Source organism: Bufo bufo, chromosome 4 (assembly GCF_905171765.1).
Source record: "Bufo bufo chromosome 4, aBufBuf1.1, whole genome shotgun sequence".
In the NCBI taxonomy this organism is placed as follows: Eukaryota; Metazoa; Chordata; class Amphibia; order Anura; family Bufonidae; genus Bufo; species Bufo bufo.
The window spans coordinates 59,194,369-59,338,547 of record NC_053392.1 but is presented as its reverse complement, the minus strand read 5'-3'; the positions used below and the strand labels follow the sequence as shown (position 1 = coordinate 59,338,547).

At 45.2% G+C, this 144,179-nt stretch overlaps 1 protein-coding gene across 4 annotated transcripts; it reads left to right on the top strand.

Annotated features, from left to right (window-relative positions):
- Window positions 1-35,853: 35,853 nt before the first annotated feature.
- Window positions 35,854-125,336, top strand: RCAN2 (regulator of calcineurin 2). 4 transcript variants are annotated; one of them, XM_040427295.1, is made up of 5 exons: window positions 35,854-35,906; window positions 49,240-49,466; window positions 109,141-109,314; window positions 109,454-109,625; window positions 123,029-125,336. In XM_040427295.1, exons 2-5 carry the CDS (start codon window positions 49,242-49,244, stop codon window positions 123,187-123,189), a joined length of 732 nt encoding a protein of 243 aa, XP_040283229.1. In that variant the 5' UTR covers window positions 35,854-35,906; window positions 49,240-49,241; the 3' UTR covers window positions 123,190-125,336. The 4 variants fall into 4 exon arrangements, with proteins under 4 accessions (XP_040283229.1, XP_040283230.1, XP_040283231.1 ...); XM_040427296.1 differs by having other exon boundaries at window positions 35,871-35,910; XM_040427297.1 differs by lacking the exon at window positions 35,854-35,906 and adding an exon at window positions 39,450-39,468.
- Window positions 125,337-144,179: the final 18,843 nt, after the last annotated feature.

Genomic DNA, 144,179 nt, shown 5'->3' with positions numbered 1-144,179 from the left:
GAAGAGTCATGCTGGACTTCTGGCATCTCGGAAGCCAGGTACTTCATCTCAAGCTACCTCCAGGAGGCATCTGGTGCATGTGCAGTTGAAGACAAGGCCAGTGTATCCCACTTCCCTGTGTATGCGCCAGATGCCAATGCAGGAGGCTCCTCCCCATGACTCCTGACATACATTAATATACAGAAAGCAACCTTCTTTTTCTGACTTATGCGGAATCATTCAGAAAGGAAAAGGAAGTTATTGTGAAGCAGTTACGGCCCAAGATAACAAGGCTGGTGGCAGTTTGGCAGCCTAAATCCTGATGACAGGTTCCCTTTAAGGCCTCATGCACACAACCGTATGTATTTTGCGGTCCACAGAAAATACGGATGACATCCGTGTGCATTCCGTATTTTGCGGAACAGAACAGCTGGCTCCTAATAGAACAGTACTATCCTTGTCCGTAATGCGGACAATAGGAGGACATGTTCTATTTTTTTGCGGAACGGAAATACGGACCTATTGAAATGAATGCTTCCATATACGGTCCACAAAAAAAAAGAAAACGGACACGGAAAGAAAATACGTTTGTGTGCATAAGGCCTAAAGGGGTTTTCTAGGATTACTATGGTTTTTAACAGATATGCTTATGTAGTTGCTAACCTCCATCTACCCCAAGCTTCTTTTTTTGTTTCAATTTGGTCTCTTCTGGCTCGTCTTCCCCATGTAAGCCAATCCTTCTGGTTTGTTTCCATCCTGTAATTAGCACTTCCTGTTGCTGTATCCAACCAAACCCATGATGCACTTCTCCTTTCTAGGCTACAGCTCTAGCACCGCCCCTAACAACACCCTGCTAGTTTATAGCCCCTCCCACCTAGCTAGTTACATAGACACTCCCCTATCACTGCCCCTAACACCACCCAGCTAGTTTATAGCTCCTCCCACCAGCTAGTTACATAGACACACCCCTATCACTGCCCCTAACAACACCCAGCTAGTTTATAGCTCCTCCCACCTAGCTAGTTACATAGACACTCCCCTATCACTGCCCCTAACACCACCCAGCTAGTTTATAGCTCCTCCCACCAGCTAATTACATAGACACTCCCCTATCACTGCCCCTAACACCACCCAGCTAGTTTATAGCTCCTCCCACCCAGCTAATTACATAGACACACCCCGATCGCTTCCCGTCCATTAACATACAATCACAGGAAATAAGAAAGAGCTGGATGGACATGGTCATGTGACTACAGCCCAGAACGGGAAGTATTAATAAAGGAAAAAGAAACACAGCTACCTTCAAAAATGATTATTTTACAGGATATTGATGCAAACTGGAAAACCCCTTTGAAGGAGTTGTCTCATTTGAGACAATGGGGGTATATCGCTAGGATATGCCCTCATTGTCTGCTAGTTGCGGGTTTCATTACACTATATTTAAAACGGGCCAAAATGGTGGCTGGAGGACTCTGGTCCAGCCACCACCAAGAGCTCTCCCCATAGAAGTTAATGGAAGTGCACCGCGCATTACCGGCCACCTCTCACATTCACTTCTATGGGCCCTGACGGAAATAGCCAAGCCAGCGCTCTGCTATATTCGGCGGCCCCGTAGAAATGAATGGAGGGCGGCTACGCATGCACAGTGCGCCCTCCACAACTTTCAGGCCTCTGTTCTCAGTGTAGGTGCGGGTCCCAGCGGTACGCCCCCAATGTCTTAGATGAGACAACCCCTTTAAGTCAATACATAAAAGGGAATATTTGAGTTCTTCAAGGGAAACACTCCGACGTCCAAGCCGATGGCGTCCCATGGTGGTCATTCACTTTAAGAATAAAACGGACATTGATTTATTGCTTGTTAAAATATATATGGGCCACACAGAAATAGACGAGTAAAGCGAGGGTAATGCAGCCATCATCTCAGGGTATTGATCCTCTGTAATATTAATGTACGGTAATGGCGCCTGATCTAAGGTTTCTTCAGCTGTCCAGTATATATTTATGAAGCTTCCATTCATATATAAAAGGAAAAGTGAATTTCCTCCCCGATAATTCCCGTCTGGCAGTTTACAATAATTTCCGTAAATCCTGCACACTCTGTGTTATATACAGGCTGCGGAGCACAATCACTCTTCATATATCTATATACAGTGTTATATACAGGCTGCGGAGCACAATCACTCTTCATATATCTATATACAGTGTTATATACAGGCTGCGGAGCACAATCACTCTACATATGTCTATATACAGTGTTATATACAGGCGCACTCTTCATATATCTATATACAGTGTTATATACAGGCTGCGGAGCACAATCACTCTACATATGTCTGTATACAGTGTTATATACAGGCTGTGGAGCACAATCACTCTACATATGTCTGTATACAGTGTTATATACAGGCGCACTCTTCATATATCTATATACAGTGTTATATACAGGCTGCGGAGCACAATCACTCTTCATATATCTATATACAGTGTTATATACAGGCTGTATAGCACAATCACTCTTCATATGTCTATACACAGTGTTATATACTGGCTGCGGAGCACAATCACTCTTCATATGTCTATATACAGTGTTATATACAGGCTGCGGAGCACAATCACTCTTCATATGTCTATATACAGTGTTATATACAGGCGCACTCTTCATATATCTATATACAGTGTTATATACAGGCTGCGGAGCACAATCACTCTTCATATGTCTATATACAGTGTTATATACTCGCTGCGGAGCACAATCACTCTTCATATGTCTATATACAGTGTTATACACAGGCTGCGGAGCACAATCACTCTACATATGTCTGTATACAGTGTTATATACAGGCTGTGGAGCACAATCACTCTTCATATGTCTATATACAGTGTTATATACTCGCTGCGGAGCACAATCACTCTTCATATGTCTATATACAGTGTTATACACAGGCTGCGGAGCACAATCACTCTTCATATGTCTATATACAGTGTTATATACAGGCTGCGGAGCACAATCACTCTTCATATGCCTATATACAGTGTTATATACAGGCTGCGGAGCACAATCACTCTTCATATGTCTATATACAGTGTTATATACACGCTGCGGCGCACTATCACTCTACATATGTCTGTATACAGTGTTATATACAGGCTGCGGAGCACAATCACTCTTCATACAGTACAGACCAAAAGTTTGGACACACCTTCTCATTCAAAGAGTTTTCTTTATTTTCATGACTATGAAGGCATCAAAACCATGAATTAACACATATGGAATTATATACATAACAAACAAGTGTGAAACAACTGAAAATATGTCATATTCTAGGTTCTTCAAAGTAGCCACCTTTTGCTTTGATTACTGCTTTGCACACTCTTGGCATTCTCTTAATGAGCTTCAAGAGGTAGTCCCCTGAAATGGTCTTCCAACAGTCTTGAAGGAGTTCCCAGAGATGCTTAGCACTTGTTGGCCCTTTTGCCTTCACTCTGCGGTCCAGCTCACCCCAAACCATCTCGATTGGGTTCAGGTCCGGTGACTGTGGAGGCCAGGTCATCTGGCGCAGCACCCCATCACTCTCCTTCATGGTCAAATAGCCCTTACTTTCAAAGTTTTCCCAAATTTTCGGCTGACTGACTGACCTTCATTTCTTAAAGTAATGATGGCCACTCGTTTTTCTTTACTTAGCTGCTTTTTTCTTGCCATAATACAAATTTTAACAGTCTATTCAGTAGGACTATCAGCTGTGTATCCACCTGACTTCTCCTCAACGCAACTGATGGTCCCAACCCCATTTATAAGGCAAGAAATCCCACTTATTAAACCTGACAGGGCACACCTGTGAAGTGAAGACCATTTCAGGGGACTACCTCTTGAAGCTCATCAAGAGAATGCCAAGAGTGTGCAAAGCAGTAATCAATGCAAAAGGTGGCTACTTTGAAGAACCTAGAATATGACATATTTTAAGTTGTTTCACACTTGTTTGTTATGTATATAATTCCGCATGTGTTAATTCATAGTTTTGATGCCTTCAGTGTAAATCTACAATTTTCATAGTCATGAAAATAAAAAAAACTCTTTGAATGAGAAGGTGTGTCCAAACTTTTGGTCTGTACTGTATATCTATATACAGTGTTATATACAGGCTGCGGAGCACAATCACTCTTCATATATCTATATACAGTGCTATTTACAGGCTGCGGAGCACAATCACTCTTCATATGTCAATATACAGTGTTATATACACGCTGCGAGCACAATCACTCTTCATATGTCTATATACAGTGTTATATACAGGCGCACTCTTCATATATCTATATACAGTGTTATATACAGGCTGCGGAGCACAATCACTCTTCATATGTCTATATACAGTGTTATATACAGGCTGCGGAGCACAATCACTCTTCATATGTCTATATACAGTGTTATATACAGGCGCACTCTTCATATATCTATATACAGTGTTATATACAGGCTGCGGAGCACAATCACTCTTCATATATCTATATACAGTGTTATATACAGGCTGCGGAGCACAATCACTCTTCATATATCTATATACAGTGTTATATACAGGCTGCGGAGCACAATCACTCTTCATATATCTATATACAGTGCTATATACAGGCTGCGGAGCACAATCACTCTTCATATGCCAATATACAGTGTTATATACAGGCTGTGGAGCACAATCACTCTTCATATATCTATATACAGTGTTATATACAGGCGCACTCTTCATATATCTATATACAGTGTTATATACAGGCTGCGGAGCACAATCACTCTTCATATATCTATATACAGTGCTATATACAGGCTGCGGAGCACAATCACTCTTCATATGCCTATATACAGTGTTATATACAGGCTGTGGAGCACAATCACTCTTCATATATCTATATACAGTGTTATATACAGGCGCACTCTTCATATATCTATATACAGTGTTATATACAGGCTGTGGAGCACAATCACTCTTCATATGCCTATATACAGTGTTATATACAGACTGCGGAGCACAATCACTCTTCATATGTCTACAGGGAGTGCAGAATTATTAGGCAAGTTGTATTTTTGAGGATTAATTTTATTATTGAACAACAACCATGTTCTCAATGAACCCAAAAAACTCATTAATATCAAAGCTGAATATTTTTGGAAGTAGTTTTTAGTTTGTTTTTAGTTTTAGCTATTTTAGGGGGATATCTGTGTGTGCAGGTGACTATTACTGTGCATAATTATTAGGCAACTTAACAAAAAACAAATATATACCCATTTCAATTATTTATTTTTACCAGTGAAACCAATATAACATCTCAACATTCACAAATATACATTTCTGACATTCAAAAACAAAACAAAAACAAATCAGTGACCAATATAGCCACCTTTCTTTGCAAGGACACTCAAAATCCTGCCATCCATGGATTCTGTCAGTGTTTTGATCTGTTCACCATCAACATTGCGTGCAGCAGCAACCACAGCCTCCCAGACACTGTTCAGAGAGGTGTACTGGTTTCCCTCCTTGTAAATCTCACATTTGATGATGGACCACAGGTTCTCAATGGGGTTCAGATCAGGTGAACAAGGAGGCCATGTCATTAGATTTTCTTCTTTTATACCCTTTCTTGCCAGCCACGCTGTGGAGTACTTGTACGTGTGTGATGGAGCATTGTCCTGCATGAAAATCATGTTTTTCTTGAAGGATGCAGACTTCTTCCTGTACCACTGCTTGAAGAAGGTGTCTTCCAGAAACTGGCAGTAGGACTGGGAGTTGAGCTTGACTCCATCCTCAACCCGAAAAGGCCCCTAAAGCTCATCTTTGATGATACCAGCCCAAACCAGTACTCCACCTCCACCTTGCTGGCGTCTGAGTCGGACTGGAGCTCTCTGCCCTTTACCAATCCAGCCACGGGCCCATCCATCTGGCCCATCAAGACTCACTCTCATTTCATCAGTCCATAAAACCTTAGAAAAATCAGTCTTGAGATATTTCTTGGCCCAGTCTTGACGTTTCAGCTTGTGTGTCTTGTTCAGTGGTGGTCGTCTTTCAGCCTTTCTTACCTTGGCCATGTCTCTGAGTATTGCACACCTTGTGCTTTTGGGCACTCCAGTGATGTTGCAGCTCTGAAATATGGCCAAACTGGTGGCAAGTGGCATCTTGGCAGCTGCACGCTTGACTTTTCTCAGTTCATGGGCAGTTATTTTGCGCCTTGGTTTTTCCACACGCTTCTTGCGACCCTGTTGACTATTTTGAATGAAACGCTTGATTGTTCGATGATCACGCTTCAGAAGCTTTGCAATTTTAAGAGTGCTGCATCCCTCTGCAAGATATCTCACTATTTTTGACTTTTCTGAGCCTGTCAAGTCCTTCTTTTGACCCATTTTGCCAAAGGAAAGGAAGTTGCCTAATAATTATGCACACCTAATATAGGGTGTTGATGTCATTAGACCACACCCCTTCTCATTACAGAGATGCACATCACCTAATATGCTTAATTGGTAGTAGGCTTTCGAGCCTATACAGCTTGGAGTAAGACAACATGCATAAAGAGGATGATGTGGTCAAAATACTCATTTGCCTAATAATTCTGCACGCAGTGTATATACAGTGTTATATACAGACTGCGGAGCACTATCACTACATATGTCTGTATACAGTGTTATATACAGGCTGCGGAGCACAATCACTCTTCATATATCTATATACAGTGTTATATACAGGCTGCGGAGCACAATCACTCTTCATATATCTATATACAGTGTTATATACAGGCTGCGGAGCACAATCACTTCATATGTCTATATACAGTGTTATATACAGGCTGCGGAGCACAATCACTCTTCATATGTCTATATACAGTGTTATATACAGGCGCACTCTTCATATATCTATATACAGTGTTATATACAGGCTGCGGAGCACAATCACTCTTCATATGTCTATATACAGTGTTATATACAGGCTGCGGAGCTCAATCACTCTTCATATATCTATATACAGTGTTATATACAGGCTGCGGAGCACAATCACTCTTCATATGTCTATATACAGTGTTATATACAGGCTGCGGAGCACAATCACTCTTCATATGTCTATATACAGTGTTATATACACGCTGCGGTGCACTATCACTCTTCATATGTCTGTATACAGTGTTATATACAGGCTGCAGCGCACAATCACTCTTCATATGTCTATATACAGTATTATATACAGGCTGCGGAGCACAATCACTCTTCATGTGTCTGTATACAGTGTTATATACAGACTGCGGAGCACAATCACTCTTCATATGTCTATATACAGTGTTATATACAGACTGCGGAGCACTATCACTCTTCATATGTCTATATACAGTATTATATACAGGCTGCGGAGCACATGCACTCTTCATGTCTGTATACAGTGTTATATACAGGCTGCGGAGCACAATCACTCTTCATGTGTCTGTATACAGTGTTATATACAGACTGCGGAGCACAATCACTCTTCATGTGTCTGTATACAGTGTTATATACAGACTGCGGAGCACAATCACTCTTCATATGTCTATATACAGTGTTATATACAGACTGCGGAGCACTATCACTCTTCATATGTCTATATACAGTATTATATACAGGCTGCGGAGCACATGCACTCTTCATGTCTGTATACAGTGTTATATACAGGCTGCGGAGCACAATCACTCTTTATGTGTCTGTATACAGTGTTATATACAGACTGCGGAGCACAATCACTCTTCATGTGTCTGTATACAGTGCTATATACAGGCTGCGGAGCACAATCACTCTTTATTTGCCTATCTGGTCTGACACCTGGGACCCCCGCCGATCAGCTGTTTGAGAAGGCACGGGCACTCCTGTGAGCACCGCGGCCTTCTCTCTGCTCACCAAGCACAGCGCCGTACATTGTATAGTGGCTGCGCCTGGTATTTCAGCTCAGCCTCATTCACTTCAATAGGGCTGAGCTGCTCCTAGGCCTGAGGAGAGGTCATCAGTAAAAAAAAAAAAAAAAAATCTTGGAAAACCCCTTTAAAATTTCAAACACAGCAGTTTATAAGAACAAGGTCAAGCTGCAAACATTAGGGAAAACAAAGCTACAGACTGGCAGAGGGTGAAGCACTCTCTACCGACGATGATGACCGCCACCTCATTTGAATCTCGTTGAACAAAAGTAGGATGACATCAAGTGACCTACAAAAAGAATGGCAAGCTGGAGCTGGGGTGAAATGGACAGCTAGAACAGTTCTTTCAGAGGCAGGGCTGAAGTCATGCAAAGCTAGAAAAAAGCCCTTTATCAATGAGAGGCAAAGAAGAGCCCGGCTGGAGTATGCAAAAGACCATAAGGCCTCTTGCAGACGAGCGATACGGATTAGATCCGGGTGCGTTCAGTTAAAAATGCACAATGTCGCAAGCAAGTTCATTCAGTTTTGCCTGCGATTGCATTCAGTTTTTATCGCACGGGTGAAATGCGCATTGATGCGTTTTGCACGCACTTAATAAATAAAACCTGAAGGTTTACAAACAAAATCTATTAGCAACCATCCTTGAAAAATGCATTGCATCTGCACTTGCTTGCGGATATGATTTTCACGCAGCCCCATTTACTTCTATGGGGCCAGCGTTGCCTGAAAAACGCAGAATATAGAACATGCTGCGATTTTCACGCAAAGCGCACAAGTGATGCGTGAAAAACAACGCTCATGTACACAGACCCATTGAAACGAATGGGTCCGGATTCAGTGCGGGCGCAATGCGTGGAAAACTCGCTCGTCTGAAAGGGGCCTAAGGATTGGATTGTTGAGGACTGGAGTAAGGTCATCTTCTCTGCTGAGTGCAATTTTCAGCTTTGCCCAACATCAGGTCGCGTAATGGTTAGAGCCTGGAGAGGCCTACAAGACTTGTAGGCCTCTCCAGCGTCTTGCACCCACTGTGAAATTTGGTGCAGGATCGGCGATGATGTGTGGCTGTTCCAGCAAGGCTGTGTTCAGGAAGATTTGTCTTTGTGCAGGACACATGAATCAAGCCATGTACAAAGTTATCCTGGAAGAAAACTTGTTTCCCTCTTCTCTGACAATGTTCCCAAACTCAGACGATTGCTTTTTTTCAGCAGGACAATGACCCATGGCACACAGCTAGGTCAACCAAGGTGTGGATAAAGGACCACCAGATCAAGACCCTGTCATGGCAAGCCAGGGTCTAGACCCCCCTAGAACCATTCTTTTTTTTTTTTTTTTTTAAAACACTCAGGGCTGCACCGCCGATCTCCACAGGCGGCGCGGCCCTGGATCTAATTGCCGGCGGCGGCCGGGCAGTAGGAGATGAGCGCTTTCATTGTGGAAGCTCTCATCTCCATATTCATCTGTATCAGATGGCTATGCTGCAGCAGGGGAGGGAGAGGTGTCTCCCTTCCCCGTTCTTCTGATAGGCTGCAGGCACTAGTTCCTGCAGCCTATCAGAGGCTGGCTCAGGTGGCACGATGACATCATTATCATCACACCGCCTGAGCCGGGCAGCACACAGCACAGGACACAGGCCAGAAGAGGCCTGCATCGCATCTCTGCCATCCTCATGAAGGTAAGTATTAGTGTTTTTTTTAAATATAGATAGCACATCTTGTACTGGCACATTATAGGAGGCACCTGGTCACACTAAGGGGGCATTTGCCACTGGGCTATTTGGGGGGGGGCACTATGGGGGCATTTCTTACTGGCCTATTTTTTGGGGGGGGGGGGACCTATGGGGGCATTTCGAACTGGCACATTATGGGTGGCAGCTAGGGGTATTTCTTACTGGCACATTACCGAGCGGGGGCACTATAGGGGCATTTTTTTCTTACTGGCACATGATGGGGGGGGCACCATGGGGGAGAGGAGAACTATGGGGCATCTGGTGGCACTAAGAAGGGGGGTATTTTACTGGCATATTATGGGGGCATCTGGAGGAACTAAAAAGGGGGATTTTTTTTACTGGCATATTATGGGGGCATCTGGTGGCACTAAAGTTTTTTTTTTTACCTGCACATTATGGGGGCATCTGGTGGCACTAAAAAGGGGGATTTTTTACTGGCATATTATGGGGGCACTATGGGGAAGGGGGTGAGGAGCACAATGGAAGCATGTGCTGGGGGCACTAAGATGGGGTATTTTATACTGGCACATTATGGGGGGCACTGTGGGGAAGGGGTAGAGGAGCACTATGGGGGCATTTACTGGGGCACTATATTGGGGTATTTTATACTGGCATACATTATGAGGACATTAGCTCAACTGCGGGCACTAAGCGGGTGTATTTCTTGTACTGTCATATTATAAGGAGAATTATTACTACTAGGGGGTATTATGCGGAGCTTTACTACTACTACTGGGGGGCTATGGGGAACATGATTACTAGTATGGGCACAATGGGGGCATTATTACTACTAAGTGTGCTCTGGCAGAAAAGTATTTGTATTGGTGGGATTTTGGGGAGCACTGTTACTTTGGGGGGAACCCTGGCACAGTATCAACTTAGCACAATTATTTTTGGGGAACATTATGTTTATACTATTAGTGTCCAGGACACTATTTACTGGGCGCAGTTATTTTTTTAGAGCACTGTGTGCCAATAATTGTTGAAGGACGCGCTATTTGTGTGGTACTAATATTTTCAGGAGGACTGTTTCTGCAGTATAGTATTGGGGGTGGCAGGAAAGGGTGTTCAGAAGATGTGAAGATGATGGAAAAGTAGGAAACTAATGTCTGTTTGTTAATCTCTGCAGAGACGAGAGATGGCTGAAAAATCATCATGGCGGTCTGGTCTGATTGGAGAAGATGAGGAAAAAGAACATCCAGATCAAAGGTGACATCACTGGATGTAAGAGGTATGCTCCCCCCACCTAAAATTCCTGGGTGCTCCACTGTGGCCAGCACAATCTCCAGACCTGAACCCCATTGAAAACCTCTGGAATGTGATCAAGAGGAAGATGGATAGTAAGAAGCCATCAAACTGGTGGAAAGCATGCCAAGATACATGAAAGCTGTGATAAAAAAAAAAAAAATAGATTATTCGAAAAAATATTGATTTCTTGGCCTGTGAGTGTTATATGTGGTAGACACAGGAACCACGACTTTTACTGATCTCACTTGAGGCAACACGCTTGTTGGTTACAAACTTCTTACAAGAAGCAACTAGCTCAAGACTGACAACCAGCATACCGTTACCAGAGTCCCACAGAGAGGGCACAGTCAGAGGCAGCAGTTTATATAAGTACACGGTCTCTGTCAATGGCAGTAGGCTTACTCGTTCTAGTAGGATTTCTTGTTCTGGCTTTGCAACTTCGCTGGGCCACAAAATTGAGTCTCCATCTGCATCACAGCAATGAAGATTGCTTATCTGTGTTACAGGACACAGTGATTCTTGTGGATTTCTCTGCCCTGGCCTCAATTCAGGTCGAGGTATCCCTCTCCTCGCAACACACTAACGCTCACACTGCACAGGCACTTCCTAGTTGCAAATATCTCTCAGCAGTCATGGTATACAGTTGCAAGAAAAAGTATGTGAACCCTTTGGAATGATATGGATTTCTGCACAAATTGGTCATAAAATGTGATCTGATCTTCATCTAAGTCACAACAATAGACAATCACAGTCTGCTTAAACTAATAACACACAAAGAATTAAATGTTACCATGTTTTTTTTGAACACACCATGTAAACATTCACAGTGCAGGTGGAAAAAGTATGTGAACCCCTAGACTAATGACATCTCCAAGAGCTAATTGGAGTCAGGTGTCAGCCAACTGGAGTCCAATCTATGAGATGAGATTGAAAGTGTTGGTTACAGCTCTCCAGCCCTATAAAAAACACACACCAGTTCTGGGTTTGCTTTTCACAAGAAGCATTGCCTGATGTGAATGATGCCTCGCACAAAAGAGCTCTCAGAAGACCTACGATTAAGAATTGTTGACTTGCATAAAGCTGGAAAGGGTTATAAAAGTATCTCCAAAAGCCTTGCTGTTCATCAGTCCACAGTAAGACAAATTGTCTATAAATGGAGAAAGTTCAGCACTGCTGTTACTCTCCCTAGGAAAGATGATTGCAAGAGCACAACGCAGACTGCTCAATGAGGTGAAGAAGAATCCTAGAGTGTCAGCTAAGGACTTACAAAAGTCTCTGGCATATGCTAACATCCCTGTTAGCGAATCTACGATACGTAAAACACTAAACAAGAATGGATTTCATGAGAGGATACCACAGAGGAAGCCACTGCTGTCCAAAAAAAACATTGCTGCACGTTTACAGTTTGCACAAGAGCACCTGGATGTTCCACAGCAGTACTGGCAAAATATTCTGTGGACAGATGAAATCAAAGTTGAGTTGTTTGGAAGAAACACACAACACTATGTGTGGAGAAAAAGAGGTACAGCACACCAACATCAAAACCTCATCCCAACTGTGAAGTATGGTGGTGGGGGCATCATGGTTTGGGGCTGCTTTGCTGCGTCAGACCCTGAACGGATTGCTATCATCGAAGGAAAAATGAATTCCCAAGTATATCAAGACATTTTGCAGGAGAACTTAAGGCCATCTGTCCACCAGCTGAAGCTCAACAGAAGATGGGTGTTGCAACAGGACAACGACGCAAAGCATAGAAGTAAATCAACAACAGAATGGCTTAAACAGAAGAAAATACGCCTTCTGGAGTGGCCCAGTCAGAGTCCTGACCTCAACCCGATTGAGATGCTGTGGCATGACCTCAAGAAAGCAATTCACACCAGACATCCCAAGAATATTGCTGAACTGAAACAGTTCTGTAAAGAGGAATGGTCAAGTATTACTCCTGACCGTTGTGCACGTCTGATCTGCAACTACAGGAAACGTTTGGTTGAAGTTATTGCTGCCAAAAGGAGGTTCAACCAGTTATTAAATCCAAGGGTTCACATACTTTTTCCACCTGCACTGTGAATGTTTACATGGTGTGTTGAATAAAAACATGGTAACATTTAATTCTTTGTGTGTTATTAGTTTAAGCAGACTGTGATTGTCTATTGTTGTGACTTAGATGAAGATCAGATCACATTTATGACCAATTTGTGCAGAAATCCATATCATTCCAAAGGGTTCACATACTTTTTCTTGCAACTGTATATAACAATGTATCTCCAGACTGCATATACTGTAGCACTATATCTGCTGTCTGTATATAACCCTGTATGCCCAGCCTATATATATCACTGTATCTGCAGCCTGTATATAACACTGTATCCGCAGCCTGTATATAACCCTGTATATAATCTATATTTGCAGCCTGTATATAAAACAGTTTTTCCATCCTGTATATAACACTGTATCTCCAGCCTAAATACACTTACCTAAAGAATTATTAGGAACACCATACTAATACGGTGTTGGACCCCCTTTTTCCTTCAGAACTGCCTTAATTCTACGTGGCATTGATTCAACAAGGTGCTGATAGCATTCTTTAGAAATGTTGGCCCATATTGATAGGATAGCATCTTGCAGTTGATGGAGATTTGAGGGATGCACATCCAGGGCACGAAGCTCCCGTTCCACCACATCCCAAAGATGCTCTATTGGGTTGAGATCTGGTGACTGTGGGGGCCATTTTAGTACAGTGAACTCATTGTCATGTTCAAGAAACCAATTTGAAATGATTCGAGCTTTGTGACATGGTGCATTATCCTGCTGGAAGTAGCCATCAGAGGATGGATACATGTTCTCATTCTGTTTACGCCAAATTCGGACTTTACCATTTGAATGTCTCAACAGAAATCGAGACTCATCAGACCAGGCAACATTTTTCCAGTCTTCAACAGTCCAATTTTGGTGAGCTCGTGCAAATTGTAGCCTCTTTTTCCTATTTGTAGTGGAGATGAGTGGTACCCGGTGGGGTCTTCTGCTGTTGTAGCCCATCCGCCTCAAGGTTGTGCGTGTTGTGGCTTCACAAATGCTTTGCTGCATACCTCGGTTGTAACGAGTGTTTATTTCAGTCAACGTTGCTCTTCTATCAGCTTGAATCAGTCGGCCCATTCTCCTCTGACCTCTAGCATCCACAAGGCATTTTTGCCCACAGGACTGCCGCATACTGGATGTTTTTCCCTTTTCACACCATTCTTTGTAAACCCTAGAAATGGTTGTGCGTGAAAATCCCAGTAACTGAGCAGATTGTGAAATACTCAGACAACCATGCCACGCTCAAAATTGCTTAAATCACCTTTCTTTCCCATTCTGACATTCAGTTTGGAGTTCAGGAGATTGTCTTGACCAGGAGCACACCCCTAAATGCATTGAAGCAACTGCCATGTGATTGGTTGACTAGATAATTGCATTAATGAGAAATAGAACAGAAATAGAACAGGTGTTCCTAATAATTCTTTAGGTGAGTGTATAAGGCTACTTTCACACTGGCATTTTTGTTTCCGTGTGTGAGATCCGTCAGGGCTCTCACAAGCGGTCCAAAACGGATCAGTTTTGCCCTAATGCATTCTGAATGGAAAAGGATCCGCTCAGAATGCATCAGTTTGCCTCCGTTCAGTCACCATTCCGCTCTGGGGGCAAACTGATACATCCTGACACACAATGTAAGTCAATGTGGATGGATCCATTTTCACTGACACAATATTGCACAATAGAAAACAGATCCGTCCTCGATTGACTTTCAATGGTTTTCAAGATGGATCCGTCTTGGCTATGTTACAGATAATACAAACGGATCCGCTCTGAACGGATGCAGACGGTTGTATTATCGGTGCGGATCCGTCTGTGCAGATCCATGACGGATCCACACCAAACGCGAGTGTGAAAGTAGCCTAAAACTGTTTCTCTAGCCTGTATATAACCCTGTATCCCCAGCCTGTATATAATACTGTATCCCCATCCTGTATATAACCTGTATCCCCAGCCCTGTATATAACACTATATCTCCAGCGTGTATAAGGGGAAAATTGGTTACCTGGAATTTTGCTTTCCTGGAGTCCAAAGGCAGCACATTAAGGGTTAATCTTGCCTCATTCTCCCCACTAGGACCGCCAACCTAGATTAAATTAGGTGTCCGGGAAGGTTTTAGACCGGGTCTCAGCTCTCTAGCACGTACCGTTCCTGAAATATTCCCCAAAAATGCATTAGCCAATAGAAAACTGGTCACATGACCCTTATCAGCCAATAGAAGCTTGCAGGCGCTTAGTCTCCACATACACACAGTTTTACACCAGGTATCCATAACACCCCAGCCATTTATCTTCACTGCTGTAGGTCAGCTTTAAAGGGGCAGGGCGCTAAGGAGCTGAGTGCTGTGGAGGTCACAGTTCAGGGGGCATGTAGAGTGGGGCAGGCTGCTGTGGAGGTCACAGATAAGGGGACAGTCCGCTATGGAGGTCAGTGTTAAGGGGCAGATTGCTGTAGAGGCCACTGATAAGGGGACGGGGTGTTGTGGAAATCATGTTAACGGGACAGGGTATTGTGGAGGTCACTAATAAAGGGGCAGCCGCTGTGGAGGTCACTGTTAAAGGGGAGGGCGCTGTGCTGTTACTGTTAAGTGTAATGACCGACGACACGCACAGGGAGGAAAACAGGGAAAGCCCTGCCCAAGGGAGAGGGAAAGGTGGTGACCCCTAACTCACCTTGCGGCTGGCACCTGACTGCCCTGACGTCCCTAGACGGGTTCCTCACCCGTGCGGCGATCGCGTGCCTAAACCCTGGCTTTCCCTAATATGAGCCCTAGATAGTGAACAGGCCGGTGGGATCGCTAGTCCGCACCACTATCACTAAGAGGGAAACACCAGGGAGAGGACAGACAAAACAGACAAACACATACACCCAGGTGGGTGACCACAATAGACCAAAAAGGTCCAACAGGGATCCGGAGGGTAGCGTTCTGGACCAACTACCAGCGAACGCAGCAACACAGCTCCAGAAGGTCAGAATAGATGTCCAGGCAGGAAGCTCTATCTCTGGCAACCAGAGAAGTGTGAGAGAGGAATATAAGGAGGTCTGGGAGTGCTGGACAAGGAACAGCTGAGGAGAAGGAGCTACGGATCCCTGAGTGAGCCAAAAGGGTTTGCAAAGCAAACCCAGAAAGCTACCATAAGGAAAACAGCCCTATCTTAAATAGAGCGTGCAGCCAACCGCTGCGACTTCCTGACCCCGGGTATAACGGAGTCAGGTGTGGTTCTCGATACCCTCGTGACATTAAGGGGGCGGGGTACTGTAGATGTCACTGTTATAGTGGATACTGTCAATATCGTTTAATGACACACACAAACATTAAATGAAAAAGATGAAATATACCGGTGTGAAGCCGGGTCCTTCTGCTAGTAGTATATAAACACGCCCCCATCAACCATACTCTGTGTTTTAAACATATTTTTCAAACAATAGATGCAGTACAAACATTTTTATTTAGGGGGAGATATATATGTGCTGCCTTCTGACTCAAGGAAAGCAAAATACCAGGTAACCAATTTTCCATTTCCCTTTTCGTCCTTGGCAGCACATGAAAGGATTTGGATAGATAGCAAAGGGTGGGTACTTCAACATAAAACTGCACTTAGTACACCCGTGCTGAGCTTTTAGCATCGATGTCCAGACGATAATGTTTCACGAAAGTTGATGGTGTAGACCAGGAAGCTGCATTACAAATATCCGTGACTGAGACTTCTGCTTGCTCTTCCCATGATACAGCTGTGGATCTTGTCAAATGGGCTCTAAGCGGAAAAGGAGGGGCTTCACCCTCTAAGGAATAAGATTCCATAATTATGGCTTTAATCCATCTAGTGAGGGTGTCTTTAGATGCTTTCTGCCCTTTTCCTGGTCCAGCAAACAAATTTTCAGCAGCTCTAAATTCTTCTGTTCTTTGAAGATAAATTTCAATAGCTCTTTTAACATCTAACGTATGTAGGAGACCCTGGTCTTCATCAAAAGGTTCTGGGAAGAATACCGGAAAGAGAGATTCTCTGTTCACTCTATTAGATGAAAATGGTACTTTGGGCAAGAAGGATGGCATCGTTTGCAATAGTACTCCATCTTGTAGAAATCTCAAATACGGATATTTAGAAGACAGAGCCTGTAATTCTCCAAGCCTTTTTGCAGATGTAATGGCGACCAGGAAAAATACTTTACAGGACAGCCATTTTAGTTCAGCTTGTGCCAACGGTTCAAAAGGAGGACCTGTCAGTTTTTTTTAGTACCAGAGATAAGTCCCAGACAAGTATAGGGTCTCTAATTGCAGTTTTAACCTTTCTACTGCTTTAAAGAATCTGAATATTAGCGGATGATGTACAAACTTGTTCTCAGTCATCGCGTTGATTGCTGTCATATGGACTCTCAATGTATTTGGTTTGAGACCTTTCTGGAAGCCATCTTGAAGGAATTGGAGAATGGAAGAAACATTGTCTGTACAATGTCTGTACAATTAGACTCCGTCAGCCAGGATGCAAATTTTTTCTATATCTTTGCATATTTAATATTTGTAGAGTCTTTACTGGCACAGAGTAGAGTATTAATCACTGACTCAGAGAGACCCTTTTCTTCTAATCTGGACCTTTCATTCTCCAAGCTGTAAGATGAAGTCTGTCCAGGTTTTGGTGATATAGCCCGTTCTGTAATAACAGATCGGGAACAAGTGGAAGTGTCCAATATTCTCCCTTCGACAGATCGAGTAGAAGACGGAACCAAGACCTTCGAGGCCAAAATGGGGCTATTAGTATAGCCAGAGGCTTCTCCACTAGAATCTTCTGCAGAACCCTCTGGATGAGAGCGACTGGAGGAAATATGTAAACAGACAGGCCTTTCCAGCGGATCGAGAATGCATCCACTATCGTTGGTCTGTCGAACTTGTTTAGGGAACAAAATTTGAGTAGTTTCCTGTTCTGTCTGGATGCCATCAAATCCCAAGCTGGCATGCCCCATTTGGCTATAATCTGTTGGAAGTAACGTGGGTTTAGCTCCCAATCCGCCAGATTGATCTTCCTCCGACTCAGATGATCCGCTTAAATAGGCAAAGAGGCAAAGATCTCCCTGCATAACGTCAGAAGGGACTGACTTCTTGTCCCTCCTGGTTTGTTCAGGTAAAATACAGAAGGAAGATTGTCTGACTGAATCATCACAGATTTTCCCATCAGTTCTGCTTGTAAAATGACTTAGAGCAAGCCTGACTGCCTTTAGTTGTCTGACATTTGACGACTGTTGTTTCTTCAGAGTGGACCACCAACCCTGAATCCACCAGTCTTGAAGATGACCCGAGGGCAGAAGCATCTGTGGTAACTACTGCAGGCGAAGAGAACCGGAACGTTTTCCCCCTGGATAAATTCCTGTCCCGTAACCACACTTTGAGATTTTGAACAGTGGATGCTCTTAATTGGACCCGGGCTCCCAAGTTGTGATGACTGTAATGCCAGACTTGGAACATGTTCTTCTTGGAGATCTCTCATATGAATTCTTGCCAAGGGAACAGCATCTATCACTGCAGTTAGGTGACCAAGAGTCTTCAGCACCCTGTGGGCTGAAGGTATTGGAGAAGAGATTAGAGCTTTTACTTCTTTCTTCGGTAGAGGTAAGTAAAAGGTCATGGCACATGTATCTATCTGGAATCCCAGGAACAGTTTGGAAGTGGTAGGGTGGATATCTGATTTCTCCCAGTTGATCAGGAATCCTAGTGATTGGAGAAGGTTGGTGACCACCTGAAGATGAGTCTTTAACAGGCACTCAGATGAAGCTACTATGAGCCAGTCGTCTAGATATGGGAATACTTGTAAGGCCTTGAGAAGAAGACTCGCCACAACTGCAATCTTTGTGAATATCCTGGGCGCGGAAGAGAGAACAAATAACAGATTCCAATACCCGATGGCTTGGGAATACATATGTTTTTTTTCTTCCTTCTTTCATCCTGATCAGCAGTCGTCTCCAGGGCCGGCGCTTCCATATAGGCAAGGGGGGCAATTGCCCCCGGGCCCCCGAGTCCTTAGGGGCCCCCCCGCGCCGGCCCAAAACTATATTTTCGTGGGGCAGCGGTGGCAGGACAGTCACACGGAGATGAGCGCTTCCATTGTGGAAGCGCTCATCTCCATAGTCATCTGTATCGCCGTCCTCAGGACAGCGATACAAATGGAAGTGCAGCAGGGCAGGGGAGGGAGAGGTGTGTCCTATCAGAGGCCGTTGCAGGCGGCACGATGACGTCATCGCGCCGCCAGAGCCGTACAGCGTGGGACACAGGCCGGAAGAGGCCTGCATCGCATCGCTGACATGGAGGTAAGTATAAGTGGTTTTTTTTTGTGTACAATACTGGTGGCTACTGGCACATGTTGATGGGGGGGCTCAGGCTACTGGCACATGATCGGGGGTGGCCTATGGCTACTGCCACATGATATGGGGGGGCTCTGGCTACTGGCACATGATAGGGGGGGCTCTGGCTACTGGCACATGATATAGGGGGCTCTGGCTACTGGCACATTATATGGGGGGACTCTGGCTACTGGCACATGATAGGGGGCGGGCCTCTGGCTACTGGCACATGATGGAGGGCCTCTGGCTACTGGCACATGGGGCTCTGGCTACTGGAACATGGGGGGGGGCTCTGGCTACTGGCACATGATAGGGAGGGCTCTGGCTACTGGCACATTATATGGGGGGGCCTCTGGCTACTGGCACATGATAGGGGGGCCTCTGGCTACTGGCACATGATATAGGGGCGCTCTGGCTACTGGCACATGATATAGGGGGCGCTCTGGCTACTGGCACATGATATAGGGGGGCTCTGGCTACTGGCACATGATATAGGGGGGCTCAGGCTACCTGCACATGATAAAGGGGGGCTCCGGCTACCTGCACATGATATAGGGGGGCTCTGGCTACTGGCACTTGATATTGGGGGGGGGGCTCTGGCTACTGGCACATGATGGGGGGGCCTCTGGCTACTGGCACATGATGGGGGGCTCTGGCACATGATATAGGGGGTCTCTGGCTACTGGCACATGATATAGGGGTTCTCTGGCTACTGGCACATGATATAGGGGGGGCTCTGGCTACCTGCACATGATATAGGGGGGGGGGCTCTGGCTACTGGCACTCGATATAGGAAGGGGGGGCTCTGGCTACTGGCACATGATAGGGGGGGGCTCTGGCTACTGGCACATGATATGGGGGGGCTCTTGTTACTGACACATGATGGTGGGGGGGCTCTGGCACATGATAGGGGGGCATCTATGAGGGCACATTTTACTGGCACATTATTGGGGGACATCTATGGGGGCACTTATTACTGGCACATTATTAGTGGGCACTATAGGGGCATCTACTGAGGCCACAAAGAATGGTTATTTTATATGGGGGGCTCTGTATAGGGGAATTTTATACTGGGACACATTATGGTGGGTACTATGGGGAAGGGGGGAGAGGAGTACTATGGGGTCACCTACGGGGGCACTGAGAAGGGATATTTTATACTTACAAATTATGGGAGACACTGAGGACATCTACTGGAGCACTATATATGGGGCATTTTATACTGGTACATTATGGGGGCACTAGGAGGGAGGGGGGAGAGGAGCACTCTGGGGGCACTATATAGGGGTATTTTATACTGGCACATTATGGGGGCACTATGGGGACATTAGCTCAACTGGGGGCATTACAAGGGGGTATTTTTTTGCACTGTCACATTATAAGGAGAATTATTTCTACTGGGGGGGGGTATTATGGTGGGCTTTATTACTCCCACATGGTATGACCCCCTAGTAGCAGCACCAGCCTCTCTCTGCTCTGCTATCCCTCTGCCCCTTCTCCAAATCCTTATTATGAAATCTTTCTCATTAGGATAAAACACATCAGCTCCGCTGAGCCCCCGGCCAAAGTGTGGAAGTGGCGTCCGAGATCCCCAAGGGCCAAGCCAAGTAACTGTAAGTTTTCATATGAAATATGTTTATGTTATACACATATAGCCTACACTGTGCCACACAATATACAGTTTCTTCTGTAAAAGTCATCAAATGTCATGGCGCTCTTATTGTTTTTCGCCCCAGGGCCCCATTTCACCTAGAACCGGCCCTGGTCGTCTCCTTCTTAGACTCCATTATATTTTTTTACCTCTTTTATTAAACGATTTGCATTTTCCTTTCTAAAAAGAAAATTATCTTCAGCAATGGTCAATTCATCTTCTGAACCAAAAGAAATTTCTCCTTCAGAGCGAGCCAGATTCCTCAGAGGAGGAGGATGGTAATGGGTACTGCTTCTTTTTACTGTTTTTCTTTTCTTCTGAGAACGTGACAGAATAGATTTTAAAAGTCTCAACAACTTTTTAGTTTCATCATCAGAAGCTTCATCAGGCTGAGAACAATCTACACAAATGTTAGATGAGTAGTCATCAGGCAGAGGTTGGATACAGGAGATGCACAGAGCACGTTTTCTGCTTTTTTAGAGGTCTGACCGGAGAAGACTTCTGAGAAGAATGAGCAGCTAATTCCACATCACAAGCATTAGGCCCCTTTCACACGGGCGTTGCGGGAAAATGTGCGGGTGCGTTGCGGGAACGCGCACGATTTTTCCGCGCGAGTGCAAAACATTGTAATGTTTGGTACCCAAACCTGAACTTTTTCACAGAAGTTCGGACTTGGGATCGGTGTTCTGTATATTGTATTATTTTCCCTTATAACATGGTTATAAGGGAAAATAATAGCATTCTGAATACAGAATGCATAGTACAATAGGGCTGGAGGGGTTAATTTTTTTTTATAAATATTTAACTCACCTTAGTCCACTTGCTCGCGCAGCCCGGCTTCTCCTTCTGTCTCCTTTGCTGAACAGGACCTGTGGTGACGTCACTCCGGTCATCACATGATCCATCACATGATCCATCACCATGGTAAAAGATCATGTGATGACCGGAGTGACGTCACCACAGGTCCTGTTCAGCAAAGAAGGAGACAGACGAGATGCCGGCAGCGCGAGCAAGTGGATTAAGGTGAGTTAAATTTTTATTTTATTTTTTTTAACCCCTCCAGCGCTATTTTACTAAGCATTCTGTATTCAGAATGCTATTATTTTCCCTTATAACCATGTTATAAGGGAAAATAATAATGATCGGGTCTCCATCCCGATCGTCTCCTAGCAACCGTGCGTGAAAATCGCACCGCATCTGCACTTGCTTGCGGATGCTTGCGATTTTCACGCAACCCCATTCACTTCTATGGGGCCTGCGTTGCGTGAAAAATGCACAATATAGAGCTTGCTGCGATTTTCACGCAACGCACAAGTGATGCGTGAAAATCACCGCTCATGTAAACAGCCTCATAGAAATGAATGGGTCGGCATTCAGAGCGGGTGCAACGCGTTCAACTCACGCATCGCATCCGGAATACTCGCCCGTGTGAAAGGGGCCTTATAGTAATAACACAGGTGTTTATCAGGAAGGGGCTGTTCACATGACAGACACAGCCTGTGCCTGTGTTTCTTAGGCCCCTTGCACACGGGCGTCACAGTTTTTGTCCGGATGCGTTGCGGGTGCATTGTGGCAAACCTGCGCGAGTAGGCACGCAATTTCATTCAGTTTTGTCTGTGATTGCGTTGTTCAGTTTTTTCCGCGCGAGTGCAAAGCGTTTTAATGCGTTTTGCACGTGTGTGATAAAAAACTGAATGTGGTATCCAGACCCGAACCCAGACTTCTTCACTGAAGTTCAAGTTTGGGTTAGGTGTTCTCGATGTTATTATTTTCCCTTCTAACATGGTTATAAAGGAAAATAATAGCATTCTTAATACAAAATGTTACTAAAATGTCCGTTGAGGGGTTAAAAAAATAAAATAAAAATAAACTCACCTCATCCACTTGATCGCGCAGCCGGTATCGTCTTTTTTCTTCTTCCTGCAGGACCTTCAAAAGGACCTTCAATGACGTCATCGCACTCACCACGTGGTGAGCGCGGTGACGTCAGCGCAGGTCCTGCTGAATGAAGATAGAAGACGATAACGGTAGCGCGATCAAGTGGATGAGGTGAGTAATTTTTTTAAATAATTTTTTAACCCTCAAGGGACATTTTACTTCGCATTCTGTATTAAAGAATGCTATTATTATTTTCCATTATAACCATGTTATAATGGAAAATATTAAAATCTGCAGAACACCGAACCCAAACCCGAACTTCAGTGAAGAAGTCTGGGTTCGGGTCTGGGTACCACATTCAGTTTTTTATCACGCGCGTGCAAAATGCATTAAAACGCTTTGCACTCGCAACGCAATCGCAGACAAAACTCATCATGTCCTATTTTTATAGAGCAGGTTGTTACTGATACGATGATATCAAATTTGTCTACTTTCTTTGTTTGTTTCACTTTTACATAATAAAGAATTTTTGAAAAAAGAAATCATGTTTTTGTGTCTCCACTTTCTGAAAGACATTTTTTTTTATTTTTCTGCCGATTGTCATGTGCAGGGGCTCGTTTTTTTGCAGGAAGAGTTGGCATTTTCATTGGTCCCAATTTTGGGTACATAATATTTTTCATCATTATCATTCAATATTACACTTTATTGGGCAAGTACACCAAAAAATTGTTGTGGTACATTTTTTCTTTTTTTACAGTATTCACCATAGGGGGTAGATCATGTGATATTTTTATAGAGGAGGTCGTTACGGATGCAGCGATACCTAATATGTCTTTTTTTTATTGTATTTTGGTTTTACACAATAAAAGCATTTTTGAAAAAAAACTAAAACGTTTTTGTGTCTCCATTTTCTGAAAGCCATATTTTTTTTTATTCTTTAAGTGATTGTCTTAAGTAGGATGTTATTTTTTGCGGGATGAGGTGACGGTTTGATTGGTACTATTTTGGGGTACATATGACTTTTTGATCGCATTGTATAACAATTTTTGTGATGTAAGGTGCCAAAAAATTGCTTTTTGGCACAGTTTTTATTTAAAAAATTTATGGTGTTCACCTGATGGGTTAGGTCATGTGATATTTTTATAGAGCTGGTTGTTACGGATGTGGAAATACCTAATATGTATACTTTTTTTTATTTATTTTACTTTAACACAATAAAAGCATTTTAGTGGAAAAAAAACATGTTTTTGTGTCTCCATTTTCTGAAAGCCATAGTTTTTTTTAATTTTTTGGGCGATTGTCTCATGTATTGGTACCATTTTGGGGTACATACAATTTTTTGGATAACTTTTAATACCTTTTTTTGGGAAGTGAGGTGGGCAAAATTTAAATTCCATCATAGTTTTTATTATTATTATTTTTTTATGGCGTTCACCGTGCTAGAAAAGTAACATGACCCTTTCAAAGATCAGGTCGTTACGGACGCATTGATATCAAACATGTGTAGTGTAGTTTATTTTTTTAATCAATTATAAATGTGCGGCTATAAGAAGAAAATAGATTTTTAATTTTTTTCTTACTTTTCTTTTACCCAGACCCACTTGGTTCTTGAAGATCCAGTGGGTCTGATGCCTCTATAATACACTACAGTACACTATATAGTGTACTGCATTGTATTGTGACTTTACACTTAGCCTGATCAGGCTCCTGCCTTCAGCAGGAGCCTGATCAGGCTTAGCTATACCAAAGAGTATTTAAACTAGGAAGGGGGGGCAAAATTTAAACTAGGAAGGGGGGGCAAAAGAGTGAAAATAAAAGAGTCCAATTGCCCCCCGAAACAATGCCAGAACAGGTCAGAAGCACAGAGGTTAAGAAATGATAAGCTCAGAGTCCTGTCTACAAATGCTCGCAGTTTAGGTAAAAAAATCAATGAACTTGGGTCAATAATGGCATCTGAGAATGTAGATTTAGTGGCTGTTACGGAGACATCGTTTAATGAAAGAAATGACTGGGACATAACCATACCAGGGTACTCTTTATACAAAAGAGACAGAGAAGGCAAGAAAGGAGGAGGAGTGGCCCTGTATGTGAAAGATAGCATTAAATCTAACCTAATACAAGTTGGTGAGGCCAACATAGAGTCAGTTTGGGTTACGTTGCAGTTTGCTAACCATGCAGTAACTCGTGTAGGTGTGATATATAGACCACCTGGTCAAGTTAAAGAACTAGATGATCTACTAGTTGAAGAAATAGCTAAAATGACAATGAAAGGAGAAGTTATCATTATGGGAGATTTCAATCTTCCAGATATAAACTGGTAAACAAAAATAGCAAGTTCTACCAGGAGTACAGATATTCTAAATTCCCTACTGGGGTTATCTCTACAACAAGTGGTTGAGGAGCCAACCCGGAGGGAGGCCATTTTGGATTTGGTATTCACAAATGGGGATTCGGTATATGATGTCATTGTAGGTGAAACCTTGGGATCTAGTGATCACCAGTCAGTGTGGTTTAATATAAGAACTGTGAAAGAGTCCCACCACACAAAAACAAAAGTTTTAGATTTTAGAAAAACAGACTTTTCAAAAATGAAATTAGTCATAAATGAGTCCTTATCAGACTGGAACGGATTACATGGAGTCCAGGAGAAATGGGACTACTTAAAAGGTGCATTATTGAAGGCAACAGAAAATTGCATTAGACTTGTCAGTAAAAGCAAAAAATGGAGGAGACCACTGTGGTACTCAGCAGAAGTGGCCCAAATCATTAAAAATAAAAAGCTAGCATTTTGTAATTATAAAAAAACCCAGAGCAATGAAGATAAGGAAATTAGGCAGAGAGAGGCCAAGCAAGTTATAAGAACTTCTAAAGCGCAGGCAGAAGAAAAACTAGCTCAGTCTATGAAAAAAGGGGATAAGACATTCTTCAGATATATAAATGAAAAAAGGAAATTAAAACAAGGAATAACTAAATTAAAAACAAAGAACGGAAGGTATGTAGAAGAGAATAAAGGGCTAGCCGACTGCCTTAATGAATACTTCTGTTCAGTTTTTACAAAAGAAAAAGGAGAAGGACCTCCACTAGAAAGGATGACTAATAAATCGTTTGATGCATGTGTCTTTACAGAGGAAGATGTTCTAAGTTTGCTGTCTAAGGTGAAGACAAATAAGTCACAGGGGCCTGATGAGATACACCCAAAATTATTAAAAGAGCTTAGTGGTGAGCTGGCAAAACCGTTAACAGATTTATTTAACCAATCATTAGTAACAGGAGTCGTCCCGGAAGATTGGAAATTGGCAAATGTCGTGCCCATTCACAAGAAAGGTAGTAGGGAGGAATCGAGCAACTATAGACCAGTGAGTCTGACATCAATAGTAGGCAAATTAATGGAAACCCTATTAAAGGATAGGATTGTGGAACATCTAAAATCCCATGGATTGCAAGATGAAAAACAACATGGGTTTACTTCAGGGAGATCATGTCAAACAAATCTTATAGATTTTTTTGACTGGGTGAATAAAATAATAGACGGTGGAGGTGCAGTAGACATCGCATATCTAGATTTTAGTAAGGCTTTTGACACTGTCCCACATAGAAGACTTATCAATAAACTGCAGTCATTGAGCATGGACTCCCATATTGTTGAGTGGATTAGGCAGTGGCTGAGTGACAGACAACAGAGGGTTGTAGTCAATGGAGAACATTCAAAACAAGGTCATGTTACCAGTGGGGTTCCTCAGGGATCTGTACTGGGACCGATTTTGTTTAATATCTTCATAAGTGATATTGCAAAAGGCCTCGATGGTAAGGTGTCACAGCCAGACAGTTGAGAAGCTCTGACAGGAGCCTTTCAGATCCTCCTCCTTGAATTTATTTGTTTTGGTTTAGTTTCTCATCTCGTTAGTCTATCTCAGCTGTCATGCTGTTGGACTGATTGCTGCCCTTTAAGTTCCTCCCCAGAATGCAGTAGTGTGCGGCTTATACAACTTCCTGGAGTGTGTGTGCATGCTGTTCCTTGTTCCCAGTCCACAGTCCCCAGTCGTCTGCAAGATAAGTTCTGTTTATGTATTTATGATTTTCTGTTTTCTGGATCCAGGTGACCCTGACTCCCTCCGTGTCTGTGTAGGGAGCTGGTGGTCGTGTCCCCTCACTATTGTAGGGTCTTCAGGTGTAAGATAGTCGAGGTTCGTGGATATGCGCCCATCCACCTTTGGGGTGGTCGCATAGGCTGAGCAATAAGGGAGAGCGGCAGGTCTCTTGCAGGGGTCTCCCCTTTTGTTCCTTAGTTGTGGATCCAGTGAGTCATTGTTTAGATTATTGTCTTGTTTCCTGTACACCATCCGTGACATTATAAGCCGCCAAAACCGTCTCAAGCATGGATCCGGTTTCACTTTTGGCTGAGCGCTTCCAGGGTCTTTTATTGGAGGTAGCTGATCTCCGTAAGACTTTTTCTCAGTTTCAAGTGACCGGTTCAGCTTGCGTTCATGGAGTTTGTTCTGAGCCTAAGATCTCGCTCCCGGATACGTTCTCCGGGGGTAGTGAGTATTTTGTGCGTTTTAGAGAGGCTTGCAAACTCCATTTTCGCCTTCTTCCCCATTCCTCTGGTGATGAAAAACGGAGGGTGGGGATCATTATATCACTGCTCAGGGGTAACGCTCAATCCTGGGCCTTTTCACTGCCGGAGGGGGCATGGCCCCTCCGTTCAGTGGATGAATTATTTTTAGCCCTGGGTCAGATATATGATGATCCGGATCGTATTGCTCTGGCTGAGTCTAGACTACGTCTGTTATGCCAGGGTAAACAATACGCAGAGATATACTGCTCAGAATTTCGGAGATGGGCAGCTGATACTGGTTGGAATGATGCTGCACTCCGAAGTCAATTTTGCCATGGTCTTTCAGAGAGATTGAAAGATGCATTTGCCTTTCATGAGAGACCTACCTCCTTGGATTCTGCTATGTCTCAGGCCGTTCGTATTGACAGGCGTCTTAGAGAGAGAGGAGAGATCTCTCCTTCCTGTCATACTCAGTCCCGGGACAGTGCAGCGGTCTCTTTCTGTGCGCAGGGGTCTCAGTCGCTGTCAGCCCCTTCTGAGCAGAAGCCTATGCAGCTGGGGTTGATTGCCTCTGACGATAGAAGATTCAGCCCGCATGGGAGGGTTTGTTTTTGTTGTGGAGGTATAAATCATTTGGCAAATGTTTGTCCCTCTAGGAGATTCAGGCAGTTTTCTGGGAGTAATAAAGAAACTAAAAGGAAAAAATCTTTTAAAAATGTTCCGTCTGTTACTATTGGAAGGGTTGAGGCGGAAATTGAAGGTTTTCCGTTTGCTTGTAGTTCCCGTTTTGTCCTGCCTGCTAGGGTGGCGCTAGAGAGCAAAAGCATTTTTTGTGAGATTTTTGTGGATAGTGGAGCAGCTGTCAATCTCATTGATAATCAATTTGCAATAACTTATGGTTTCCAGGTATGCACTTTGGGAAAGGATATTCCTGTGTTTGCTATTGATTCCGCTCCACTTTCTCAGAAATCATTAAAGGGCATAGTTCACAATATCCGTTTAATTGTCAGTGATGCTCATGTTGAGGATGTGTCATGTTTCGTCCTTAGCGGTTTGCCTACTCCTCTAGTGTTGGGGCTACCCTGGCTCACTAAACATAACCCCACCATTGATTGGCAAGCGAGGCAAATAAATGGTTGGAGTGACTTTTGCAGAGAGAATTGCCTCATGACATCTGTTTCTGAGGTTTCTACTAAGACTGTACCACCTTTCCTCTCTGAATTTTCGGATGTCTTCTCTGAGAGTGGAGTTCAGGGTTTGCCTCCGCACAGGGAGTATGATTTCCCTATTAATCTCATCCCAGGCGCCAAGCTGCCTAAATCTCGTTTATACAATCTTTCCCAACCTGAGAGGGTCGCTATGCGTGCTTATATCTCTGAGAGTCTGAGAAAAGGACACATACGACCCTCGAAGTCACCTGTTGCCGCTGGTTTTTTCTTTGTTAAGAAAAAAGATGGTTCTTTAAGACCTTGTCTGGATTTCAGGGAGCTGAACAGTATCACTATTCGTGACCCTTATCCGCTTCCTCTGATCCCGGACCTGTTTAACCAGGTTGTTGGGGCTAAAGTCTTTTCCAAATTAGACCCAAGAGGGGCATACAACCTGGTCAGGGTCAGAGAAGGAGACGAATGGAAGACGGCTTTCAATACCCCTGAGGGCCATTTTGAGAATTTGGTTATGCCTTTTGGTTTGATGAATGCCCCAGCCGTTTTTCAGCATTTCGTGAACAGCATTTTTTATCATTTAATGGGAAAATTTGTATTAGTGTATTTGGATGACATTTTGATTTTTTCTCCTGATTTCAAGACTCATAAGGAACATTTACGTCAGGTCTTGCTCATCCTGCGCTGCGGGAGAATAAATTATACGCGAAACTGGAAAAATGTGTGTTTGCGGTTCCAGAAATTCAATTTCTGGGGTTTCTTCTCTCCGCTTCTGTTTTTCGCATGGACCCCGAGAAGGTCCGCGCTGTGCTTGAGTGGGAGCTTCCTGAGAATCAGAAGGCGCTGATGCGTTTTTTGGGCTTTGCCAATTATTACAGGAAATTTATTTTGAATTATTCCTCTGTTGTTAAACCACTCACTGATATGACCAGAAAGGGGGTAGATTTTTCTTCCTGGTCGGTAGAGGCGCGTAAGGCCTTTTCTAATATCAAGGAGAGTTTTGCTTCCGCTCCCATCCTGGTACAACCTGATATTTCGTTACCCTTCATAGTTGAGGTTGATGCTTCTGAGGTAGGGGTGGGTGCGGTCTTGTCTCAGGGTTCCTCTCCTGCCAAATGGCAACCGTGTGCCTTTTTCTCAAAGAAACTCTCCTCCGCAGAGAGAAATTATGATGTGGGAGATAGGGAATTGTTGGCCATCAAGTTGGCTTTTGAAGAATGGCGCCATTGGCTAGAGGGAGCCAGACACCCTATTACTGTGTTTACTGACCATAAAAATCTGGCCTACTTGGAGTCAGCCAAGCGTCTGAACCCGAGACAGGCCAGATGGTCTTTGTTCTTTTCAAGGTTTAATTTTGTTGTCACGTTCCGCCCTGGGGTTAAGAATGTGAAGGCAGATGCCCTGTCACGTTGTTTTCCGGGAGGTGGGAATTTTGAAGACCCGGGTCCCATTTTGGCTGAAGGTGTGGTGGTCTCTGCTCTTTTTCCTGAATTGGAGGCAGAGGTGCAGGCAGCCCAGTCAGAGGCTCCTGATCTTTGTCCTCCTGGGAGGTTGTTTGTGCCTCTCGCTTTGAGACACAAGATTTTTAAGGAACACCACGATACGGTCCTTGCTGGGCACCCGGGGGCAAGAGCCACACTGGATCTCATCGCTCGGAGATTCTGGTGGCCTGCGCTTCGTAAGTCGGTTGAGGGTTTTGTGGCAGCTTGCGAGACTTGCGCTCGTGCCAAAGTCCCTCATTCACGGCGATCAGGTCCTCTCCTTCCCTTACCCATTCCTTCCCGTCCTTGGACACATCTGTCCATGGACTTCATAACGGACTTGCCTCGTTCCTCGGGGAAGACTGTGATTCTGGTGGTGGTGGACCGTTTTAGCAAAATGGTGCATTTCATCCCTTTTCCTGGTTTGCCCAATGCTAAGACGCCGGCGCAGGCATTTATTGATCACATTGTCAAATTGCATGGTATTCCTTCAGACATAGTCTCTGATAGGGGCACGCAGTTTGTTTCCAGATTCTGGAAGGCTTTCTGTTCTCGCTTGGGGGTTCGGTTGTCATTCTCTTCTGCTTTCCACCCGCAGTCGAATGGCCAGACAGAGCGCGTCAATCAGAATCTGGAGACATATCTGCGCTGTTTTGTGGCGGAGAATCAGGAGGATTGGTGTTCTTTTTTGTCCTTTGCTGAGTTTGCTTTAAATAACCATTGTCAGGAGTCCTCTGATAAGTCACCATTTTTTGGTGCATATGGGTTTCATCCGCAGTTTGGGACTTTCTCGGGAGAGGGGTCTTCTGGTTTACCTGATGAGGACAGATTCTCCTCGTCTTTGTCATCTATTTGGCAAAAGATTCAGGATAATCTAAAGAGCATGAGTGAGAGATATAAGCGTGTGGCAGATAAGAGACGTGTGCCTGGTCCGGACCTGAATGTTGGTGATCTGGTGTGGTTGTCTACCAAGAATATCAGATTGAAGGTTCCCTCCTGGAAGTTGGGTCCTAGGTTTATTGGGCCTTACAAGATCCTGTCTGTCATCAATCCTGTTGCCTACCGTCTTGATCTTCCTCAGACTTGGAAGATCCATAATGTTTTTCATAAGTCCTTATTGAAACCTTATGTTCAACCTATTGTGCCCTCGCCTTTGCCTCCTCCTCCGATTGTGGTTGATGGAAATCTTGAATTTCAGGTCTCTAGGATTGTGGATTCTCGTCTTGTCCGCGGTTCCCTCCAGTACCTCGTTCATTGGGAGGGTTATGGTCCTGAGGAGAGGATGTGGGTCCCAGTGACGGACATTAAGGCCTCTCGTCTCATCAGGGCTTTTCATAGGTCCCATCCTGAGAAGGTGGGCTCTGAGTGTCCGGAGTCCACTCGCAGAGGGAGGGGTACTGTCACAGCCAGACAGTTGAAAAGCTCTAACAGGAGCCTTTCAGATCCTCCTCCTTGAATTTATTTGTTTTGGTTTAGTTTCTCATCTCGTTAGTCTATCTCAGCTGTCATGCTGTTGGACTGATTGCTGCCCTTTAAGTTCCTCCCCAGAATGCAGTAGTGTGCGGCTTATACAACCTCCTGGAGTGTGTGTGCATGCTGTTCCTTGTTCCCAGTCCACAGTCCCCAGTCGTCTGCAAGATAAGTTCTGTTTATGTATTTATGATTTTCTGTTTTCTGGATCCAGGTGACCCTGACTCCCTCCGTGTCTGTGTAGGGAGCCGGTGGTCGTGTCCCCTCACTATTGTAGGGTCTTCAGGTGTAAGATAGTCGAGGTTCGTGGATATGCGCCCATCCACCTTTGGGGTGGTCGCATAGGCTGAGCAATAAGGGAGAGCGGCAGGTCTCTTGCAGGGGTCTCCCCTTTTGTTCCTTAGTTGTGGATCCAGTGAGTCATTGTTTAGATTATTGTCTTGTTTCCTGTACACCATCCGTGACATTAGGTTTGTCTTTTTGCTGATGACACAAAGATATGTAACAGGGTTGATGTTCCTGGAGGGAAACGCCAAATGGAAAAGGATTTAGGAAAACTAGAAGAATGGTCAGAACTCTGGAAACTGAAATTTAATGTGGATAAGTGCAAGATAATGCACCTGGGGCGTAAAAACCCAAGGGCAGAATATAGAATATTTGACACAGTCCTGACCTCAGTATCTGAGGAAAGGGATTTAGGAGTAATTATTTCAGAAGACTTAAAGGTGGGAAGACAATGTAATAGAGCAGCACGAAATGCCAGCAGAATGCTTGGATGTATAGGGAGAGGTATAAGCAGTAGAAAGAGTGAAGTGCTTATGCCGCTGTACAGAACACTGGTGAGACCTCACTTGGAGTATTGTGCGCAGTACTGGAGGCCATATCTCCAGAAGGATATAGATACTCTGGAGAGAGTTCAGAGAAGAGCTACTAAACTAGTACATGGATTGCAGGATAAAACTTACCAGGAAAGGTTAAAGGACCTTAACATGTATAGCTTGGAAGAAAGAAGAGACAGAGGGGATATGATAGAAACTGCTAAATACATAAAGGGAATCAACTCGGTAAAAGAGGAGAGCATATTTAAAAGAAGAAAAACTACCACAAGAGGACACAGTTTTAAATTAGAGGGGCAAAGGTTTAAAAGTAATATCAGGAAGTATTACTTTACTGAGAGAGTAGTGGATGCATGGAATAGCCTTCCTGCAGAAGTGGTAGCTGCAAATACAGTGAAGGGGTTTAGGCATGCATGGGATAGGCATAAGGCCATCCTTCATATAAGATAAGGGCCGGGGGCTATCCATAGTATTCAGTATATTGGGCAGACTAGATGGGCCAAATGGTTCTTATCTGCCGACACATTCTATGTTTCTATGGCAAGCCGGAAGCCTGTCAAGGGGTCCGGTTGCCATGGTAACCATTGGGACGCTGCCACAGCAGTGCAGCAGCCCGATGGAGAAGGGAGGGAGCTCAAGGACTGTGGGGATCTGCACCTTTCAGCCGGTGTTAGAATCGTGTGATTGGCTAGTCTGTATAGACTAGCCAATCAGAGCGATCGCTGGCTCGGGACCGCCCTCATTGGTACCGGGCTGGTTAGCTGAGATCCATGGCTGGGTGTATTTGTGTAACAGCCAGGGTCCCAGCACTGTCACCATGTCTGCAGACATGGTGACAGTTTAATGCCATGACGTGTATACTCGTCATGGAGCACCAAGTATACACGTCAAATAGCACTAAGGGGTTAAATAATAGAAACAGGGGCCCAGTTACTCACAAACATCGGCATTAATAAGGTAAGTCTGACCCAGGACAGAAACTGCACCTTGTAACACCACAGGCACCATGGCTCTGCACTATGCTGCTTAAATACTTAACTTTGGCGCCAGAACCGGGAGGCAGGAGGCGCGCTGAACGATGTGCGTTCCACCAGTGCGTTCTACCGCCTTGCACAGGATGCTGACTTTGAATGTAGACACGTGCCTCCCGGCATGCGCACCGCACTCAATACCTTGCGATACTCTCCCGCCGACCACCTGGATCATGCCCGATACACAGGGCGGACAGAGCGGGCACATCAATGCAGAGCAGCGCCAGGGACACACCACCTGGCTATGCTGAACTCTAAGGCCCCTTTCACACAGGCGAGATTTCCGCGCGGGTGCAATGCGTGAGGTGAATGCATAGCACCCGCCCTGAATCCGGACCCATTCACTTCTATGGGGCCGTTCACATGAGCGGTGATTTCCACGCATCACTTGTGCGTTGCGTGAAAATCGCAGCATGTTCTATATTGTGCGTTTCTCACACAACGCAGGCCCCATAGAAGTGAATGGGGATGCGTGAAAATCGCAAGCAAGTGCGGATGCGGTGCGATTTTCACGCATGGTTGCTAGGAGATGATTGGTATGAAAGCAACCCCGGACCCCATTAAAGTGAATTTACTGTATTATTTTCCCTTATAACAAGGTTATAAGAGAAAATAATAGCATTCTTAATACAGAATGCATACTAAAATGTGGATTGAGGGGTTAAAAAATTAAAAAATTAACTCACCTCATCCTGTTGTTCGCGCAGCCGGCATAGTCTTCTTGCTTCTTCTTTCAGGACCTGCCAAAGGACCTTTGATGACGTAATCGCGCTCACGACGTGGTGACGTCAGCGCAGGTCCTGCTGAATGAATATAGAAGATCCTTCATTCAGCAGGACCTGCGCTGACGTCACCGCACTCAGACGATGCCGGCTGCGCGATCAAGTGAGTTAATTATTTTTATTTTTTAACCCCTTCAGCCACATTTTACTTATAACCATGTTATACAGAACACCTAACCCAAACCCGAACTTCTGTGAAGAAGTCCAGGTTCTGGTCTGGGTACCACATTCAGTTATTTTATCACACGTGTGCAAAACCCATTGCACTCGCGTAGAAAAACCTGAACATCGGAACACAATCGCAGTCAAAACTGACTGCAATTGCGTGCCTACTCGCGCGGTTTTCCCGCAATGCACACGCGACGCATCCGGAGTAAATCCTGGACGCTCGTGTGAAAGAGGCCTGAGCCATGTAACCTGGAACACACCGCACGGTATAGGAGGCAAACACCACGGGGGGCTTCTCTGCAGGAATGAGGACAAATAAAACACAGAGTATGGCTGTTGGGGGCGCGTGTATATACAATCTAAGTCATTATACTAATTGTATGTTTAATCTAGTTGGGCGGTCCTAGTGGGGAGAACGAGGCAAGATTAACCCTTCATGTGCTGCCGAGGACGAAAAGGGAAAACCCTGTATCTATAGCCTGTATATAACCTGTATCTGCAGCCTGTATATAACACTGTATTTCCAGCCTGTATATAACCTGTATCTGCAGCCTGTATATAACCTGTATCTGCAGCCTGTATATAACACTGTGTCCTCAGCCTGTATATAACCTGTATCTGCATCCTGTATATAACACTGTATCTGCAGCCTGTATATAACACTGTATCTGCAGCCTGTATATAACACTGTATCTGCAGTCTGTATATAACACTGTGTCCTCAGCCTGTGTATACCCTGTATCTGCAGCCTGTATATAACACTGTATCTGCAGTCTGTATATAACACTGTGTCCTCAGCCTGTGTATACCCTGTATCTGCAGCCTGTATATAACACTGTATCTGCAGCCTGTATATAACACTGTATCTGCAGCCTGTATATAACACTGTATCTGCAGTCTGTATATAACACTGTGTCCTCAGCCTGTGTATACCCTGTATCTGCAGCCTGTATATAACACTGTATCTGCAGTCTGTATATAACACTGTGTCCTCAGCCTGTGTATTACCTGTATCTGCAGCCTGTATATAACCTGTATCTGCAGCCTGTATATAACACTGTGTCCTCAGCCTGTGTATAACCTGTATCTGCAGCCTGTATATAACCTGTATCCCCATCCTGTATATAACCTGTATCCCCATCCTGTACATAACACTGTATTTCCAGCCTGTATATAACATTGTGTCCTCAGCCTGTGTATAACCTGTATCTGCAGTCTGTGTATAACACTGTGTCCTCAGCCTGTATATAACACTGTATCTGCAGTCTGTAATATAACACTGTGTCCTCAGCCTGTATATAACACTGTATCTGCAGTCTGTAATATAACACTGTGTCCTCGGCCTGTATATAACCTGTACCTGCAGCCTGTATATAACCTGTGTACAGCCCTCCGGACCTCTATATACAGCTCACGCTCCTGTATCCGCGCGCCGCCTGGACCGTATACACCGCGGTAATGAGGTAAGTTCTCAGGTTCACATCACAGTGTGGGAGGGAAGCGATGCGGTCGGGCGGCTGCTGATTGGCTGCGGCGGCTGTCAGCTGTGCGCCTGTGTACCGGAGCAGTGCGGGCGGGGACAGAGCAGGAGAGGACTCACACAGCTGATCTGCCGCCGCCGCTGCAGGTAGGTGAGAGACGGAGCTCCGGGGGATGGAAGTGTTATTGTGCACGGTGAGGCAGATGGAGGTGGCTGCCAGGCAGAGAGGGCTCAGCACTGGCAGGTACGTGTCTGTGGAGGATACACAGGAGTTGTGCAGGACATGGCAGGCAGAGGTCAGATGTGTGACATCAGGAGATGGAGACCTGGGGTGCAGGGGATGGGGCAGTGCAGGGGTGCAGGGGATGGGGCAGACCTGGGGTGCAGGGGATGGGGCAGTCCAGGGGTGCAGGGGATGGGGCAGTGCAGGGGATGGGGCAGACCTGGGGTGCAGGGGATGGGGCAGTCCAGGGGTGCAGGGGATGGGGCAGTGCAGGGGATGGGGCAGTGCAGGGGTGCAGGGGATGGGGCAGTCCAGGGGTGCAGGGGATGGGGCAGTCCAGGGGTGCAGGGGATGGGGCAGTGCAGGGGTGCAGGGGATGGGGCAGTGCAGGGGTGCAGGGGATGGGGCAGTCCAGGGGTGCAGGGGATGGGGCAGTCCAGGGGTGCAGGGGATGGGGCAGACCTGGGGTGCAGGGGATGGGGCAGACCTGGGGTGCAGGGGATGGGGCAGACCTGGGGTGCAGGGGATGGGGCAGTGCAGGGGATGGGGCAGACCTGGGGTGCAGGGGATGGGGCAGTGCAGGGGATGGGGCAGTCCAGGGGTGCAGGGGATGGGGCAGTGCAGGGGATGGGGCAGACCTGGGGTGCAGGGGATGGGGCAGTCCAGAGGTGCAGGGGATGGGGCAGTCCAGGGGTGCAGGGGATGGGGCAGTCCAGGGGTGCAGGGGATGGGGCAGACCTGGGGTGCAGGGGATGGGGCAGGCCTGGGGTGCAGGGTGGAGAATGGCTGCAGAAGTTGCATATGGAAGGGGCTGCCCTGTGGAGGGAGGACTTGCTGTATTATGTGTCTCACATATACCTTCCCTTGATTGATTTAAAGAACATTGCACTCATAGAGGGCGGTGCATGTAATAAACCCAGAAAGTTACAAGAGGGTAGCATAATGTAGGCTTCCTCCTTGGCAGCAGCCTGTCTTCTGCATCTGATACATCATGGGGGTTCAGCAAAAACCAGGTATGGACGGCACCCACCGCCCTGCGATGCCATTTTTGCCTTTTTTTTTTTTTTTTGGATCCCTAAAGCTTCTTACAGTGTGGATACGGGTACGGCCACGCGGTCAGGTTTCTGCATGAGGTTTTTGAAGCCAAAACCAGGGATGAGTTCTGAAAACAGAGAAGACGTACCTGTCCTGTATAGCTTCTCTCCTTTTATGATCCACTCCTGATTTTGGCTGCACCAGGAATCCTGACTGTGTGGCCGGACCCTAATGCAGCAGTGTGGACACAGCCCAGAGACTTCACTCTAGACCTCATCCTTACCGTGCACGTTCGATGAATGTCCACCAACCTACCGACTTGGACCACCAAAACGTCTACTGAGCGTGGTGGTGTCCCGAGCCCCCCCCCTGAAGAAACGGGCATGTTTTTCCAGGGTCCATAATAATTAGGATATAGATGCGGAAGCAGAGGAACTGCATCATTTCACAGGTGGCAGTAAATCTATTACTCTGGACATATGAAACTTATCATGGCTCCATCAGTAGTTTTGTCTGTCAGTGATTTCCGGCTAAGGACCTGTTCACACAGTCACGTTACGGCTCAATACAAGCTTCGAGTCGTATGGAAAGGTATAAAGTACGTTGACGTTTTCAGGACCATACGCCCTCCGCTTGGCCGTGAGCCAAAGAGACTCCATGAGCGCTGTTATTCAGGAAAATTAAACGTATCCTGGAAGACGATAAATGGAAAATTATAAAAACCAAATATAAATATTTCAGATGGGAAAAAAAGACTTCCCTGGTGGTTTAGAGTAGAAGTAATGAAGGGGTTAATATTTGATTCCATGGTGGTCAAGAGTAATGTTCCCTTTCTCGGTGGTCTGGACTAGAAGAGGGGTTAGTATTTTATTCCTTGGTGGTCTAGGGTTCAAGAAGGGGGTTAGGACCTGTAGTCTAGGGTACAATAGAGGGTTAATACCTGGTAGCCTAGAATTGAAGAGAAGGTTTATATTTGAATCCCTGGTGGTCCGGGGTAATGTCTCCTTCCTTGGTGGTCTAGACCAGAATATGGGTAAGTAATTTATTCCCCTAAGGTTTGAGAGGGGTTAATATATGTAGCCTAGAGTACAAGGGAGGCTTAATGGTCTAGGCCAAGGATGCCCACCTTGCAGCCCTCCAGCTGTTGCAAAACTACAACTCCCAGCATCCTGGACCGCCTACAGCTATTAGGGCATGCTGGGAGTTGTAGTTTTGCAACAGCTGGAGGGACGCAGATTTAGCATCCCTGTTTGTAGGCTAATGTCCCCTTCCATAGTGATCAAACCTAGAAGGGGGTATCTGTTTATTCTGTGGTGATCTAAGGTACCAGAAGAGGTTAAAACCTGGAGGTCCAAGGTAGAAGAGAGGATTGACATTTCTTTAGTGGTATAGACTAGAAGAGATGTTAATAATCAATTCCCTGATGGTCCCGGTTAGAAAGGGTGTAAACAGCTGGTAGAGGGTTAATACTTAGTGGTCTAGGGTCCCCATTCTTTAGTGGTCTAGCTTACAGTAAGGGTTAATAATCAATTCTCTGGTGTTCTATGTTACAAATGGGTGTTAAAACCTGGTAGAGGGTACAAGATAGTGTTACTAACTGGTGGTCTTGTGTGCAAGAGGGGGGTCACTACCTGGTGGTCTTGGGTACAAGAGGGGGGGGGTCACTACCTGGTGGTCTTGGGTACAAGGGGGGGGTCACTACCTGGTGGTCTTGGGTACAAGAGGGGGGGGGTCACTACCTGGTGGTCTTGGGTACAAGAGGGGGGGGTCACTACCTGGTGGTCTTGGGTACAAGAGGGGGGGTCACTACCTGGTGGTCTTGGGTACAAGAGGGGGGTCACTACCTGGTGGTCTTGGGTACAAGAGGGGGGTCCCTACCTGGTGGTCTTGGGTACAAGAGGGGGGGTCCCTACCTGGTGGTCTTGGGTACAAGAGGGGGGGGTCCCTACCTGGTGGTCTTGGGTACAAGAGGGGGGGTCCCTACCTGGTGGTCTTGGGTACAAGAGGGGGGGTCCCTACCTGGTGGTCTTGGGTACAAGAGGGGGAGTCCCTACCTGGTGGTCTTGGGTACAAGAGGGGGGTCCCTACCTGGTGGTCTTGGGTACAAGAGGGGGGTCCCTACCTGGTGGTCTTGGGTACAAGAGGGGGGTCCCTACCTGGTGGTCTTGGGTACAAGAGGGGGGTCCCTACCTGGTGGTCACAGGTGTGAGAGGTGGTGTATGGTAGAACAGAGAATTAATACATTAATTTCCACTGGTCTAGAGTGGAAAGGGGTTAATATTCCAGTACCTGGTGGTCTAGTGGTGTCCTCACCTCCCCATTCTCCAGGGAGTTGTCCTGCTGTGTCCTGTCTGCCAGGAAGCTGAATGCAATTTGCACATGGTGTTCAGCTTCCCTTCCAGACGTGGACTGATTCGTGTTGGGGCAGAGAAGACTGTACGACTGCTGACTGTAAGATTGTACAAGACTTTTCATTACTAGAACTGTGTCTTATAGTCCAAGAATACACCATGTAGAGAAGTGGTGCCATCAAGGAGGAAGCAGTGTGTGCCCTAAAGACCACTGGACTCTAAACGAGTCCTGTAGGCAACTGCTCCACTTTCCCCGTGTACTAGCTTTAATAAATCGCCCCCATTTTTCATGTCCCTCCTAATTTGGTATCCTGCATGGTGATCAGAAATGTTACCTACAGAAGAGATCTGCTCGTGGACTATGGCTGAATGTATATGGACGGTAACCAGCTGTTACCGGTCACTGCTGATATAAAGGGGTGGTCTCATCCATGCCAATTCCATACATCGTATTGGGATGCATAGGTGACATGGAGGGGAGACCCCTGCAAATACCAATTGCATATTTAAATGTCCCCTACTGTACATTCTTCCAATATTAGGAGGAGTTGTGTGACCCCAGAAAACCTTATAATGCACACCTCGGCTGCTGCAGAACCTTTTTGATGAGTAAGAGTGGAAGTGTTTCCTCACCACCATATATTCATTCATTGATATCAAATGCCGTCATCCTCTTCAGAAAACCGGGTGCAACAGGTGAGGCATATGTTATGAGCTTCTGCAGCGGCTGAGGTGTGTAGTGTGAGGTTCTGCAGCGGCTGAGGTGTGTAGTGTGAGGTTCTGCGGCGGCTGAGGTGTGTAGTGTGAGGTTCTGCGGCGGCTGAGGTGTGTAGTGTGAGCTTCTGCGGCGGCTGAGGTGTGTAGTGTGAGCTTCTGCGGCGGCTGAGGTGTGTAGTGTGAGCTTCTGCGGCGGCTGAGGTGTGTAGTGTGAGGTTCTGCAGCGGCTGAGGTGTGTAGTGTGAGGTTCTGCGGCGGCTGAGGTGTGTAGTGTGAGGTTCTGCGGCGGCTGAGGTGTGTAGTGTGAGGTTCTGCAGCGGCTGAGGTGTGTAGTGTGAGGTTCTCCCGCGGCTGAGGTGTGTAGTGTGAGCTTCTGCGGCGGCTGAGGTGTGTAGTGTGAGCTTCTGCGGCGGCTGAGGTGTGTAGTGTGAGCTTCTGCGGCGGCTGAGGTGTGTAGTGTGAGGTTCTGCGGCGGCTGAGGTGTGTAGTGTGAGGTTCTGCGGCGGCTGAGGTGTGTAGTGTGAGGTTCTGCGGCGGCTGAGGTGTGTAGTGTGAGGTTCTGCGGCGGCTGAGGTGTGTAGTGTGAGGTTCTGCGGCGGCTGAGGTGTGTAGTGTGAGGTTCTGCGGCGGCTGAGGTGTGTAGTGTGAGGTTCTGCGGCGGCTGAGGTGTGTAGTGTGAGGTTCTGCGGCGGCTGAGGTGTGTAGTGTGAGGTTCTGCGGCGGCTGAGGTGTGTAGTGTGAGGTTCTGTGGCGGCTGAGGTGTGTAGTGTGAGGTTCTGCGGCGGCTGAGGTGTGTAGTGTGAGGTTCTGCGGCGGCTGAGGTGTGTAGTGTGAGGTTCTGCGGCGGCTGAGGTGTGTAGTGTGAGGTTCTGCGGTGGCTGAGGTGTGTAGTGTGAGGTTCTGCGGCGGCTGAGGTGTGTAGTGTGAGGTTCTGCGGCGGCTGAGGTGTGTAGTGTGAGGTTCTGCGGCGGCTGAGGTGTGTAGTGTGAGGTTCTGCGGCGGCTGAGGTGTGTAGTGTGAGGTTCTGCGGCGGCTGAGGTGTGTAGTGTGAGGTTCTGCGGCGGCTGAGGTGTGTAGTGTGAGGTTCTCCGGCGGCTGAGGTGTGTAGTGTGAGCTTCTGCGGCGGCTGAGGTGTGTAGTGTGAGGTTCTGACGAAGCTATGTGGTTATTTTGTAGCTCTGAACTGTATGATACACACTGCAGCTCCTGCAGAACCTCTTCTTAATGAACACCATATGTCGGTCAATCCGTAAATAACACTGTAGAATCTGATCTGTAACACACTACTCCTACAGGGAGAGATAAGCAGCGCCTTTGTGGTGGCGCTCATCTCCGTATAATTATTTATACACATTATTATTTACAGACAATGGATACTTGCCGTGGACGTGTATTGTAATGTAGTGGACTTTCCGAGAATTCCTGTATACCTTTGTAATACTATTTATTGCCGGTGGGAAGGGTGAATGTACCATGCCCTGCGCAGAGGATGCGGGATATTTCTGGAATCGGCATTCCCTGGTATTTATAGTGAATAGGAGGTTGGTTGCCCGATACGGTATGTATAGGGAGTCTACTCTATATTGTCCCCTGGAGAGAAGATCCGCTCATGGCTGTAGTTGTAGCTAGTGTTGTCCTACAACCTGTGGCTCTCCTGCTGCTACTATAACTCCCATCATGGCTGCTTGTATATGAATTATATAGTTATCCTCTTGCTGCAAAATGGCGCAACTGTATGTCTGGCTTTTATCGACTTGCCACAACCTGACCTATAGTTACTTTGTTGTGTGGCTCGCAAGCTGATCCTGCGCCATCCGATGTGGGTGTCACCTGTTATGTAAAGCTCACACCTTTCTGCAACAGCCGGGATTGGAGCAAACTTGCTGTTTAACCCCTTATACCAGTCAATAATGACTGGTGAGAGAGGGAGACACGGCCAATAGGCCGCTATGGCAGCAGACCTGCCTAAGGTATGGCATAATAGTGTACCTATCAGTAAAACACGGACAGGCTGGTGTTTGGTTCTCGGCTGAGTTCCTGTTGCTGCCATAGCTACTGGAAAGTTAAGTGTTTCCTTTCCCTTTTGCATTTTGTTTTGGTTTATCTGTGTGTTGTTTTCCTCCTGCCCTTTGTTGTAGGCCCCTTGCAGACGAGCGTGAGCGGAATAGGTCCAGATGCATTGCGGATGCGTTCAGTGAAATATGCGCAATTTCGCAAGCAAGTCTATTCAGTTTAGTATGCGATCGCGTTCAGTCGTTCAGTTTTTATCACGTGGGTGCAATGCGATTTAATTCATTTTGCACGCGTGTGATTAAAAAACTGAAGGTATACAAACAACATCTCTTAGCAACAATCCATGAAAAGCACATCGCATCCGCACTTGCTTGTGGAGGCGATGTTCACGCAGCCCCATTCACTTCTATGGGGCCAGCGTTGCGTGAAAAACAATGCTCATGTACACAGCCCCATTAAAATGAATGGATCCAGATTCCGTGCAGGCGCAATGCGTTCGCATCACTTATTGCACCCGCGCGGAAAATTTGCTCGTGTGAAAGGAGCCGTAGGCCCGAGGGAGACTCCTGGTCGGCCTTCCTTTCTGGAGGAACAGGTAGTCTGTCCTGTCACTATCACCAGGGTCTTTTAGGGTGAGTTAGGACTCTAGGTCCCCCTTCGTATGAACTCGCCTACCTTTGGGGTCTGTTCATACTGATAGCCAGTCAGGACTGTGACTAGGAATTTGACTAAGGCCTAGTTCACACGATCGTTTTTTTTGCGAGTGTACAGGCCGTTTTTTTGTGTTCCGTATACGGAACCATTCATTTCAATGGTTCCGCATTAAAAACGGAATGTGTTCCGCGAGCATTCAGTTTCCGTATTTCCGTTCCGTTGAAAGATAGAACATGTCCTAATATTGCCCGCAAATCACGTTCCGTGGCTCCATTTAAGTCAATGGGTCCGCAAAAAAAAACTGAACACATACGGAAATGCATCCGTATGTCTTCCGTATCCGTTCCGTTTTTGTAGAACCATCTATTGAAAATGTTATGCCCAGCCCAATTTTTTCTATGTAATTACTGTATATGCCATACGGAAAAACGGAACGGAAAAGCAGAACGGAAACACAACGGAACAAGGGATCCGTGAAAAACGGACCGCAAAAAACTATAAAAGCCATACGTTCGTGTGAACTAGGCCTAAGAGGTGTCCTTCTTTCTTTCCTTGCTTTCAGGCCTTGTTCCCTCTCCTTCTTCGTCTGGTGTGGTGTCTCCCTCCCACACATGGGCGTGACAAGATCGCAGAGTCAAGTTCCATAGTAGGATAATTTTTTTTTTTTTTAATTAACGTTTAATAAATGGGTTCCTCCACAATTAAAGGGGTTATCCGAGATGCGCCACGGTCCGTGCAGCCTCCACTTCCGGGACCATACATTGGTCATGTGATTCCAGCCTATTACAACCTGCAGCGCAAGCGTGAGTTTGAATCTTTTGCTAAAGCAATTGCAAGATATTCAGACTCGCACAAGCGCTGCGGATTCTAACCCCAGGCTGTCCAATGTACGGCACGTGATCCCGGAAGTGGTGGCTGCATGCAGCACATTCTTGGATACATAATACTTATCCTCTATCCACTCTTTGGGACTGCCAGAGATAGCCGAGTACAGCGCTCATATATTTCTCGGCAGTCCCGTGTAGTTAAATGCATGACCGCCGCTCCATTTAGATGGATTCCCGTTCTCGCAATCGTTAGGGGTCACACCACTCGAAACACTCACAGATCGGATTCTTAGGCCCTATCCTGCGGAGAGGGATAAGTATGGTTTGCGTTAAAACCCCTGTAAAAACAAAATGATTTAAAGCCAAAAAAATTATTGATTTAAAAAAAAACAACAACTCTAGAGCGTGCTAAAATAGTGAAATAAAAACATACGGATTTGGTGTCAATTACGTATAATAAATCTGAAATGTTATTTATACTGCACAATAAGCATGTAAACAATAAAAAATCCTAAAAATCTGTTAGAATTTTATTGAAAAAGTGAATAAAATGTACATAACTCATTGTATGTGGCCCAATATTATATCACTGAAAAACATAACTCCTCCAGCAGGAAAACAAGCCCTTATGGAAAAATTTGCAGTCATGACTCATGACTTTCGGAAAGCGGCAATGAAGACACGGGAAAAAAAAAGGTCAATCCTTGGGGCCCAAAATAGGTTGTGTCCTGAAGGGGTTGAAGGGAAAGTTTCCATGTCTGATTATTCATTAAGAAGCCTTTCGGGATAATGGATTACCTCCATTGTTTGATAATCATACATCAAATACATTCATTGTGTTACTTGGCAACAGGGGCTGCAGTACGTGGGTGACACCACTCCATCTCCATGCTCCTGTAAAGACTGGCAGGTGACACTCACGAAGTACAGAAGGGCCGAGGCCACGTGTAGATGTGTGAAGAGACCATTTCAGTACCACATGGCGTAAAGTGGAAGGTGGTCCAGATCTCCAGCTTTGATGTGAACAGTTCTATTTAAGTAATTTCTAGAATTTATCAATAAGTTAATTGTTTGCAGATTTTTTTACGTTACTTTTTCAGAATATATCACTAATATTTGGCATATTTTACATTTGGTATATTGGTTGCACAACGATATTCCTAAAGATTGTAGTAGCTTGCTAGAAGTCACCATGTCCCTATTGATATCTATGTGAGGGACTTATATACATAAGGAAAAACCGCAGGACTCCAGGAATATTCTTCAATCCTCCATCTTTATTCGCATAAACAAAAGCAACGTTTCGATCCTTTGTGGTTCTTCATCAAGCCAAAGGCTTGATGAAGACGCATAAAGGGTTGAAACATCGCTCTAGTTTTTGAGAATAAAGATGGAGGATTTAAGAATATTCTTGGAGTGCTTTAAGTTATTGGGTAGGTCAAGACAATAAAGGGCTGGAGGAGAAGTTGTTGGGTAGACCATGAAGATAACAAGCTTGAGGAGAATTTGTGGTCTTGTGTAGGATGCCATTGCATTTTAGGTCAGAAAGATGAGTAGGCAGCAGAGGTGCGGTAGGTCAGGAAGGCTCTGGTGGAGATATTGTTTAGTAGGGCATCGTCATAAGAAGCTAGAGGAGAGGTTGCTGAGTTGCTCAGTAGGTTTGGAAGCCCAGGATGGGCCCGGCCTTGCATGCTTAGTCTGTAATGTAACTAACCTGGAGGCAAGAAGGTAAGAGGCCAACTGGAGAAGTTGTTGAGTAGATTAAGAAGATGCTTGAGGAGCAGTTGCTAGTAGGGCTGAAACGATTACTCGATTAAATCGAGTAATTCGACACAAAAAAATCCTTAATGCAAATATTTTTCATCGAAGATTCGTTTGTGTCATGTGACCACGGAGCAGTACTGAAGCGCTTGCTATTACTCCCGCTCCGTGGTCTCCCGCTGGCCCGCAATCCTCACCTTTCCAGCAGGGGGGCCTCCGGACACTCCACAGCACGTCCATGGTCCCGCGTTGCACTGACCTGACGCGCTGTGTGACGTCAGACGCGGAGCAGCGCGGAACGATGGAGTGCCGCCGGCACCATTGCTGGAAAGTTAAGTTGGTGCGACTAAGGACGGGCTCCCGGAGTGCACAGCATCATAGCAACCAATGATGCTGTGCACTCCGGGTGTCAGGAGGAGCAGGGGGGGGGGGGGGGGTGAATTCACAAGGGGGGGGAGAGCTGCTGGCACAAGGGGGGGGGGGAGAGCTGCTGGCACAAGGGGGGGGGAGAGCTGCTGGCACAAGGGGGGGGGGGAGAGCTGCTGGCACAAGGGGGGGGAGAGCTGCTGGCACAAGGGGGGGGGAGAGCTGCTGGCACACAAGGGGGGGGAGAGCTGCTGGCACACAAGGGGGGGGGAGAGCTGCTGGCACACAAGGGGGGGGGAGAGCTGCTGGCACACAAGGGGGGGGGGGAGAGCTGCTGGCACACAAGGGGGGGGGAGAGCTGCTGGCACACAAGGGGGGGGGAGAGCTGCTGGCACACAAGGGGGGGGAGAGCTGCTGGCACACAAGGGGGGGGAGAGCTGCTGGCCCACAAGGGGGGGGAGAGCTGCTGGCACACAAGGGGGGGGAGAGCTGCTGGCACACAAGGGGGGGGAGAGCTGCTGGCACACAAGGGGGGGGGGAGCTGCTGGCACACAAGGGGGGGGAGAGCTGCTGGCACACAAGGGGGGGAGAGCTGCTGGCACACAAGGGGGGGAGAGCTGCTGGCACACAAGGGGGGGGAGAGCTGCTGGCACACAAGGGGGGGGAGAGCTGCTGGCATACAAGGGGGGGGAGAGCTGCTGGCACACAAGGGGGGGGAGCTGCTGGCATACAAGGGGGGGAGCTGCTGGCACAAGGGGGGGGAGCTGAAGGCACTGGGGGGAACTGATGCACTTGGGCTGATCGCACAGGGGGGAACGAAGGGTGTTGGGGAATGATGGCAGGGGGTCTGATGAGTTTTTATAAAGGAAAACAGTCTATTAATTCATTTTTTCTTACTAGAGTACTCGATTAATCGTAAAAATAATCGATAGAATACTTGATTACTAAAATAATCGTTTACTGCAGCCCTAGTTGCTAGTCAGTACATGACTACGAAATTCAAAGAACATTGCATGCTGTCAGAAAGTTAAGTAGGTATAGTAAGCTAGGACATGAAGGTGAAATGGTAAGTGAAGAAGTAGTTGGGTAAATCAGAAAGGTAAGAAGTTTGAGGAGAAGTTGCTGGTCAGTACTTGGCTAGAAGCTCTGGATGGCATTTCGAGCTGTGAGAAAGATAAACAGGTGTCATAGACTAGGTCATGATGGAGAGAAGGAAAGTGGGAAGGTAGTTGGGTAGACAAATAAGAAGCCTGAGGGGAAGTTGCTGGGTTGGCTTGTTGAGTTAGACATCCAGGATGGCTTGGAATGCTAAATCGGGTATTAGGCGGCCTGCATAGAAGTTGCTGCGGAGGACAGTAAGGTGAGAGTCCAGGTGGAGAAATAGTTGGGTAGATTGAGAAGGTAAGTAAAGTAAGGAGTGACTGCTGGGTTGCCCTGTTGGGTCCAACACCCAAAATGGCATTGCATTTTCAGCAAAGTGCAGAGAAGTACATCAGGAAGGTAAGAGCTCATGCGGAGAAGTAAATGAGTAGATAACGATGGTCAGCAACTTCAGGAGAAACTGCTGGTCAATACTTGGGTAGGCAAACTGGAATGGCATTGCATGCTAAGTCAGAGGTGTAAGTGGCCTACAAAGGAGCAGCAGGCTAGGTCATAAAGGTGGCATGTTTGGTGGAAAGGTTTAGGTGAGTGGCTTGAGGAAATGGGAAGTTGTTGGGTTGATCATAAATATAAAGGTGACCATACACCTTAAATAGCTGAACACTTGTCTGGCCAAGGCCCATTCCTCCTGACCATGTACAAGTACGCATGGTTGGGCAGTCATATTGTCATCTAACATGCCTTGGCCACTGTGCACCTCCTTAAAAACTTAAACTTCTGTCTCCGAACCTATTCTTGATTTCATATGTCTTGGAGAAACTCTGGAGGAACAAGTGCTAGTGTCAAATTTTCAGTATCAATATGCTTCAGTTTTTTTTTTTTTCCTTTAGCAAAATCCATATTGTAATAAGAAGCGTCATGGAGGTGATTTGCTGCTTGATCAGACAAGTGGTGTCCGTATATCATAGAGGGGACCTGGAGAGTAATTACCCAGCATTCCCATGCTTCTGATGTATGCAGCCAGGGATAATTGCTCTCGCTATCTCTATGGTCATACTCATTAGCTGTATTGTCAGTGCAGAGAAGCGGGCAGACAGGGAGTTGGCGCTGTGTGCCGGGGAGACTTTCAGGCGGCTCGTTTGGGTGTCAGGTTTATCTGGGTAGTGACTGTTTCTTTGCTAACAAAACAAGGCTTGGACACCTAATACCTCCTGGAATTCATACAGCGGCGCTCTGGTATTTTAATAAGGTTAAAACTTTTTTGTTAAAATGAAATCTTGGCGCGGCCAATGTGCGGTGTGCATATGGATTATTTCTCGGGATTAGGACAGGACTGGCCACTCCTGTGGCATGCCAATGTACTGAGATCAATGCCAGGAGAGCGATGAAGGGCGATATTTATTTTATTTGGGCCTTATTACCCTAATTTAAAAAAAAATTTAATTTAGGGTTATTCCAACTTTTATGTCACTCCCCCCGCTCCCCTCCATCTCCTTTTAGTGCCCGGCCTGTAAGCTACTGGATGAGTTCATGTGTTCCGCTGTGGCCAATCACTGGCCTCAGCAGTCATGTCATTGCTGGGTCATGTGCCGTTTGGAGATATATGGTTGCAGCAGCACACACGACCTTCTCCAGATATGTACAGGCCAGGGACCAGAAGGAGCTGGAATGGAGCGGTGGGGAGTAGGTGAGTGACATTTTTTACTTTAGTATCAGCGCTCTACTGGACAGATTAAAAATTTACATAAATGCTGGAATTACCGTAAGGCAAAGTTTTCTTCAAGACTTCTGCTTGTTTTCTGTGAATGTAAACATTCTTGTTTAGGTCCTGAGGCTGAAAACCCTTCCCTGACCATGTCCTGCTCACACATCTGCCTATCCTATTACAGTGTATAAGTGCTGCCTCTTTGTAGGCCACATGCCTACCTCTGTTGTCTGGAACCAGTGATGGAAAACCCATCTTGCCCATGTCCTGCTTACATCTTCTTATGTTATGTGCAGTGCACCGAAGCTCATTTTTCTAGAGCCGTGTGCTGGATTTCATCCAATGCCGTGAAATCTGCACATGGAGGACTTTGATGGGCACACTTATGGTACAAAATTACCAAGGAGACCTGACCCAACAGCGAGATGATCTAGTGGAGGTTTTGACCCTGGTGGACACCTTAATATGGTTGAAAAAAGCAATGGGCGGGAATGTTTGTCATATAACAGCTGCTCCATTCGGTCTTCCCTGCAATGATCTGTGATAGATTAGTAGGACAGTGCAGGAATGGGCAGGTAGGTGTCTACTGGAAGTAACCCCTTGGTTCAGGGCTATGTAAACATGTTGGCACAGTTCTTAAAATATAGGGTATGTGGATTTTTGCAACGTGTGGGTTTTGCTGTAACCTTGACCATTCTCATTTCACTGTCTTTATTATCCCCACCAGGAATGAGGGAAGACCCATACTTTACTGGGATGAGGGACCCCAGTTATTTTGCCTGCATTGTCGGGGGTGGGGAATTCCTGTTGCTCTATCCAATACACAGAAGCAAGGACTTAGCTGGATATCTGACCGAGGAAGACTTTCAAGGCATCACGGACTTCAATGACCTCCCGAATTCTCTGTTCGCTTGCAATGTCCACCAATCCGTGTTTGAAGATGGAGCCAGCAAGGTAGGAAATTGATTCGGACCTCTTAAAGTGGTATTCTCATCTTGGACAGGTGTGGCATGTGCTCAGCTGATAATCACAAAGTATAGGCCTGGGGTCAGCAACCTGCCACACTCCAGCACGTCTATGGGAGTTCCAAGAAAAGTCAAGCAAGCAAAAGGTATAGGTCATGTCCTTCCTGTAGATTAGCCAAGAGGGTCCACGCCATGGTTGGCTCCTTCATTGTAGAATGCAGGGTCGTGTTCTTGTGTCCTAATTTAAGTAGATCTTTAGTGAAAAATGTTGTCAAAATTTTAGATTTTTCTGTGAACTAGTAAGCTGTGCTATCATGAAAATTGTTCCAGCAAAAGAAAGGGCTGACCTTCTCATGCTCTAGTTTGCAATAGCTGGAAAGTATCAGTTAGACTCCTCCATATGGGGGCAATCTTAGTTTTGAACCCCCCACCCCATCCTTTCCCCAAACCATTTAGCTAAAGCAGTGAGAAATGTTTAGTGCAGCTTTTAACCATGCAGGACCCAACGAGGCAGTATGGATGTTCATGGGCTGTCACGCTTCGTACCGGATTCTGGCCAATGGGCGGTGTAAACCAGACTTCAGTATATTTCTAACATCTAAGATGGCACACTCTTTGATGAGCCTTGGGTGCCCATGGCCATTGTGGTTTAAGTTTGGTGTTCCTTGGAGCAACCACTACATACCAGGAACACTCAACAAGACCTGCCATTTTGGAGATGTGCTGACCCAGTCCTCTAGCTTGGTCCTTGTTGGGGACTCTCAGATCCTTACGCTTGCTCGTTTTTCCTGCTTCCTACATTTCAGCTTTGAGAACTGGCTGACAATGTTATTCCCTTTTACCTGTCGGTGGTGTTAATGTTATGGCTGATTGGCGTACGCTCGGTAATTACGAACCACAGCAGTAAGCACAGGTGACGCTGTAACTGCCCCAAACTCCAACTCCAGCTGTTGTGAAACTACAACTCCCAGCATGGCGAAGAGTCACAGGTGACAGACCACCACAAAATTGCTGCACTTCACAGTGAAGTGACTAGAACTATGACGGTGGGTGTAAAAGCCTTATAGGTAATCTGCGTCTCTTTGACTGTCTCGCCCGGTTAGACCATGCTGGGGGTTGTAGTTCCACATTACTTAGAGTACCAGCAGTCGCAGGCCTTTCCTCTACTGTGGCAGCAGAAAATACAATTTTCTCAAATCCCCAGCGATCTGCACTTTAGATCATGTACAAGTGGGTCATCCTGCAGTTGATTAACGTACGACGGGATTATGTCTCCGGAGGAGCGTGGCCTGCACTCAGGGACGGGGACTGTCTGTGGCTTTTTTTGTACATTTCTTTTGACATTTTAGGCTCGCCCGTGGTTATCTGTAGGAATCTGCATGTAAACAAGTCCTCGTATGTGCCACATTGTGTTAGTGAGGGAAGGCTGAGGGAAGGAGGGGGCAAATCAGCCGGGCCTGAAAGATATATCGTCCAGTGTAGTGACCTGCCCGTGCCGCTGTGACAATCAGACTTCTGTCACGTTAGTGTTTATACTAGAACTCCGCTCAGAAAAAAAATACCGTTCTATAGTAACTAAGGATCATGACTGTAAAATCCACCTTCAGGACCGGCATCTCCACTGATCACCCCTGAAAGCATCATCTCAATGTGGACCTTCAGAACTTTACTTGATTTCTTTTATGTACATGTTGCAGAGGTTGTCACTGCTCCACCCCGATAATAAAATCTGGGCCTCATTGATTATCTTAACCCCTTAATGACTGTCGGTACGCTCTTTTCACAGTACTGTAGAATAAAGCCGGTCAACCACATTTTGATTTTTTATTATATTAGATTTTGATGGGACCGGCCAGGGGTGTACTCAGTTCTCATGGGGTCCCATAGCAAAGCTTGCTATAGGCCTTCCTGATCCTACCAGTTTCCCAGTACACCTGTGCAAAACGCTTCCATGCAATATGGAACAAACGCAAGGTGTGAATCCGCATATTTCCGATAATTTTTATTTATTTTTACTAAGCAGAAGACTCTATTTAATTTAAAACTTTTTATTTTAAAAAATTGTGGCCTAGGACGTTTCTACCTCTTCTACTGCCCCCACCCCCGTGCCAAACCCTCCACCGGCCCATCTGCTAAAGGCATATTTGAATTGGACATTACATACAGCACCACATACCTCTTACATCTGGTGAAGTCTCCTCTGATGCTGATGTTCTCTTTCTTCATCTTCTCCATTCGGACCAGACCATCATAACAAAGTATTCCAACCGCAACTCGTCTCTGCAGAGTTTACCACATGGGCATCTTAGATTCCTCTCTTTTCCATCATCATCCTCCTGGTACACCAACTGTACCACATACTGCTGCTAGTAGTGCCTCCATTAGTAGCAAGGGCCTCCGTATTGTGCCCAATAATAATGCCCCACTGTACCCCACTACTAATAATGCTCCCCTCCGTAGTGCCCCCAGTATCGCCCCACATATGTTTAATGCCCTGCTGTGTTTATAAGGCCTCCAGTAGTGCCACTAGTATTTAAAGAGGTATTCTGGGTACATTAAGTTATCCCCTATGCACAGGATAGGGGATAACTATTAGATCTTTGGGGGTCCTACCACTGGGACACCACAATCACAAGAACATGGGCCCTGCAGCCCCCTGAAATGAATGGAACGGCCACATGCATGTCCGACCAGCTGCCCCGTTCATTTCAGGAAGCTGTAGGGAGTACGGGCTCAGCGGTAGGACCCCCACCGATATAATCGTTATCCCCTATCCTGTGGATAGGGGATAACTTACCGGAATACCCCTTTAATGCCTCCAGTGTATATATTCTTGCCCCCTGTAGTGCCCCCAGCATGTTTAATGTCCCTAGTTGTTCCCATTTATTTAAAATGCTCCCAGTAGTGCCCCCTGTATTTTTATAATGCCTCTAGTAGTGCCCCCTGTATTATGCCCACTAGTAGTGCCCCTTTATAATGCCTCCCAGTAGTGCACGCTGTATTTTTATAATGCCAGCTATTAGTGCCCCCCTATATTTTTATAATACCCCCATTTGTACACCCTGTATTTTTATAACGCCCCAGTAGCGCCTCCTTTATTAATGTCTTCCCCTCTTTTCTGCCCCAGTAGTAGAACTATAATGTCGCCAACAGTGCCCCCCTTATACCCTCCCTCTCTGTACTCCACACAGTTTTGTCGGGGAAAACAAAAAAGTACTTACCTCAGTCTTGTCCCATGTCGCCATCTGGATGTGTTGCCTGTGCCCCCGCGTAGGCAGTGCAGTGACGTCATCACGGCCACCTGCCTAGTAGCCTGAGGCCTATAGAGTGAATGGTGGGGATGGGATCTATTGGCTCCCATGCCCCACCGCTGGAGGCAAGATGTGGCGCTATCTGAATTGCTTGGTTTGTATGGTGGTCAAGAGCACCACTGGCTATGGTAAGACCACCACTGGTCATGGTAGTGGTACACTGCAAAAAGAGATTAAAATGTGTTTTAATGTGACATCTGCATTTTATTTATGTATGCTGCTAACAGAGTTAATGAGCCTTAGAAACCGTAGCAAGGTGGGGCCGTGCTACCCACCCTACATCAGTCTCGACTGTTAAGTGTGCAGATGCAGCCCTGGTTCAAAACCATCCAAAGAGTCATACATATAGAAGAAACAGAGAGAGAGAGAGGGAAAACGCTGAAAAGCATGCTAAGTGGAGGTGCATGTGGAAGCTCTGTAGATAAACCATCTTCATAGCAGGCATTGTTTAGAAAGTGAATGGCTTCCGGCATCTGGACCGCAATTAGAAAGGCAGAATCCGGATAAACCCACTATACTACATCCCTCTGTGGAAATCTGTAGTATTAACTGTGAGTACGGCAATTTGTGAAAAAGGTGATGTTAGGGGCTGCCCAGTGGTTGCATAGTGAAATAGAAGTTTTGCACACCTGGATGCTTCAAGAGGATTTGTATGGGATTATTTTTTCAAACTAGTACCTTTAGTATGTAGTCTGTCCTCTGAAGATGCCATTCATTTATTTTATTTTTTTCTCAAATAGTCCCCTCCCTTGCGCCGCTATGCTCCCCTGTGTGTTCTGGCTCCCAATATGCTAATTAGTACCATGGGTACAAGGAGGAGCGTCTCCTTCTCCCTGGTTGTGACGCTGTCCAATCATATTGGATGCTTCAATGGCCAGGGAGAAGACACGCTGTTCTCATGATATTTGGTAAATCTCACGAGAACAAGCTATGGAAGCGAGTCTACTGGAAAAAGTCTGCAATATATGGGCACCTGCCATGTAATCCCGTATTACGACATGTCCTATCTTATGTCATGCAGAGGCACGGAAGCGCTCAGATCCGTGCTTCTGTTCTGCACTGTGCCGTATCTTGCGGATTGCGGACCCATTCAAGTCAATGGGTCCACACCTGTGGTTCACACGGCTGGTGCCCATATATTGTGGACCCGCTGTTGGTCCGCAGTAAAGACACAGACCGCCTACGGTTGTGTGAATGGACCCAAAGCCAAACCCAGAGCTTGCTGATTTAAAACAACCCAAAATAATGTTAAGGGTGGTCTTAAAACACTGCTACAAAAAAAACTGTATTTTACAAAAAGACATAGGGGGTCATTTACTAACCAGAAATACATCTATATTTGGCAACTTTCCCCGCAAACGGCAGGTAAAAAAAAATAAAAAATAAAAATGGTTGTGGCGGGGAAGGGGACAAGCCATCAGGCCTATCTCATTCATCATTTTCTACGCCTGTTTTAGGCGTAGAAAATGGTCTAAATCTAGATTTAGAAGCGGAGGTGTATGCGCCAAAGTTATTTAGAGGCCAGCGCCTCTTCATAACTTCAGCGCGCCAGGGCAGGGCCTTATTAAGACGCTGGTCTTAATAAATGACCCCCATAGTGTGAATCCTCCCTAATTGGGTTTCCACATGATTGTAACATAGTACATAAGGCCGAAAAAAGACATTTGTCCATCCAGTTCGGCCTGTTATCCTGCAAGTTGATCCAGAGGAAGGCAAAAAACCCTGTGAGGTAGAAGCCAATTTTCTCCACTTTAGGGGAATAAAAAATTCCTTCCCGACTCCAATCATGCAATCAGAATAACTCCCTGGATCAACGACCCCTCTCTAGTAGCTATAGCCTGTAATATTATTACACTCCAGAAATACATCCAGGCCCCTCTTGAATTCCTTTATTGTACTCACCATCACCACCTCCTCAGGCAGAGAGTTCCATAGTCTCACTGCTCTTACCGTAAAGAATCCTCCTCTATGTTTGTGTACAAACCTTCTTTCCTCCAGACGCAGAGGATGTCCCCTCGTCACAGTCACAGTCCTGGGGATAAATAGATGATGGATATGTAGAGAGAATCTCTAAATCGCACATCCTCATACCTATGCTTCTGATATACAACTGTTTTCAATTATCAGCATTTCTTATGATAAAACATGGCTATACAGCGATGCTATCAATCATTTGCTGTGCACTATAAAGAGGCAATTAGTATACAGTTTGATCAAAGCGCATAGGCCCACTTACCGCGACAAGGATGCCTCTAATTTAAGTGGGAACCTACTCTAACCATGGCGCAGAGCCGTGCGGCGACCAACACGCCTCCACACCGCTCCAGCAGGCAATGGGATCCAGCAGCCGCACAGCGGCCCCACTGTACAGTGAGGCCACATGGGCCCCGGGTCCCATCACTCCACCAGCACGGCACAGAAGCAGAGACGGCCGCCGTCCAGCGCCGCATGTGAACTGGTGCAAATGGCTCACCTGTTCACAGCCTCTCAGGAACTCCAACTGAGATGTGGTAGGAATTTATAGACCCTTTGCAGACTTCTGCTAATTAAAAAGCGCCTGAGCCACATGGGGAGGAGTGCTGATTCAGGGGAGGGGGGAAAAAGAAGTTTATAGCATAAATTGTATGGATATGTAGAGAGAATCTCTAAATCGCACATCCTCATACCTATGCTTCTGATATACAACTGTTTTCAATTATCAGCATTTCTTATGATAAAACATGGCTATACAGCGATGCTATCAATCATTTGCTGTGCACTATAAAGAGGCAATTAGTATACAGTTTGATCAAAGCGCATAGGCCCACTTACCGCGACAAGGATGCCTCTAATTTAAGTGGGAACCTACTCTAACCATGGCGCAGAGCCGTGCGGCGACCAACACGCCTCCACACCGCTCCAGCAGGCAATGGGATCCAGCAGCCGCACAGCGGCCCCACTGTACAGTGAGGCCACATGGGCCCCGGGTCCCATCACTCCACCAGCACGGCACAGAAGCAGAGACGGCCGCCGTCCAGCGCCGCATGTGAACTGGTGCAAATGGCTCACCTGTTCACAGCCTCTCAGGAACTCCAACTGAGATGTGGTAGGAATTTATAGACCCTTTGCAGACTTCTGCTAATTAAAAAGCACCTGAGCCACATGGGGAGGAGTGCTGATTCAGGGGAGGGGGGAAAAAGAAGTTTATAGCATAAATTGTATGGATATGTAGAGAGAATCTCTAAATCGCACATCCTCATACCTATGCTTCTGATATACAACTGTTTTCAATTATCAGCATTTCTTATGATAAAACATGGCTATACAGCGATGCTATCAATCATTTGCTGTGCACTATAAAGAGGCAATTAGTATACAGTTTGATCAAAGCGCATAGGCCCACTTACCGCGACAAGGATGCCTCTAATTTAAGTGGGAACCTACTCTAACCATGGCGCAGAGCCGTGCGGCGACCAACACGCCTCCACACCGCTCCAGCAGGCAATGGGATCCAGCAGCCGCACAGCGGCCCCACTGTACAGTGAGGCCACATGGGCCCCGGGTCCCATCACTCCACCAGCACGGCACAGAAGCAGAGACGGCCGCCGTCCAGCGCCGCATGTGAACTGGTGCAAATGGCTCACCTGTTCACAGCTTCTCAGGAACTCCAACTGAGATGTGGTAGGAATTTATAGACCCTTTGCAGACTTCTGCTAATTAAAAAGCACCTGAGCCACATGGGGAGGAGTGCTGATTCAGGGGAGGGGGGAAAAAGAAGTTTATAGCATAAATTGTATGGATATGTAGAGAGAATCTCTAAATCGCACATCCTCATACCTATGCTTCTGATATACAACTGTTTTCAATTATCAGCATTTCTTATGATAAAACATGGCTATACAGCGATGCTATCAATCATTTGCTGTGCACTATAAAGAGGCAATTAGTATACAGTTTGATCAAAGCGCATAGGCCCACTTACCGCGACAAGGATGCCTCTAATTTAAGTGGGAACCTACTCTAACCATGGCGCAGAGCCGTGCGGCGACCAACACGCCTCCACACCGCTCCAGCAGGCAATGGGATCCAGCAGCCGCACAGCGGCCCCACTGTACAGTGAGGCCACATGGGCCCCGGGTCCCATCACTCCACCAGCACGGCACAGAAGCAGAGACGGCCGCCGTCCAGCGCCGCATGTGAACTGGTGCAAATGGCTCACCTGTTCACAGCCTCTCAGGAACTCCAACTGAGATGTGGTAGGAATTTATAGACCCTTTGCAGACTTCTGCTAATTAAAAAGCACCTGAGCCACATGGGGAGGAGTGCTGATTCAGGGGAGGGGGGAAAAAGAAGTTTATAGCATAAATTGTATGGATATGTAGAGAGAATCTCTAAATCGCACATCCTCATACCTATGCTTCTGATATACAACTGTTTTCAATTATCAGCATTTCTTATGATAAAACATGGCTATACAGCGATGCTATCAATCATTTGCTGTGCACTATAAAGAGGCAATTAGTATACAGTTTGATCAAAGCGCATAGGCCCACTTACCGCGACAAGGATGCCTCTAATTTAAGTGGGAACCTACTCTAACCATGGCGCAGAGCCGTGCGGCGACCAACACGCCTCCACACCGCTCCAGCAGGCAATGGGATCCAGCAGCCGCACAGCGGCCCCACTGTACAGTGAGGCCACATGGGCCCCGGGTCCCATCACTCCACCAGCACGGCACAGAAGCAGAGACGGCCGCCGTCCAGCGCCGCATGTGAACTGGTGCAAATGGCTCACCTGTTCACAGCCTCTCAGGAACTCCAACTGAGATGTGGTAGGAATTTATAGACCCTTTGCAGACTTCTGCTAATTAAAAAGCACCTGAGCCACATGGGGAGGAGTGCTGATTCAGGGGAGGGGGGAAAAAGAAGTTTATAGCATAAATTGTATGGATATGTAGAGAGAATCTCTAAATCGCACATCCTCATACCTATGCTTCTGATATACAACTGTTTTCAATTATCAGCATTTCTTATGATAAAACATGGCTATACAGCGATGCTATCAATCATTTGCTGTGCACTATAAAGAGGCAATTAGTATACAGTTTGATCAAAGCGCATAGGCCCACTTACCGCGACAAGGATGCCTCTAATTTAAGTGGGAACCTACTCTAACCATGGCGCAGAGCCGTGCGGCGACCAACACGCCTCCACACCGCTCCAGCAGGCAATGGGATCCAGCAGCCGCACAGCGGCCCCACTGTACAAAGGGTCTATAAATTCCTACCACATCTCAGTTGGAGTTCCTGAGAGGCTGTGAACAGGTGAGCCATTTGCACCAGTTCACATGCGGCGCTGGACGGCGGCCGTCTCTGCTTCTATGCCGTGCTGGTGGAGTGATGGGACCCGGGGCCCATGTGGCCTCACTGTACAGTGGGGCCGCTGTGCGGCTGCTGGGTCCCATTGCCTGCTGGAGCGGTGTGGAGGCGTGTTGGCCGCCGCACGGCTCTGCGCCATGGTTAGAGTAGGTTCCCACTTAAATTAGAGGCATCCTTGTTGCGGTAAGTGGGCCTATGCGCTTTGATCAAACTGTATACTAATTGCCTCTCTATAGTGCACAGCAAATGATTGATAGCATCGCTGTATAGCCATGTTTTATCATAAGAAATGCTGATAATTGAAAACAGTTGTATATCAGAAGCATAGGTATGAGGATGTGCGATTTAGAGATTCTCTCTACATATCCATACAATTTATGCTATAAACTTCTTTTTCCCCCCTCCCCTGAATCAGCACTCCTCCCCATGTGGCTCAGGTGCTTTTTAATTAGCAGAAGTCTGCAAAGGGTCTATAAATTCCTACCACATCTCAGTTGGAGTTCCTGAGAGGCTGTGAACAGGTGAGCCATTTGCACCAGTTCACATGCGGCGCTGGACGGCGGCCGTCTCTGCTTCTATGCCGTGCTGGTGGAGTGATGGGACCCGGGGCCCATGTGGCCTCACTGTACAGTGGGGCCGCTGTGCGGCTGCTGGGTCCCATTGCCTGCTGGAGCGGTGTGGAGGCGTGTTGGCCGCCGCACGGCTCTGCGCCATGGTTAGAGTAGGTTCCCACTTAAATTAGAGGCATCCTTGTTGCGGTAAGTGGGCCTATGCGCTTTGATCAAACTGTATACTAATTGCCTCTCTATAGTGCACAGCAAATGATTGATAGCATCGCTGTATAGCCATGTTTTATCATAAGAAATGCTGATAATTGAAAACAGTTGTATATCAGAAGCATAGGTATGAGGATGTGCGATTTAGAGATTCTCTCTACATATCCATACAATTTATGCTATAAACTTCTTTTTCCCCCCTCCCCTGTATCAGCACTCCTCCCCATGTGGCTCAGGTGCTTTTTAATTAGCAGAAGTCTGCAAAGGGTCTATAAATTCCTACCACATCTCAGTTGGAGTTCCTGAGAGGCTGTGAACAGGTGAGCCATTTGCACCAGTTCACATGCGGCGCTGGACGGCGGCCGTCTCTGCTTCTATGCCGTGCTGGTGGAGTGATGGGACCCGGGGCCCATGTGGCCTCACTGTACAGTGGGGCCGCTGTGCGGCTGCTGGGTCCCATTGCCTGCTGGAGCGGTGTGGAGGCGTGTTGGCCGCCGCACGGCTCTGCGCCATGGTTAGAGTAGGTTCCCACTTAAATTAGAGGCATCCTTGTTGCGGTAAGTGGGCCTATGCGCTTTGATCAAACTGTATACTAATTGCCTCTCTATAGTGCACAGCAAATGATTGATAGCATCGCTGTATAGCCATGTTTTATCATAAGAAATGCTGATAATTGAAAACAGTTGTATATCAGAAGCATAGGTATGAGGATGTGCGATTTAGAGATTCTCTCTACATATCCATACAATTTATGCTATAAACTTCTTTTTCCCCCCTCCCCTGAATCAGCACTCCTCCCCATGTGGCTCAGGTGCTTTTTAATTAGCAGAAGTCTGCAAAGGGTCTATAAATTCCTACCACATCTCAGTTGGAGTTCCTGAGAGGCTGTGAACAGGTGAGCCATTTGCACCAGTTCACATGCGGCGCTGGACGGCGGCCGTCTCTGCTTCTATGCCGTGCTGGTGGAGTGATGGGACCCGGGGCCCATGTGGCCTCACTGTACAGTGGGGCCGCTGTGCGGCTGCTGGGTCCCATTGCCTGCTGGAGCGGTGTGGAGGCGTGTTGGCCGCCGCACGGCTCTGCGCCATGGTTAGAGTAGGTTCCCACTTAAATTAGAGGCATCCTTGTTGCGGTAAGTGGGCCTATGCGCTTTGATCAAACTGTATACTAATTGCCTCTCTATAGTGCACAGCAAATGATTGATAGCATCGCTGTATAGCCATGTTTTATCATAAGAAATGCTGATAATTGAAAACAGTTGTATATCAGAAGCATAGGTATGAGGATGTGCGATTTAGAGATTCTCTCTACATATCCATACAATTTATGCTATAAACTTCTTTTTCCCCCCTCCCCTGAATCAGCACTCCTCCCCATGTGGCTCAGGTGCTTTTTAATTAGCAGAAGTCTGCAAAGGGTCTATAAATTCCTACCACATCTCAGTTGGAGTTCCTGAGAGGCTGTGAACAGGTGAGCCATTTGCACCAGTTCACATGCGGCGCTGGACGGCGGCCGTCTCTGCTTCTATGCCGTGCTGGTGGAGTGATGGGACCCGGGGCCCATGTGGCCTCACTGTACAGTGGGGCCGCTGTGCGGCTGCTGGGTCCCATTGCCTGCTGGAGCGGTGTGGAGGCGTGTTGGCCGCCGCACGGCTCTGCGCCATGGTTAGAGTAGGTTCCCACTTAAATTAGAGGCATCCTTGTTGCGGTAAGTGGGCCTATGCGCTTTGATCAAACTGTATACTAATTGCCTCTCTATAGTGCACAGCAAATGATTGATAGCATCGCTGTATAGCCATGTTTTATCATAAGAAATGCTGATAATTGAAAACAGTTGTATATCAGAAGCATAGGTATGAGGATGTGCGATTTAGAGATTCTCTCTACATATCCATACAATTTATGCTATAAACTTCTTTTTCCCCCCTCCCCTGAATCAGCACTCCTCCCCATGTGGCTCAGGTGCTTTTTAATTAGCAGAAGTCTGCAAAGGGTCTATAAATTCCTACCACATCTCAGTTGGAGTTCCTGAGAGGCTGTGAACAGGTGAGCCATTTGCACCAGTTCACATGCGGCGCTGGACGGCGGCCGTCTCTGCTTCTATGCCGTGCTGGTGGAGTGATGGGACCCGGGGCCCATGTGGCCTCACTGTACAGTGGGGCCGCTGTGCGGCTGCTGGGTCCCATTGCCTGCTGGAGCGGTGTGGAGGCGTGTTGGCCGCCGCACGGCTCTGCGCCATGGTTAGAGTAGGTTCCCACTTAAATTAGAGGCATCCTTGTTGCGGTAAGTGGGCCTATGCGCTTTGATCAAACTGTATACTAATTGCCTCTCTATAGTGCACAGCAAATGATTGATAGCATCGCTGTATAGCCATGTTTTATCATAAGAAATGCTGATAATTGAAAACAGTTGTATATCAGAAGCATAGGTATGAGGATGTGCGATTTAGAGATTCTCTCTACATATCCATACAATTTATGCTATAAACTTCTTTTTCCCCCCTCCCCTGAATCAGCACTCCTCCCCATGTGGCTCAGGTGCTTTTTAATTAGCAGAAGTCTGCAAAGGGTCTATAAATTCCTACCACATCTCAGTTGGAGTTCCTGAGAGGCTGTGAACAGGTGAGCCATTTGCACCAGTTCACATGCGGCGCTGGACGGCGGCCGTCTCTGCTTCTATGCCGTGCTGGTGGAGTGATGGGACCCGGGGCCCATGTGGCCTCACTGTACAGTGGGGCCGCTGTGCGGCTGCTGGGTCCCATTGCCTGCTGGAGCGGTGTGGAGGCGTGTTGGCCGCCGCACGGCTCTGCGCCATGGTTAGAGTAGGTTCCCACTTAAATTAGAGGCATCCTTGTTGCGGTAAGTGGGCCTATGCGCTTTGATCAAACTGTATACTAATTGCCTCTCTATAGTGCACAGCAAATGATTGATAGCATCGCTGTATAGCCATGTTTTATCATAAGAAATGCTGATAATTGAAAACAGTTGTATATCAGAAGCATAGGTATGAGGATGTGCGATTTAGAGATTCTCTCTACATATCCATACAATTTATGCTATAAACTTCTTTTTCCCCCCTCCCCTGAATCAGCACTCCTCCCCATGTGGCTCAGGTGCTTTTTAATTAGCAGAAGTCTGCAAAGGGTCTATAAATTCCTACCACATCTCAGTTGGAGTTCCTGAGAGGCTGTGAACAGGTGAGCCATTTGCACCAGTTCACATGCGGCGCTGGACGGCGGCCGTCTCTGCTTCTATGCCGTGCTGGTGGAGTGATGGGACCCGGGGCCCATGTGGCCTCACTGTACAGTGGGGCCGCTGTGCGGCTGCTGGGTCCCATTGCCTGCTGGAGCGGTGTGGAGGCGTGTTGGCCGCCGCACGGCTCTGCGCCATGGTTAGAGTAGGTTCCCACTTAAATTAGAGGCATCCTTGTTGCGGTAAGTGGGCCTATGCGCTTTGATCAAACTGTATACTAATTGCCTCTCTATAGTGCACAGCAAATGATTGATAGCATCGCTGTATAGCCATGTTTTATCATAAGAAATGCTGATAATTGAAAACAGTTGTATATCAGAAGCATAGGTATGAGGATGTGCGATTTAGAGATTCTCTCTACATATCCATAAATAGATGATGGGATAGATCTCTGTACTGACCCCTGATATATTTATACATAGTAATTAGATCTCCCCTCAGTCGTCTTTTTTCTAAAGTGAATAACCCTAATGTTGATAATCTTTCAGGGTACTGTAGTTGCCCCATTCCAGTTATTACTTTAGTTGCCCTCCTCTGAACCCGCTCCAGCTCTGCTATGTCTGCCTTGTTTACAGGAGCCCAGAACTGTACACAGTACTCCATGTGTGGTCTGACTAGCGATTTGTAAAGTGGTAGGACTATGTTCTTATCACGGGCATCTATGCCCCTTCTGATGCAACCCATTATCTTATTGGCCTTGGCAGCAGCTGCCTGACACTGGTTTTTGCTGCTTAGTTTGCTGTTTATTAAAATTCCTAGATCCTTTTCCATGTCAGTGTTACCGAGTGTTTTACCATTTAGTATGTACGGGTGACTTGCATTATTCCTTCCCATGTGCATAACTTTACATTTCTCAGTGTTAAACCTCATCTGCCACTTATCTGCCCAAGCCTCCAATCTATCCAGATCCCTCTGTAGTAGTATAGTGTCCTCTTCAGTGTTAATTACTTTACACAGTTTAGTGTCATCTGCGAAAATTTATACTTTACTATGCAAGCCTTCTACAAGATCATTAATAAATATATTGAAGAGAATAGGGCCCAATACTGACCCCTGAGGTTCCCCACTAGTGACAGTGACCCAATCTGAGTATGTACCGTTAATAACCACCCTCTGTTTTCTATCACTGAGCCAGTTACTTACCCACATACAGATGTTTTCTCCCAGTCCAAGCATTCTCATTTTATATACTAACCTTTTATGTGGTACAGTGTCAAATGCTTTGGAGAAGTCCAGATATACGACATCCATTGATTCGCCGCTGTCAAGTCTAGAACTTACCTCCTCATAGAAACTGATTAAATTAGTCTGACATGACCGATCCCTCACGAAGCCATGCTGATATGGCGTTATTTGCTTATTTCCGTTGAGATGCTCTAATATAGCATCTCTCAGAAAACCTTCAAACAGTTTACCCACAACAGATGTTAAACTTACCGGCCTATAGTTTCCAGGCTCTGTTTTTGGCCCCTTTTTGAATATTGGCACCACATATGCCACGCGCCAATCCTGTGGGACATTCCCTGTCAGTATAGAGTCTGCAAATATCAGAAATAAGGGTCTGGCTATGACATAACTTAATTCCCTTAGGATACGGGGGTGTATGCCATCCGGTCCTGGCGATTTATCTATTTTAATCTTTTTAAGTCGCTGATGTACTTCTTCCTGGGTCAGACAGGACACTTTTAATGGGGAATTTATTTTTGCATTCTGCATGTCATCTGACAATTTATTTTCCTCAGTGAATACATTGGAGAATAAAATATTTAACAGCTTTGCTTTCTCCTCGTCGCTCTCTGCAACTCCCCCCTCATTACTCTTTAAAGGGCCAACACCTTCAGATTTATACTTTTTAACATTTATATAATTGAAGAACATTTTAGGGTTAGTTTTACTCTCTTTGGCAATTAATCTCTCGGTCTCTAGTTTGGCCGCTTTTATTTGTTTTTTACATGTTCTATTTTTTTCCTTATAGTTTTTCAGTGCTTCCATGCTACCCTCCTGTTTTAGTGTTTTATATGCTTTCTTTTTGTCATTTATTGCTTTCTTTACAGTTCTATTTATCCACATTGGTTTCTTTTTGTTCTTTAACCTTTTATTCCCATACGGTATGTACCTCTCACAATGAGATTTTAGGATGTTTTTAAAGATATCCCATTTTGTGTCTGTATTTGTGAGGACTTTGTCCCAGTTAGTTAGGCCTATGGCCTCTCTTAGTTGGCTAAATTTTTTTGAAGTTTGGTATTTTTGTTCCTCCCTGTAGAAACGCTCTTTTGAATGATAATTGGAAGGTTATTACTTTATGGTCACTATTTCCCAGGTGTCCCCCAACCTGCACATCTGTTGTTCTGTCAGGTCTATTGGTTAATACTAAGTCCAGTATGGCCGTCCCTCTAGTCGGGTCCTGAACCAGTTGGGAGAGGTAATTGTCTTTGGTTATTGCCAAGAACCTGTTTCCCTTATGAGATATACAAGTTTCAGTTTCCCAGTCTATATCTGGGTAGTTGAAGTCCCCCATAATAACCACCTCATTATGATTTGCCGCCTCGTCTATCTCGTTTAGTAGTAGATTTTCTGTGGACTCTGGTATATTAGGTGGTTTATAGTAAACTCCTATTAGTAATTTATTGTTGTTTTTAGCTCCATGTATCTCTACCCACAGTGACTCCACATGTTCATGTCCCTCACTTATATCTTCTCGGACTGTGGGCTTTAGACAGGACTTTATATAAAGGCAGACCCCTCCCCCTCTCCGGTTTTGACGATCCTTTCTAAACAGACTGTAACCTTGTACATTAACTGCCCAGTCATAGCTATCATCCAGCCATGTCTCAGTTATTCCCACTATGTCATAGTCCTCCTCACACATCACTAATTCCAGTTCACCAGTTTTATTAGTCAGGCTTCTGGCATTAGTATACATACATTTGAGAGGTTTATGTATATTATTTACCCTACACCTTTCCTTCTGAACTGTTCTAGTCCCTCCTTCCATTCCTCCCCCAGTCCCATTACTTTGCCCCCGGTCTCTATCTGCACTATCTTCCCCTCCTATAATGTAATTACCCTCCCCCCCAGTCCCGAGTTTAAACACTCCTCCAACCTTCTAGCCATCTTTCTCCCCAGCACAGCTGCCCCTTCCCCATTGAGGTGCAGCCCGTCCCTACGATAGAGCCTGTAGCCGATAGAAAAATCGGCCCAGTTCTCCAGGAACCCAAATCCCTCCATCCTACACCAGTTCTTGAGCCACTTGTTAATCTCCCTAATCTCCCATTGCCTTTCTTGTGTGGCTCGTGGTACAGGCAGTATTTCGGAAAATACTACCTTTTGAGGTCCTTGCCCTCAGCTTTTGACCTAAATCCCTGAAATCATTTTTAAGGACTCTCCACCTACCTCTAACTTTGTCATTGGTTCCGATATGGACCATGACCGCTGGATCGTCTCCAGCCCCTCCCAGTAATCTGTCAACCCGATCCGCGATGTGTCGAACTCTAGCGCCAGGAAGACAGCACACTGTTCGGCGATCACGGTCTTTGTGACAGATTTCCCTATCTGTTCCCCTAATAATGGAGTCTCCCACTACCAGCACCTGTCTGGCCTGCCCTGCTCTCCTGGTTCCCTGCTTACTGGAGCTGACATTCCCCTGACTGGCAGAGGAAGTGTCTGGCTGCAGCAGTGCCGTCCCCGGACTGACATCCCCCTCATCTGCCAAACGTGCAAACTTGTTGGGGTGTGTCAGATCAGGGCTAGCCTCCCTGGCACTCTTCCCTCTACCCCGCTTTCTAACTGTTACCCAGCTAGCTACCTCACTTTCCTCAGCCTCCTCTCTGTCACCCTCCCCCTCATCTACCCCAAAGAGTGCTTGCTCGGTGAGAAGCAAACTCTTTTGCAAATTATCAATGCCTCTCAGTGTTGCAACTTGCCCATTTAGAGACTCGATCTGCGATTTCAAACGGGTAATTTGCTCACATCTAGAACAAAGATATATACACCCTCGAACGCCTGTTCCAGGACTGCATACATCATGCAAGATGTGCACTGGACTGCGTTGTAAATTGTGCAACACATACTAAATAAGGATTACAACAGTAAAAAAGTAAAACAGTATAAATGATTTAGATTTAGACCCTGTCTGCTGTAGTCGAAGGACCACGTAAAATTAAGCCAACAACACACAAGGAAATTATATCCAACCTTAGTTTCCAAACTCCTTTTCTAGAACTCCTTGTTTTTTAACTCCACTTAATAAGAAGCCACTTAGTAGAGCAAGCCTCAGGAAGAGCAGGCTCTGAAGAGTGTAAGTGGGTCAATTTATAGCACCTGGTTGCCCCGGGCACTCGCCTTAATTAAGCAGAGAGAAAAAAAAATAAAAAATGCGATTTTAAATGGCAGTACTAGAATACAAACACTTAACTTTCAATGATTTCTGCTGCAATCCACACTCAGCCACCTGCAATCACTCCCACAAAACCACACACAGCTCTAGAACTCCTTGTTTTTTAACTCCACTTAATAAGAAGCCACTTAGTAGAGCAAGCCTCAGGAAGAGCCTGAACAATTTAATTTAAAAGATTATGTAGGGTGAAACAAAAAACCCAATGGATCCGCACCTCAACAAAATTTTATATATGGTTTGCAGAGAAAATACTTGTTCTTCTGCATAAAACCAGTAAATAAATGTTTTGGGCCAGTATAGAGTGCTTAAAGGAGCACGCCATGTGAAACTCACATACTGTGTTGGGCCTAGTTCAGGGCATCACCACTTGCTATTATACAGATTACGTCCTATTGCTAATTCTGATGGTACCGCAAATCCCAAACTATGAGACATTCCGTAGGCACATGCATACATATGCAAAAATCTGTCAGGGTGGGTTTATACAAACACACGCAAATGCATCTCGCTAAATAACTGGGAGGCGATGCCATTCAGGGTGCCAGGAGAGCTGGGTGACCACGTGCACTTGGTGGTACTATCCATGTATGTAGCGTGGTACTATGGAGGTCGAGGCCTCCTCCGCTCATCCCTCCGCAGCAATCTGAGCCGTCACTATTTTTAGGAGGATGAAGGCTTTTTCTTTGTTGTATTAATAGCGCCTGGCCCGGGGCTGGCGGAAAGTGACCTCAATGCGGGTAAATTATGTCACCGCTCCCAGGCCTGGCATGTCAATCTCCAAGTCACTTCTCTCCTCTTAAAGTATAATCCAGGTCTCAGCTTTGGGCAATTCATAAACCACTTTTGGTAATATTATTAACCAGAAAGCCTGATAATCCGGCACTTGTGTCGTGCACAGGACCGTAATAGAATTAGGACTAAATTTCACCTATACTTCCATTGATGCTGGATTCAAATTCTGCAATTTTGGAATATATTCTGGGCCTCAGTACAATCTCTGCTTGCTGTCAGTGATGGGAATCATTACATCCAGAGGTTGATAACCTAATACTTCTCACAGCTGAGGGTTTGCTACAGTTACATCATGTCAAGGCAATCCTCCTGTGAGGTAAATACAGCAGCGCAATATAGACCTATAAGTCCACAGGACTTCAGGGCTGTAATATGGAGGCCTGAAACCTGCCAACAGCTGACCATGCATGTAGAATAGCTCTACTGTGCACATGCACGCTTAGCTAAGCATGCATGTGTTTTCCATGGGGAAAGGAAATAAGCTTATGCCAGGCGCCTCAATCATTAGCTTTTGCTCCACGAAACTAAAAATCTAAAAATCGAAAAATCGGGCATGCTGAAATCCAGTACTGGACTAGTAACCTTGTGTTCTGACATGGCTTCATGAGGGATCGGTCATGCCAAACTAATTTAATCAGTTTCTATGAGGAGGTAAGTTCTAGACTTGACAGCGGCGAATCAATGGATGTCGTGTATCTGGACTTCTCCAAAGCATTTGACACTGTACCACATAAAAGGTTAGTATATAAAATGAGAATGCTCGGACTGGGAGAAATGTCTGTATGTGGGTAAGTAACTGGCTGAGTGATAGAAAACAGAGGGTGGTTATTAACGGTACACACTCAGATTGGGTCACTGTCACTAGTGGAGTACCTCAGGGGTCAGTATTGGGCCCTATTCTCCAATATATTTATTAATGATCTTGTAGAAGGCTTGCACAGTAAAGTATCAATTTTAGCAGATGACACTAAACTGTGTAAAGTAATTAGCACTGAAGAGGACAGTATACTACTACAGAGGGATCTGGATAGATTGGAGGCTTGGGCAGATAAGTGGCAGATGAGGTTTAACACTGAGAAATGTAAAGTTATGCACATGGGAAGGAATAATGCAAGTCACCCGTACATACTAAATGGTAAAACACTGGGTAACACTGACATGGAAAAGGACCTAGGAATTTTAATAAACAGCAAACTAAGCTGCAAAAAACAGTGTCAGGCAGCTGCTGCCAAGGCCAATAAGATAATGGGTTGCATCAAAAGGGGCATAGATGCCTGTGATGAGAACATAGTCCTACCACTTTACAAATCATTAGTCAGACCACACATGGAGTACTGTGTACAGTTCTGGGCTCCAGTGAACAAGGCAGACATAGCAGAGCTGGAGAGGGTCCAGAGGAGGGCAACTAAAGTAATAACTGGAATGGGGCAACTACAGTACCCTGAAAGATTATCAAAATTAGGGTTGTTCACTTTAGAAAAAAGACGACTGAGGGGAGATCTAATTACTATGTATAAATATATCAGGGGTCAGTACAGAGATCTATCCCATCATCTATTTATCCCCAGGACTGTGACTGTGACGAGGGGACATCCTCTGCGTCTGGAGGAAAGAAGGTTTATACACAAACATAGAAGAGGATTCTTTACGGTAAGAGCAGTGAGACTATGGAACTCTCTGCCTGAGGAGGTGGTGATGGTGAGTACAATAAAGGAATTCAAGAGGGGCCTGGATGTATTTCTGGAGCGTAATAATATTACAGGCTATAGCTACTAGAGAGGGGTCGTTGATCCAGGGAGTTATTCTGATTGCCTGAATGGAGTCGGGAAGGAATTTTTTATTCTCCTAAAGCAGGCATCTCAAACTCTGGCCCTCCAGCTGTTGCAAAACTACAACTCCCACAATGCCCTGCTGTAGACTGATACCTGTAGGCTGTCCGGGCATTGTGGGAGTTGTAGTTTTGCAACAGCTGGAGGGCCGCAGTTTGAGATCCCTGCCCTAAAGTGAGAAAAATTGGCTTCTACCTAACAGGGTTTATTTTGCCTTCCTCTGGATCAGCTTGCAGGATAACAGGCCGAACTGGATGGACAAATGTCTTTTTTCGGCCTTATATACTATGTTACTATGTTACAAGTCTATGGAAAAGACTGTGTGACAATGCTGCCACCTGCTGGTTACAATTTTTTGTTACTGTAGCTGTGTCTTGTTTTCACACTGTCAAAAACCCTTTAATATGACACTAATTGAAACTGTTAGTTGCCGCATTATCAGATATTTAGCAGTTTTGAATATTCATCGAAAAGTATAAAAACTCACTTTAAAGGGGTTGTGTCTCATCTTAGACAATGATGGCATATCTCTAGGTATGCCACCAATGTCAGATAGGTGTGGGTCTGGGCAGGGCCGGCTCCAGGTTCATGTGGGCCCTTGGGCGATAAAGTCTCAGTGGGCCCCCTTGTGCCATTTTGCACGGCACTTAAAGCAATGAAACTGTATGTATTATAGATTAAGTACCTTACACAGAGCTACAGAGCGGGCATATGTGAGTCAGTCCTTATGTGCCTACTTTTATTTTCTACCCAGAGTTTCAGTCCTTCAGGTCTACGCACAGATACTGTATGTGCCCCCTCACAGTAGATATGCCAAGATATGTGCCCCCTTCACAGTAGATATGCCAAGATATGTGCCCCCTTCACGGTAGATATCCCAAAATATGTGCCCCCTCACGGTAGATATGCCAAGATATGCGCCCAGTGCCCCCTTCACAGGAAGTGAAAAAAAATAAAAAATACTCCTTGCCTCAGTCACCTGGCTCCTCCCATCATCTGCGCGCCCCATCAGCAGCAGGATACTGTGCCACATGGCACTGCTGTGTAGGAGGAGCGGAGGCCGATTCCCAGCCTGCCCCGCTCCTCCTCCTACACAGATCAGCAGGACCATGTGTGAGGACATCGTGCTGCTGCTGCTGCGGAGCGCTCACGGCTCAATGGTGGAGCGGGGAGCAAATAGTTCCCTGCTTTTAAAAAATATATATAATTGTACCCCCTCACAGTAGTATTGCCCTCATTGTGCAACCTTCACAGTCGTTTTGTACAGATGTGTGTCCCCTTACAGTAGTTAGGCCCTCTCTGTGCCCCTTTCACAGTTGTAATGCCCCATTTATGCCCCATTCACAGTAAAAATCCCCATTGTGCTCCATAATAGTAGTAATGCCCTATGTCCCCCCTTCACAGTAATAATGCCCTTTGTGCCCCCTCCTTAGTAGAAATCCCTATTGTGCCCCCTTCACAGTAATAATGCCCACTGTACCTCCTCCATTGTAGTAATGCCCTTTGGCTCTGTGCCCCCTCCATAGTAGAAATGCTTTCAGTGCCCATACCATAGTAATAAAGACCTCTGTGCCCCCTCCATAGTAATACAGTCCTCTGTGCCCCCTCTGTATTTAAAAAATCAAAACAAAAACCACAGTAACTACTCACCTTGTCCCGTTCCTGAAGCTCACAGTCCTCTTTTCCCTGCAGGCACAGATCGCTCTGCAGCACTGTGTGGGCAGAGCTTATGCAGATCTCTGGGCTGCAGGCTCCGCCCACACAGGTCGGCAGCGCAATCGGTGCCTGCAGGCTTAATGGTGGAGCGGGGAGAAGTCTCACTGCTTCACCATTCAGAGCGCCGCCGCCTGAAGGAGGGGAAGAGCGCGAGGATCTGAGCGGTGAGTGACAGGACCGCTGCACCCTGTGCTCCAGCAATTGATTGAAGCGCTCATTGCATCTGTGTTCTGGCACCCCCTGAGAGCAGGCACCTGGGGCGGATTCCCCCCCCCCCCCCCCCCCCTTAGCAGGCCACTGCCCTGCTTCTAGTGCTTCACAATTATAATCAGCTGTGCAGTGGGCGCCCGCAGGATCTAGGCGCTGGCACTTGCCCAGATATGCAGGGTGCTGACGCCGGCCTTGGGTCTAGGACCCGCACTTATCTCCAGAACGGGACCCCTGAAGTGAGCTGATAGCCGCTGCACATGCGTGATCGTTCTCCATTCATTCCTATGGGACTGCTGAAAATAGTCGACCACTGGCTCGGTTACCTCCGATAGTGAATGGAGCGGTGGCCGCTCTTACCTGCTGCGCTCTCCATTTATTTCTAAGGGACGTCCGAAAATAGTAGAGCGTATTCGCTCGGCTATTTTTGGAACTCCCATAGAATTGAATGAATAGTGCGGCCGCTCCTTCACTTTTGAGGGCTCGTTCTGGAGATAGGTGCAGGTGCCAGAGGTGGGACCCCTAACCTACCTGACATTGGTGGCATATCTTAGTGATATGACGCCACTGTCTAAGATGAGACAAAACCCCTTTAAGGGAAGAGATCTCCCAGAAAGAAAACACAAAATACATTTAAAGGGGTTATCCAGTTTTCCACAGGATAGGTGATAAATGTCAGATCGCATGGGGTCCGACCACTGGGACCCCCGCAGATTCCAAGAATGACGGGTCCATGAGTCTACTTGTAGGAGGGTACTGGGTCATCAAAGAGATGAGCAAGGTGCGTTTTACCTAAAGGGGTTGTCTCACTTCAGCAAGTGGCATTTATCATGTAGAGAAAGTTAATACAAGATACTTACCAAGCCTCTCACTAGGTCCCTAGGGTGGTGCACCAATTTGCGAGCGTTGCTCAGCCCCACCCCCCAGCTTCCTACTCAGAAAATTGACTATGACAGTCCCGTATAAATCTGCAGTCTTTTGCCCTTGTATCTCACATCTTGCAGACTCAGTTGGAGTCACTGCTCCAGACTCTCACTAGGTTACTAGGGTGATGCACCAATTTGCGAGCGTTGCTCAGCCCCACTTGCCATCTAACAACCACACCAGGCTCGTGGCCCTTCCTATATCAAGAGATGAGGAGTTTCCATAGGTGAAGTACGCCTGTCTATGATGACTCCATGCGCTGCCGGAGGCTACTCCTAATTCATGACAAGGTGTACGCCTCGTCATAAACTAGGCACAGCATCCGGCAGTCAATGTGCCTATACCGTGTGCGATATCTACACCAGCCAGTGTTCCTTTATGCCAGGAAACTCGTGTAAAAGATCATCAATGTGGCGGGGCCGAGCTTTTTAGGAAAGTGGAGAAACGCCACTTGGGCAAAACATTTTTGCATGTGGCGCTTAAAAAGTTGCAGACTTGAAGTTTGCACCTTATTACGCCAGAAAACTGGAGAAACTTTGATACGGCCCATAGTGTTTTTTAAGACATTATACTATAAATAATAGATAAATCTATAAAACTGCTCAAATCTCCTTTACTGTATGTAAAAGTAAATCACATGTATTGTGCATATACACTCACCTAAAGAATTATTAGGAACACCATACTAATACGGTGTTGGACCCCCTTTTGCCTTCAGAACTGCCTTAATTCTACGTGGCATTGATTCAACAAGGTGCTGATAGCATTCTTTAGAAATGTTGGCCCATATTGATAGGATAGCATCTTGCAGTTGATGGAGATTTGAGGGATGCACATCCAGGGCACGAAGCTCCCGTTCCACCACATCCCAAAGATGCTCTATTGGGTTGAGATCTGGTGACTGTGGGGGCCATTTTAGTACAGTGAACTCATTGTCATGTTCAAGAAACCAATTTGAAATGATTGGAGCTTTGTGACATGGTGCATTATCCTGCTGGAAGTAGCCATCAGAGGATGGATACATGTTCTCATTCTGTTTACGCCAAATTCGGACTCTACCATTTGAATGTCTCAACAGAAATCGAGACTCATCAGACCAGGCAACATTTTTCCAGTCTTCAACAGTCCAATTTTGGTGAGCTCGTGCAAATTGTAGCCTCTTTTTCCTATTTGTAGTGGAGATGAGTGGTACCCGGTGGGGTCTTCTGCTGTTGTAGCCCATCCTCCTCAAGGTTGTGCGTGTTGTGGCTTCACAAATGCTTTGCTGCATACCTCGGTTGTAACGAGTGGTTATTTCAGTCAACGTTGCTCTTCTATCAGCTTGAATCAGTCGGCCCATTCTCCTCTGACCTCTAGCATCCACAAGGCATTTTTGCCCACAGGACTGCCGCATACTGGATGTTTTTCCCTTTTCACACCATTCTTTGTAAACCCTAGAAATGGTTGTGCATGAAAATCCCAGTAACGGAGCAGATTGTGAAATACTCAGACCGGCCCGTCTGGCACCAACAACCATGCCACGCTCAAAATTGCTTAAATCACCTTTTTTTCCCATTCTGACATTCAGTTTGGAGTTCAGGAGATTGTCTTGACCAGGAGCACCCCCCTAAATGCATTGAAGCAACTGCCATGTGATTGGTTGACTAGATAATTGCATTAATGAGAAATAGAACAGGTGTTCCTAATAATTCTTTAGGTGAGTATCTATATATATATATATGTATGTGTGTATGTGTGTGTATATATATATATATATATATATATATATATATATATATATATATACAGTACAGACCAAAAGTTTGGACACACCTTCTCATTCAAAGAGTTTTCTTTATTTTCATGACTATGAAGGCATCAAAACTATGAATTAACACATGTGGAATTATATACATAACAAACAAGTGTGAAACAACTGAAAATATGTCATATTCTAGGTTCTTCAAAGTAGCCACCTTTTGCTTTGATTACTGCTTTGCACACTCCTGGCATTCTCTTGATGAGCTTCAAGAGGTAGTCCCCTGAAATGGTCTTCCAACAGTCTTGAAGGAGTTCCCAGAGATGCTTAGCACTTGTTGGCCCTTTTGCCTTCACTCTGCGGTCCAGCTCACCCCAAACCATCTCGATTGGGTTCAGGTCCGGTGACTGTGGAGGCCAGGTCATCTGGCGCAGCACCCCATCACTCTCCTTCATGGTCAAATAGCCCTTACTTTCAAAGTTTTCCCAATTTTTCGGCTGACTGACTGACCTTCATTTCTTAAAGTAATGATGGCCACTCGTTTTTCTTTACTTAGCTGCTTTTTTCTTGCCATAATACAAATTCTAACAGTCTATTCAGTAGGACTATCAACTGTGTATCCACCTGACTTCTCCTCAACGCAACTGATGATCCCAACCCCATTTATAAGGCAAGAAATCCCACTTATTAAACCTGACAGGGCACACCTGTGAAGTGAAAACCATTTCAGGGGACTACCTCTTGAAGCTCATCAAGAGAATGCCAAGAGTGTGCAAAGCAGTAATCAAAGCAAAAGGTGGCTACTTTGAAGAACCTAGAATATGACATATTTTCGGTTGTTTCACACTTGTTTGTTATGTATATAATTCCACATGTGTTAATTCATAGTTTTGATGCCTTTCCGTGTGAATCTACAATTTTCATAGTCATGAAAATAAAGAAAACTCTTTGAATGAGAAGGTGTGTCCAAACTTTTGGTCTGTACTGTGTATATATATATATATATATATATATATATATATATATATATATATATATATATATATATAAAATTATTTATTAGTAATTACATATTTATTTTGTGCCATACATTTTTTTACAATTACAAAAAAATATATAAAATAATACTTCTGCTGTATATGATTACCTAATACCCATGACAAACTAAACAGCAATAGTTTAACATTGAGCTCTATAGCTCAGTGGTTAAAGGGAGTCTGTCACCACAATTTGCCCTTATAGACCACTTACATAGCACTGTAGCATAACTATAGATCAGTCAAACGGTACCTTTGTCTTTTTGTTTGGATGTTCACCGGGGCAAAAACAGTTTTATTCATATGTAAATGAGGGCTCGCAAGTGCCCAGGGGCGGCAATCTGGCTGTAAGTGCCCAGACCGCTCTTCCTTTTTCTCACGTAACCCCTCCCCAGCCTGTTGCTTGGCCCGCCCTGTAAGCCTCTTACGTCATCCAGTGTACTGGCCGATATCCCGCCCGCGCATGCGCACTGTGATGACCATTGTGGGCAGCAACATCATTCCATGCAGTGCGCATGCGCGGGCGGGATATCGGCCAGTACACTGGATGACGTAAGAGGCTTACAGGGCGGGCCAAGCAACAGGCTGGGGAGAGGTTATGTGAGAAGAAGGCAGAGCGGTCTGTGCACTTACAGCCCGAACGCCGCCCCTGGGCACTTGCGAGCCCTCATTTACATATGAATAAAACTGTTTTTGCCCCTAGTGAACATCCAAACAAAAAGACAAAGGTACCGTTTGACTGATCTATAGTTATGCTACAGTGCTATGTAAGTGGTCTATAAGGGCAAATTGTGGTGACAGACTCCCTTTAAGGTTCTTGCCTTTATTGTAGATGGTTGTTTGAATCCTGGCAGTAACATAAAAAAAATGGAGGCTAAATAAGACTCAGTGTGGCCGGGTATGCCGGGTGCTGACGCCGGCCCTGCACTAGCAGATGAGGTGTGGCTGGCATTGGTTGGCATTAGGAATGCAGCTTACCACCCTATTTCTTTACTCTTGGTAGGAGGGGGAGTTCTGGCTAGACTAGTGAGGAAGCGCATGCTTGAGCTCCTCCTCCAGTGGTATTGGGGGCCAGTTCTTGTTCAGATTCTTTTGTGAAAACACTACTCCAGAGAGATTGCAAGAATACAGAACTACTGATATCTTCAAATCTAACGCTTTTACAGACAGCAGGGTGACCAGAAACTACAGCGGTACAGACCCTGCTGAAGGTGAGGGACTACGGCTCAGACACCCTTCACCTAGATTACAGCCAGGCCAGGCCAACTCGGAGCCCACAAGTGCCAACATAGCTTTTAGCCAGAAGTTCAAGGGAGAGCCATCAGCAGAATAGCAGACTGCCACTTTGCCCGCCACCATACCTCATCATCTGGGGATAGCACTTTGTTCAAACTGCTGCTAAATTTAGCACTAAGTAAAGAGATTTTTTTTTTCATGCTTTTACTTTCGGCCTGATTCTTCAAATCACCTTTCCACTGCACCGACTCCCCAGGTGGCAACAGCCTGAGGTAGAATACCGTGACGCAACACTTCATCAGGGCCACTACCACTCCCATCCTCTGCATCAGTTCCTTAGGGGCTTGCTGCATGCCCAAACACAAATAGTTTTCTAATGCAGTTTGCAGAAAACATCTCTGGCTATTCATTGGGAGCCATGCCAGAACAAGACTTCTCTCTTTTTCCGCAGTTTCGTGCCTACTATATCATCATGGCTCTTTACTCCCGGCCTCCATTATAATATGTGGAAATCCTATAAGGAGGAGTTTGCATGGCTAGTTCATATACATCTGGGCCACAAGCATTTGCATGGTTTGTGAGGAGATAAAGTCCACCTCTGCTGACTGTTCTGGAGAGAGGAGCCTTGAGGGAGAGTAGAAAGAGTGTTTGCATAGGAACCCCCCCCCCCAAACTATCATAACCCACATGAAATAACAGGTGCAGCAGAGCTGAGTATGTCAGCACAAGCTGATCCAATAGACTGCAGGTAAAGCAGTCATCATGGGGCACAAACAAACCAGTGCCTTGACCCATTAAGCTCTGCTACATTTGTGCATATATTTAAGATAAGCCTGAAATTTGGCTCGTCTCATATGATCCATAAAATACAGAAGGACTGCTATCTTTTTGCCAAGTTTATGTATAAAAATCTCTGGCGTGCGGATTTCAGGTTTCAGGTTCCTTGAAATATCCAGGGGATGTGTGCTCCGCATCCTGATGCCGGGCCTACACCGTCACAGGCGTCTCCTAAGAATTAATGACGTCAAACACTACAGTTGTGCTGGCAAAACCAATGACGCAGTCGCTCATCTCCTTATGCGTTCTGACAGTGCACCACGTTTGCCTCCCTGAAGAAATGTAAAAATATCTTTTGATTTGCGTCGTTGTCCTTCTGAGCTGCCAAACCGACCGCAAAGGTTAAATTTTACCTCCAAAAGTGAAAATGCGTTTTATCCTGTCTGCTCAGCTACTTCAGACGTAGGAGTTAGTTGTCAGCCACTTTCAGCTCTCATGGGCCTGACCACTAATTCACTTTGAGAGATCCTGCATCCCTTTCTCAGATCTCCCTGGCAGCCCCCGATTGTGAGCGTACCCTCCAACATACTTCACTTAGCGATCCATTCCTTCATGGCAGAATATGTCATATAGATCGCCATAACATTTACACCAAAACAACCCATACCTAAACACATATATTTTTTATTTTATTTTAATAATACACATAGACAGAGAGTGGAGTTAAATGCCATGGCCTGTTTATTAACTTAATAAATAACATTATAACTTAAAAACATACTCATAACAAAGTCCAGTCATAGACTCGGACTTACCTTCAGCAGTACAATATCAAATGTACACATAAACAAGTCCATCCTCACATCGGGGACGACTATCCTCCCCACCCACAGCGCCATGGCCCGATCACAACGCTATCATAATCGACTAAAATAAAAATTGGGAGGGCGGGCGGGGCACGAACGGTCCTCTTGACAGCCGCAGGTCAGTTCAAAAGGCACCGCAGCCTGTGTCTCCCACCTTCTTATTCACTCCAGAGGACTCCCATGAACAATCTGAGCCCTGTCTCCATGGTTCAGAAAAACTGCCCTAGCCCTAGAGCATTTACAGGCCCACTTGCCAACCAATCAACTTAAGGTTGCTGGGCAGAGCACATTAGCCCAGAAACCTTAACCAAAACAGCGGGAAACTTTCCCGCCTAAATCCATCTTTCTCTGCCCTCCTAGCCTACCAACACAAACCTCCTCACCTGAGGTCAAATAAAGTTCAAATATGGCTTAATGACAATTCAGCCATGGGTCCCCCTCCTAATGGTCCGGGGTCTATTCATTCTGGATAAAAGGTACTTTTTATCCATATGCAAATGAGCAGTGAAGTACACCGAGGGCGGGCCCGAGCCACTCTGTGCACCCTTGCTCTTCCTGCTTCCACTGACGGCCCCTCTCTTTCTTGATTGACAGAGCCAAGTTCCTGCATAGTCATCTCCGCTGGCCCTTAGAAGGAGCTGAACCCCAACATGCCTCCTCCTTCCTTCACTCATTCAGCATGAAATGCTCCAAAGGGCTATTTTGTTTACCTCCCCACACTGCTAAGCGGATGCTTCCGCCTAGCAGTGTTCCCGGTGACGTCACCGGCACAAATTGGTGGTCTATAGCACTGCTGTAGCCTGTTTTACATCCATTGGTGCTGGTGACATCACCGGGCTCACTGCTAGGCAGAAGCCTCCTCCTAGCATACCCATGAAAAGCCCGGTACATCACCGGAGGTGGCAGGCGGGGACAGGGACGAGCCTTCCTAGCGTCACATCAGGGGCAGAATGGCTATAGACCCTACAGGGAAATTTCCCAGTGGGCCGATGCCCAGGGGGCCACTAGCTAAATACATAATGATCTCGTGCTTTCAGTAGTAAATGCTAGAAGCATCAGGTACTTACTACTTACACACTTGGCCAGAAGCCATAGATGCCCTCCGGAATTCAGCTGCCCTCAGGACTCTGATACAGTTGAATAGTGTGGCGAGGACGGCAGTATTTTGGTTCTGCTGTGGCTTTATTTTGTGCTGCACTAGGGTATTGCTGGTCCCAACTACTGCCTTCTGTCAATTTGGACCCACCTACAGCTTGGGGCCATTTTTTTTTTTTTTGCCAGGGCCACTTTAAAGGGAACCTGTCACCGGGATTTTGGGTATAGAGCTGAGGACATGGGTTGCTAGATGGCCACTAGCACATCTGCAATACCCAGTCCCCATAGCTCTGTGTGCTTTTATTCTGTAAAAAAACCGATTTGATACATATGCAAATTAACATAAGAGTCATATCTTTATATAGTCCAACCCTGGGTTATTTTTATAGTCCACCCCTGGGTTATATGGTTTATTACAGAAACCCAGACTGAAGAAGGGTGTTGAATCACCTGAAACGTTGCATGGAGCGTCTAATGAGCACCATCTCTTCTTCCAGATTTATGCAGTCGAGGACAGAGAGCCTTAAGAAACGGGCATTTATCAGTGTAGGAATAGTGCTGGTGCCCATCTTTGGTTGATTTTGGCCCTCAGCACCCAATGTAGAAATGAGTTCGCCAAAAAGTGAAAGCTTCCCTGAACCTGTATGTGCAGTAACTGTGCAGAGTCTTTCTGTCGTGGCTGTAAACTCCTACCTTCCATTCTTCAGAAATGGGAAGTAGCTGCTTTTGTTGGTCACCATTGTCAGCCATTTTAGCTCACATGGGGTTAATATACCGGTCACTCCGTCACATCCAGTCCTCCTCATGCCCCCTCGCAATCATTTTGAGACAGATGTCCTCTTACAATTTTCCTCTTTGTGCCATGCTTGATTGACTCTATAGCTGTACAATGTGAGCGATGGGAGCAGTGATCACAGTATCGGAGGAAGTAGCTAACTTCTCAGCCTAGGCCTTATGCGCGCGACTGTATCGCTTTTGCAGTCCTCAAAATGAGGGATCCACAAAATCTGGATGCCTTCCGTGTGCAGGCCCTATTTTTTCCCTCAGTCCGGCACTCCAGCTGTTGTGAAACCGCAACTCCTAGCATGTTCCATTCACTTCTATGGGGCGGTTGAGCAAGTGTACATGCTGGGAGTTGTAGTTTCACAACAGCTGGAGTGGCAGAGGTTGCTGACACCTGCTTTCCACAGGCTGCCCATTGATTCCAATGTGAGCTGTGTAATTCTTAACTTCTCCTGCCGTGGCGCTGCAGGGAAATTGAACACTTTTTGCCCAGTTCCATCGCAATTTTTCACTGATCGCTGTGATCTGCTTATGTAAGAAAAAGGGATTGTGCAAAGTAGACAGCCTCTTTTAAAAGAGATGCCCAGGGGTACTACTATACACACGATAGGGGATAAGTATTACACCAGTGCGATCCCATGATCACACGAATGGGAGCCCCGTATCTCAAAAATGAATGGAACAGCAGGTGTACTACTGCTCCATCATCTCTATAGGGGTTGCGGGAGACAGCCGAGTGCTGTACTTGACCATGTCCAGCAGTCCCATAGAGAATGAATGAAGCAGCATGCTCGACCTGCCCCTCCAGAACCCTACCCGCATGATCAGTGGGGTTCCTAGTGGTCGGACCACCACGGATCTAATAGTTATTCCTTATCCTGTAGATAGGGGATCAATTTCATGTAAGTGTGTCAGAGGACAACCCCTTGCCATCTACTGTGCCCCCTCTGTATACACGGCACTGGCTGAAAAGTGACCGGACATGCCCGCCTATTGTGAGAAACCAGCAGCCAGAGTGAGGCCTGCGGTACCCACCGGAGATGGGGCAGTACCCACCGGAGATGGGGCAGTACCCACCGGAGATGGGGCAGTACCCACCGGAGATGGGGCAGTACCCACCGGCTCTTCTCCTCTCCTGATTATTGTATCGGCTGCACAACTTGGCATTGCTTGCTGGCTCTCGCTGGTATCTTTCTTCTTCCTCGCTGCTCGCAGGGTGATAACAGCTGACGCTCTTTGTTGTGCAGACGCAGACAGGGCTCTTTGCTGATGAATCTTGTGTAGGTTCGGGAAGCAATTAACCTTTCTGAGAAGGCGCAGTGCCCTTTTGTGGGCTTAACAAATCCATCTAATGTATGTAAATGGCTTGCAGCTGCCACTCGTTCACCACTGGTAATGAGCCGGTGGTATATGGGGGCTATATAGCTCATTCCCAGTGCCTTCTGGTCAGCCAGTAATATTAAAGGGAATGTGTCCTCAGAAAATAACCTATTGTTTAAAGAATTATTGATATTTTTGTTATTTTTCATTTTCCATGTCACTATCTATTTAAACACAAACTATAAATCCCTGCAGTTTTCGCATTGGCCACTAGGTCTACTAATTGGCCTGTACAGATCACTTTACTGCAGTTATCTCCTTATCTGCCATTCTAGTCCTGCCTGCAGCGTTCTCCTTACTGAGGGGTGGAGGCTGGCTGTGATTTTGTTTGGATTCCTAGTTTTGTTTGGTTTCCTCCAATTATTTTTCGTCCTATGTAAGACACACCTAGGTTTTAGAGGAGAAAAATATGGAAAAAAAAACAATCCTCATCAGACCTCCAAAATGAGACCCCCTAAGGAGACATCACAAATCAGACACCTCCATGCTCTGATCACCCACAATGCTCAGACAACCCCCCCCCCCCTCCCCCCTATGCTCAGATGATCTGACATGGGGGGGAGTTATGAGCATGGGGTGTATGATTTGTGGTGTCTTATGTGAGTACTGGGGGGCTTATTTTGGGGGGTCTGAGGATTTGGGGGTCTTATCTGAGCTTATACAACCCCCATGTCAGATTAGACCCCCATGATCAGTACTTCAATAAAAAAACTGTGGACTGTTCTCCATGTGTAGGGGGCTTATCCTGCCGTACCTCTGCTGCCGCTGCTCTGAGGGCTGCGCACATGGTCAGGTCACTGTGGAGAGGGCGCCACAGTCCTTAGAGCAGAGGTACGGCAGGATAAGCCCCCTACACATGGAGAACAGTCCACAGTTTATTTGGACTGTGGCGCCCTCTCCACAGTGACCTGACGTGCACAGTGTCAGGTCAGAGCGCAGGCCTGCACGTAGTAACTATCATTATAGCGACACCAAGCTTGTATGTTTTTTTTGTTTTTTTTATACTGTTTTAATACTGGAAAAAAAATAAAAGCTTTGGAAAAAATCATTTTCTTCTTTTCATCACTATATTCTGGCCCCATAACTTTTTTTTATAGTTACGTGTGAGGGCTCATTTTTGTGGGGTGAACTGTAACTTTTATTTGATACCAATTTCGTGTCAATTTGGTGTGCATCACATTTTTATTCATGTTTTTTAGGCCTCATGCACACGGCCGTTGTGCGGCCGTTCCGTGCATTGGGGAGCGCAATTTTTCATCCCCAATGCATGGGCAACGTCCATGCAGCGGCCAGGACGGATCGAGACCCATTCAACTTGAATAGGTCCGTGATCCGTCGGCACCGCAAAAAAATAGAACATGTGGAATGGGTCCGCATCCGTGATGCGGGGAGCACACGGCCGGTGCTCGCATATAGCAGACCCGCTGTTTGCAGCCCGCAATACGGCCACGGCCGGGCAACCGGCGTGTGCTCAAGGCTTAGGCAGATGAAGAGATGAAAAAAATGGCAAATTGGCCGGGTGTCTGCTGTTTTTAAAGACAATATCACCAACGAGTCATACGGTGGTAAGGTAGTGGATAATCATGCTAATTAAGTGTAACTTTTGGGAGGATGATTAAACAGGGGGTATATAATACTTTACAACAGTGTAATTATAATTTGGAGGCAATTACAATCATAAACAGTGAATTTTGTGGCCATTTTGCATTGCCACTAGTGTTAAGTGTAAAAAGGTACCTGGAATCCTCGTGGATGGAAGGTATGTGTCACCGAGGTTCCTGGCCTCTGTGAAGTAAGAGCCGGTATTTTATGTGTCAGCAGCAGCTATTGCTAATTGACACCTAAAGATTTAGCATGGCTGTTATAGCTGATCTGGGACAGCTCTTACTGGGAGTAGTCAAATTGCTGGGTGGGTGACTACTCCCCATGTTCCAGGCCGGGTTTTGCCAGACATAAAAACCAGACAGCACTGCCAGGTGTGTGGATTTACCTCCCTCTGACAGTGGAGCTCAGGAGTCTGTGTGCTGTGAACTGAGGGCTGTGCTGGAATTTGAGGTTTGAGCCGGGCTGGAGGACTCAGGCCCCTCTAAAGGCGAACAGGCCGCCTATGGACTTGATGAGGCTGAACGGCTAACAGGGTGTGAATTAACACCCAGGAGAAAAGGTGACTTTTATTGTTTATGGATTTTCCTTGTGTGTGAACAAACACCAAGCCACCTGCGTTTTGTTATACCCCAATGTGTGAATAAACACCGCTGTTTGATTCAAGAACTGTGCACTTTGCCTCTATACTGCATCCGCTAGTCCTAACTACCAGAGCGAATCCCCACATAAGCAAACTTCTGTCTGCAAGTTCCGCGTACAAGGTTCGGGTCATCTAAGAATTCCGTTATGGATTTCGCTGGTAACGGAATCCATAATGGAATTCTTACCCGAACCGTGTACGCCGAACTTGAAAACAGAAGTTTGCTCATCCCTAATAGCCACCTATCTGCCTCCCAAGAAACTACACAGCCAACAGGTGAGTATACCAGAAGAGAATTTTCTTCCTTTGGCCATGCTGATGCTTGATGGGTTACAAAGTCGTTATGTAACTGCAGAAATACAAATATGGCTGACTTAAGTTTCCCAGCGAGCGTTCAGTACAGTGAGCAATGTGCTCACCCTTAAAGCCACCTCCCGCCGCCTCGGTCTTCTCTTCTTGCTTCTGTACTTTAGGCCAGCAAGGAGGTGGTGCTAATTAAGTCCCACGCAGAACGTCCTCAAGCGTCAGGACGTTATCACTGTAGGCCTGCTGTGAGTACTTATTAGCGTGGCACTACAACTCTCGGCAGTGCTGCGCTTTACACTTTGTAAAACCGAACCAATGAGGGGCGTTTGGGGCGGCGTTGGGGCCCCATAAAGACATCAGGCCCGGGGCTGCCGACTATTATAATCCGCCACTGATTAGCTGTCCCGCTCCCCTGCGAGCCGCATATGTAGACAGAGCGCTGCTGAGAGCAGGAGCCGCAAATGAATTTGGAAGGAGCCGCGGGTTGGCCACCCCTGCTGTAATGGATAAAAATTAATTACAGCATACAAATGGCAATCTAATGACTGCTTGGAAAACAAAATATATAAAAAGTTCAAAGCACCCCTTCCCTTTCCCCAAAATTAGAATAAACAATAAAAATAAAAAAAAATCATAGGCATTGCCGCATCCAAAAACACCTGTATTATTAAAATGTACGACAAATGGCATAATGGAAAAAAAAAATTCAAAACGACAAACTTGCAACTTTTTGTCACTTTACCTCCCCCCAAAAATTGAATTAAAAAAGCGATCGAAAAGTTATAAACCTCCCAAAATGTTATCGATGAAAACCGAAAAATGAGCCCTCTTACAGATCCATAGACATAAAAAGTTATGGGGGTCAGAATATGGCAATAAAAAGAAAAAAATACATTTGTCCAAAGTTTTTATTTTTTTAGGTATCAAAACGCAAGAAAAATGATATAATTGTGGTATCGCTGTAATCCTACTGACCCGGAGAATGATGGTAACAGGTTAGTTTTACTGCATAGGAAAGGCTGTAAAAACAAAACCCGTAAAACCGAGGCAGAATTGTTTTTGGCAGTACCATAGGAATGAATGAGTGGAGGGCGGCCGTGCATGCGCAGTGTGGGCTCCGTTCTAAACTCCTCTGGGACCTGCACCTATCATACATGAATGGTATTCCAAGATGGAAATACCCCTTTAATTAACCCCTTAAGGACACATGACGTATCGGTACGGCATGTTTCCCGAGTCCTTAAGGACACATGACGTACCGGTACGTCATGTGTTGTTCACAGCAGGCCGGGCGGCAGTGATCGGATCGGAACAAGGTGCCTGCTCAAATCATTGAGCAGGCACCTCGGCTAAATGCGCGGGGGGGGTCCCGTGACCCCCCCCCCCCCATGTCCGCGATCGCAACAAGCCGCAGGTCAATTCAGACCTGCGGTTTGTTGCGCTTTCTGCAGTTTCTGACCGCGGCGATCAGAAACTTTAGTGTGGCGAAAATATATATTTATCACCCCCCCCTGCACCTCTGAATGATTTTAGCCCGGTGGGAGGTGCAGGGGGGGTGTTTCGGGCGGTGGGGGCGGTGCGGCAGGCGGGATCGCGATCCCCCGCCCGCCTCCCAATGAATAATCGTTGGTGTACAGTGGGTATACCAGGGTGCCAGCACATTGCTGGCACCCTGGTATAAACGGCTGACATCGGTGATGCGATGTCAGCCGTTTAACCCTTTCCATACAGCGGTCCGTACGTACCGCTGTATGGAAAAAGTTAACAGTAAGAGGGAGCTCCCTCCCTCTCCGATCGGGGGGCTGCTGTGCCTTTGCAGCCCCCCGATGGGAGAGGGAGAGAGCTCCCAGACAGCCCCCCGCCAGCCCCGTCCTCACCCTTCCCCGTCTGCGAAGTTGTGGCAGACGGGGAAGGTTCCCATGGCAACAGGACGCCGTCTCAGGCGTCCTGCTGTCTATGGTGCTGAACAGATCTGTGCTGAAAGCATAGATCTGTTCAGTGTAAGTAAAATACAGTGCAGTACCCTAAATATTGTACTATACTGTATTATACAGACACCAGACCCACTGTATCTTCAAGAACCAAGTGGGTCTGGGTAAAAAAAAAGTAAAAAAAGTGAAAAAAAAGTAAAAATCAAAAAACACATTTATCACTGATTTAAAAAAAAAAAAAAAAAACAATTCCCTACACATGTTTGGTATCGCCGCGTCCGTAACGACCTGATCTATAAAACGGTCATGTTACTTTACCCGAACGGTGAACGCCATAAAAATAAAAAATAAAAAACTATGATGAAATTGAAATTTTGCCCACCTTACTTCCCCAAAAAAGGTAATAAAAGTGATCAAAAAAGTCACATGTACGCCAAAATTGTAACAATCAAACCATCATCTCATCCCGCAAAAAATGAGACCCTACTTAAGATAATCGCCCAAAAACTGAAAAAACTATGGCTCTTAGACTATGGAAACACTAAAACATCATTTTTTTTGTTTCAAAAATGAAATCATTGTGTAAAACTTACATAAATAAAAAAAAAGTATACATATTGGGTATCTCCGCGTCCGTATCGACCGACTCTATAAAAATATCACATGACCTAACCCCTCAGGTGACCACCGTAAAAAAATAAAAATAAAAACGGTGTAAAAAAAGCAATTTTTTGTCATCTTACGTCACAAAAAGTGTAATAGCAAGCGATCAAAAAGTCATATGCACCCCAAAATAGTGCAAATCAAACAGTCATCTCATCCCGCAAAAAATGAGACCCTACTTAAGATAATCGCCCAAAAACTGAAAAAACTATGGCTCTTAGACTATGGAGACACAAAAACTTTTTTTTGTTTTAAAAAGGAAATCATTGGGTAAAACTTACATAAATTAAAAAAATTGAATACATATTAGGTATCGCCGCGTCCGTGACAACCTGCTCTATGAAATTACCACATGATCTAACCTGTCAGATGAATGTTGTAAATAACAAAAAAAAAACGGTGCCAAAAAAGCTATTTCTTGTTACCTTGCCGCACAAAAAGTGTAGTATAGAGCAACCAAAAATCATATGTACCCTAAACTAGTACCAACAAAACTGCCACCCTATCCCGTAGTTTCTAAAATGGGGTCACTTTTCTGGAGTTTCTACTCTAGGGGTGCATCAGGGGGGCTTCAAATGGAACATGGTGTCAAAAAACCAGTCCAGCAAAATGTGCCTTCCAAAAACCGTATGGCATTCCTTTCCTTCTGCGCCCTGCCGTGTGCCCGTACAGCAGTTTACAACCACATATGGGGTGTTTCTGTAAACTACAGAATCAGGGCCATAAATAATGAGTTTTGTTTGGCTGTTAACCCTTGCTTTGTAAATGGAAAAAAAATATTAAAATGGAAAATCTGCCAAAAAAGTGAAATTTTGAAATTGTATCTCTATTTTCCATTAAATCTTGTGCAACACCTAAAGGGTTAACAACGTTTGTAAAATCAGTTTTGAATACCTTGAGGGGTGTAGTTTCTTAGATGGGGTCACTTTTATGGAGTTTCTACTCTAGGGGTGCATCAGGGGGCTTCAAATGGGACATGGTGTCAAAAAAACAGTCCAGCAAAATCTGCCTTTCAAAAACCAAACGGCGCACCTTTCACTCTGCGCCCCGCTGTGTGGCCGTACAGTAGTTTACGGCCACATATTGGGTGTTTCTGTAAACGGCAGAGTCAGGGCAATAAAGATACAGTCTTGTTTGGCTGTTAACCCTTGCTTTGTTAGTGGAAAAAATGGGTTAAAATGGAAAATTAGGCAAAAAAATGAAATTCTCAAATTTTATCCCCATTTGCCAATAACTCTTGTGCAACACCTAAAGGGTTAACGAAGTTTGTCAAATCAGTTTTGAATACCTTGAGGGGTGTAGTTTATAGAATGGGGTCATTTTTGGGTGGTTTCTATTATGTAAGCCTCGCAAAGTGACTTCAGAGCTGTAGTGGTCCCTAAAAATTGGGTTTTTGTAAATTTCTGAAAAATTTCAAGATTTGCTTCTAAACTTCTAAGCCTTGTAACATCCCCAAAAAATAAAATATCATTCCCAAAATAATTCAAACATGAAGTAGACATATGGGGAATGGTAAGTCATCACAATTTTTGGGGGTATTACTATGTATTACAGAAGTAGAGAAACTGAAACTTTGATATTTGCTAATTTTTCCAAATTTTTGGTAAATTAGGTATTTTTTTATGCAAAAATAAATAAATTTTTGGACTTCATTTTACCAGTGTCATGAAGTACAATATGTGACGAAAAAACAATCTCAGAATGGCCTGCATAAGTCAAAGCGTTTTAAAGTTATCACCACTTAAAGTGACACTGGTCAGATTTGCAAAAAATGGCCTGGTCCTTAAGGTGAAATAAGGCTGTGTCCTTAAGGGGTTAAGGTTCAAGAAAAAAAATTTAATTTGGGAACAAACTGAACACTTACCTTGTGCCCCCCTTTTCATCTTTTTCACCCATAGATCCTCTGATTCCCGGGCCCCTCTTCCACCCAAAATGACTGTGCTGTGAATCAGTAGTCCAAGGCACTTGTTGCTGCTATCGAGGGCAGTACTGGACAAGCAGGAAGTGCCTTGGACTACCGATTCACAGCACGGCCATCTTGGATGGTAGAAGAGGGGCCCGGGAATCGGCTGCAGATGAAAAGGAGGGCACCATGTGAGTGTTCTGTCCATTCCCCAGGTAACATGAATTATTTTTCTTGAACCAGATTGTCTCTTTGGTTTTTAGGGTGCCCACCTGCAGAAGCCAATAGCGGCGTGATTTGCCGATAAAGCTGAGGTCCCACTTTCTAAATTGTCCTGATATTAGCTACACCTTTAGCAGCGTGATGCCAGAAGTGACTAGACTTGCTACACGGCCTGTATCTCTCCAGCAAGGCTGGTATTTTAGTGGCCCTGCCGGTGCCGGTAATTAACCCCCCACTTGTGTTTATAAAACAAAACAAAACGCTGACCTCCTCCATTTGCTCGCACTGCGGAGAACGCTCGCTGCTGACTGGAGGACAGGACCTGCGGGCCTCTCCTGCACATCCAGTCAGCAGTGAGTGTTCACCACAGTGCGAGCAAATGGGGGGGGGGGATATTATTCTTACTGGGAGCACTAATGGGGGCATTATTCATACTGGGAGCACTAATGGGGGCATTATTCTTATTGGGAGCACTAATGGGGGCATTATTCTTACTGGGAGGACTAATGGGGGCATTATTCTTATTGGGAGCACTAATGGGGGAATTATTCTTACTGGGAGGACTAATGGGGGCATTATTCTTACTGGGAGGACTAATGGGGGCATTATTCTTACTGGGAGGACTAATGGGGGCATTATTCTTACTGGGAGGACTAATGGGGGCATTATTCTTATTGGGAGCACTAATGGGGGCATTATTCCTACTGGGAGGACTAATGGGGGCATTATTCTTATTGGGAGCACTAATGGGGGCATTATTCTTACTGGGAGGACTAATGGGGGCATTATTCTTACTGGGAGGACTAATGGGGGCATTATTCTTACTGGGAGGACTAATGGGGGCATTATTCTTACTGGGAGGACTAATGGGGGCATTATTCTTACTGGGAGGACTAATGGGGGCATTATTCTTACTGGGAGGACTAATGGGGGCATTATTCTTACTGGGAGCACTAATGGGGGCATTATTCTTACTGGGAGGACTAATGGGGGAATTATTACTGGGGAGCACTAATGGGTTGCATTTATTATTCTGGGGGCATTATTATTCTGGGGGGCACTAAGGGGGGCATTACAATTACTGGGGGCATTAATGGGGCAATATTAATATTGGGGGGCACTAATGGGGGGATTACTATTACTAGGGGCACTAATGGGGGCAATATTCAGGGGCCACTAATGGGGGCAATATTCTGGGGTGCGCTAATGGGGGACATTAAAATTATTGTGGCCACTAATGGGGGCAATATGAATGCTGGGCCGCACTAATGAAGGCATTAATATTACTGGGGGGGCATTAATCAAGGCATTAATATTATTGTGAACCACAGTATGACAGTGACTTAAAGGGATTCTGTCACCTCGTTTTAGGTTATAGAGCTGCGGACATGCATGGCTAGATCGCCGCTATCATGTCCGCAATATACCGGTCCTATAGGGCTGTGTGCTTTTATTTTGTTTAAAAAAAGATTTTAGAGATATGTAAATGAGCCTTGTAAGGTGCCCAAGGGGCTGTACGAACCTTCCTGGTGCCCAGCCATGCCCCCCTGTGAAGGAGCCCAGCACCGCCTATGTCCTCCGAATCTCCTCATTTCGACACAATTAGATTGCCGTAATCTCGCGCAGCGCGAGCTCGAGCATGCGCAGTGCCGGCATAGTGTTCCTTCCCTGTGCTGGCATCAGCCTCAGGGTAGCAACTGCTCATTTACATATCTCTCAAATCATTTTTTAAACACAATAAAAGCACACAGCGCTATAGGAGAGGTATATTGCGGACATGCTAGCGGCGATCTAGCCGTGCATGTCCGCATCTCTATAATCGAAAACAAGGTGACAGAATCCCTTTAACGCCCAGTGTTGAGCCAAGCCCCCAAAACCACCCCCCCTTTGGCTTTGGCTTAACTTGGCTGGCGTTTTTTTTTTGTTGGGAAAGGTGGCAACCCTAGAAGTGACCCTATGATTTTCAATAGGATCATTTCTGGCATCCAGCATATCAGTTTTAAGGGTGTATCTCCAGCTATGGGCGTTGGATCAGTATGCAAAAAAAATGTTTTCAATTGTGTCTAAGTCAGACCAAAAAAACACCTAGCCAGACACCACTTACATATTCATTTGTACCTGCAGTCCTGTGTAAATCTACCGCTAAACATATTTAGGCCGATTTATGAAACTGTCTAAAAGAAAAACTGTTGCTTATAGCAACCAATCACAGCACAGCTTTCATTTTTCAAGAGCACGATCAGAAGTGAAAAGTGTGCTGTGACTGGTTGCTATGGGCAACAAAGACAGTGTTTTTTTTTTTTTCTCTCCTCCCATTGGACCTCATTTATCAAAACTGTCTAACATAAGCGACTGTCTGTCGCCCAAAGCAGCCAATCCGAGGTGAACTTTCATTTTTTGCAGAGCAGTTTACAAAATGAAAACTGAATTCTGATTGGTTGCTAAGTGAGGCCCATATTATACAAACCATAGTAACCAACCACAGAACAGCTTTCATTTCATAGTCTGCTCTTGAAAAATGAATGCTGCACTGTGGTTGCTATGGGCAACAAAGACAGTTCTTATAGTAGACAGCTTTCATAAATCTGCCCCAGTTTGTGTGTATATAGTGTGTGTGTGTATATATATATGTATAATAAAAAATATACCGTGGATATAAAAAGTCTACACACCCCTGTAAAATGTCAGGTTTCTGTGCTGTAAAAAAAACGAGACAAAGATAAATAGTTTCAGAACTTTTTCCACCTTTTACGGGCATTCACATGTCTGCAATTTCGTTCCGCATTTTACAGAACGGAATTGCGGACCCATTGATTTCTATGGGGCTGCACGATGTGTGGCCCGGCTCTGGAAATGCGGACCATCACTTCCGGGTCCGCATTTCCGTTCCCGAAAAAAATAGAACATGTCCTATTCTTGTCCGCAATTGCGGACAAGAATAGGCATATTCTATTAGTGCCGGCGATGTGCTGTCTGCAAAATGCGGAATGCACATTGCCGTGTCCGTGTTTTGCGGATCCGCAAAACATGTTACGGACGTGTAAATGGACCCTTAATGTGACCTATAAACTGTACCACTCAATTGAAAAACAAACTGAAATCTTTTAGGAGGAGGGAAGAAAACAATGGTTGCATAAGTGTGCACACCTCTTATAACTGGGGATGTAGCTGTGTTCAGAATTAACCCCTTAAGGACACGGCCATATTTCACCTTAAGGACCAGGCCATTTTTTGCAAATCTGACCAGTGTCACTTTAAGTGGTGATAACTTTAAAACGCTTGGACTTATCCAGGCCATTCTGAGATTGTTTTTTCGTCACATATTGTACTTCATGACACTGGTAAAATGGAGTCAGAAAAATTAATTTTTATTTATAAAAAAATACCAAATTTGCAAATTTCTATTTCTCTACTTCTATAATACATAGTAATACCTCCAAAAATAGTAATGATATTTTATTTTTTGGGGATGTTGCAAGGCTTAGAAGTTTAGAAGCAAATCTTGAAATTTTCAAAAATCCAATTTATAGGGACCAGTTCAGGTCTGAAGTCACTTTGTGAGGCTTACATAATAGAAACCACCCAAAAATGACCCCATTCTAGAAACTACACCTCTCAAGGTATTCAAAACTGCTTTTACAAACTTTGTTTGTCCCCGGGCGCCGCTCCGTTTTCTCATAGTTTTTATTTTTTTATGGCGTTCACCATGCGGGGAAAGTAACATGACCGTTTTATAGATCAGGTCGTTACGGACGTGACGATACCTAATATGTGTAGTTTATTTTATTTTTTTCATTTTTATTCAGTGATAAATATTTTTTTATTTTATCTTAAACTTTTTTCCCTTTTTTTTTTTGACCCAGACCCACTTGGTTCTTGAAGATCCAGTGGGTCTGATGTCTGTATAATACAGTACAGAACCCTATATAGGGCTCTGCATTGTATTTTACTTACACTGAACAGATCTATGCTTTTAGCATAGATCTGTTCAGCACCATGGACAGCAGGACGCCTGAGCAGGCGTCCTGTTGCCATGGGAACCTTCCCCGTCTGCCACAACTTCGCAGACGGGGAAGGGTAAGCACGGGGCTGTCGGGGGGCTCTCTCTCTCTCCATCGGGGGGCTGCAAAGGCACAGCAGCCCCCCGATGGAGAGGGAGGGCGCTCCCTGACCGATGACAGTTAACTTTTTCCATACAGCGGTCCGTACGGACCGCGGTATGGAAAGGGTTAAACGGCTGAAATCTGCACAGATGTCAGCCGTTTATACCAGGGTGCCAGCAATGTGCTGGCACCCTGGTATAACCACTAGAAGCCAACGATCATTCAAGGGGAGGCGGGCGGGGGATCGCGATCCCGCCTGCCGCACCTCCCGCAACGCCCCCACCGCCTGCGACCTTCCCCCAGCACCACCCGCCGGCATCAAATCGTGCGGGGGGGGTGAAAAATATTGATTTTAGGCACTCTAAAGTTTCTGATCCCCGTGGATCAGAAACTGCAAAAAGCGCAGCAAACCGTAGGTCTGAATTGACCTGCGGTTTGCTGCGATCGCCGACATGACCCCCCCTGGCGTTGTGACGGGATGCCGGCTGAATGATTTCAGCCGGCATCCTGTTCAGATTAACCCCTGGGGCGCTGGAATGCCTATTTAAAGTTAGGACGTACCGGTACGTCCTGGGTCCTTAAGGGGTTAAGAGCCTAAATAACTACATGAGTGTGAGATAACCATTCACTCCATAGCTTCTCGAATTTCTGAGGACAACCTCTCTTCACGAACACCCCTTTTTCCAACATCAGCATGTCATGTACCTTCCGCACAAACTCATCCAATGTGGGCGGACTCCCCTGAATCCACCTCAGAGCCACTAGTTTTCTGGCCACATACAACAGTCTCCCCACCGCTACCTTAACCGACTCGGTCCCTCCAATCTCAGACACATACCCCAACACACACACCTTGGGATCTTTTTGAATTCTCAGCGTCATATTACTGTTAATCATGTTCAGTACTCCTTCCCAGTAGTTACCTATTACTGGACAAGACCATAGCATATGTAGCAGATCCGCGCCATCTTCCATACACTTTGGACACTTGTCATCTATTCTCACTCCAACCTTTGCACAGCGTTTTTTTAAATTCACTGCTATGTGACTTCCGATAGCTGAGCGCTGGCTCCGCTACTTTTGGAAATCCGATAGCGCTGAATGGAGTGGTGGTCGCACATGCGCAATGTCCTGTCCATTCACTTCTATGGGACTTTAGCAGTGAATGGATATGACAGTGCGCATGCGCGGCGTGCCTTCTGTTCACGTCTAAACCAGCACCTATCATGTCCTATCCTATCCATATATCATAAATGTCCCGATGAGACAGCCCCTTTAAAGGGGTATTCCGGTTACAGAAAGTTATCCCCTATCCACAGGACCCCTACTGCTAGTGCCCCTGAAATGGACGGAGTTGCTGGCTAGAAATACGCGCCACCGCTCCATTCATTTCTATGGGAGCGCCGGAGATGGCAGAGTACAGTGGTGGGGGTCCCAGCATCCTGTGGATAGGGAATACATTTCTGTAATCAGAATACCCCTTTAAGTAGAGCAGAATGTGGCATTTACACCTGTACTTTGTGCACCTGCAGTCCCATGTAAAAAAAAAGAAAAAGAGGTAAAGCATATAGTTATAGAACAGTGGCTGTAGTTGTGTAGATATCTGTTTTGTAGCAGAACCATTTAACTATTTTTTTTCCGTGCAGTCCCATGTAAGACGGTTCCTCTGATGGAACATAATGGCGCACAATGACAAACTCTGTTCTGCTGCGCTTGTAGGTAGATTGTACTGGATGCTGTTCTTGGTAATGCTGAGTCTGGTACATTAAATGCCATTTCCTGGCCTTGCCTTTGATGTGGCCCCTGGCAGAGCTGCCCTGCTAGTGACTGGCGAGGATGGAGTTGACCCTTAGTACATAATCACGTTGTGCTTGCTCCGCCGCACCGCCTGCAGATAAAAGGCTTCACAAATTAGATGTCGCTTATGTCAGTGCTGCCGGTGATGTCACCGCTGGGAGAGAGACGGGCTGGAGTGTTTGCTATGCGGTGCAGACGCTTACAAGGCAGAGAGCGGCACGGCTGTACCAGGCGACGATTGTCCCCTAATCCCCTGCATGTTCCTGGGTCTGAGGACCTGCCGCGCCAGACATTGCCCTCTTCACGCTGCCCATTCACCCCATTACATTGAGCCGTAACCTAGAGGTGACATGCCTGTCTGTAGTATGGACTTCGATATCATCACGCTGGTGGCATGTGTGCCGGACATGGAGGTATTCACCAACCAGAGCGTACAGGTAAGTTCAGGGTGTAGCAGAGCTGAGTTTGTCATATAAAGAGCTACCGATCTGAAATAAGTCCTGTGTATGTTTACTGTGGTCTCATGAGGAGCTACTTCACATGACAAACTCTGCTCTGCTACATCTGATGCATCAAACTCTTTTCGGAAGCAGAGGAGAACAGGTCATTTGTTTTTCTTAGCTTTCTTTCTAGTTTGTGCATTGTAGGGGAATTGAACTACAAGTCCCAGCATAGTCTGCCGTCCATGTTAGGCTGGGATTCATTCGTGGTCCTGCACTGGGAATGCGCATGAAATGTTGTCTTTTATTACTGGTCCTCTGCCTCACTTTCTTTGGAATGGAGATGTAGGTGAGCTGATGTTGTCAGATGCAGCAGTGCTGAGTGTGTCAGTAGGTATCGGTATGTGAGGTTTCACATAGGATTGCAGGTAGATGTGTTACCTCTGTCGTTTCTAAACATGGGAAAATGGGATCAAAAAACCCAACTAGACTGAACACTGTCATATCTTTCATCTTATGTCTATTTGATCATATTATCTATTATCTATGTATTATCTATCTATCCATCTCATATCTATCTATCATCATATCTATCTATCATCATATCTATCTATCATCATATCTATCTATCATCATATCTATCTATCATCATATCTATCTATCTATCTATCGAAAACCAGACAAATAGATGAATATCAGGGATAGGTAGTGGGGGAGAATGTCCTGTATCTGGCCTCAATGGGATCTGATGGCTGCCGGATTATCAAAACTTCTAGATAACTGGGTGATTATATGTAACATTTATATGATTATCTATCTCATATCTAAGTATATTATCTATACTTATTTCATATCTATCATCTCATATCTATCTATAATCTATCATCTCATATCTATTTAATTATATCTTCTATCTATCTAACACTCATATTTATCTATCTATCTATCTATATATTATCTATCTCTCTCATATCTATCTAAGTATATTATCTGTATTTCTTTCATATCTATCATCTATCCAATATCAATCTATCATCTCATATCTATTTAAGTATATCTATCTATCTCCATCCATCCATCTTCTCTCGCCTGTTACCTTGATCCATATTGCACCCCAATAATGAAAGGGTTTGTGTACCTATAATGTAATGTTGTTTAATGTAAATTAACTCACAATTCTCTATAAGGGTCAGCTGCTATGATTTTCTGATACAAAGTACCAAATACCCAGCTTCGCTTCACCCACTCTTAGGGTAACAGGATAAACTTCTGTCTGCCTGCAGCTACCACTAGAGGGAGCTCAATTCATAGGGAATTTCTGAGCTCCCTTTAGTGGCAGCTGAAAAAAATTATAATAATAAATAATAAAATAAAAAGAGATATTGCAGGAGACAAGAAGAGATTCCAGAGATACTGCAAGAGATTGGCTTAGAGTCTCCAACTGGCTCATCTGTGTTGTTTTTGCTGATCATTGCTTGAGAAGAGGTAAAGGAATTCGGTCAGCTGTTTGCTATTGTGCGTTTGCTAATGAGCCTAGCTCACTAAGGTGTTACATTTGTTGCTGGGGGCGGAGTTTGGGAAGCAGTGTGTGTATATATAGAGACAGACTCATTAGCTGGCCTAATTCATTAGCTGCAAGTACTACATTAAGTACAGTAAAGAGATATTGCAGGAGATAGTCAGGAGGTAGGCTGGAAGGTGGAAACAATACAACAAAAAAAAAGGTAAGATTTGTTTGATTTAAAGTTACAAATTTATTTTTATTTTTTTATTTTTTTTTCTCTTTAAAATGGCAGACTTGGTTCAGTGCAGGAATTGTTGTGCATTTATTTCATGTTCCACTCTTTGGAGATTCGGATGCTGTCAGATCTGTAGACAGTTCTCCTTACTGCAGCAGGAAATTGCATTTTTGAAAGCTGAAATATTTAAATTATCTGTTAAACAAACTCCAGCTAGGACCGCTGCAATGCCACTGCCACAGAGGACCCCCAGAAATGGCAGATGGGTTACTGTAGCTTCTGGAAGACTTAGAGTGGTGGATAGAAGACATGTCCCACAGTCGGTGGTTCTCCATAATTCATTTGCAGCACTCTCAGAATGTAAGGACAACATGGATATGGACTCAAGCACAGAGGGTGAGAAACCATCGACTCCTATGTCTAATGTATGCAACAAAAAAGATAAAGTGAAGTCTCAAAGGAAGCAGCTGTTGCTGGGTGATTCAATCATAAGAAGTGTGGAGCTTAAAGAAAATGGTTTTGTGAGATGTCTCCCTGGGGCTACTGCTAGAAGAGATAGAAGACGTATTATTAATATTGTTAAGCAAGCAAAGCAGGAAGGGGACGTGGATGTTCTTGTCCATCTAGGGACAAATGACCTGGCTTGCAATGAAGTGTCAGAGGTGAAAAAATCTTTTATCACACTTGGTAATGACGTACAGGATTTTGCATCCACCATTTCATTTTCTGAAGTTCTGCCTGTGCATAATGTTCAGAATGATAGGCAGAGGCGCATAAAGGAGTTCAACATATGGCTTGGTAAATGGTGTCAAGAGCAAGGATTTGGCTTTGTTTCTCATGATAGCTCTACTTGGAATAGAAAGGAACTGTACAAAAAAGATGGCTTGCATCTTTCTCTCAAAGGAACAAATGTACTTAGTGACCAACTCCAAGAATTTGCGAAAGAGTATTTAAACTAGGAAGGGGGGGCAAAAGAGTGAAAATAAAAGAGTCCAATTGCCCCCCGAAACAATGCCAGAACAGGTCAGAAGCACAGAGGTTAAGAAATGATAAGCTCAGAGTCCTGTCTACAAATGCTCGCAGTTTAGGTAAAAAAATCAATGAACTTGCGTCAATAATGGCATCTGAGAATGTAGATTTAGTGGCTGTTACGGAGACATGGTTTAATGAAAGAAATGACTGGGACATAACCATACCAGGGTACTCTTTATACAGAAGAGACAGAGAAGGCAAGAAAGGAGGAGGAGTGGCCCTGTATGTGAAGGATAGCATTAAATCTAATCTAATACAAGTTGGTGAGGCCAACATAGAGTCAGTTTGGGTTACGTTGCAGTTTGCTAACCATGCAGTAACTCGTGTAGGTGTGATATATAGACCACCTGGTCAAGTTAAAGAACTAGATGATCTACTAGTTGAAGAAATAGCTAAAATGACAATGAAAGGAGAAGTTATCATTATGGGAGATTTCAATCTTCCAGATATAAACTGGAAAACCAAAATAGCAAGTTCTACCAGGAGTACAGATATTCTAAATTCCCTACTGGGGTTATCTCTACAACAAGTGGTTGAGGAGCCAACCCGGAGGGAGGCCATTTTGGATTTGGTATTCACAAACGGGGATTCGGTATATGATGTCATTGTAGGCGAAACCTTGGGATCTAGTGATCACCAGTCAGTGTGGTTTAATATAAGAACTGTGAAAGAGTCCCACCACACAAAAACAAAAGTTTTAGATTTTAGAAAAACAGACTTTTCAAAAATGAAATTAGTCATAAATGAGTCCTTATCAGACTGGAACGGATTACATGGAGTCCAGGAGAAATGGGACTACTTAAAAGGTGCATTATTGAAGGCAACAGAAAATTGCATTAGACTTGTCAGTAAAAGCAAAAAAAGGAGGAGACCACTGTGGTACTCAGCAGAAGTGGCCCAAATCATTAAAAATAAAAAGCTAGCATTTTGTAATTATAAAAAAACCCAGAGCAATGAAGATAAGGAAATCTACAAGATTAGGCAGAGAGAGGCCAAGCAAGTTATAAGAACTTCTAAAGCGCAGGCAGAAACATTCTCTTTTAATTGCTGCTGATGCCTTGGCTCATAATTGGCGTGCCGCAATCTTGTTTTAATCGAGATTAGGAGCGCGCTCAGCGAGACCTTCCTTTGATTAGCCGTCCTTTATCTGGATTACGGATGCCGGTTCTGCAATCACTGACCTGCATGCCGCCTTATTGCCATTCAGAAGACTGTGGCTGTGCTTCCTCCTTGCTGAATCGCCATCGTCTTCATCACACACTTCTGCTATGTGAGATGTAATCAGAAAACGGGATTCATCAGACCAGGCCGGCTTCTTCCACGCGCCAGTTCTGGTCTTCATGAACCCAATGTGGGCACTTTCGGCAGTGCGTCAGAATGGGCACCCTGACCGCTCTGCAGTACACCGCCTCATACAACTTTTTGTGGCAGTATGCTGTACAGTACCTCGTCTGTGGAATCGGACCAGACTCGCTAGCCTTCACTCCCCACACACATCAGTGAGCCTGTTGTGGTCACAGGTTCTCCTTCTTTGGACCACTTTCGGTAGGTACTAACCACTGCATACAGGGAGCACCCTATAAGACCTGCCATCTTGGAGATGCTCCTACCTAGTCTTATAGCCATTACAATTTGGCCCTAGTCGAAACGTAACATTTATTACATCTAGTAAAAAGGATAAAACCCTCAACAAAATAATTGTTATATAAAAGTCAAACTTGTCAAAGTCGCTCACATCCTTACACTTGCTCAATTTCCTGCTTCAACTACAGAAACGTCAAGAACTGACTGTTCACTTGCTGCCTAATATATTTCACCCCATTTTAATGTCCTGGCTGATCAGTGTGCAGTGACCTGCTATAGAAACACTCAGATACACTACTTACAAAATATTAGTATGGTGGTGATACTAATACTAAACTGCCTTGGGAGAGGTGTTAGAACAGCATTGTAAGTTGCTTACAATAGATGTTGCACTCTCCACCTCTATTCACCTCTCCCAAGGCAAACCTAATCACACGTCATAGCTTCAGTCATGCACCTTACCTCCATGACTGAAGCATGAGTCACCAGTATTAAATGTGGGACGATTCTTGTACAAGCCATTCTAATTGAGAATGACTAGCGAAACAATACAAGTCCAGTTGCTCTGACTTTTTACTACTGATATACCATGACCTGGATACTGTTATTTATGCCATGTGTAATCCAAAAAGGCTATGTATAGGTAGAAAATGGTTAACCTGGCAGTTCTTAATGTAGTTGTCAGGAGACAGGCTGGCCCTGTCCCCCCTCGGGTGTGTTGTGGCTGGTTTACAGACCACTCTACGAGGCTAGCAGAATCCTTTCAGTGTGGATGAAGCCTTTGAGTGGTGTGATGCTGCCAGAAAAAAAGCAACCGACAAACTCTTACGGCAGACTGGGAACTTAAAGTATCCCCATGTTGTAGGTGGGCCCAAATGGACATAAGGTGGGGCAACACAAGTACGCGAGACAGCAATGCCATAGCGCAAAATACCACCCCAGCAGAACCATACTGGCCTGGTCAATTCCTCTGCCATCCGCCGGCTCCTGCCTTGCACCCTGCTGCCTATCCACCTAACATCAAGGGCACCCCAGCCACCGCCAGGCAGGAGGCCTAAAAAGTCCAGGCTGTGCCCCAAGGGGAAGAAGGGTTGCACCACCATCATTGCTGCAGCCAGCACTCCCATCCTCTTCACTCCACCCAGTGCCTTCCCCTGCTGGCCTGGTAAAAAACACATTCATGCATACTACACTCACTCTTTCCACTGGATCTGTTGATGTCTGGCCACTGGGACCTCCACTGATCCCCAGAACGGTGGGCCTCAGCCAATACTGCAGCTCGGAGGAGTCCATTCAGAGTATGGCGGTGACGGACCCAGCTGAGCGCCTGGCATATACGCTCTTGTTATATGTCAGTGCTATCTATAAGCGACACCGTACAGTATGGTCACACTGTTGCAGCACTTACAGTTGCAAGAAAAAGTATGTGAACCCTTTGGAATGATACGGATTTCTGCACAAATTGGTCATAATATGTGATCTGATCTTCATCTAAGTCACAACAATAGACAATCACAGTCTGCTTAAACTAATAACACACAAAGAATTAAATGTTACCATGTTTTTATTGAACACACCATGTAAACATTCACAGTGCAGGTGGAAAAGTATGTGAACCCTTGGATTTAATAACTGGTTGAACCTCCTTTTGGCAGCAATAACTTCAACCAAACGTCTCCTGTAGTTGCAGATCAGACGTGCACAACGGTCAGGAGTAATTCTTGACCATTCCTCTTTACAGAACTGTTTCAGTTCAGCAATATTCTTGGGATGTCTGGTGTGAATCACTTTCTTGAGGTCATGCCACAGCATCTCAATCTGGTTGAGGTCAGGACTCTGACTGGGCCACTTCAGAAGGCGTATTTTCTTCTGTTTAAGCCATTCTGTTGTTGATTTACTTCTATGCTTTGGGTCGTTGTCCTGTTGCAACACCCATCTTCTGTTGGTAAACGGAACCTGTCACCAGTTTTATGGTGTCCTAACTAAGGGCAACATAAATAAGTGACTGATTCTCTTAGCAAAATGCTGGGTCACTTTCTTTAATTGACCCAGTCAATCTGCCAACATCTTGTATTGAAAAGCTCCAGCTGATAATGATGAGTCATGAATATTTATGAGCTCCTGACACTCCCCGCCTACCTGCTGCTGATTGACAGTTATTTTCCATATGAATCAGCAGCAGGTGGGCAGGAGAGTGGCTATAGCTCTGAATTAAAAAAAAACGCTGGACTCACTGACATCACGCTGGACTCAAATCAGCTCATTAGCATGCGGCATGTGGCATCTTTGTGTGTATATTATGAGGTAACCATCTGTCACACCAGTAAGTGAATACATCTAAGGTACTTTTTAGTAGTTAATGATTGTACATAATTAGTTAGATTATAATCAAATATCCACATGACAGGTTCCCTTTAAGTTCTCCTGCAAAATGTCTTGATAAACTTTGGAATTTATTTTCCTTCCATGATAGCAATCCGTCCAGGCCCTGACGCAGCAAAGCAGCCCCAAACCATGATGCCCCCACCACCATACTTCACAGTTGGGATGAGGTTTTGATGTTGGTGTGCTGTGCCTCTTTTTCTCCACACATAGTGTTGTGTGTTTCTTCCAAAAAACTCAACTTCGGTTTCATCTGTCCACAGAATATTTTGCCAGTACTGCTGTGGAACATCCAGGTGCTCTTGTGCAAACTGTAAACGTGCAGCAATGTTTTTTTGGGACAGCAGTGGCTTCCTCTGTGGTATCCTCCCATGAAATCCATTCTTGTTTAGTGTTTTACGTATCGTAGATTCGCTAACAGGGATGTTAGCATTTGCCAGAGACTTTTGTAAGTCTTTAGCTTCTAGGGAGAGTAACAGCAGTGCTGAACTTTCTCCATTTAATAGACAATTTGTCTTACCGTGGACTGATGAACAGCAAGGCTTTTGGAGATACTTTTATAACCCTTTCCAGCTTTATGCAAGTCAACAATTCTTAATCGTAGGTCTTCTGAGAGCTCTTTTGTCCGAGGCATCATTCATATCAGGCAATGCTTCTTGTGAAAAGCAAACCCAGAACTGGTGTGTGTTTTTTATAGGGCAGGACAGCTGTAACCAACACCTCCAATCTCATCTCATTGATTGGACTCCAGTTGGCTGACACCTCACTCCAATTAGCTCTTGGAGATGTCATTAGTCTAGGGGTTCATATACTTTTTCCACCTGCACTGTGAATGTTTACATGGTGTGTTCAATAAAAACATGGTAACATTTAATTCTTTGTGTGTTATTAGTTTAAGCAGACTGTGATTGTCTATTGTTGTGACTTAGATGAAGATCAGATCACATTTTATGACCAATTTGTGCAGAAATCCATATCATTCCAAAGGGTTCACATACTTTTTCTTGCAACTGTACTCGGGTTTTCCTTTGTCTCACCCGCCACTGCTGCTTCACCTCCTCTTGCCATTGTAAGTAAAAGGGTGATAAGTAAATCTGCTTCGTCCCTACCAGTGTCTATAGTGAGGGGAAAACCAGCCGAGCAGCAGACTGTCCTGGAATACAAATTGCTAGATTAGGACATTTTACTCAGGTCACATGCCTCACGGTTTCATATGGTTACTATAGATACGGCGCATCCACTAAGTAACCACGTTGGATAGAAATGAAATGCTTATTGCTTCATTGGTAGAAGCAACCATGCTGAGTAAATCGCGAACCTCATCATATCTGCCATGCAGCGGCACATGCCTAGAGCCAGCCAGCCGCTCCATGGTAGAGATGTGACTGTCAGTGTGGGGAAAGATGAAAAACTGAACAATTTTTTGAGTTTTTTTCAGACTTAACCCAATCTTGTACATGTCTGATGTGCAGACTGTACAAGGGCGTGCTTTACACATTTATTAAATCAGTTATATTTCTTATTATGGTAGTTACATGCTTGTATATAGTGTTATAGTAGTTATATTCTTGTAAATAGGAGGCAGTATTATAGTAGTTATATTCTTGTACATAGGAGCAGTATTATAGTAGTTATATTCTTGTACATAGGAGCAGTATTATAGTAGTTATATACTTGTACATAGGAAGCAGTATTATAGTAGTTATATTCTTGTACATAGGAGCAGTATTATAGTAGTTATATTCTTGTACATAGGAGCAGTATTATAGTAGTTATATTCTTGTACATAGGAGCAGTATTATAGTAGTTATAGTCTTGTACATAGGAGCAGTATTATAGTAGTTATATTCTTGTACATAGGAGCAGTATTATAGTAGTTATATTCTTGTACATAGGAGCAGTATTATAGTAGTTATATTCTTGTACATAGGAGCAGTATTATAGTAGTTATATTCTTGTACATGGGAGCAGTATTATAGTAAATAAACATCAGGGACAGATTGATCTTCTGCAGAAAGTATGGTGAATGGACTGCTGAGGACTGGGGCAAGGTCCTATTCTCCAATGAAGCCTCTTTCCGATTGTTTGGGGCATCTGGAAAAAGGCTTGTCCGGAGAAGAAAAGGTGAGCGCTACCATCAGTCCTGTGTCATGCCAACAGTAAAGCATCCTGAGAACATTCATGTGTGGGTTTGCCTCTCATCCAAGGGAGTGGGCTCACTCACAATTTTACCCAAAAACACAGCCATGAATAAAGAATGGCACCAAAACACCCTCCAACAGCAACTTCTTCCAACAATCCAACAACAGTTTGGTGAAGAACAATGCATTTTCCAGCACGATGGAGCACCGTGCCATAAGGCAAAAGTGATAACTAAGTGGCTCGGGGACCAAAACGTTGACATTTTGGGTCCATGGCCTGGAAACTCCCCAGATCTTAATCCCATTGAGAACTTGTGGTCAATCCTCAAGAGGTGGGTGGACAAACAAAAACCCACTAATTCTGACAAACTCCAAGAAGTCATTATGAAAGAATGGGTTGCTATCAGTCAGGAATTGGCCCAGAAGTTGATTGAGAGCATGCCCAGTCGAATTGCAGAGGTCCTGAAAAAGAAGGGCCAACACTGCAAATACTGACTCTTTGCATAAATGTCATGTAATTGTCGATGAAAGCCTTTGAAACGTATGAAGTGCATGTAATTATATTTCACTACATCACAGAAACAACTGAAACAATAGATCTAAAAGCAGTTTAGCAGCAAACTTTGTGAAAACTAATATTTGTGTCATTCTCAAAACTTTTGCCCACGACTGTAGTTATACACTGCTCAAAAAAATAAAGGGAACACAAAAATAACACATCCTAGATCTGAGTTTATTAAATATTCTTCTAAGAATACTTTGTTCTTTACATAGTTGAATGTGCTGACAACAAAATCACACAAAAATTGAAAAATGGAAATCAAATTTTTCAACCCATGGAGGTATGGATTTGGAGTCACACTCAAAATTAAAGTGGAAAAACACACTACAGGCTGATCCAACTTTGATGTAATGTCCTTAAAACAAGTTAAAATGAGGCTCAGTAGTGTGTGTGGCCTCCACGTGACTGTATGACCTCCCTACAACGCCTGTGCATGCTCCTGATGAGGTGGCGGACGGTCTCCTGAGGGATCTCCTCCCAGACCTGGACTAAAGCATCTGCCAACTCCTGGACAGTCTGTGGTGCAACGTGACGTTGGTGGATAGAGCGAGACATGATGTCCCAGATGTGCTCAATTGGATTCAGGTCCATAGCATCAATGCCTTCGTCTTGCAGGAACTGCTGACACACTCCAGCCACATGAGGTCTAGCATTGTCTTGCATTAGGAGGAACCCAGGGCCAACCGCACCAGCATATGGTCTCACAAGGGGTCTGAGGATCTCATCTCGGTACCTAATGGCAGTCAGGCTACCTCTGGTGAGCACATGGAGGGCTGTGCGGCCCTCCAAAGAAATGCCACCCCACACCATTACTGACCCAATGCCAAACCGGTCATGCTGGAGGATGTTGCAGGCAGCAGAACGTTCTCCACGGCGTCTCCAGACTCTGTCACGTCTATCACATGTGCTCAGTGTGAACCTGCTTTCATCTGTGAAGAGCACAGGGCGCCAGTGGCGAATTTGCCAATCTTGGTGTTCTCTGGCAAATGCCAAACGTCGGGACGTCGGGCCCTCATATCACCCTCATGGAGTCTGTTTCTGACCGTTTGAGCAGACACATGCACATTTGTGGCCTGCTGGAGGTCATTTTGCAGGGCTCTGGCAGTGCTCTTCCTGTTCCTCCTTGCACAAAGGCGGAGGTAGCGGTCCTGCTGCTGGGTTGTTGCCCTCCTACGGCCTCCTCCACATCTCCTGATGTACTGGCCTGTCTCCTGGTAGCGCCTCCATGCTCTGGACACTACGCTGACAGACACAGCAAACCTTCTTGCCACAGCTCGCATTGATGTGCCATCCTGGATAAGCTGCACTACCTGAGCCACTTGTGTGGGTTGTAGACTCCGTCTCATGCTACCACTAGAGTGAAAGCACCGCCAGCATTCAAAAGTGACCAAAACATCAGCCAGGAAGCATAGGAACTGAGAAGTGGTCAGGTCACCACCTGCAGAACCACTCCTTTATTGGGGGTGTCTTGCTAATTGCCTATAATTTCCACCTGTTGTCTATCCCATTTGCACAACAGCATGTGAAATTGATTGTCACTCAGTGTTGCTTCCTAAGTGGACAGTTTGATTTCACAGAAGTGTGATTGACTTGGAGTTACATTGTGTTGTTTAAGTGTTCCCTTTATTTTTTTGAGCAGTGTATTTTGTACATAGAAGCAGTATTATAGTAGTTATATTCTTATACATAGGAGCAGTATTATAGTAGTTATATTCTTGTACATAGGAGCAGTATTATAGTAGTTATATTCCTGTACATAGGAGGCAATATTATAGTAGTTATATTCTTGTACATAGGAGCAGTATTATAGTAGTTATATTCTTGTACATAGGAGCAGTATTATAGTAGTTATATTCTTGTACATAGGAGCAGTATTATAGTAGTTATATTCTTGTACATAGGAGCAGTATTATAGTAGTTATATTCTTGTACATAGGAGGCAGTATTATAGTAGTTATATTCCTGTACATAGGAGGCAGTATTATAGTAGTTATATTCTTGTACATAGGAGCAGTATTATAGTAGTTATATTCCTGTACATAGGAGCAGTATTATAGTAGTTATATTCTTGTACATAGGAGCAGTATTATAGTAGTTATATTCTTGTACATAGGAGCAGTATTATAGTAGTTATATTATTGTACATAGGAGCAGAATTATAGTAGTTATATTATTGTACATAGGAGCAGTATTATAGTAGTTATATTCTTGTACATAGGAGCAGTATTATAGTAGTTATATTATTGTACATTAGGAGCAGTATTATAGTAGTTATATTCTTGTACATAGGAGCAGTATTATAGTAGTTATATTCTTGTACATAGGAGGCAGTATTATAGTAGCTGTACAGCAGTCAGGCAGGTAACAATCTCCTGGCTTTCGACAAGCCTAGGCTCATCCATTAGACTGCCAGAAAGAGAAGCGTTATTCCTCACTCCACAAATCACGTATTCCACTTCTCCAGAGTCCAGTTGCGACATGCTTTACACCACTCCAACTGATGCTTGGTGATGTAATGCAGGTGCTCGGTCATGCAAACCCTTGCCATGAAGCTCTGGGTGCACATTCATGATACTGATGTTAATGCCAAAGGAGGTTTGCAGATCTGCAGTTATGGAGTCAGCAGAGCACTGGTGACTTTCATACCCTATTAGGATCATTTATTTAGACTGCCGCTTGATGCGCCTAAGTTATGTAGAGTCGCCGGCCTCTACGTAACTTAGCCGCTGGCCGTGCAACTTGCTTAAAGAAAGCTGAGGTAGATTTCTATGCCAAAAACAAGCGTAGAAGATGATAAATGAGACAGGACAGACCGTCCCCTTGCCCACCCACGCAACACCCACTTTTTCCGTGACCTCAGAAAAGTGACGTGCGCAGGAATAATCACAGATTCGGCCGCAGATCCCCTTTGAGACCGAATCTGCGACAAAATTTCACCAAAAAGTGGTATACTTCGCTTCATAAATGACCCCCTAAGTGCCTCGGCACTTGGCAACCCCACTCTCTAACTTTACGTACTCTCCACTTCATGGCGGAGTTGCTGTGGTTCCTAAAATCTTCCACTTTACAATAATAGCGTGTTGAATGTGGACCAAAACTCCCTGTGCCTGCGCAGAATATACGGTCTAGCTTCACAGAACATAAGGTCAGACTTCTCTAGAGAGCATGTGATTGTTGGCTTCCTGTGGGATCTGCAAATATCAAATGCCGGCTCTGGAAGAGATGGTATTTAGTGGTGCTACGCTGATAAGTGCCAGCACAACAACTTGACATTTTCATCCTCATTGAGAACCTAAAGTTTTACCTCTACCCTAAACTGTGATGTCAGGTAGACGGAGCACAGGCAGGACTTAACCCTTCCACCCGGATTATTCTCTCGTTTGTTGGAAACCATTGGTTTATGTCATTGTGTTATTTAGTCATCTACCCCTTCGTTATGGCTTCTCTAATCAAGATTTCAAATCCATATGGGAAATGGGAAGTTAAAGGTGTGCTGGGATCTGTACTCAGGGTGGGGTCGGAAATGACAGACTTCAGCAGAGATGGCAACTTAAAGGGGTTTTCCAAGATTTTGATACTGTTGTCCTATCCTCAGGATTGGTCCTCAGTAGTGTTGAGCGAACCTGTTTTTTAAGTTCTGCGTCCAAAGTTCGGGTTATCGAAGAATCCCGTTATGGATTCCAAATTCCGTTATGGTCCGTGGTAGCAGAATCCATATCGGGATTCTTCGATAACCCGAACTTTGGACGCAGAACTTAAAAAAACAAGTTTGCTCAACACTAGTCATCCCAACACCCGGGACCCCTGCCAATCTGCTGTTTGAGAAGGCTCTGCACTCCTGTGAGTGCTGCAGCGTTCTCCATGCTCACCAAGCCTTCTCAAACAGCTGATCGGCAGGGGTCCCGGGTGTTGGACCCCAACAAATCTGATACTAATGACCTATCCGACTATCTTTTACCCACCAGCTGAGGATTCTGGGTGAAGTATACACGCCTTCCAGCACTTTACTGTACACCTTTAACCACAGGTGTTTTCCAATTAAATGTATTTTTCAACAAAAATTGTTGCTATGAAAGATGCTGAAAACCCTGGCTGATGTACTGCCCTTTATGAGCCCTCAGCCCATAGAAAAAGTGGCCCTGAGCTCCCTCCGAATTCCAGATAATGATGATGTCTACTAGTTTGGTGGCCACAAAACTGATGGATATCAGAGGCTGTCCATTGGGTTTCTTGCTGTCATTAGGTTAGTGGTACAGAAAGTCCCTGCTGTCCATTGGTTTTGTGTCTGTCAGTTCCTGGTGTCCATTGGTTTAATGACTAAGACAATCCCTGGTGTGTATTGGCTTTGTTGCTCAGGCAGTCCCTATGTCCAGTGGTCTATTGGCTCAGGGCAATCCCTGATATTCATTAGTTTTTGTGGTTCAGATAGTCTTTATTGTCTAGTGGTTTACTGGTTCAGACAGTCTTTGGTGTCCATTGGCTTTGTTGCTCAGGCAGTCCCTGATATCCATTAGTTTTTTGACTCATGCAGTCTCTATTGTTCTGTAGTTTAGTGGCTCAGTCAGTCCCTGGTGTCCAGTGGTTTTGTTGCTCAGACATTACCTGTTGTGGTTTATTGGCTCAGGCAGTCACTGGTGTTTGTGTTTTTTTTTGTTCTAGCAGGTTTTTTTTATCCAGTAGTTTTCTTGACTCACAGTCCTTGGTGTCTAATGTTACAGTGGCTCAGGCAGTCCTTATTGCCCATTTACCGTTTTGCTTCAGATAGTCCCAGATATCACCAGTCCCCTAACACTGGTTTCCAGTGGCTTTGTGCCCTGTTAGTGCCTAGTGGATGATGGTTTAGTCAGTCCAATGAAGACAGTGACTTGGTGTCCAAAGACATTCATTGTGTTCAGTAGTTAGGTGACCCAGATAGTTCCTAAAACAAAATTGTGTTAGGAACCAAGCAGGTATTTCTTCCTTATATTGCAAAAATGTATCTGGTCTGGCAGACCTCAAAGTTTCCAGTTTAGAAGCCGGGCCTATGGACCTGGACAGAGGTTAGCTATTTATCATATATGGTACAGTAGGATGCCTCTGCTGATACAGAGATGTATGTCCCTGTGTACTTTGAGTCAGGAGTTTCACTTTTTCTTTTACTATAGGAGAAATTCGAGGGTCTTTTCCGAGCATATGACGATTGTGTGACCTTACAACTTTTCAAGAGCTTCCGGAGGGTACGAATAAATTTCAGTAACCCCAAGGCAGCGGCACGGGCAAGGATAGAGCTCCACGAGACACAGTTCAGAGGGAAGAAATTAAAGCTTTACTTTGCACAGGTAAGTAAATTCTATTACAGCAAGTGTTTTTTTCCTTATGGAAACTTTTTAATTTTTTTTGGTTATTTTTAAGCCAATCTCACAATGTTCATTCATGACTTTTTTGCATGGAAACTTTGATTATATCTGTCATACATAGGTCCAAACGACAGAGACAGACGGCGACAAACTCCACCTGGCACCCCCACAGCCTGCTAAACAATTCCTTATCTCTCCGCCTGTGTCCCCTCCAGTTGGTTGGAAGCCCATAGATGATGCCACACCAGTAATCAATTATGATCTCCTTTATGCAGTTGCTAAACTAGGCCCAGGTAAGCACTATAATAATTACTTCTGCAAAGTAAGAGTGGAGAACAATATCAGCTGCTCAGCAGGGGTGGTGTCTAAGAGAAAAAATTAAATTGGACAGCCTCTCTAGTTTTTTGCACATCCCACCCCCACAGTGCTGAAGACCTCCCCCAAACTATTATTGGCCACCTCCCAGGACCATAATAGTGCTACAGCTTGCTTTTAAAGGGGATTTTCATATTGATGGCGTATTCTTAGATTAGGTCATCAATATGAGATTGGCATGGATCCCCAACAATCTAATTTTGATGACCTATGCTGAGAATAGGCAATCAATATCAAAATCCCAGAGAGCTACTTTAAATCTGGTGTACCACCCCAGCTATTATGTTTATTCTGGTGGAGCCAAAGCATGAACTCCCATCCGAACAAGGGTGCTCCAATAAAAAATCTACAAAAACACTCTTTTAACTGCTACCTACTGCACCTTCTATGGAAATACCCCTGGTCATTGACTGGCAAGTCCAAAAACCATGAATAGTCCTTTTATAATTGTCCACTAAAGTCCAAGCTGGTGGATGGATCAGGGGTTGCCGTTGTGATGTCTATCCAATGTCCTCTATGTACATAGTCATTCATTGGTTGAGCATTGTCCAATGTCTGCGTACATATAGTAGTAATCCCAAGTTCTCCTACAACATTTTAGAGAATTTCAAGAATCTTGGTCATTTTTTTTCACAAACCCTTTTTTATAAATCTGCCTCCAGATGTTTAGCTGTAATGAATATTTATAGTGTTTAGACAATTTAGGGCCAAAGAGCATCCAGTAGACACCATAAAAGCCATCTCCTAGATGTTTGCCCCAGCAGTAATTTTCTAAGGAGGTTCACCAGGGAACAAGAGTCCTACAGCGATGAACCAGACTGCATAGATTATGGTTCAGGGCTGAGGACTAGCAAAATGGTTTCTTATTACCCCCTTTTACCACACATATTAAGGAAAAGTATTCTTCAGAGGTGTTGTGGTTAAAGATTGTTGGAAAGGCCACAAAACCTGGGATTCTAGATCCAGGTGATCCAGTTAATCTTTCTATGTAGTCTTGGATCTAGGCTGTACCGGAGGAGTTGTTGTGATTTCTGTTTTACGTGATGTACTCCATGAGTCAGTAGACTGACACAAGTACTAAACACCCTATGGAGAAGTCAATTTCATATGATAAGGTCTGATCTCCAGGTCTGCGACTAGAGTCCGCTATAGACACAATATCAAACCAGTGTCTCCTCATAGCAAACTGTACTCTCCAGTGTCCTTCGTATGGACACTTCTAATGGCTTTGGTGTCGGACTGAGGTCCTTGGACCTACCAGTGGACATGATTCTCTCACCCCCAACTTATATTCTTTGTTATCAATATGCACACAGGACATCATCAATAAAATCTAATAGATTATTTGTGATCATCCCATAATAGACCATTGTTGTAAGAGACTGCCTACAAATGGGGTTGTCTATCAAAGCGGTTGTCTCACTTCAGTAAGTGGCATTTATCATGTAGAGAAAGTTAACACCAGGCACTTACTAATGTATTGTGATTGTCCATATTGCTTCCTTTGCTGGCTGGATTCATTTTTCCATCACATTATACACTGCTCGTTTCCATGGTTACAGACCACCCTGCAATCCATCAGTGGTGGTCGTGCTTGCACAATATAGGAAAAAAAACACTAGCCTAAATGCGCTCCCATGGTCCTCGGCCACCAGTGAGGCTGCCTCTTTCTTCTATAGTGTGCAAGAACGACCACCACTGATGGATTGCAGGGTGGTCTGTAACCATGGAAACGAGCAGTGTATAATGTGATGGAAAAATGAATCCAGCCAGCAAAGGAAGCAATATGGACAATCACAATACATTAGTAAGTGCCTTGTATTAACCTTCTCTACATGATAAATGCTACTTGCTGAAGTGAGACAACCACCTTTAATGTGTCAATGCAGAGGCCTAAGTGAAGATCCTCTGTTGGGCCGGGCCTTATCCCAATGCCCTGCCTTATTCTGCTGCTGCCACCTCTAGTGGCCTTGGCTTTCTTAAAGGGGTTAGCCTATCTCACACATTGGTGGCATATCACTAGGATATGCCACTGGTGTCAGGGGCAGGCCCCACATCTGAGACCCACACCTATCTCTAGAATTGAAGGTGACTGCTCTTCTGTGGTGCACCCTTATTCACTTTGAGGGCCCCATTCTAGAGATAGGTGCAGGTCCCACCTGTGGGACATTGGTGGCATATCCTAGCAATACGCCACCAATGTGTGAGATGGGCCAACCCATTTAAGATAACTGTCATATGAATGTTGGACCTAAATAAAAAGCTGTTCTTCATTCAAAAGCTGTACAATGCAATGAAGCTGGAAACAGCAGCACGCCTAGCAGGAAGCTGAGATAGGAGGTGCTGTTTGCTGGGATCTCCACCATGTAGAACTGATGTGTGTGTACCCTGTAAGGACACCATGTTCACGTGGGATTTTCCTTTCCTGAAAAATAGTCAGTCCACATGTCTCCAGCAGTATGTGGGCCCCAACAAACAGCTCATTATATCTCTGCTTCCTAGAACTGTGACCAGGGGTCGATTGGGAACTTTAAGTGGCCCTGGAAAAAAAACAAAAAGTGGCCCCAACGTTGTAGGTGGGTCCAAACCGACAGAAGGTGGTACTCAGAATACCATCCCACAGAACCAAAAACACCTCTCCAGAAGCTGTCCCTCTGTGGTGGCCATCAATAGCTGCCATGTTCTGTCCTCCTCCAATTGTCTCTAATATGGATATGGAGCATAGGAGGTGAGATGTGGGCCACACCAAGCCCGCCCTACCTTCATCATGCTGCCTGGACTCCCTCTAATAATGACCTCCTTTGTTCCCCTATCAGTATGTACCCGGCCAGCGGCCGTGAGGTGGGCTAGGATGGCCTTATGGGCATTAGCCCACCGGGAAAATTTCCTGTAGGGGCTATCTCCAATCCGCCCAAGGCTGTGACAATGTATGGTTTTAGGTGGATTTATATCTCTTTGATGCTGTGCAGTTGGTGTTTCTATGCAGAATGCTGCAGGTTAAACTAAGTCGGCTCTGCTGTGTCGGTATTTAGGATGATACCATCCCTGGTTTTCATGGGCCACTCTCTACATTTTGTACAATTGAGAGAGTGAAGGGCGGGAACAGGTAGTGCGCCGTACCGCCACGATCACAGTCACGGAGCAGAAATCCTGTCAGGCCGTGGGACCTCAGAGGTCTGGATGACCGCAGTCAACTTGGCAGGCCGGTGCGGACCACTATAATCCCCCTTCATTATCTTCTACAACATTGATATCCTCTGTTAGGCTGCAGATAAAGCCAAACCCTGTCATTTGTTTTTTCCTTTGTGTAGCAGAGTTGAGTTTTCCGATTCAGTATTGAGTTTGTCATGTGGCAATACGTGTTTTGTTATCCAAATTTTTTTCTGTGGTCTTTTTCCACAGGACTGCAGGTAAATCTGCTACAACATGCGCAGTTAAATGACACATTCAGCTCTGCTACATCTACATGGAAACTGATTACTGCAAGCTGATATTTTCCTCTACCTAAAATATTTTCTTGGAAAACTTCTTTATATCAGCATTTATCTAATTATGTCCATTATACGTAGCACAAGATATGGGGCAATCAGCTTTTGTTCAGATTTGTATGCAGCAAACAGTCTTTGGAGGCCAGTGATCTATACAGGAACCAGCGAGATATATAGATATAGATATATATATATATATATATATATATGTAGATTGTAAGCCCTCACGGGCAGGGCCCTCTCTCCTTCTGTACCAGTTTGTAACTCGTCTTGTTTATGATTAGTGCAATTGTCTGTATTATGTATGTATACCTCTTCTCATATGTACAGCGCTATGGAAGGAATGGCGCTTTAATAATAAATAATAATAATAATATATGAAACCAGTCTTCAGAGGTGATTAGTATATACAGGATCCAGTATTAGGAGGTCAGTAGTAAATACAGGTACTGGTCTATGGAGGCGAGCGGTATATATGGGAACCAGTCCACTGAGTCCAGCAGTGTATATGGAAACCAGTCCACAGTGGTCAGCAGTATATATAGGAACCAGTCCATGGAGACCAGCAGTGTATATGGGAACCAGTCCATGGAGACCAGCAGTGTATATGGGAACCAGTCCATGGAGACCAGCAGTGTATATGGGAACCAGACCATGGAGACCAGCAGTATATATGGGAACCAGTCCATGGAGACCAGCAGTGTATATGGGAACCAGTCCATGGAGACCAGCAGTGTATATGGGAACCAGTCCATGGAGACCAGCAGTGTATATGGGAACCAGACCATGGAGACCAGCAGTTTATATGGGAACCAGTCCATGGAGGCCAGCAGTGTATATGGGAACCAGTCTGTGGAGGCCAGCAATCTAAATGGGAACCAGTCCATGGAGACCAGCAGTGTATATGGGAACAGGTCTGTGGAGGCCAGCAGTGTATATGGGAACCAGTCTATAAAGGTCAGCAGGACATATGGGAACCAGTCCATGGAGACCAGCAGTGTATATGGGAACCAGTCTGTGGAGGCCAGCAATATAAATGGGAACCAGTCCATGGAGACCAGCAATGTATATGGGAACCAGTCTGTGGAGGCCAGCAATATAAATGGGAACCAGTCCATGGAGACCAGCAGTGTATATGGGAACCAGTCTATAAAGGTCAGCAGGACATATGGGAACCAGTCCATGGAGGCCAGCAGTGTATATGGGAACCAGTCTGTGGAGGCCAGTAATATAAATGGGAACCAGTCCATGGAGACCAGAAGTGTATATGGGAACCATCTATAAAGGTCAGCAAGACAAATGGGAACCAGTTCATGGAGACCAGCAGGACATATGGGAACCAGTCCATGGAGACCAGAAGTGTATATTTTGGAACCACTCCATGGAGGCCAGCAGTATATACGGGAACGAATCCATGGAGGCCAGCGGTATATACGGGAACGAATCCATGGAGGCCAGCGGTATATACGGGAACGAATCCATGGAGGCCAGCAGTATATACGGGAACGAATCCATGGAGGCCAGCGGTATACATGTGAACCAGTCCATGAAGGCCAATAGTATACATAGGAACCGGTCTGTACAGACCAGTGAGTCCGTGCAAGCTAGTGTTACTGTTATATAGGAAGCAATTTGTACAGACTAGTTTTATGTATGGGGGTATAGGATCCAATTTTAGTGTATACTTGGCAACTACTAAGAACTACAATTTTTTGTGTATTATGCATTGATATAGGGTATACCCCCAACAAATGGCTTTTGAATCGCATATAGTGCATATGACTCCCTTCAGCACACCCCAAATTTAAAACAGACCAAAGACCATACCCAGTGGTGCATTCACACGACTTTATGTATTTTGCGCCATTGTAACAATGCCCATCCTTGTCAACAAAACGGAAAAGAATAAGACCTGTTCTATCTTTTTGGTGAGACTACAGAATGGACACACGGTTTGCTATCCACATTTTTTTAAATGAATGGGTCCACATCCAATCCGCAAAAAAAGGAGATCGGATGCGGACAAAAAACACGGTAGTGTAAATGGGGCCTTCTAAAACCTGCAGCACCTAAAAGATTGGAGTGCATGTATGAGGACGTGTGAGCCTGTGGGGCCCCCGGGAGACTCGTCGGCCCTTACCCTTTTTTCGGGCAGTTGAAGTTGAGTTGAGGCCAGTGGTAAACACAGGGGCACTTACAGGGGGCAGAGGTATATACCTGGTCATGGACTAGTGGCATGTACAGATACATTCCCAACAGGTATCGGCTTGCACAAGGCCCTCAGGGTCAGTGTCGTGTACCCTACATGGATCATATTCCGGACTAAACCTCTGTTCTTCTTCACTGATGTGACAATCAAGCGAAAAACCATTCTCTTGTATTTACAGATGTAGCAGAGCTGAGTCAGTTTGCAATTCATTATGATACCATGATATGTTCATTATGGTTTTCCAGTGCACAAACCATGCATTGCAATGGCATGCTTGGCTCTGCTACATCTGTGCAGGAGGATAAGTAGCAGGAAGCTTTTCCCTGTGGATGCTCCATGACATTTTAGGTGGATTTTATCAGCAGGCACAGGGGGGCGATGTACTTGCCGCGCATCGGGGGGACGATCCTCTTTTGTGTCTACAAAGCCATTAAGTTGCAGGCTGCATCCCTCCGAGCCCCATGGGCTGGTGTGGGGCTTTGCTGTCAGAGTTGACGTCAGCTTGTGGCTGAGAAATGAGCCGGAGCCTGGAGGGCAGCGAAGCACAGAAGAATCAAATAATTTCCTCTAACAACAGAGCCCGGAGCTCGCTGCTCCGTAATCTCCTTCAATCACCGCACTAGGTTCTTCATTCAGCCTCTTGCTCCCCCCCCCCCCACCCCCTTTCTTCTGCCGCCGTCTTCTTTTATTTCTTGAGAGCCTGCAAAGTGCATGAAGCGCCGTGCGACGGACTGAGATAACTGGGTGAAAAGTGCACCATTCCAGATGATGCGTAGTGACACCCGCTGCCGCCATGACGCAGTCCTGCCGCTCCCCCGAGGGTGCCTGGCGTGCCGTGTAATCCGCTCTGGCAGTCTGAGCATAGGAATTATTTTTGGAAACCTCAATTAATCTCTGGTGTGGAGGTGGCTCACTAAAAGGTCGCCTGTGATCAGCAGAAAGTGCGACTCCTGAGACCCAGAGCATCCCTTAATGTCATGACCTTAACCCCCCCTTCCCCAGGGCTGTGCGGTGACCATGTCGGCTTAGTCCTCAGCCTTACGTTAGTCCTGGATGTTGTAGGCAGGAAAACCTAAATTAAATTTGAATCATTCTCTGTAATGGAAATCAGCTCTCCATTTCCTAGTACATAGTGGCCTGGCAGAAGAAGCAGAGCTGCAGTGTAAAGCTTAGATAGCTGACACAAAAATAGCTGCCAAAGTGGAAGGCATCCAGCACCGGGAAATACAAACTTAAAACTTTATTTGGGACTCTCAGAAAATTTTTAATCCCTTTTAAGGAGACAGGAAGTAGATTTCAGACTACCGTAGACTCCCATTAGTCAATGCAGCTAAGGTGGAGTCACCAGTCACAGCAGAGCTACAGAATGTGAATGGAACACGGCGGAGATCCTATTCCAGGTCTCTAAATCTGGCCCATGGTATCTCCGCCATTTATTGAGGCAGGTCCAAGCACTTGCCAAAAACCTTCATATGGGGTATTGAATCATTTATTTTTTTCTGTTTGCTAAGCAGCAGCAGCAGCTTTATATACAGTACAGACCAAAAGTTTGGACACACCTTCTCATTCAAAGAGTTTTCTTTATTTTCATGACTATGAAAATTGTAGATTCACACTGAAGGCATCAAAACTATGAATTAACACGTGGAATTATATACATAACAAACAAGTGTGAAACAACTGAAAATATGTCATATTCTAAGTTCTTCAAAGTAGCCACCTTTTGCTTTGATTACTGCTTTGCACACTCTTGGCATTCTCTTGATGAGCTTCAAGAGGTAGTCCCCTGAAATGGTTTTCACTTCACAGGTGTGCCCTGTCAGGTTTAATAAGTGGGATTTCTTGCCTTATAAATGGGGTTGGGACCATCAGTTGCGTTGAGGAGAAGTCAGGTGGATAAACAGCTGATAGTCCTACTGAATAGACTGTTAGAATTTGTATTATGGCAAGAAAAAAGCAGCTAAGTAAAGAAAAACGAGTGGCCATCATTACTTTAAGAAATGAAGGTCAGTCAGTCAGCCGAAAAATTGGGAAAACTTTGAAAGTAAGGGCTATTTGACCATGAAGGAGAGTGATGGGGTGCTGCGCCAGATGGCCTGGCCTCCACAGTCACCGGACCTGAACCCAATCGAGATGGTTTGGGGTGAGCTGGACCGCAGAGTGAAGGCAAAAGGGCCAACAAGTGCTAAGCATCTCTGGGAACTCCTTCAAGACTGTTGGAAGACCATTTCAGGGGACTACCTCTTGAAGCTCATCAAGAGAATGCCAAGAGTGTGCAAAGCAGTAATCAAAGCAAAAGGTGGCTACTTTGAAGAACCTGGAATATGACATATTTTCAGTTGATTCACACTTGTTTGTTATGTATATAATTCCACATGTGTTAATTCATAGTTTTGATGCCTTCATAGTCATGAAAATAAAGAAAACTCTTTGAATGAGAAGGTGTGTCCAAACTTTTGGTCTGTACTGTATGTTCAGTTCTGACGCCTCTGAACCTACACAGCACTACAGAGACCTGTGGAGATAGCCGGGCTCGTAGCACCCACTTCTGTGTGCCGCCAGCACTTCAGTTACCGGAAATATGGCTGCAAATCCCTATTGAATCTTTTTTTTTTGTGTGTGTATGACAAGGCTTTTCAAGGCACCTCCGTTTCTTGATAAAGCCTTGAAAAAGTATTCATACCCCCCTGAACATTTTTTTTAAATTTATTTATTTATTCACGTTGCACCCAAAAACTTAGGCCTCTTTCACACGACCGGTTTTTGGTTTTTTTCCGCTTACGGGACTTTTTTTTTGCGTTTCGTATATGGAACCATTCATTTCAATGGTTCTGCAAAAAAATGGAATGTACTCCGTATGCATTCTGTTTCCGTATTTCCGTTTTTCCGTTCCGTTGAAAGATAGAACATGTCCTATTATTGCCCGCAAATCAGATTCCGTGGCTCCATTCAAGTCAATGGGTCCGCAAAAAAAACGTATATGGAAATGCATCCGTGTGTCTTCCGTATCAGTTCCGTTCTTGCGGAACCATCTATTGAAGAAAAAAATTCTGCCCAGCCCAATTTTTTTTATATGTAATTACTGTATACTGTATATGCCATACGGAAAAAACGGAACAGAAACGGGGGGAAAAAAAATGATTTGTGGAAAAAAAAACGGACCGCAAAACACTGAAAAAGACATACGGTCGTGTGAAAGAGGCCTTAAATGTTTTTATTGGGATTTTATGTGATAGACCAACACAAAGGAACACGTATGTGCGATGTGAAAAGAAAATGATACCTGGTTTTCAAAATGTTTAATAAATGAAAATCTGAAAGTGCGTCCTTTTTGAAGGCAGTGAGTAAGTTTCCTGGATTTAGTAGGACACCGTCCTTCTCACAGTGCAGACGCTCATGTCGTACGTGCTTACTGTAGGACGCAGCCCTCTAATTATTTCCGTGCTCTCATGTGGAGCTGCACGTATTGTATACTGGGCATATAATGCTGGCGTCCTGCCAACTGCATCATGAATGGTGGGACCTGAACGTGCAGCGGTCTGCATACTCTGTGAGATTAGCGTGCAAAGGTGTACCAAGTCACAGCGCAAGCGCCATCGTTTAGCTATAGTGCACCACTGGGTAAATGTGGTAAATATAAGGGATTGATTCCACCTCTAATGACAACTAAGCCCCATAAGAGTTGTCAGCTTTACTAGATTCTGGAAAGGTGAACCTGGCTAGATGTGGCAGCAGGGGATGAAGGGATCATTGCACAGCTGGGTGCATTAGCCATTCCTGCGTTTATAGGGATCTAGGGAGCAGAGGTACGAGGAGTTAAAGGGCATCTGTCAGCAGATTTGTACCTATGACACTAGATGCCCTGTTACATGTGCACTTGGCAGCGTAAGACATCTGTGTTGGTCCCATGTTCATATGTGTCCGCATTGCTGAGAAAAATGATGTTTTAGTATATGCAAATGAGCCTCCAGGAGCAACGGGGGCGTTGCCATTACACCTAGAGGCTCTGCTCTCTCTGCAACTGCTGCGTCCTCTCCACTTTGAATGACAGGGCCAGGTAGATGTGAAAATGTTTTCACTGCCTGGCCCTGTCAATCAAAGTGCAGAGGACTCGGCAGTTGTAGAGACAGCAGAGCCTCTAGGTGTAACGGCAACGCCCCCGTTGCTCCTAGAGGCTCATTTGCATATATTTAAAACTTTTTTTTTTTTACATATGAACATGGGACCAACACAGATGTCTTCAGCTGCCAAGCGCAGATGTAACAGGTCAGCCAGTGTCATAGGGACAAACCTGCTGAGAGATGCCCTTTAACCCTTGTCTGTGACATGGTGGAAGGGTGGTATATGGAAGGTAATTGCAGCTCGGGGGGGGGTCTCATTGTGGAAAGCCAACTTGTATAAGGAGTCTGACAGAAAATGACAGATCTGAAAAAATATGCAAATCCACTCTCCTCATGGGTTGGCCATTGACAGGGTGGCACTAGCGAGGCGGTGTTCTCTCTTCTGGAGGAGAGCTACAGTATTTTGCAGCAAGGTAATTGCAATCACACCTACATTTTTGGATGTTGCCTTCACACATCCTAATAAGGGGTATTCCGAGGACCCCTTTGGAAGTATTGCAAGGGCAGGAATGGGAAATACAAAATTTGGAGGCTTACAGGCCCAATCTAGTGGCGCAGAGTTAGGCTTCGTTCACATCACCGTTCTGGCTTTCCGTTCTCCTGCTCCGTCTAGGAGCAGGAGAACGGAAAGGACGGAAAAGGCACATAACTGACGCCAAACTGAGTCAAACGGAGCCCTTAGGACCCCATAGATTATAATGGGGGTCCGTTATGTTTCCGCTCAGAAGATGATTTTTATGGCTCTTTCACACTTGCGTTGTCCGGATCCGTTGTGTGCTCCATTTGCCGGAGGTGCCCGCCGGATCCGGAAAAACGCAAGTGAACTGAAAGCATTTGAAGACGGATCCGTCTTCAAAATGCGTTCAGTGTTACTATGGCAGCCAGGACGCTATTAAAGTCCTGGCTGCCGTAGTAGTAGTGGGGAGCGGGGGAGCAGTATACTTACAGTCCGTGCGGCTCCCGGGGCGCTCCAGAATGACGTCAGAGCGCCCCATGCGCATGGATGACGTGATCCATGCGATCACGTCATCCATGCGCGTGGGGCGCCCTGACGTCACTCTGGAGCGCCCGGGGAGCCGCACGGACGGTAAGTATACTGCTCCCCCGCTCCCCACTACACTATACCATGGCAAACAGGACTTTAGCGTCCCGGCAGCCATGGTAACCATTCAGAAAAAGCTAAACGTCGGATCCGGCAATGCGCCGAAACGACGTTTAGCTTAAGGCCGGATCCGGATTAATGCCTTTCAATGGGCATTAATTCCGGATCCGGCCTTGCAGCAAGTGTCAGGATTTTTGGCCGGAGCAAAAAGCGCAGCATGCTGCGGTATTTTCTCCGGCCAAAAAACGTTCCGGTCCGGAACTGAAGACATCCTGATGCATCCTGAACGGATTTCTCTCCATTCAGAATGCATTAGGATAAAACTGATCAGGATTCTTCCGGCATAGAGCCCCGACGACGGAACTCTATGCCGGAACAGAACAACGCAAGTGTGAAAGAGCCCTAAAGCGGAGACAAAAGTCCTAAGGGAACCCTTGTTTATCACATCAACCAGCCAAAAACAAAAGCAGAAAACAACCGTCTATCAGCCCAGCTTTTCTATTGGAAATGATATGTCACAATAGTCTGACAATCCAGACTGTGTGATAATCTGACTCCTGTGAGCTGTCATTGATGCAGAATTAAAGGATACCAAACACACAGTGCCTTCCGAAAGTATTCACCCCCCTTGACTTTCTTTGTGTTTTGGTGCCTCACAACCTGGAATTAACATGGATTGTTTGAGGATTTACATCATGTAATTTACAGAACATGTCCACAACTTTGAAGATGTTGTTGTTGTTTTTTTCTTTTTTTTTTTTTTTTATTGTGAAGCAAACAACAAAACGGACAAAATACCAGAAAAGGTCAATGTACATAACTATTCACCCCCTAAAGTCAATACTTTGTAGAGCCACCTTTTGCGGCAATCACAGCTCCAAGTCGCTTTGGATAAGTCTCTATGAGATTGCCACATCTTACCACTGGGATTTTTGCCCATTCCTCCTTGCAAAACTGCTCAAGCTCCTTCAGGTTGGATGGTTTGCGCTTGTGAACAGCAATCTTTAAGTCTGACCACAGATTTTCTATTAGATTGAGATCTGGGCTTTGACTAGCCCATTCAAACACATTTACATGTCTCCCCTTAAACCACTCAAGTGTTGCTTTAGCCGTGTGTTTGGGGTCATTGTCCTGCTGGAAGGTGAACCTCCGTCCTAGCCTCAGATCACGCACAGAGTGGGACAGGTTTTGCTCAAGAATATCCCTGTATTTAGCACCATCCATCTTTCCCTCAACTCTGACCAGTTTCCCAGTCCCATCCCCCAGCATGATGCTGCCACCACCATATTTCCCTGTGGGGATGGTGTTCTTTGGGTGATGTGCTGTGTTGGGTTTGCACCAGACATAGCGTTTTCTTTTATGGACGAAAAGTTTAATTTTAGTCCCATCAGACCAGAGCACCTTCCTCCATACATTTTGGGAGTCTCCCACAGGCCTTTTCGCAAACTCACAATGTGCCTTTTTGTTTTTTGCTGAAAGTAATGGCTTTCTTCTGGCCACTCTGCCATAAAGCCCAACTCTATGGAGCGTACGGCTTATTGTCGTCCTATGTACAGATACTCCAGTCTCTGCTGTGGAACTCTGCAGTTCCTCCAGGGTTACCTTAGGTCTCTGTGCTACCTCTCTGATTAATGCCCTCCTTGCCCGGTCCGTGAGTTTTGGTGGGCGGCCGTCTCTTGGCAGGTTTGCTGTTGTGCCATGTTCTTTCCATCTGGTTATGATAGATTTGATGGTGCTCCTGGGGATCATCAAAGATTTGGATATTTTTTTATAACCTAACCCTGACTTGTACTTCTCAACAACATTGTCCCTTACTTGTTTGGAGAGTTCCTTGGTCTTCATGGCAGTGTTTGGTTAGTGATGCCTCCTGCTTAGGTGTTGCAGCCTCTGGTGTGTATATGTAATGACAGATCATGTGACACTTAGCTTGCAGACAGGTGGACATCATTTCACTAATTATGTGACTTCTGAAGGTAATTGGTTGCACCAGAGCTTTTTATGGGCTTCCTAACAAATGGGGTGAATACATACGCACATGCCAATTTTCTATTTTTAATAAATAGTTTTATTTAGATATTTTTCTCATTTCACTTCACCGACTTAGACTATTGTGTTCTGATCCATCACATAAGATTCAGATTAACAAAACATTGAACTTAAGGCTGTAATGTAACAAAATACAAAAAAAGTCAAGGGGGTGAGTACTTTTTTAAGGCACTGTAACAGTCTCAGAGCAGCTCAGCAAAGAGACGTTTCTGCTTCTGATGTTTACAAATGCACCTAGGGGGTGGGCACAGACTTTAAGCAGGGGTGTGGCCAGCAAACAAGTGAAAGTGTTTTATTATCCTATTATAGACACATATAATAATAATTATTATTTTTTCTTGTTATCTCCCTGCAGGTCAGAAGTATGAGCTTCACGCAGGAACAGAGTCCACCCCCAGCGTAGTAGTCCACGTATGTGACAGTGATCTGGAAGAGGAGGAAGACACAAAAACTTCACCCAAGCCTCGAATCATCCCAACAAGGCGCCCTGGCCTGCCCCCCACCCAATCCAACTAACCCGCCCCTTGCACCATGTTCCTCTTGATCTTTCTAACACTGATTTGTATCCCTTTCTCTTCCTCCTATAGACAGTAGGATTTGTTTTCCTTTTTATAGGAAAGTTACTGCTACACGGTCATATTAGCATGTGTCCCTATGAAAGCTGTAGTGAAGCCTTCATAAACTTGCTGCGTGCCAGTGACGACTTGAAACGCATCTCATCATCTTCCAGGTCCTTCTGACACCGAGCGAGTTCTTAAAGGGCTGGAAACAGGGTTTCTCTATTGATATCGATAACATATCAAAGGCAAAAAAAAAGTGTTTCCTGTTTTGTTTAATGTTTGCACATCCCGTTACGGTTATATTGTGAGTCGTCGACACATTTCGTAAAAGTTGCGTGTTTCATGTCGTTCAGAAATGCCATTTTAGTATCTGAACCCATGTCCGCGAATGGTCCAAGAAGCGATTAACCACATGGGAACGCTATGGTGAATAGGCTGTGTTTTATTGATTGCTGGCTCATGATACAAAATGGCTGCCAATTTTGTGCTGGTATTGGGCCTACTTTAAGGACCACTCCATGGTGGGCAATGCTTAGTGCAGGGCCTAAAGGGATGGAGCATGGCACATGGATTCAAAGAACGCCAAAGATAGAATTCCTCTGTCATGCGCCGTCACCTTAGGCCCTTGTGTCATGTGTAATAGGTGACACAACATATCGGTTTTACATGGAGTGTTCATTTTAAGTATCGATATATCATTAGTGAGTCAAATAGATTAATCCCAGTAGTTCTGTATCATTGGAAGACAAGCAGTTCTTTCTTATATGTTGGCCTCACAATGCAAGTCTTAAAGGGGTTGTTTATTTTTATGTAAATAGCTCTTAAAGGGGTTTTTCTGAGACTCTGTCCTCTGGGTAGGTCATCAGTATCTGGGGGTGCAACACCCAGGACCTCCGCCAATCAGCTGTTTGAAAAGGTGTCGGTTCTCCTGTAAACGCCATAGCCTTCTTTCAGCTCACCAACCACAGCGCCGTACATTGTATAGTGGCTGTGTGTGGTATTGCAGCCCAGGGCAATTGATTTGAATAGGACTGGGCTGCGCCTAGGCCATGTGACCGATGAACGTGATGTCACTGGGCTCCATCGCCTTCTCAAACTGTTAAATAGTGGGGGTCCCTGGACTGATCAGATCCAGAGGATAGGCAATTGGTTAAAAAATCTCAGAAAGCCCTTTTTAAGCTCATATAATAAAAATCTGAAACTTTCTAATATACTCTTTTAGTTCTAATTCTGCACCATTTATTTTATTTTTTTTGCAAGATCTCTGCTTGCTGTCAGCGATTGGACATTTCTACAACCAGGTACTAAAATGTTATATTGACCTGAATTTACAATTGTATCCGGTCTAGACAATCCTCTGTGAGCTGAATACATCTGCAGTGCAAATCTCTATACTGCCCTGATGGTTTGCTACAGTGTGTCAGTGCAGGTAAAAGGTATCCGTCTCACGGAGCATTGTCTAGACTGGATACAACTGTACCAACCCCTCAGTCGTGAGAATTATTAGATCTGTAAAGGGATTCCAGCTTCTGGATGTATTCATTGACTGCAAGAAGAGATCTTTAAAAGGGAAGAGTTGAATGACAAAGGGGGTCATGGCCCCTTACGCTGCGCACGCAGCGTTTTTAGGATGCCCTCGAGACCGGGGCGTGGCTGGGGCCGAACAATGAGCCCCGGGACATTTACTAACTTTCGCACCAGGACACTGGCGTAAATGACCATTGAAATCTTCTCCAGTCATGGGCTGGACTAGATGTCAATCTAGGCGTACGGACTGGAGCCTAATTTATGATGAGGCCTGCGTCTAACAAGGGGGTATCAAAGACCGCCGTAAAATGCTGTGCTTTGATAAATGACCCCCAAAGTGTGTTATAAAATGTCAGAACTTTTCATGATTTCATAATGAGGAAGCATTATTTTTATGAAAATGGAAAATCCCTTTAAGCGTTGCACTGAGACACCAGTAGATATACCAGTCTTCTATTGCAGGCCGTATTATAATAGCAAAAAGTTGTTTTACTTATGGTTCATGCACACAAACGTATTTTTTTTCCGTTCCGTTTTGCGGAACGATTCACTTCAATGGGGCTTGGAAAAAAAAAACTGAAATGTGTCCGTATGTCCACATGTCCATTCCGCAACAAAAATAGAGCATGTCCTTTTACAATGGATCAGACAGATCAACGTCACATGGATGTCATCCTTTTTTTTTTTTTTTTTTTGCGGATATTTTTGTTTTGCAGTATTTTTGCAAAATACACACGGTCGTGTGCATGAGCCCTTAAAGGAGTGTTCCAGGAAAAATGTATACACTGTGATCTGCCTAAGGGCTCATGCACACGACCGTATGTATTTTACAGTCCGCCAAACACGGATCCACAAATAAAACGGATGACGTCTGTGTTGCATCCATTTTTTTTTGCAGATCCATTCGCAGACGTACAAGAATAATACATGTTCTATTTTATTTTTATTTTTTGTGGAACAGACTTGCAGACATACTGGATACAAAAAAAAAAAAAAAACTGGACGGACACGGACAAAAAATTACATGGCATGAAGGGGTGGAGCATGGCACAAGAGTTGAAAAAATAGATTATCCCTGTGCCATGTTCCGCCCTCTCAGGCCTTGTTCTAAGGGCTTATTCACACGGCCGTAATGCTCCCGTGGGCATATTGCAGTCCGCAATACACGGGGCACCGGCCGTGTGCATTCCGCATCACGGATGCGTATCCATTCACTTGAATGGGTCCGCAAATCCGGAGGTGTGGTGCGGAGCGGAAGCACGGAATGGAACCCCACAGAAACACTACAGAGTGCTTTCGTGGGGTTCCGTTCCGTGCCTCCGCACCGCAAAAAGATAGAACTTGCTCTATCTTTTTGCGGAACAGACGGATCGTGGACCCCATTCACAACAGCCGTGTGAATGAACCCTAAGCGTAAAACAATGGGGAATATTTAAGAAAAATTGTCTAAAAGAATAACTGATGTAGCAACCAATCGCAGTGCAGTTTTCATTTTGCAAGTGAAGAATATGAAATGAAAGCTGCGCTGTGATTGGATGCTGTGGGCAACAAAGGTATTTTCCATAAATGTCCCCAGTTATGCCAGAGTAATTTCTTCCCGAAATTGTACATTAAGTAGTAGTAAATCAGAAGTTTGGGCAGCAGCCAAAGTTTGTCAGTTATATTTCAGTTACTTACAGAGTTGCTGACATTTTCCTGTTCACATTTAGCTGCCATTTTGCAAAATGGACAACAGGAAGTGCCGCCATATTGGATGTCAGTTTTGTGTAGCCTTCTCAGAACCCGGTGAAACTCTTTACTTTGTCAGTATATCTGTAAGTGAATGACCAAGCTTTTTCCTGCTGTTCCACCTTCTGGTTTACTAATATATTTTACTACTTTACATTTTAGGTGGGAATCCCCTTTAAATTTGCCCAATGCATTCTGTGTCTGGAGAATTTATTTATGTTTGTGTTATGTTCTGAAAGCCGTTACTGGATAATTTCAGATCAGTCAGTATTATGGTTATGGCTTCCGGTCATATAGAAACTTAGGGGGTCATTTATAGAACTGGTGTAAAGTAGAACTGGCTTAGTTTCCCATAGCAACCAATCAGATTCCTCCTTTCATTTTCAAAAGGAGCTATGAAAAATGAGAGGTGGAATCTGATTGGCTGCTATGGGAAACTAAATCTGTTCTACTTTACACCAGTTTGATAAAGAACCCCATTAGAATTTATTAATTAAAATGACAAATACAAATGGTCATATAGTAAGGCACCATCGCAAAACTCAAAATGTGCCCACCGAGCGTTTCCCAGTTATAAAAATTAAAAGGGTTTTCCAGGACTTAGATATTGATAACCTGTCCTCAGCATTGGTTATCAATATCCGATTGGTGGGGGCCCAGCACGCCCACCAATCAGCTTTTTCAGGCAGCTGCCTGCAGCAGAAACTGTACAGTGGACAGAATGGGAAGCAGACAGCGCCATCTAATGTGTAGTGGCCGTACCTGGGTACTGCAGCTCAGCTCCCATTCATGTGGGAGGTGCAATACGTTGGCATGGATACTACACAGTTGCCCTCTGTATAGTTTCTGGCAAAGAGTGGCTCCCGTAAACAGCTGATCATTGGGTTCTGGGTGTCGGACCCCCACCAATCTGATATTGTTGGACTATCTTGAGAATACGCCATCAGTATCTAAGTCCTGGAAAACCCCTTTAAGTTCCACCATTCTGTTTTTAGGTTCAAAAAATCTGCACTGATTAAAGGGGTTATCCAATTTCAAGAACATCCCAGGCCCCTCACCAGTAATATACTTACCCCACTTCCCGCTCCTGGTCCCCGCATCGCCACTGCTGCTTCTCCCTCTACACGGATGAAAACATCCGGTGTCGGGGGGGAGGAGCCAATGGCAGGCGGGGATGGGGTCGTGCCTCCCTAGCGCCACCCGCGATGCTAGGGAGGCTCTTCCCCGTCCCCGTCTGCCATTGGCTGCTCCCCCCCTCCCCCTGACAACGGTGATGCAGGGACCAGGAGCGGCGCCGGGAGCAGGGTAAGTATATTACCGGTGAGGGGCCCGGCACATGTGGGAGGGTTTCTTAAAATTGGGTAACCCCTTTAATTCCATAATATTTCTATAGGGGGAGCTCCATTTATCTGGCTGCCTGCAGTCACCACTAGGGGGAGCTTTCAGCATATAAAGCTTCTTGATTGTATAATAAGTTGTACAATTTTCCATCTCACTTCCTCTATCATTTTCTTAAGAATGTCAAGATCTCTGCTTTCTGTCATTCCATGAGAACCTGCATGGCTTACTACTTGTTAAATGACACAACTCTGAGAACTTGTATGTCCATCACATCGCCTAGAGAAATTTTTGTCTGCTGGAAGTAAATAATGAATATCACTATGAAATGACTGCAAGCAGAGGTATTGAAAGCAGCAAGGAATTTATAAAGAAAGTATATTGGAAAATTGTATAACCTGTATGCAAAGAATATCCTCTACGTACTAAAATGGGAGCCACCTTTGAACAGAGGCTGTATACAAATGTATGCCATGAGCTCCCCCTGGTGGTGACTCTGAGTATTCGCTATGGCCATGTTATAGGAAGTAGTTCAGTGCAAGGTACACTTCTACCATAGGCACCATAGCAGTTTCATGAGCTGTCTCTGTTGTAGGTACAGCACTTCATCGTTGCCTGTACACGAGAATTAGCAGATCCTGGTTAGTACTTTCTGGGTAGATTGTGTAATTCTCAGCCCTGATCGCCATCATCCTGCCTACATCTAACATTTGCATGTTGCAGATCTTTCCGCATGGCAGAGTCTTCTTTTTGTGTAATAATAAGAAAAATCAATGTGTTGGGTCCTTTGTTCTGACAGTACAGGTCTCTGTTGTTAATAACGCACTGACGCATTTCACCGTAGCCTAAAATGAACTGCGATTGTTACTAGGTCCAGTTACAATGTGTTCAAGCAAATGCATTTTTTGTACATTTGTATAATCGCCTTAGTATGGTGTTTTGTATAAATTAGCTACAATTTCAGTAGAGAAAAAAAATAAACTGTGATTATTTATGCTTCCGGCCTCCTGTTATTTCTCATGTTACGTAATATAGTGAATGTCACCATATTGGAGGCCTACACTTTCTTCCTGTAGGGTGTGTGCTTTCTGGCAGCCGCAATGAATAGGAGTTAATGGGCATCTGTCAGCAGGTTTGTACCTATGAAACTGGCTGACCTGTTGGCAGCTGAAGGCATCTGTGTTGGTCCCATGTTCATATGTGTCCTCACTGCTGAGAAAAATTATGTTTTAATATATGCAAAGGAGTATGTAGGAGCAACGGGGGTGTTGTCGTTACACCTAGAGGCTCTGCTCTCTCTGCAACTGCTGTGTCCTCTGAACTTTGATTGACAGAGCTAGGCAGTGAAAACATCATTAAAATGCAGAGAGCACTGCAGTTGCAGAGAGAGAGCTGAGCCGCTAGGTGTAGTGACAACGCCCCCGTTGCTCCTAGGGACTCATTTGCATATGCTGACAGATGCCCTTTATCAGAAAATGTGATACATTATAACAGGAAGTGATGGAGTACCGCCCCTCACATATACTCTACGGACCAACAGGGGATCTAGCTGCATACAGTCTTTTCTGAGTTTATATTGTTACTACCCTGCCTTATCTAGGCCTCCAGCAGTAGAACAGTTCTGTCTTTCTGTACTCAGTCATCTTCTAGCGATAATGAGATGACTCTGCTCACTGTGTCCCAAGCTATACAGCAAAGCTGACAAGTCTACTTCAGGAAACAGGAAGTTTCTCCTATTATGTCTGCTCTAGTGGCCAGTGTGAGAACTGCAATATTTTACTTTTAATATACGTTAAATTTAAAATTTAATATGTATAAAGTAAAAACCAAATTGCATTGGTTAAAGAGTTTTCCAGTTTCTATCAGCACCCCTTTCTGTCGAATGTGTGGACCATGTTTCACGAAATTACACGAATGCACGTTCTCTCCGTGATCCTGAATGCAGTCACATGACCCCATCCGCTCCTCTCCGGCATTGCGTCCCTTCCTTTCTTTTCCAGCCTGGTTTTCCGCTATCTGTTGTGTCCTGTAGTGTGAAGGTCCATCGAATTAACAAGTACTGGGAGGAAAGCAAAGCAGTGAACTTCCTCCGCATTCGCTTTGCTCACTGACGCTTCACAATTCATTTTATGTCAATAGCCGCATACATCAAAAATTCTATTTCATCCTAAAATATCATAAAAATACACTGCTCAAAAAAATAAAGGGAACACTTAAACAACACAATGTAACTCCAAGTCAATCACACTTCTGTGAAATCAAACTGTCCACTTAGGAAGCAACACTGAGTGACAATCAATTTCACATGCTGTTGAGCAAATGGGATAGACAACAGGTGGAAATTATAGGCAATTAGCAAGACACCCCCAATAAAGGAGTGGTTCTGCAGGTGGTGACCACAGACCACTTCTCAGTTCCTATGCTTCCTGGCTGATGTTTTGGTCACTTTTGAATGCTGGCGGTGCTTTCACTCTAGTGGTAGCATGAGACGGAGTCTACAACCCACACAAGTGGCTCAGGTAGTGCAGCTTATCCAGGATGGCACATCAATGCTAGCTGTGGCAAGAAGGTTTGCTGTGTCTGTCAGCGTAGTGTCCAGAGCATGGAGGCGCTACCAGGAGACATGCCAGTACATCAGGAGACGTGGAGGAGGCCGTAGGAGGGCAACAACCCAGCAGCAGCACCGCTACCTCCGCCTTTGTGCAATGAGGAACAGGAGGAGCACTGCCAGAGCCCTGCAAAATGACCTCCAGCAGGCCACAAATGTGCATGTGTCTGCTCAAACGGTCAGAAACAGACTCCATGAGGGTGATATGAGGGCCCGACGTCCACAGGTGGGGGTTGTGCTTACAGCCCAACACCGTGCAGGACGTTTGGCATTTGCCAGAGAACACCAAGATTGGCAAATTCGCCACTGGCGCCCTGTGCTCTTCACAGATGAAAGCAGGTTCACACTGAGCACATGTGACAGACGTGACAGAGTCTGGAGACGCCGTGGAGAACGTTCTGCTGCCTGCAACATCCTCCAGCATGACCGGTTTGGCATTGGGTCAGTAATGGTGTGGGGTGGCATTTCTTTGGAGGGTCGCACAGCCCTCCATGTGCTCGCCAGAGGTAGCCTGACTGCCATTAGGTACCGAGATGAGATCCTCAGACCCCTTGTGAGACCATATGCTGGTGCGGTTGGCCCTCCTAATGCAAGACAATGCTAGACCTCATGTGGCTGGAGTGTGTCAGCAGTTCCTGCAAGACGAAGGCATTGATGCTATGGACTGGCCCGCCCGTTCCCCAGACCTGAATCCAATTGAGCACATCTGGGACATCATGTCTCGCTCTATCCACCAACGTCACGTTGCACCACAGACTGTCCAGGAGTTGGCAGATGCTTTAGTCCAGGTCTGGGAGGAGATCCCTCAGGAGACCGTCCGCCACCTCATCAGGAGCATGCACAGGCGTTGTAGGGAGGTCATACAGGCACGTGGAGGCCACACACACTACTGAGCCTCATTTTGACTTGTTTTAAGGACATTACATCAAAGTTGGATCAGCCTGTAGTGTGTTTTTCCACTTTAATTTTGAGTGTGACTCCAAATCCAGACCTCCATGGGTTGAAAAATTTGATTTCCATTTTTTAATTTTTGTGTGATTTTGTTGTCAGCACATTCAACTATGTAAAGAACAAAGTATTTCAGAAGAATATTTAATTAATTCAGATTTAGGATGTGTTATTTTTGTGTTCCCTTTATTTTTTGGAGCAGTGTATATTGATATCTAATGAACTGATGTATTTCTTGAATGGTCGTGTCTTCCATATTCTGTTCATGGGAAGCAGGGATCAGCCAGCGCCTGCTCTGTTGACATGGCTGCGCCAACAGTGCCTGCGCATGTGTCAGAGGTTCACTGCTTAGATACCAAGGAAGTTTAAAAACAAAAGTAAAAAAAAAGGTCATTGTTACTCGATTGGTGAGGGTCTGACACCCTGTGACGTGTGTGGTGCTGGACCTTTAGGGAGGCATAACTGAAGAAGGGGCGCGTCGCAGGAACATACAGTAAAGTATGCCATGCTCAGGGAAGCATGGCTAGTTAGAATATAGAAGCAGCACAGTTTTTTTTTTTGTTTCCTTTAAACAGAGCAGGAAGCAGACAGCTCTGTTCTAAGTGTAGTGGCCATGTCAGGTTACTGCAGCTCAGTTACCATTGAAGTGAATGGGAGCAGAGCTGCAGTACCCATTATGGCCACTACACTTTGAATGGAGCTGTCTGCTTCCTGTTCCATTAAAAGTGCTAGTTCCAGCACAGGAGGCTGCAGGGAACAGCTGATCAGTGGGGGTGTGTGGGGTTGGGCCCCAATGATCAGATATTCTGAGGATAGGTCAACAATTTCGGGAGCCTAGAAAAGACCTTTAGTTGAAATTGGGAAAAATATATACAGTAGTCTGTGATGAATACACATAAATTACCAGAAAAAATAAGCAAAAATGTAAGTTTTTTGTATGTTTGAAAAAAATAAAAAATCATTCTGTGTATAAAAATGACATGTAAAAATATACTACAATCATTCATCCCCATACAGCTTCATTGTGGTACAACACCCCAGAATTCTGTCTGAGGTATACAGTGGAGGAAATAATTATTTGACCCCTCACTGATTTTGTAAGTTTGTCCAATGACAAAGAAATGAAAAGTCTCAGAACAGTATCATTTCAATGGTAGGTTTATTGTAACAGTGGCAGATAGCACATCAAAAGGAAAATCGAAAAAATAACTTTAAATAAAAGATAGCAACTGATTTGCATTTCATTGAGTGAAATAAGTATTTGAACCCCTACCAACCATTAAGAGTTCTGGCTCCCACAGAGTGGTTAGACACTTCTACTCAATTAGTCACCCTCATTAAGGACACCTGTCTTAACTAGTCACCTGTATAAAAGACACCTGTCCACAGAATCAATCAATCAAGCAGACTCCAAACTCTCCAACATGGGAAAGACCAAAGAGCTGTCCAAGGATGTCAGAGACAAAATTGTAGACCTGCACAAGGCTGGAATGGGCTACAAAACCATTAGCAAGAAGCTGGGAGAGAAGGTGACAACTGTTGGTGCGATTGTTCGAAAATGGAAGGAGCACAAAATGACCATCAATCGACCTCGCTCTGGGGCTCCACGCAAGATCTCACCTCGTGGGGTGTCAATGGTTCTGAGAAAGGTGAAAAAGCATCCTAGAACTACACCGGAGGAGTTAGTTAATGACCTCAAATTAGCAGGGACCACAGTCACCAAGAAAACCATTGGAAACACATTACACCGCAATGGATTAAAATCCTGCAGGGCTCGCAAGGTCCCCCTGCTCAGGAAGGCACATGTGCAGGCCCGTCTGAAGTTTGCCAATGAACACCTGAATGATTCAGAGAGTGACTGGGAGAAGGTGCTGTGGTCTGATGAGACCAAAATAGAGCTCTTTGGCATTAACTCAACTCGCTGTGTTTGGAGGAAGAAAAATGCTGCCTATGACCCCCAAAACACTGTCCCCACCGTCAAGCATGGGGGTGGAAACATTTTGCTTTGGGGGTGTTTTTCTGCTAAGGGCACAGGACAACTTATTCGCATAAACGGGAAAATGGACGGAGCCATGTATCGTGAAATCCTGAGCGACAACCTCCTTCCCTCTGCCAGGAAACTGAAAATGGGTCGTGGATGGGTGTTCCAGCACGACAATGACCCAAAACATACAGCAAAGGCAACAAAGGAGTGGCTCAAGAAGAAGCACATTAAGGTCATGGAGTGGCCTAGTCAGTCTCCGGACCTTAATCCAATCGAAAACCTATGGAGGGAGCTCAAGCACAGAGACAGAGACAGCCTCGAAACCTTAGGGATTTAGAGATGATCTGCAAAGAGGAGTGGACCAACATTCCTCCTAAAATGTGCGCAAACTTGGTCATCAATTACAAGAAACGTTTGACCTCTGTGCTTGCAAACAAGGGTTTTTCCACCAAGTATTAAGTCTTTTTTTGTTAGAGGGTTCAAATACTTATTTCACTCAATGAAATGCAAATCAGTTGCTATCTTTTATTTAAAGTTATTTTTTCGATTTTCCTTTTGATGTGCTATCTGCCACTGTTACAATAAACCTACCATTGAAATGATACTGTTCTGAGACTTTTCATTTCTTTGTCATTGGACAAACTTACAAAATCAGTGAGGGGTCAAATAATTATTTCCTCCACTGTATGTACACCGCTGCCGAACCCCCCTGCATAGGCAAACATTAAAAAACAACTATTAAAATACATTTTCCAGCACTAAAAAATGGTAAAAGGACACTATTTTGGCTTTTTTCAGGGTGAATAGTAGACTATGGGTATCTATAACCTATGCGCTGCGAGATTTTCTTGCGCATACAGCAAGTAGACAGCGCAAGAGCATTTTAAAAGCAAGACATAAATCTCAGAATATAAAGACTCATCCTGAGGGTAACCGCAGGCTAAAAATCCTCCTTGCCGTAAAGTGTGAGGCGTTCGTACCCAGACCACAAAAGAATCAAAGGGGAACATGCCTAGGACCTACAACTTCGACGTATCATGCGTCACATACGACTGAAACGTGTAACCAGGAAGCGTTTTCTGGATGCAAAATTTTAAGCGTTTGTAAAAAGTTGCAAAACATATACATGTGAATTGTCACATGCAAAAAAAAAAAAAGCAACACGAAATAAAGTGCAAATGAAATGGCGCACACATGACCTGACTAGGTAATCAAAAACACCTGAATTTCTCACCTCAACTAATTAATAACCATGGAAGACTTCCCAGTGCTCATTGCTAGCACACTCTATGTAATGGAGCCATGGCGCCCCCTTGTGGCCATAAAACAAGTAGTGGTGAAGCAGAACCTTCTCTGTGGTGGGAGATTAAAGTAAAGCTCTAGCTTTGAATAACATTTATTAGCTTTAGCCAGGGTGGAATTAAAGGGACGCTTCCATCATTTTTTATCATCTATTAACAGCCTATATGTGAATATTATACAGTATGTAACATAGTACATAAGGCTGAAAAAAGACATCTGTCCATCCAGTTCGGCCTGGCATCCAGAGGAAGGCAAAAAAAAACCTGTGAGGTAGAAGCCAATTTTCCCCACTTTAGGGGAATAAAAAATTCCTTCCCGACTCCAATCAGGCAATCAGACTAACTCCCTGGATCAACGACCCCTCTCTAGTAGCTATAGCCTGTAATATTATTACACTCCAGAAATACATCCAGGCCCCTCTTGAATTCCTTTATTGTACTCACCATCACCACCTCCTCAGGCAGAGAGTTCCATAGTCTCACTGCTCTTACCGTAAAGAATCCTCTTCTATGTTTGTGTACAAACCTTCTTTCCTCCAGACGCAGAGGATGTCCCCTCGTCACAGTCACAGTCCTGGGGATAAATAGATGATGGGATAGATCTCTGTACTGACCCCTGATATATTTATACATATTAATTAGATCTCCCCTCAGTCGTCTTTTTTCTAAAGTGAATAACCCTAATGTTGATAATCTTTCAGGGTACTGTAGTTGCCCTATTCCAGTTATTTCTTTATTTGCCCTCCTCTGGACCCTCTCCAGCTCTGCTATGTCTGCCTTGTTCACAGGAGCCTAGAACTGTACACAGTACTCCATGTGTGGTCTGACTAGTGATTTGTAAAGTAGTAGGACTATGTTCTTATCACCGCCATCTATGCCCCTTCTGATGCAACCCATTATCTTATTGGCCTTGGCAGCAGCTGCCTGACACAGTTTTTTTCAGCTTAGTTTGCTGTTTATTAAAATTCCTAGATCCTTTTCCATGTCAGTGTTACCCAGTGTTTTACCATTTAGTATGTACAGGTGACTTGCATTATTCCTTCCCATGTGTATAACTTTACATTTGTCAGTGTTACACCTTATCTGCCCAAGCCTCCAGTCTATCCAGATCGCTCTGTAGCAGTATACTGTCCTCTTCAGTGTTAATTACTTTACACAGTTTAGTGTCATCTGCGAAAACTGATACTTTACTATGCAAGCCTTCTACAAGATCATTAATAAATATATTGAAGATAATAGGGCCCAATACTGACCCCTGAGGTACTCCACTAGTGACAGTGACCCAATCTGAGTGTGTACCGTTAATAAACACCCTCTGTTTTCTATCACTCAGCCAGTTACTTACCCACATACAGACATTTACTCCCAGTCCGAGCATTCTCATTTTATATACTAACCTTTTATGAGGTACAGTGTCAAATGCTTTGGAGAAGTCCAGATATACGACATCCATTGATTCGCCGCTGTCAAGTCTAGAACTTACCTCCTGTCACGAGGGTGTCAAGAACCATGCCTGACTCCGTTATACCCGGGGTCAGGAAGTCGCAGCGGTTGGCTGCACGCTCTATGTAAGATAGGGCTGTTTCCTTATGGTAGATTTCTGGGTTTGCTTTGCAAACCCTTTTGGCTCACTCAGGGATCCGTAGCCCTTTCTCCTCAGCTGTTCCTTGTCCAGCACTCCCAAACCTCCTTATATTCCCCTCTCACACTTCTCTGGTTGCCAGATATAGAGCTTCCTGCCTGTACATCTATTCTGACCCTCTGGAGCTGTGTTGCTGCGTTCTCTGGTTGTTGGTCCAGAACGCTACCCTCCGGATCCCTGTTGGACCTTTGTGGTCACCCACCTGGGTGTATGTGTTTGTCTGTTTTGTCTGTCCTCTCCCTGGTGTTTCCCTCTTAGTTCAGTGGTGCGGACTAGCGATCCCACTGGCCCATTCACTATCTAGGGCTCATTTTAGGGAAAGCCAGGGTTTAGGCACGTGATCGCCGCACGGGTGAGGAACCCGTCTAGGGACGTCAGGGCAGTCAGGTGCCAGCCGCAAGGTGAGTTAGGGGTCACCACCTTTCCCTCTCCCTTGGGCAGGGCTTTCCCTTTTCCCTCCCTGTGCGTGACGCCGGCCATTACATTATATCTGGCCCTTATTTTGTGTAGGTAAAAAAAAATAAATAATAATTTTTACCTACTTAGAATCCAGTATGGATCCAATTGCTGCTCTGTCCAAACAATTTCATGGCCTGTCTTTGGAGGTGGCAGGATTGAAGGCGTCGGTCCTCCAGCAACAGCAGCGATTGCAACTGACCGCAAGCCAAGCGGTTGCTACTGGTAACCAGGTTGTTGCGGAACCCAAGGTCCCTCTCCCTGACAGATTTTCTGGGGGAAGGGACAAGTTTTTGACATTCCGTGAGGCCTGTAAATTATATTTTAAACTGCGCCCTTACTCCTCTGGTAATGAAGAACAGCGGGTGGGGGTTGTTATTTCCCTGCTGCAGGGGGACCCGCAGTCCTGGGCGTTCTCTTTACCTACTGATTCCCATGCTCTTCGGTCAGTGGATGAGTTTTTCGGGGCCTTGGGTCTCATATATGACGACCCTGACCGAGTCGCACTGGCTGAATCAAGATTACGGAGACTCTTACAAGGAGAGCGGCCGGTAGAGGAGTATTGCTCTGAATTCCGTAGGTGGGCTACGGATACCCAGTGGAACGACCCGGCTCTCAGGAGTCAGTTCTGCTCTGGGTTATCCGAAAGGGTTAAGGATGCGCTTGCATTATATGAGACCCCCTTTTCCCTTGATGCGGTTATGTCCCTTTCTATCCGAATAGATAGACGCCTTAGGGACAGGTTGAAAAAACCGGAGCAATTGGTAACCCCTCCCAAGCAGCAGTTAGTCTGTACGGACTTAGACGAGCCTATGCAGCTAGGAGGAACTACTCGTCAGGTCCGTCCTCCTGAGGCTCGCCGTAGGCGTGGGGTTTGTTTTTTTTGTGGGGAGAGGGGTCATTTCATTAATGTCTGTCCTTCTTTCCTCAGAAACAAAAGACCGTCGGAAAACTACTAACCCCAGGCTGTGTGGATGATGTCAGCCGGGGGGTATACGTTTCCTCCATACGTACATCGCAATTTGTGTTGCCAGCGGTTATTGTTTTTGGTGATAAGACGGAGACTATTTCTTTCTTTCTAGACAGTGGAGCAGGGGTAAATTTGATAGATGCCCATTTTGCCCGCACTATGGGTTTGTCTCTCTGTACGCTACAGAGACCTATTCCCATATTCGCTATTGATTCTGCTCCTCTGTCTCAGAGAAACCTCACCCACATTGTTCATAATTTACACCTTCGGGTAGGGGACCACCATAACGAGTTGCTTTCATGTTATGTTCTGGAGGGGCTCCCCACTCCGGTGGTGTTGGGTCCTCCCTGGTTGGTAGCGCACAATCCAGTGGTGGATTGGCAGGCCAGAGAGATATTGGAGTGGAGTGAGCAGTGCAGAGAAAATTGCTTAAATAGCAATTGCTTAGTCGTCTCCATAACTACCCTACCTACATTTATTTCGGATTTTGAGGATGTTTTTTCTGAAAAGGGTTGTCAGAAGTTACCACCTCATCGTACTTATGATTGCCCGGTTAACCTTATTCCCGGCGCAAAATTACCCAAGACCAGGTTATATAATCTTTCGGGTCCAGAGAGACAAGCCATGAAAGATTATATCTCCGAGAGCTTGGCTAAGGGACACATCAGACCCTCTTCTTCACCCGTGGCTGCAGGGTTTTTCTTAGTTAAAAAGAAAGATGGGGGCCTGCGTCCTTGCCTAGATTTTCGCAAATTAAATCGGATAACCATCCGAGACCCATACCCTCTTCCTCTCATTCCTGACCTGTTTAACCAGATTGCGGGTGCTAGGTGGTTCTCCAAACTTGATCTTAGGGGTGCCTACAATCTGATTCGTATTAAGGAGGGGGATGAGTGGAAGACAGCTTTTAACACCCCTGAGGGGCATTATGAAAATCTAGTTATGCCTTTCGGTCTGACCAATGCTCCTGCCGTCTTTCAACATTTCGTTAATGACATTTTTAGTCATCTAATCGGCAGGTTTGTGGTAATATACCTAGATGATATTTTAATTTATTCGTCTGATCTGAGAACACATGAGGTGCATGTCAGACAAGTACTGCAGGTCCTACGGACGAATAAATTATATGCTAAAATTGAAAAATGTGTCTTCGCCGTTCAGGAGATACAATTCCTAGGTTATTTTTTATCTGCTTCAGGTTTCCGTATGGATCCTAGGAAGGTCCAGGCAATTTTAGATTGGGATCTTCCTGAGAACCTCAAAGCACTACAACGGTTCTTGGGCTTCGCAAATTTCTATAGGAAATTCATTAAAAATTATTCACTTATTGTAAAACCCCTTACTGACATGACTAGGAAGGGGACTGATTTTTCTAAATGGTCTGACGCCGCTAAAGTTGCTTTTTCCTCTCTAAAAGAGAGGTTTACCTCAGCACCTGTACTAGTCCAACCTGATGTCTCTCAGCCTTTTATTGTTGAAGTCGATGCGTCAGTGGTGGGAGTGGGGGCGGTGCTGTCTCAGGGTCCGTCTCCTGGCAAATGGCGTCATTGTGCTTTCTTTTCTAAAAAACTATCTACAGCAGAAAAGAACTACGATATTGGCAATAGGGAACTACTAGCTATTAAACTTGCATTTGAGGAGTGGCGTCACTTTTTAGAGGGGGCAGTCCACCCTGTCACTCTGATTACGGACCACAAAAATCTTCTCTACCTCGAATCAGCTAAGCGTCTCACCCCTAGACAGGCTAGGTGGTCGCTATTTTTTTACCAGGTTTAACTTTGTGATTACCTATCGTCCTGGGGCAAAGAATACCAAGGCTGATGCACTATCTCGTTGTTTCCCTGGAGGGGGTAATGTGAGTGATCCGGTGCCCATTCTTCAAAGAGGAGTGGTTGTTTCTGCGGTACACTCTGTTCTGGAGGGGAAGGTGTTAGAGGCCCAGGGGGACGCCCCGGTCTCTTGCCCCTCAGAGAAATTGTTTGTACCGTTGAACCTACGTTTCGAATTATTAAAGGAACATCATAATTCGGCACTTGCTGGGCACCCGGGTAGTAAAACAACCTTGGAGCTATTGTCTCGTCGTTTTTGGTGGCCAAGGTTGCGTCAGGATGTATTGGATTTTGTGTCTTCTTGTTCTAACTGTGCGCGCGCAAAAGTTTCACATACACGTCCTGTAGGGTCTCTATTACCACTCGTCATTCCCAATAGACCGTGGACACATCTGTCAATGGATTTTATCACTGACTTACCTTTGTCTGCGGGTAAAACAGTTATTTTGGTAGTAGTGGACAGGTTTAGCATGGTACACTTCATTGCGTTACCCGCACTACCTAATGCTAAGACTCTTGCTCAGGTATTCGTCAGTGAAATCGTGAAGCTTCACGGGATCCCCTCCGATGTTGTTTCGGATCGGGGTACCCAGTTTATTTCTAAATTTTGGAAAGCTTTTTGTTCCCGTTTGGGGGGTACACTTGTCCTTTTCCTCAGCTTTCCATCCTCAGTCGAATGGACAGACTGAGCGTACCAACCAAAACCTTGAGACATATCTAAGATGTTTTGTGTCTGAAAACCAAGAGTTGTGGTCATCATATTTACCGTTAGCTGAGTTTGCCATAAATAATCGTTGTCAGGAATCCACTGGCAAGTCACCATTTCTTGGTGCATATGGTTTTCATCCCCAATTCTGTACTTTCAAAGAGGGGGGGTCTTCTGGGGTTCCCGAAGAGGAACGGTTTTCGTCATCTCTTTCATCGGTATGGCAGAAGGTGCAAGCTAACTTGAAAAATATGGGAGGTAAATACAAATGCATGGCTGATAAGAGACGGTTGCCAGGTCCGGACCTAGGAGTGAATGACTATGTGTGGTTGTCTACTAGGAATATTAAATTGAAGGTTCCCTCTTGGAAACTGGGTCCTAGGTTTATTGGCCCTTACAAAATTGTAGCCATCATCAACCCCGTGGCTTTTCGCCTGGAGTTACCTCAGACTTTTAAAATTCATAATGTTTTTCATAAGTTGTTACTCAAAAAATATGTTCCATCTCTAGAACCGTCACCGCTGCCACCCCCTCCTGTTGTCGTGGATGGTAATCTAGAATTTCAGATATCCAAAATTGTTAATTCTCGTCGGGTCCGCCGCTCTCTTCAATATCTGGTGCATTGGAGAGGTTACGGTCCCGAGGAAAGAATGTGGGTTCCTGCGTCTGAGGTAAACGCCGACAGGCTAGTTCGGGTTTTTCATGCCTCTCATCCTGAGAGACCTGGTCCTGAGTGTCCGGAGGCCCCTCGTAGAGAGGGGGGTACTGTCACGAGGGTGTCAAGAACCACGCCTGACACCGTTATACCCGGGGTCAGGAAGTCGCAGCGGTTGGCTGCACGCTCTATGTAAGATAGGGCTGTTTCCTTATGGTAGCTTTCTGGGCTTGCTTTGCAAACCCTTTTGGCTCACTCAGGGATCCGTAGCCCTTTCTCCTCAGCTGTTCCTTGTCCAGCACTCCCAAACCTCCTTATATTCCCCTCTCACACTTCTCTGGTTGCCAGATATACAGCTTCCTGCCTGGACATCTATTCTGACCCTCTGGAGCTGTGTTGCTGTGTTCTCTGGTAGTCGGTCCAGAACTCTACCCTCCGGATCCCTGTTGGACCTTTGTGCTCTATTGTGGTCGCCCACCTGGGTGTATGTGTTTGTCTGTTTTGTCTGTCCTCTCCCTGGTGTTTCCCTCTTAGTGACAGTGGTGCGGACTAGCGATCCCACCTGCCCGTTCACTATCTAGGGCTCATTTTAGGGAAAGCCAGGGTTTAGGCACGTGATCGCCGCACGGGTGAGGAACCCGTCTAGGGACGTCAGGGCAGTCAGGTGCCAGCCGCAAGGTGAGTTAGGGGTCACCACCTTTCCCTCTCCCTTGGGCAGGGCTTTCCCTTTTTCCTCCCTGTGCATGACGCCGGTCATTACACCTCCTCATAGAAACTGATTAAATTAGTTTGACATGACCGATCCCTCATGAAGCCATGCTGATATGGCGTTATTTGCTTATTTCTGTTGAGATGCTCTAAGATAGCATCTCTCAGAAAACCTTCAAACAGTTTACCCACAACAGATGTTAGTTTGGCCGCTTTTATTTGTTTTTTACATGTTCTATTTTTTTCCTTATAGTTTTTCAGTGCTTCCGTGCTACCCTCCTGTTTTAGTGATTTATATGCTTTCTTTTTGTCATTTATTGCTTTCTTTACAGTTCTGTTTATCCACATTGGTTTCTTTTTGTTCCTTAACCTTTTATTCCCATACGGTATGTACCTCTCACAATGAGATTTTAGGATGCTTTTAAAGATATCCCATTTTGTGGCTGTTTTTTTTTTTTTGTGAGGACTTGATCCCATTTAGTTAGGCCTATGGCCTCTCTTAGTTGGCTAAATTTAGCTTTTTTGAAGTTTGGTATTTTTGTTCCTCCCTGTAGAAACGCTCTTTTGAATGATAATTGGAAGGTTATTACTTTATGGTCACTATTTCCCAGGTGTCCCCCAACCTGCACGTCTGTTGTTCTGTCAGGTCTATTGGTTAATACTAAGTCCAGTATGGCCGTCCCTCTAGTCGGGTCCTGAACCAGTTGGGAGAGGTAATTGTCTTTGGTTATTGCCAAGAACCTGTTTCCTTTTATGAGATATACAAGTTTCAGTTTCCCAGTCTATATCTGGGTAGTTGAAGTCCCCCATAATAACCACCTCATTATTATTTGTCGCCTGGTCTATCTCGTTTAGTAGTAGATTTTCTGTGGACTCTGGTATATTAGGTGGTTTATAGTAAACTCCTATTAGTAATTTAATATTGTTTTTAGCTCCATGTATCTCTACCCACAGTGACTCCACATGTTCATGTCCCTCACTTATATCTTCACGGAGTGTGGGCTTTAGACAGGACTTTACATAAAGGCAGACCCCTCCCCCTCTCCGGTTCTGGCGATCCTTTCTGAACAGACTGTAACCTTGTACATTAACTGCCCAGTCATAGCTATCATCCAGCCATGTATCAGTTATTCCCACTATGTCATAGTCCTTCTCACACATCACTAATTCCAGTTCACCAGTTTTATTAGTCAGGCTTCTGGCATTACATACAGGCTTCTGGCATACATACATTTGAGAGGTTTATGTATATTTTTTACCCTACACCTTTTCTTCTGAACTGTTCTAGTCCCTCCTTCCATTCCTCCCCCATTCCATTTTTTTTTAAAAGTTTCTCCATGTATTCAGCTTTCAGATCTGGCTGGTAACGTCCTCCTTTGTTTGGACCCTGTAGTGGCTCAGTTACAGCATCACACTAATCAATGTCCACCAAGAGAACAATAGAGCTGTCATACTATGATCCCAATTGTACAACTACGATCATGAGGATTACCTGGCAGATAACATCTCCTCATAGCAGCAGTAAACTGACAATGGATCACTTATCTATATAGGAGGTCTTCTCAGTTCTGCTGACAGCTACATAAGGACAGTATTTAGTATTTACATTGTGGGATAGTGCTGATGAAATTTACAAATAAAAAAAATAAAAAGTTATTTGCGAATGAAATTTAAAAATGACCTCCTTCGGATGCAAGTGTCCCTTCAAGCATGATTTAGACTCCCATTCCAGACCTCACCTGGCCCCCTATCAGCCGATTCCGGGTGAGTTGTGTGCATGAGTCCCTAATTAAGACAGATGATTCGGTGACACCCCTCAGATCATGCATGGGAACCGTATTTTCATCTGAATAAGATCACAGAATGGCCATCAGGGTGAGCTGATTGTGGACAACCTCTGGGCCCATGTGCCAAAACTGCCTTCCCTTCCCTCACTTGACATACACTCTTGTTTTAGCCAGCAACTTCCTGCCAGCCAATCAGATTGGATTACTGAGAGACACGCCTCCTCACTCTAAAACCTAATGCAGGCATGCAGTGTGAAGGACCGCCCCTCTGTCTTCTGTTTGCAGTGAGCCGGAGAAAGACAAGCAATAGCAATGGTCTTTTAAGGGAGCAGTGGAAAGGGACAGAAGACATTAATGAAAGCTATTATTATAAGGTAATTACAGACCTTTTGGCAATCATTGATCGACTAACCCAGGTATACGTGCCTAGGTCTAATAAACTAGCAAATAATAATAAAAAAATATATAACAGTTACACTTTAAAGGCAACATGGGGGAATTGCAGATCCTAAATTTATCTCTCTCCTCTCACATTTAAACTTTGCTGGCTGCCTCCTTTCCATTTGACTGACCTCAACCTACCATAAAAAGTAACCAGTCACCTCTACTATGCTGCCCTTGCTAAAGGCAGCATTGGATAGTAACAGATCCACTGAATTCAGCAGCTGTCACTTCTCGGCTAGCATTCAGTACTTTTACAGTACTGACAGGGCGAACCTTGCAGAGCACACCAGCGCTGTGAGAGAGATGAGTCTGATG

Excerpts from the sequence above, each read along its gene's own strand:
- RCAN2 (XM_040427295.1), top strand. The coding sequence starts at position 49,242 with ATGAGGGAAGACCCATACTTTACTGGGATGAGGGACCCCAGTTATTTT. Across the intron at positions 49,467-109,140 it reads TTGAAGATGGAGCCAGCAAG|GAGAAATTCGAGGGTCTTTT; the intron begins GTAGGAAATTGA and ends CTTTTACTATAG. Across the intron at positions 109,626-123,028 it reads AGTTGCTAAACTAGGCCCAG|GTCAGAAGTATGAGCTTCAC; the intron begins GTAAGCACTATA and ends ATCTCCCTGCAG.